Source organism: Pseudophryne corroboree, unplaced genomic scaffold, assembly GCF_028390025.1.
Source record: "Pseudophryne corroboree isolate aPseCor3 unplaced genomic scaffold, aPseCor3.hap2 scaffold_512, whole genome shotgun sequence".
Taxonomy (NCBI): Eukaryota; Metazoa; Chordata; class Amphibia; order Anura; family Myobatrachidae; genus Pseudophryne; species Pseudophryne corroboree.
This window is the reverse complement of record NW_026970116.1, coordinates 208,289-344,713: the sequence shown is the minus strand read 5'-3', so window position 1 is coordinate 344,713 and position 136,425 is coordinate 208,289. Positions and strand designations below refer to the sequence as shown.

Here is a 136,425-nt window from a genome sequence, read left to right as displayed (position 1 = left end):
CGAAGGACACTAGAATGAAAATTTTAAAGCCTCCTGTTAGTGCTTCATCTACACGTTATAGCCCTGCATTTTCCAATGCCTATCTCTTTGCAAAAGAGAGATATCGGCATGGAAAAACTGTATTGTACCTTTGCATTTTTCTCCCAAACGAAAGACACTAGAATGAAAATTTTAAAGCCTCCTGTTAGTGCTTCATCTACACGTTATAGCCCTGCATTTTCCAATGCCTATCTCTTTGCAAAAGAGAGATATCGGCAAGGAAAAGCTGCATTGTACTTTTGCATTTTTCTCCCAAACGAAAGACACTAGAATGAAAATTTTAAAGCCTCCTGTTAGTGCTTCATCTACACGTTATAGCCCTGAATTTTCCAATGCCTATCTCTTTGCAAAAGAGAGATATCGGCAAGGAAAAGCTGTATTGTACCTTTGCATTTTTCTCCCAAACGAAAGACACTAGAATGAAAATTTTAAAGCCTCCTGTTAGTGCTTCATCTACACGTTATAGCCCTTAATTTTCCAATGCCTATCTCTTTGCAAAAGAGAGATATCGGCAAGGAAAAGCTGTATTGTACCTTTGCATTTTTCTCCCAAACGAAGGACACTAGAATGAAAATTTTAAAGCCTCCTATTAGTGCTTCATCTACACGTTATAGCCCTGAATTTTCCAATGCCTATCTCTTTGCAAAAGAGAGATATCGGCAAGGAAAAGTGTATTGTACTTTTGCATTTTTCTCACAAACGAAAGACACTAGAATGAAAATTTTAAAGCCTCCTGTTAGTGCTTCATCTACACGTTATAGCCCTGCATTTTCCAATGCCTATCTCTTTGCAAAAGAGAGATATCGGCAAGGAAAAGCTGCATTGTACTTTTGCTTTTTTCTCCCAAACGAAAGACACTAGAATGAAAATTTTAAAGCCTCCTGTTAGTGCTTCATCTACACGTTATAGCCCTGAAATTTCCAATGCCTATCTCTTTGCAAAAGAGAGATATCGGCAAGGAAAAGCTGTATTGTACCTTTGCATTTTTCTCCCAAACGAAGGACACTAGAATGAAGATTTAAAAGCCTCCTGTTAGTGCTTCATCTACACGGTATAGCCCTGAATTTTCCAATGCCTAGCTCTTTGCAAAAGAGAGATATTGGCAAGGAAAAGCTGTATTGTACCTTTGCATTTTTCTCCCAAACGAAGGACACTAGAATGAAAATTTTAAAGCCTCCTGTTAGTGCTTCATCTACACGTTATAGCCCTGCATTTTCCAATGCCTATCTCTTTGCAAAAGAGAGATATCGGCATGGAAAAACTGTATTGTACCTTTGCATTTTTCTCCAAAACGAAAGACACTAGAATGAAAATTTTAAAGCCTCCTGTTAGTGCTTCATCTACACGTTATAGCCCTGAATTTTCCAATGCCTATCTCTTTGCAAAAGAGAGATATCGGCAAGGAAAAGCTGTATTGTACCTTTGCATTTTTCTCCCAAACGAAGGACACTAGAATGAAGATTTAAAAGCCTCCTGTTAGTGCTTCATCTACACGTTATAGCCCTTAATTTTCCAATGCCTATCTCTTTGCAAAAGAGAGATATCGGCAAGGAAAAGCTGTATTGTACCTTTGCATTTTTCTCCCAAACGAAGGACACTAGAATGAAAATTTTAAAGCCTCCTATTAGTGCTTCATCTACACGTTATAGCCCTGAATTTTCCAATGCCTATCTCTTTGCAAAAGAGAGATATCGGCAAGGAAAAGTGTATTGTACTTTTGCATTTTTCTCCCAAACGAAAGACACTAGAATGAAAATTTTAAAGCCTCCTGTTAGTGCTTCATCTACACGTTATAGCCCTGCATTTTCCAATACCTATCTCTTTGCAAAAGAGAGATATCGGCAAGGAAAAGCTGCATTGTACTTTTGCATTTTTCTCCCAAACGAAAGACACTAGAATGAAAATTTTAAAGCCTCCTGTTAGTGCTTCATCTACACGTTATAGCCCTGAAATTTCCAATGCCTATCTCTTTGCAAAAGAGAGATATCGGCAAGGAAAAGCTGTATTGTACCTTTGCATTTTTCTCCCAAACGAAGGACACTAGAATGAAGATTTAAAAGCCTCCTGTTAGTGCTTCATCTACACGGTATAGCCCTGAATTTTCCAATGCCTAGCTCTTTGCAAAAGAGAGATATTGGCAAGGAAAAGCTGTATTGTACCTTTGCATTTTTCTCCCAAACGAAGGACACTAGAATGAAAATTTTAAAGCCTCCTGTTAGTGCTTCATCTACACGTTATAGCCCTGCATTTTCCAATGCCTATCTCTTTGCAAAAGAGAGATATCGGCATGGAAAAACTGTATTGTACCTTTGCATTTTTCTCCCAAACGAAAGACAATAGAATGAAAATTTTAAAGCCTCCTGTTAGTGCTTCATCTACACGTTATAGCCCTGAATTTTCCAATGCCTATCTCTTTGCAAAAGAGAGATATCGGCAAGGAAATGCTGTATTGTACCTTTGCATTTTTCTCCCAAACGAAAGACACTAGAATGAAAATTTTAAAGCCTCCTGTTAGTGCTTCATCTACACGTTATAGCCCTGAATTTTCCAATGCCTAGCTCTTTGCAAAAGAGAGATATCGGCAAGGAAAAGCTGTATTGTACCTTTGCATTTTTCTCCCAAACGAAAGACACTAGAATGAAAATTTTAAAGCCTCCTGTTAGTGCTTCATCTACACGTTATAGCCCTGAATTTTCCAATGCCTATCTCTTTGCAAAAGAGAGATATCGGCAAGGAAAAGCTGTATTGTACCTTTGCATTTTTCTCCCAAACGAAGGACACTAGAATGAAAATTTTAAAGCCTCCTATTAGTGCTTCATCTACACGTTATAGCCCTGAATTTTCCAATGCCTATCTCTTTGCAAAAGAGAGATATCGGCAAGGAAAAGTGTATTGTACTTTTGCATTTTTCTCCCAAACGAAAGACACTAGAATGAAAATTTTAAAGCCTCCTGTTAGTGCTTCATCTACACGTTATAGCCCTGCATTTTCCAATGCCTATCTCTTTGCAAAAGAGAGATATCGGCAAGGAAAAGCTGCATTGTACTTTTGCATTTTTCTCCCAAACGAAAGACACTAGAATGAAAATTTTAAAGCCTCCTGTTAGTGCTTCATCTACACGTTATAGCCCTGAATTTTCCAATGCCTATCTCTTTGCAAAAGAGAGATATCGGCAAGGAAAAGCTGTATTGTACCTTTGCATTTTTCTCCCAAACGAAAGACACTAGAATGAAAATGTTAAAGCCTACTGTTAGTGCTTCATCTACACGTTATAGCCCTGAATTTTCCAATGCCTAGCTCTTTGCAAAAGAGAGATATCGGCAAGGAAAAGCTGTATTGTACCTTTGCATTTTTCTCCCAAACGAAGGACACTAGAATGAAGATTTAAAGGCCTCCTGTTAGTGCTTCATCTACACGGTATAGCCCTGAATTTTCCAATGCCTAGCTCTTTGCAAAAGAGAGATATTGGCAAGGAAAAGCTGTATTGTACCTTTGCATTTTTCTCCCAAACGAAGGACACTAGAATGAAAATTTTAAAGCCTCCTGTTAGTGCTTCATCTACACGTTATAGCCCTGCATTTTCCAATGCCTATCTCTTTGCAAAAGAGAGATATCGGCAAGGAAAAACTGTATTGTACCTTTGCATTTTTCTCCCAAACGAAAGACACTAGAATGAAAATTTTAAAGCCTCCTGTTAGTGCTTCATCTACACGTTATAGCCCTGAATTTTCCAATGCCTATCTCTTTGCAAAAGAGAGATATCGGCAAGGAAATGCTGTATTGTACCTTTGCATTTTTCTCCCAAACGAAAGACACTAGAATGAAAATTTTAAAGCCTCCTGTTAGTGCTTCATCTACACGTTATAGCCCTGCATTTTCCAATGCCTATCTCTTTGCAAAAGAGAGATATCGGCAAGGAAAAGCTGCATTGTACTTTTGCATTTTTCTCCCAAACGAAAGACACTAGAATAAAAATTTTAAAGCCTCCTGTTAGTGCTTCATCTACGCGTAATAGCCCTGAATTTTCCAATGCCTATCTCTTTGCAAAAGAGAGATATCGGCAAGGAAATGCTGTATTGTACCTTTGCATTTTTCTCCCAAACGAAAGACACTAGAATGAAAATTTTAAAGCCTCCTGTTAGTGCTTCATCTACACGTTATAGCCCTGCATTTTCCAATGCCTATCTCTTTGCAAAAGAGAGATATCGGCAAGGAAAAGTTGCATTGTACTTTTGCATTTTTCTCCCAAACGAAAGACACTAGAATGAAAATTTTAAAGCCTCCTGTTAGTGCTTCATCTACACGTTATAGCCCTGCATTTTCCAATGCCTATCTCTTTGCAAAAGAGAGATATCGGCAAGGAAAAGCTGCATTGTACTTTTGCATTTTTCTCCCAAACGAAAGACACTAGAATGAAAATGTTAAAGCCTCCTGTTAGTGCTTCATCTACACGTTATAGCCCTGAATTTTCCAATGCCTATCTCTTTGCAAAAGAGAGATATCGGCAAGGAAAAGCTGTATTGTACCTTTGCATTTTTCTCCCAAACGAAAGACACTAGAATGAAAATTTTAAAGCCTCCTGTTAGTGCTTCATCTACACGTTATAGCCCTTAATTTTCCAATGCCTATCTCTTTGCAAAAGAGAGATATCGGCAAGGAAAAGCTGTATTGTACCTTTGCATTTTTCTCCCAAACGAAGGACACTAGAATGAAAATTTTAAAGCCTCCTATTAGTGCTTCATCTACACGTTATAGCCCTGAATTTTCCAATGCCTATCTCTTTGCAAAAGAGAGATATCGGCAAGGAAAAGTGTATTGTACTTTTGCATTTTTCTCCCAAACGAAAGACACTAGAATGAAAATTTTAAAGCCTCCTGTTAGTGCTTCATCTACACGTTATAGCCCTGCATTTTCCAATGCCTATCTCTTTGCAAAAGAGAGATATCGGCAAGGAAAAGCTGCATTGTACTTTTGCATTTTTCTCCCAAACGAAAGACACTAGAATGAAAATTTTAAAGCCTCCTGTTAGTGCTTCATCTACACGTTATAGCCCTGAAATTTCCAATGCCTATCTCTTTGCAAAAGAGAGATATCGGCAAGGAAAAGCTGTATTGTACCTTTGCATTTTTCTCCCAAACGAAGGACACTAGAATGAAGATTTAAAAGCCTCCTGTTAGTGCTTCATCTACACGGTATAGCCCTGAATTTTCCAATGCCTAGCTCTTTGCAAAAGAGAGATATTGGCAAGGAAAAGCTGTATTGTACCTTTGCATTTTTCTCCCAAACGAAGGACACTAGAATGAAAATTTTAAAGCCTCCTGTTAGTGCTTCATCTACACGTTATAGCCCTGCATTTTCCAATGCCTATCTCTTTGCAAAAGAGAGATATCGGCATGGAAAAACTGTATTGTACCTTTGCATTTTTCTCCCAAACGAAAGACACTAGAATGAAAATTTTAAAGCCTCCTGTTAGTGCTTCATCTACACGTTATAGCCCTGAATTTTCCAATGCCTATCTCTTTGCAAAAGAGAGATATCGGCAAGGAAAAGCTGTATTGTACCTTTGCATTTTTCTCCCAAACGAAGGACACTAGAATGAAGATTTAAAAGCCTCCTGTTAGTGCTTCATCTACACGTTATAGCCCTTAATTTTCCAATGCCTATCTCTTTGCAAAAGAGAGATATCGGCAAGGAAAAGCTGTATTGTACCTTTGCATTTTTCTCCCAAACGAAGGACACTAGAATGAAAATTTTAAAGCCTCCTATTAGTGCTTCATCTACACGTTATAGCCCTGAATTTTCCAATGCCTATCTCTTTGCAAAAGAGAGATATCGGCAAGGAAAAGTGTATTGTACTTTTGCATTTTTCTCCCAAACGAAAGACACTAGAATGAAAATTTTAAAGCCTCCTGTTAGTGCTTCATCTACACGTTATAGCCCTGCATTTTCCAATGCCTATCTCTTTGCAAAAGAGAGATATCGGCAAGGAAAAGCTGCATTGTACTTTTGCATTTTTCTCCCAAACGAAAGACACTAGAATGAAAATTTTAAAGCCTCCTGTTAGTGCTTCATCTACACGTTATAGCCCTGAAATTTCCAATGCCTATCTCTTTGCAAAAGAGAGATATCGGCAAGGAAAAGCTGTATTGTACCTTTGCATTTTTCTCCCAAACGAAGGACACTAGAATGAAGATTTAAAAGCCTCCTGTTAGTGCTTCATCTACACGGTATAGCCCTGAATTTTCCAATGCCTAGCTCTTTGCAAAAGAGAGATATTGGCAAGGAAAAGCTGTATTGTACCTTTGCATTTTTCTCCCAAACGAAGGACACTAGAATGAAAATTTTAAAGCCTCCTGTTAGTGCTTCATCTACACGTTATAGCCCTGCATTTTCCAATGCCTATCTCTTTGCAAAAGAGAGATATCGGCATGGAAAAACTGTATTGTACCTTTGCATTTTTCTCCCAAACGAAAGACACTAGAATGAAAATTTTAAAGCCTCCTGTTAGTGCTTCATCTACACGTTATAGCCCTGAATTTTCCAATGCCTATCTCTTTGCAAAAGAGAGATATCGGCAAGGAAATGCTGTATTGTACCTTTGCATTTTTCTCCCAAACGAAAGACACTAGAATGAAAATTTTAAAGCCTCCTGTTAGTGCTTCATCTACACGTTATAGCCCTGCATTTTCCAATGCCTATCTCTTTGCAAAAGAGAGATATCGGCAAGGAAAAGTTGCATTGTACTTTTGCATTTTTCTCCCAAACGAAAGACACTAGAATGAAAATTGTAAAGCCTCCTGTTAGTGCTTCATCTACACGTTATAGCCCTGCATTTTCCAATGCCTATCTCTTTGCAAAAGAGAGATATCGGCAAGGAAAAGCTGTATTGTACCTTTGCATTTTTCTCCCAAACGAAAGACACTAGAATGAAAATGTTAAAGCCTACTGTTAGTGCTTCATCTACACGTTATAGCCCTGAATTTTCCAATGCCTATCTCTTTGCAAAAGAGAGATATCGGCAAGGAAAAGCTGTATTGTACCTTTGCATTTTTCTCCCTAACGAAAGACACTAGAATGAAAATTTTAAAGCCTCCTGTTAGTGCTTCATCTACACGTTATAGCCCTGAATTTTCCAATGCCTAGCTCTTTGCAAAAGAGAGATATCGGCAAGGAAAAGCTGTATTGTACCTTTGCATTTTTCTCCCAAACGAAAGACACTAGAATGAAAATTTTAAAGCCTCCTGTTAGTGCTTCATCTACACGTTATAGCCCTGAATTTTCCAATGCCTATCTCTTTGCAAAAGAGAGATATCGGCAAGGAAAAGCTGTATTGTACCTTTGCATTTTTCTCCCAAACGAAGGACACTAGAATGAAAATTTTAAAGCCTCCTATTAGTGCTTCATCTACACGTTATAGCCCTGAATTTTCCAATGCCTATCTCTTTGCAAAAGAGAGATATCGGCAAGGAAAAGCTGTATTGTACCTTTGCATTTTTCTCCCAAACGAAGTACACTAGAATGAAAATGTTAAAGCCTCCTGTTAGTGCTTCATCTACACGTTATAGCCCTGAATTTTCCAATGCCTATCTCTTTGCAAAAGAGAGATATCGGCAAGGAAAAGCTGTATTGTACCTTTGCATTTTTCTCCCAAACGAAAGACACTAGAATGAAAATTTTAAATCCTACTGTTAGTGCTTCATCTACACGTTATAGCCCTGAATTTTCCAATGCCTAGCTCTTTGCAAAAGAGAGATATCGACAAGGAAAAGCTGTATTGTACCTTTGCATTTTTCTCCCAAACGAAAGACACTAGAATGAAAATTTTAAAGCCTCCTGTTAGTGCTTCATCTACACGTAATAGCCCTGAATTTTCCAATGCCTATCTCTTTGCAAAAGAGAGATATCGGCAAGGAAATGCTGTATTGTACCTTTGCATTTTTCTCCCAAACGAAAGACACTAGAATGAAAATTTTAAAGCCTCCTGTTAGTGCTTCATCTACACGTTATAGCCCTGCATTTTCCAATGCCTATCTCTTTGCAAAAGAGAGATATCGGCAAGGAAAAGTTGCATTGTACTTTTGCATTTTTCTCCCAAACGAAAGACACTAGAATGAAAATTGTAAAGCCTCCTGTTAGTGCTTCATCTACACGTTATAGCCCTGCATTTTCCAATGCCTATCTCTTTGCAAAAGAGAGATATCGGCAAGGAAAAGCTGTATTGTACCTTTGCATTTTTCTCCCAAACGAAAGACACTAGAATGAAAATGTTAAAGCCTACTGTTAGTGCTTCATCTACACGTTATAGCCCTGAATTTTCCAATGCCTATCTCTTTGCAAAAGAGAGATATCGGCAAGGAAAAGCTGTATTGTACCTTTGCATTTTTCTCCCTAACGAAAGACACTAGAATGAAAATTTTAAAGCCTCCTGTTAGTGCTTCATCTACACGTTATAGCCCTGAATTTTCCAATGCCTAGCTCTTTGCAAAAGAGAGATATCGGCAAGGAAAAGCTGTATTGTACCTTTGCATTTTTCTCCCAAACGAAAGACACTAGAATGAAAATTTTAAAGCCTCCTGTTAGTGCTTCATCTACACGTTATAGCCCTGAATTTTCCAATGCCTATCTCTTTGCAAAAGAGAGATATCGGCAAGGAAAAGCTGTATTGTACCTTTGCATTTTTCTCCCAAACGAAGTACACTAGAATGAAAATGTTAAAGCCTACTGTTAGTGCTTCATCTACACGTTATAGCCCTGAATTTTCCAATGCCTATCTCTTTGCAAAAGAGAGATATCGGCAAGGAAAAGCTGTATTGTACCTTTGCATTTTTCTCCCTAACGAAAGACACTAGAATGAAAATTTTAAAGCCTCCTGTTAGTGCTTCATCTACACGTTATAGCCCTGAATTTTCCAATGCCTATCTCTTTGCAAAAGAGAGATATCGGCAAGGAAAAGCTGTATTGTACCTTTGCATTTTTCTCCCAAACGAAGGACACTAGAATGAAAATTTTAAAGCCTCCTATTAGTGCTTCATCTACACGTTATAGCCCTGAATTTTCCAATGCCTAGCTCTTTGCAAAAGAGAGATATCGACAAGGAAAAGCTGTATTGTACCTTTGCATTTTTCTCCCAAACGAAAGACACTAGAATGAAAATTTTAAAGCCTCCTGTTAGTGCTTCATCTACACGTAATAGCCCTGAATTTTCCAATGCCTATCTCTTTGCAAAAGAGAGATATCGGCAAGGAAATGCTGTATTGTACCTTTGCATTTTTCTCCCAAACGAAAGACACTAGAATGAAAATTTTAAAGCCTCCTGTTAGTGCTTCATCTACACGTTATAGCCCTGCATTTTCCAATGCCTATCTCTTTGCAAAAGAGAGATATCGGCAAGGAAAAGCTGTATTGTACCTTTGCATTTTTCTCCCAAACGAAGGACACTAGAATGAAGATTTAAAAGCCTCCTGTTAGTGCTTCATCTACACGGTATAGCCCTGAATTTTCCAATGCCTAGCTCTTTGCAAAAGAGAGATATTGGCAAGGAAAAGCTGTATTGTACCTTTGCATTTTTCTCCCAAACGAAGGACACTAGAATGAAAATTTTAAAGCCTCCTGTTAGTGCTTCATCTACACGTTATAGCCCTGCATTTTCCAATGCCTATCTCTTTGCAAAAGAGAGATATCGGCATGGAAAAACTGTATTGTACCTTTGCATTTTTCTCCCAAACGAAAGACACTAGAATGAAAATTTTAAAGCCTCCTGTTAGTGCTTCATCTACACGTTATAGCCCTGAATTTTCCAATGCCTATCTCTTTGCAAAAGAGAGATATCGGCAAGGAAAAGCTGTATTGTACCTTTGCATTTTTCTCCCAAACGAAGGACACTAGAATGAAGATTTAAAAGCCTCCTGTTAGTGCTTCATCTACACGTTATAGCCCTTAATTTTCCAATGCCTATCTCTTTGCAAAAGAGAGATATCGGCAAGGAAAAGCTGTATTGTACCTTTGCATTTTTCTCCCAAACGAAGGACACTAGAATGAAAATTTTAAAGCCTCCTATTAGTGCTTCATCTACACGTTATAGCCCTGAATTTTCCAATGCCTATCTCTTTGCAAAAGAGAGATATCGGCAAGGAAAAGTGTATTGTACTTTTGCATTTTTCTCCCAAACGAAAGACACTAGAATGAAAATTTTAAAGCCTCCTGTTAGTGCTTCATCTACACGTTATAGCCCTGCATTTTCCAATGCCTATCTCTTTGCAAAAGAGAGATATCGGCAAGGAAAAGCTGCATTGTACTTTTGCATTTTTCTCCCAAACGAAAGACACTAGAATGAAAACTTTAAAGCCTCCTGTTAGTGCTTCATCTACACGTTATAGCCCTGAAATTTCCAATGCCTATCTCTTTGCAAAAGAGAGATATCGGCAAGGAAAAGCTGTATTGTACCTTTGCATTTTTCTCCCAAACGAAGGACACTAGAATGAAGATTTAAAAGCCTCCTGTTAGTGCTTCATCTACACGGTATAGCCCTGAATTTTCCAATGCCTAGCTCTTTGCAAAAGAGAGATATTGGCAAGGAAAAGCTGTATTGTACCTTTGCATTTTTCTCCCAAACGAAGGACACTAGAATGAAAATTTTAAAGCCTCCTGTTAGTGCTTCATCTACACGTTATAGCCCTGCATTTTCCAATGCCTATCTCTTTGCAAAAGAGAGATATCGGCATGGAAAAACTGTATTGTACCTTTGCATTTTTCTCCCAAACGAAAGACACTAGAATGAAAATTTTAAAGCCTCCTGTTAGTGCTTCATCTACACGTTATAGCCCTGAATTTTCCAATGCCTATCTCTTTGCAAAAGAGAGATATCGGCAAGGAAATGCTGTATTGTACCTTTGCATTTTTCTCCCAAACGAAAGACACTAGAATGAAAATTTTAAAGCCTCCTGTTAGTGCTTCATCTACACGTTATAGCCCTGCATTTTCCAATGCCTATCTCTTTGCAAAAGAGAGATATCGGCAAGGAAAAGTTGCATTGTACTTTTGCATTTTTCTCCCAAACGAAAGACACTAGAATGAAAATTGTAAAGCCTCCTGTTAGTGCTTCATCTACACGTTATAGCCCTGCATTTTCCAATGCCTATCTCTTTGCAAAAGAGAGATATCGGCAAGGAAAAGCTGTATTGTACCTTTGCATTTTTCTCCCAAACGAAAGACACTAGAATGAAAATGTTAAAGCCTACTGTTAGTGCTTCATCTACACGTTATAGCCCTGAATTTTCCAATGCCTATCTCTTTGCAAAAGAGAGATATCGGCAAGGAAAAGCTGTATTGTACCTTTGCATTTTTCTCCCTAACGAAAGACACTAGAATGAAAATTTTAAAGCCTCCTGTTAGTGCTTCATCTACACGTTATAGCCCTGAATTTTCCAATGCCTAGCTCTTTGCAAAAGAGAGATATCGGCAAGGAAAAGCTGTATTGTACCTTTGCATTTTTCTCCCAAACGAAAGACACTAGAATGAAAATTTTAAAGCCTCCTGTTAGTGCTTCATCTACACGTTATAGCCCTGAATTTTCCAATGCCTATCTCTTTGCAAAAGAGAGATATCGGCAAGGAAAAGCTGTATTGTACCTTTGCATTTTTCTCCCAAACGAAGGACACTAGAATGAAAATTTTAAAGCCTCCTATTAGTGCTTCATCTACACGTTATAGCCCTGAATTTTCCAATGCCTATCTCTTTGCAAAAGAGAGATATCGGCAAGGAAAAGCTGTATTGTACCTTTGCATTTTTCTCCCAAACGAAGTACACTAGAATGAAAATGTTAAAGCCTCCTGTTAGTGCTTCATCTACACGTTATAGCCCTGAATTTTCCAATGCCTATCTCTTTGCAAAAGAGAGATATCGGCAAGGAAAAGCTGTATTGTACCTTTGCATTTTTCTCCCAAACGAAAGACACTAGAATGAAAATTTTAAATCCTACTGTTAGTGCTTCATCTACACGTTATAGCCCTGAATTTTCCAATGCCTAGCTCTTTGCAAAAGAGAGATATCGACAAGGAAAAGCTGTATTGTACCTTTGCATTTTTCTCCCAAACGAAAGACACTAGAATGAAAATTTTAAAGCCTCCTGTTAGTGCTTCATCTACACGTAATAGCCCTGAATTTTCCAATGCCTATCTCTTTGCAAAAGAGAGATATCGGCAAGGAAATGCTGTATTGTACCTTTGCATTTTTCTCCCAAACGAAAGACACTAGAATGAAAATTTTAAAGCCTCCTGTTAGTGCTTCATCTACACGTTATAGCCCTGCATTTTCCAATGCCTATCTCTTTGCAAAAGAGAGATATCGGCAAGGAAAAGTTGCATTGTACTTTTGCATTTTTCTCCCAAACGAAAGACACTAGAATGAAAATTGTAAAGCCTCCTGTTAGTGCTTCATCTACACGTTATAGCCCTGCATTTTCCAATGCCTATCTCTTTGCAAAAGAGAGATATCGGCAAGGAAAAGCTGTATTGTACCTTTGCATTTTTCTCCCAAACGAAAGACACTAGAATGAAAATGTTAAAGCCTACTGTTAGTGCTTCATCTACACGTTATAGCCCTGAATTTTCCAATGCCTATCTCTTTGCAAAAGAGAGATATCGGCAAGGAAAAGCTGTATTGTACCTTTGCATTTTTCTCCCTAACGAAAGACACTAGAATGAAAATTTTAAAGCCTCCTGTTAGTGCTTCATCTACACGTTATAGCCCTGAATTTTCCAATGCCTAGCTCTTTGCAAAAGAGAGATATCGGCAAGGAAAAGCTGTATTGTACCTTTGCATTTTTCTCCCAAACGAAAGACACTAGAATGAAAATTTTAAAGCCTCCTGTTAGTGCTTCATCTACACGTTATAGCCCTGAATTTTCCAATGCCTATCTCTTTGCAAAAGAGAGATATCGGCAAGGAAAAGCTGTATTGTACCTTTGCATTTTTCTCCCAAACGAAGGACACTAGAATGAAAATTTTAAAGCCTCCTATTAGTGCTTCATCTACACGTTATAGCCCTGAATTTTCCAATGCCTATCTCTTTGCAAAAGAGAGATATCGGCAAGGAAAAGCTGTATTGTACCTTTGCATTTTTCTCCCAAACGAAGTACACTAGAATGAAAATGTTAAAGCCTCCTGTTAGTGCTTCATCTACACGTTATAGCCCTGAATTTTCCAATGCCTATCTCTTTGCAAAATAGAGATATCGGCAAGGAAAAGCTGTATTGTACCTTTGCATTTTTCTCCCAAACGAAAGACACTAGAATGAAAATTTTAAATCCTACTGTTAGTGCTTCATCTACACGTTATAGCCCTGAATTTTCCAATGCCTAGCTCTTTGCAAAAGAGAGATATCGACAAGGAAAAGCTGTATTGTACCTTTGCATTTTTCTCCCAAACGAAAGACACTAGAATGAAAATTTTAAAGCCTCCTGTTAGTGCTTCATCTACACGTAATAGCCCTGAATTTTCCAATGCCTATCTCTTTGCAAAAGAGAGATATCGGCAAGGAAATGCTGTATTGTACCTTTGCATTTTTCTCCCAAACGAAAGACACTAGAATGAAAATTTTAAAGCCTCCTGTTAGTGCTTCATCTACACGTTATAGCCCTGCATTTTCCAATGCCTATCTCTTTGCAAAAGAGAGATATCGGCAAGGAAAAGTTGCATTGTACTTTTGCATTTTTCTCCCAAACGAAAGACACTAGAATGAAAATTGTAAAGCCTCCTGTTAGTGCTTCATCTACACGTTATAGCCCTGCATTTTCCAATGCCTATCTCTTTGCAAAAGAGAGATATCGGCAAGGAAAAGCTGTATTGTACCTTTGCATTTTTCTCCCAAACGAAAGACACTAGAATGAAAATGTTAAAGCCTACTGTTAGTGCTTCATCTACACGTTATAGCCCTGAATTTTCCAATGCCTATCTCTTTGCAAAAGAGAGATATCGGCAAGGAAAAGCTGTATTGTACCTTTGCATTTTTCTCCCAAACGAAAGACACTAGAATGAAAATTTTAAAGCCTCCTGTTAGTGCTTCATCTACACGTTATAGCCCTGAATTTTCCAATGCCTAGCTCTTTGCAAAAGAGAGATATCGGCAAGGAAAAGCTGTATTGTACCTTTGCATTTTTCTCCCAAACGAAAGACACTAGAATGAAAATTTTAAAGCCTCCTGTTAGTGCTTCATCTACACGTTATAGCCCTGAATTTTCCAATGCCTATCTCTTTGCAAAAGAGAGATATCGGCAAGGAAAAGCTGTATTGTACCTTTGCATTTTTCTCCCAAACGAAGGACACTAGAATGAAAATTGTAAAGCCTCCTATTAGTGCTTCATCTACACGTTATAGCCCTGAATTTTCCAATGCCTATCTCTTTGCAAAAGAGAGATATCGGCAAGGAAAAGCTGTATTGTACCTTTGCATTTTTCTCCCAAACGAAGTACACTAGAATGAAAATGTTAAAGCCTCCTGTTAGTGCTTCATCTACACGTTATAGCCCTGAATTTTCCAATGCCTATCTCTTTGCAAAAGAGAGATATCGGCAAGGAAAAGCTGTATTGTACCTTTGCATTTTTCTCCCAAACGAAAGACACTAGAATGAAAATTTTAAAGCCTCCTGTTAGTGCTTCATCTACACGTTATAGCCCTGAATTTTCCAATGCCTATCTCTTTGCAAAAGAGAGATATCGGCAAGGAAATGCTGTATTGTACCTTTGCATTTTTCTCCCAAACGAAAGACACTAGAATGAAAATTTTAAAGCCTCCTGTTAGTGCTTCATCTACACGTTATAGCCCTGCATTTTCCAATGCCTATCTCTTTGCAAAAGAGAGATATCGGCAAGGAAAAGTTGCATTGTACTTTTGCATTTTTCTCCCAAACGAAAGACACTAGAATGAAAATTTTAAAGCCTCCTGTTAGTGCTTCATCTACACGTTATAGCCCTGCATTTTCCAATGCCTATCTCTTTGCAAAAGAGAGATATCGGCAAGGAAAAGCTGCATTGTACTTTTGCATTTTTCTCCCAAACGAAAGACACTAGAATGAAAATTTTAAAGCCTCCTGTTAGTGCTTCATCTACACGTTATAGCCCTGAATTTTCCAATGCCTATCTCTTTGCAAAAGAGAGATATCGGCAAGGAAAAGCTGTATTGTACCTTTGCATTTTTCTCCCAAACGAAAGACACTAGAATGAAAATTTTAAAGCCTCCTGTTAGTGCTTCATCTACACGTTATAGCCCTTAATTTTCCAATGCCTATCTCTTTGCAAAAGAGAGATATCGGCAAGGAAAAGCTGTATTGTACCTTTGCATTTTTCTCCCAAACGAAGGACACTAGAATGAAAATTTTAAAGCCTCCTATTAGTGCTTCATCTACACGTTATAGCCCTGAATTTTCCAATGCCTATCTCTTTGCAAAAGAGAGATATCGGCAAGGAAAAGTGTATTGTACTTTTGCATTTTTCTCCCAAACGAAAGACACTAGAATGAAAATTTTAAAGCCTCCTGTTAGTGCTTCATCTACACGTTATAGCCCTGCATTTTCCAATGCCTATCTCTTTGCAAAAGAGAGATATCGGCAAGGAAAAGCTGCATTGTACTTTTGCATTGTTCTCCCAAACGAAAGACACTAGAATGAAAATTTTAAAGCCTCCTGTTAGTGCTTCATCTACACGTTATAGCCCTGAAATTTCCAATGCCTATCTCTTTGCAAAAGAGAGATATCGGTAAGGAAAAGCTGTATTGTACCTTTGCATTTTTCTCCCAAACGAAAGACACTAGAATGAAAATGTTAAAGCCTACTCTTAGTGCTTCATCTACACGTTATAGCCCTGAATTTTCCAATGCCTAGCTCTTTGCAAAAGAGAGATATCGGCAAGGAAAAGCTGTATTGTACCTTTGCATTTTTCTCCCAAACGAAAGACACTAGAATGAAAATTTTAAAGCCTCCTATTAGTGCTTCATAAACACGTTATAGCCCTGAATTTTCCAATGCCTATCTCTTTGCAAAAGAGAGATATCGGCAAGGAAAAGCTGTATTGTACCTTTGCATTTTTCTCCCAAACGAAGGACACTAGAATGAAAATTTTAAAGCCTCCTATTAGTGCTTCATCTACACGTTATAGCCCTGAATTTTCCAATGCCTATCTCTTTGCAAAAGAGAGATATCGGCAAGGAAAAGCTGTATTGTACCTTTGCATTTTTCTCCCAAACGAAAGACACTAGAATGAAAATGTTAAAGCCTACTGTTAGTGCTTCATCTACACGTTATAGCCCTGAATTTTCCAATGCCTATCTCTTTGCAAAAGAGAGAAATCGGCAAGGAAAAGCTTTATTGTACCTTTGCATTTTTCTCCCACACGAAAGACACTAGAATGAAAATTTTAAAGCCTCCTGTTAGTGCTTTATCTACACGTTATAGCCCTGAATTTTCCAATGCCTATCTCTTTGCAAAAGAGAGATATCGGCAAGGAAAAGCTGTATTGTACCTTTGCATTTTTCTCCCAAACGAAGGACACTAGAATGAAAATTTTAAAGCCTCCTATTAGTGCTTCATCTACACGTTATAGCCCTGAATTTTCCAATGCCTATCTCTTTGCAAAAGAGAGATATCGGCAAGGAAAAGCTGTATTGTACCTTTGCATTTTTCTCCCAAACGAAAGACACTAGAATGAAAATTTTAAATCCTACTGTTAGTGCTTCATCTACACGTTATAGCCCTGAATTTTCCAATGCCTAGCTCTTTGCAAAAGAGAGATATCGACAAGGAAAAGCTGTATTGTACCTTTGCATTTTTCTCCCAAACGAAAGACACTAGAATGAAAATTTTAAAGCCTCCTGTTAGTGCTTCATCTACACGTTATAGCCCTGAATTTTCCAATGCCTATCTCTTTGCAAAAGAGAGATATCGGCAAGGAAAAGCTGTATTGTACCTTTGCATTTTTCTCCCAAACGAAGGACACTAGAATGAAAATTTTAAAGCCTCCTGTTAGTGCTTCATCTACACGTAATAGCCCTGAATTTTCCAATGCCTATCTCTTTGCAAAAGAGAGATATCGGCAAGGAAAAGCTGTATTGTACCTTTGCATTTTTCTCCCAAACGAAAGACACTAGAATGAAAATGTTAAAGCCTACTGTTAGTGCTTCATCTACACGTTATAGCCCTGAATTTTCCAATGCCTAGCTCTTTGCAAAAGAGAGATATCGGCAAGGAAAAGCTGTATTGTACCTTTGCATTTTTCTCCCAAACGAAAGACACTAGAATGAAAATTTTAAAGCCTCCTGTTAGTGCTTCATCTACACGTTATAGCCCTGAATTTTCCAATGCCTAGCTCTTTGCAAAAGAGAGATATCGGCAAGGAAAAGCTGTATTGTACCTTTGCATTTTTCTCCCAAACGAAAGACACTAGAATGAAAATTTTAAAGCCTCCTGTTAGTGCTTCATCTACACGTTATAGCCCTGAATTTTCCAATGCCTATCTCTTTGCAAAAGAGAGATATCGGCAAGGAAAAGCTGTATTGTACCTTTGCATTTTTCTCCCAAACGAAGGACACTAGAATGAAAATTTTAAAGCCTCCTATTAGTGCTTCATCTACACGTTATAGCCCTGAATTTTCCAATGCCTATCTCTTTGCAAAAGAGAGATATCGGCAAGGAAAAGTGTATTGTACTTTTGCATTTTTCTCCAAAACGAAAGACACTAGAATGAAAATTTTAAAGCCTCCTGTTAGTGCTTCATCTACACGTTATAGCCCTGCATTTTCCAATGCCTATCTCTTTGCAAAAGAGAGATATCGGCAAGGAAAAGCTGCATTGTACTTTTGCATTTTTCTCCCAAACGAAAGACACTAGAATGAAAATTTTAAAGCCTCCTGTTAGTGCTTCATCTACACGTTATAGCCCTGAATTTTCCAATGCCTATCTCTTTGCAAAAGAGAGATATCGGCAAGGAAAAGCTGTATTGTACCTTTGCATTTTTCTCCCAAACGAAAGACACTAGAATGAAAATGTTAAAGCCTACTGTTAGTGCTTCATCTACACGTTATAGCCCTGAATTTTCCAATGCCTAGCTCTTTGCAAAAGAGAGATATCGGCAAGGAAAAGCTGTATTGTACCTTTGCATTTTTCTCCCAAACGAAGGACACTAGAATGAAGATTTAAAAGCCTCCTGTTAGTGCTTCATCTACACGGTATAGCCCTGAATTTTCCAATGCCTAGCTCTTTGCAAAAGAGAGATATTGGCAAGGAAAAGCTGTATTGTACCTTTGCATTTTTCTCCCAAACGAAGGACACTAGAATGAAAATTTTAAAGCCTCCTGTTAGTGCTTCATCTACACGTTATAGCCCTGCATTTTCCAATGCCTATCTCTTTGCAAAAGAGAGATATCGGCAAGGAAAAACTGTATTGTACCTTTGCATTTTTCTCCCAAACGAAAGACACTAGAATGAAAATTTTAAAGCCTCCTGTTAGTGCTTCATCTACACGTTATAGCCCTGAATTTTCCAATGCCTATCTCTTTGCAAAAGAGAGATATCGGCAAGGAAATGCTGTATTGTACCTTTGCATTTTTCTCCCAAACGAAAGACACTAGAATGAAAATTTTAAAGCCTCCTGTTAGTGCTTCATCTACACGTTATAGCCCTGCATTTTCCAATGCCTATCTCTTTGCAAAAGAGAGATATCGGCAAGGAAAAGCTGCATTGTACTTTTGCATTTTTCTCCCAAACGAAAGACACTAGAATAAAAATTTTAAAGCCTCCTGTTAGTGCTTCATCTACGCGTAATAGCCCTGAATTTTCCAATGCCTATCTCTTTGCAAAAGAGAGATATCGGCAAGGAAATGCTGTATTGTACCTTTGCATTTTTCTCCCAAACGAAAGACACTAGAATGAAAATTTTAAAGCCTCCTGTTAGTGCTTCATCTACACGTTATAGCCCTGCATTTTCCAATGCCTATCTCTTTGCAAAAGAGAGATATCTGCAAGGAAAAGTTGCATTGTACTTTTGCATTTTTCTCCCAAACGAAAGACACTAGAATGAAAATTTTAAAGCCTCCTGTTAGTGCTTCATCTACACGTTATAGCCCTGCATTTTCCAATGCCTATCTCTTTGCAAAAGAGAGATATCGGCAAGGAAAAGCTGCATTGTACTTTTGCATTTTTCTCCCAAACGAAGGACACTAGAATGAAGATTTAAAAGCCTCCTGTTAGTGCTTCATCTACACGTTATAGCCCTGAATTTTCCAATGCCTATCTCTTTGCAAAAGAGAGATATCGGCAAGGAAAAGCTGTATTGTACCTTTGCATTTTTCTCCCAAACGAAGGACACTAGAATGAAAATTTTAAAGCCTCCTATTAGTGCTTCATCTACACGTTATAGCCCTGAATTTTCCAATGCCTATCTCTTTGCAAAAGAGAGATATCGGCAAGGAAAAGTGTATTGTACTTCTGCATTTTTCTCCCAAACGAAAGACACTAGAATGAAAATTTTAAAGCCTCCTGTTAGTGCTTCATCTACACGTTATAGCCCTGCATTTTCCAATGCCTATCTCTTTGCAAAAGAGAGATATCGGCAAGGAAAAGCTGCATTGTACTTTTGCATTTTTCTCCCAAACGAAAGACACTAGAATGAAAATTTTAAAGCCTCCTGTTAGTGCTTCATCTACACGTTATAGCCCTGAAATTTCCAATGCCTATCTCTTTGCAAAAGAGAGATATCGGCAAGGAAAAGCTGTATTGTACCTTTGCATTTTTCTCCCAAACGAAGGACACTAGAATGAAGATTTAAAAGCCTCCTGTTAGTGCTTCATCTACACGGTATAGCCCTGAATTTTCCAATGCCTAGCTCTTTGCAAAAGAGAGATATTGGCAAGGAAAAGCTGTATTGTACCTTTGCATTTTTCTCCCAAACGAAGGACACTAGAATGAAAATTTTAAAGCCTCCTGTTAGTGCTTCATCTACACGTTATAGCCCTGCATTTTCCAATGCCTATCTCTTTGCAAAAGAGAGATATCGGCATGGAAAAACTGTATTGTACCTTTGCATTTTTCTCCCAAACGAAAGACACTAGAATGAAAATTTTAAAGCCTCCTGTTAGTGCTTCATCTACACGTTATAGCCCTGAATTTTCCAATGCCTATCTCTTTGCAAAAGAGAGATATCGGCAAGGAAAAGCTGTATTGTACCTTTGCATTTTTCTCCCAAACGAAGGACACTAGAATGAAGATTTAAAAGCCTCCTGTTAGTGCTTCATCTACACGTTATAGCCCTTAATTTTCCAATGCCTATCTCTTTGCAAAAGAGAGATATCGGCAAGGAAAAGCTGTATTGTACCTTTGCATTTTTCTCCCAAACGAAGGACACTAGAATGAAAATTTTAAAGCCTCCTATTAGTGCTTCATCTACACGTTATAGCCCTGAATTTTCCAATGCCTATCTCTTTGCAAAAGAGAGATATCGGCAAGGAAAAGTGTATTGTACTTTTGCATTTTTCTCCCAAACGAAAGACACTAGAATGAAAATTTTAAAGCCTCCTGTTAGTGCTTCATCTACACGTTATAGCCCTGCATTTTCCAATGCCTATCTCTTTGCAAAAGAGAGATATCGGCAAGGAAATGCTGTATTGTACCTTTGCATTTTTCTCCCAAACGAAAGACACTAGAATGAAAATTTTAAAGCCTCCTGTTAGTGCTTCATCTACACGTTATAGCCCTGCATTTTCCAATGCCTATCTCTTTGCAAAAGAGAGATATCGGCAAGGAAAAGTTGCATTGTACTTTTGCATTTTTCTCCCAAACGAAAGACACTAGAATGAAAATTGTAAAGCCTCCTGTTAGTGCTTCATCTACACGTTATAGCCCTGCATTTTCCAATGCAAGAGATCCTGAAGCACTCACTCATCATGGGAAAGTACCAATGTGTTTCTTCATTGGTTGATGGAAGAAACATCTTACAAAAACTCTCCACATTATTGACTTTTTAAAATGTTTCTAGGAATCGTTCTAGATGAATGCTTATTAGCCTTTGTCAGTATGTTCTTTTGCAAAGTGTCGCTGTGGCGCAATCAGTTAGTGTGTAAGGCTATTAACCAAAAGGTTGGTGGTTCAATCCCACCCAGGCACTTAATTGACCTTGTTATCAGATTTTGGTGATCTTTAAGTAGACAAGTCAAAATTTCAAACCCCCTGTTATGGTGTAGGGTACCTGGCCTTCTCTAATGTAATCAGAGTTAGATTTGATTCAGTGATTTTATTAAAACAGCTAGGAAGAACAATTTAGCAGTGGGTTGCAGAGAAAAAGAAATATGCTGGCAGAAAAATCCAATTGAGTGATTAAACAGCTCTTCATTTTCTGGCTTTATTTTTATACTAACAAATTTGTTCTCTGAAAAGTGTCCACAAAGCCAAGTCTCTGATTAACACCTTTGTAGGGATGGTTTTTCACCTATTACTAAATTAAACTTGCTTCATTGGAAAGGCAGCAAGATGCATCTTCATTTCAATGTCTACTGAAATAATACAGGTTGACACCAGGAAACATTAACGCCACTGCATCCTTGCTGCTTTCGCATGTGGAAGTCTGTTTAATGTGAAAACAAGGTGATATCTAATTAGCACACAGGTAAGGAATTAAGAAAATCTTTATTTAAGGGTGAAGATGTTTCTCACAAAATCGTTGCCCCAATGCATCATTGAAATTCAAGCTGGAAAGATGATTTTAATATATCACTTGTACATTTTGTATTGCTCTTCTGGTGACAATGTAGTTTGTTTTTGTCAATTACCATTTTAATAATCGGGTAAAGAAAATTAAGTGGATTTTTGAAAGAAAACAATACTGTCAATATACTATTAAAACAAATTAAAATGGTAAAAGTTATTGTACTTTAAGTAAAAATAAAAGAGCAAAAATATCAATCCCAGTTTTGGATTACTTTAATTAACAAAAAAAAAATGCATATAGCAGAGGATAGTTTCAATCTGCCTACCTCTGGGTTATGGACCCAGCATGCTTCCATTACAGTACTCTGCTGCACATGTAAGTGCAAGAGGTCCTGAAGCACTCACTTATCATGGGAAAGTACCAATGTGTTTCTTCATTGGTTGATGGAAGAAACATCTTACAAAAACTCTCCACATTATTGACTTTTTAAAATGTTTCTAGGAATCGTTCTAGATGAATGCTTATTAGCCTTTGTCAGTAGGTACTTTTGCAAAGTGTAGCTGTGGCGCAATCAGTTAGTGTGTAAGGCTATTAACCAAAAGGTTGGTTGTTCAATCCCACCCAGGGACTTAATTGACCTTGTTATCAGATTTTGGTGATCTTTAAGTAGACAAGTCAAAATTTCAAACCCCCTGTTATGGTGTAGGGTACCTGGCCTTCTCTGATGTAATCAGAGTTAGATTTGATTCAGTGATTTTATAAAAACAGCTAGGAAGCACAATTTGGCAGTGGGTTGCAGAGAAAAAGAAATATGCTGGCAGAAAAATCCAATTGAGTGATTAAACAGCTCTTCATTTTCTGGCTTTATTTTTATGCTAACTAATTTGTTCTCTGAAAAGTGTCCACAAAGCCAAGTATCTGATTAACATATTTGTAGGGATGGTTTTTCACCTATTACTAAATTAAACTTGCTTCATTGGAAAGGCAGCAAGATGCATCCTCATTTCAATATCTACTGAAATAATACAGGTTGACACCAGGAAACATTAACGCCACTGCATCCTTGCTGCTTTCTCATGTGGAAGTCTGTTTAATGTGAAAACAAGGTGATATCTAATTAGCACACAGGTAAGGAATTAAGAAAATCTTTATTTAAGGGTGAAGATGTTTCTCACAAAATCGTTGCCCCAATGCATCATTGAAATTCAAGCTGGAAAGATGATTTTAATATATCACTTGTACATTTTGTATTGCTCTTATGGTGACAATGTAGTTTGTTTTTGTCAATTACCATTTTAATAATAGGGTAAAGAAAATTAAGTGGATTTTTGAAAGAAAACAATACTGTCAATATACTATTAAAACAAATTAAAATGGTAAAAGTTATTGTACTTTAAGTAAAAATAAAAGCTAAAATATCAATCCCAGTTTTGGATTACTTTAATGAACAAAAAAAAAATTCATATAGCAAAGGATAGTTTCAATCTGCCTACCTCTGGGTTATGGGCCCAGCATGCTTCCATTGCAGTACTCTGCTGCACATGTAAGTGCAAGAGATCCTGAAGCACTCACTCATCATGCAAAAGTACCAATGTGTTTCTTCATTGGTTGCTGGAAGAAACATCTTACATAAACTCTCCAGATTATTGACTTTTTAAAGTTTTTCTAGGAAACGTTCTAGATGAATGCTTATTAGTCTTTGTCAGTATGTGCTTTTTGCAAAGTGTCTCTGTGGCACAATCGCTTAGTGTGTTCAGCTATTTATCAAAAAGTTGGTGGTTCAATCCCACCCAGGGACGTAATTGACCTTGTGATCAGATTTTGGTGATATTTAAGTAGACAAGTCAAAATTGCAAACCCCCTCTTATGGTGTAGGGTACCTGGCCTTCTCTGATGTAATCAGAGTTAGATTTGATTAAGTGATTTTATAAAAAAACAGCTAGGAAGCACAATTTAGCAGTGGGTTGCAGAGAAAAAGAAAAATGCTGGCAGAAAAATCCAATTGAGTGATTAAACAGCTCTTCATTTTCTGGCTTTATTTTTATGATAACAAATTTGTTCTCTGAAAAGTGTCCACAAAGCCAAGTATCTGATTAACATCTTTGTAGGGATGGTTTTTCACCTATTACTAAATTAAACTTGCTTCATTGGAAAGGCAGCAAGATGCATCCTCATTTCAATATCTACGGAAATAATACAGGTTGACACCAGGAAACATTAACGCCACTGCATCTTTGCTGTTTTCTCATGTGGAAGTCTGTTTAATGTGAAAACAAGGTGATATCTAATTAGCACACAAGTAAGGAATTAAGAAAATCTTTATTTAAGGGTGAATCGTTGCCCCAATGCATCATTGAAATTCAAGCTGGAAAGATGATTTTAATATATCACTTGTACATTTTGTATTGCTCTTCTGGTGACAATGTAGTTTGTTTTTGTCAATTACCATTTTAATAATCGGGTAAAGAAAATTAATTGGATTTTTGAAAGAAAACAATACTGTCAATATACTATTAAAACAAATTAAAATGGTAAAAGTTATTGTACTTTAAGTAAAAATAAAAGAGCAAAAATATCAATCCCAGTTTTGGATTACTTTAATTAACAAAAAAAAAATGCATATAGCAGAGGATAGTTTCAATCTGCCTACCTCTGGGTTATGGACCCAGCATGCTTCCATTACAGTACTCTGCTGCACATGTAAGTGCAAAAGATCCTGAAGCACTCACTCATCATGGGAAAGTACCAATGTGTTTCTTCATTGGTTGATGGAAGAAACATCTTACAAAAACTCTCCACATTATTGACTTTTTAAAATGTTTCTAGGAATCGTTCTAGATGAATGCTTATTAGCCTTTGTCAGTATGTACTTTTGCAAAGTGTCGCTGTGGCGCAATCAGTTAGTGTGTAAGGCTATTAACCAAAAGGTTGGTGGTTCAATCCCACCCAGGGACTTAATTGACCTTGTTATCAGATTTTGGTGATCTTTAAGTAGACAAGTCAAAATTTCAAACCCCCTGTTATGGTGTAGGGTACCTGGCCTTCTCTGATGTAATCAGAGTTAGATTTGATTCAGTGATTTTATAAAAACAGCTAGGAAGCACAATTTAGCAGTGGGTTGCAGAGAAAAAGAAATATGCTGGCAGAAAAATCCAATTGAGTGATTAAACAGCTCTTCATTTTCTGGCTTTATTTTTATGCTAACAAATTTGTGCTCTGAAAAGTGTCCACAAAGCCAAGTATCTGATTAACACCTTTGTAGGGATGGTTTTTCACCTATTATTAAATTAAACTTGCTTCATTGGAAAGGCAGCAAGTGATGTCATCCAAGCAGTGGGTCAAAGTTGGCTTCAAACCTCGTCTGCTTATGAAAAGAGAAAAGGGGTATGCAGGGCATGGCGGCCTTTTGCGGTGCTTGGATGACCCCTAGTTCGCATTAAATAATGCAGTCGAGTTTCCCACATTTGGGGAAATCACAGGGGTCAGCATACCCAGAATGCAATGAATGAACCGCACCCTGGGAGAACAGTCTTCATGACCATGGTATCTCCTATGCAAAATAAGTATGATTTGGGATAGGGCTGGGGAGGGCCGCTGCTCAGGCACATCTCTGTCAAGTAAAGGAGATTCAACTGAGGCAGCACAAGGGAACTCTGATCTGGGGACAACAACTGCAGGGAGAACACATATTTTCAGATGAACATGGGAGGGCAGAAGGCTGCCTAATACTGAAGCACCCCCAAACAACAAACCAAATGCAACAACTAGTGCAAGCATTCCTGGGGGAAGGCCTGCAGAAGATGGATTTGCATATGGCGATGTCATCCAAGCAGTGGGTCAAAGTTGGCTTCAACCCTCGTCTGCATATGAAAAGAGAAAAGGGGCGTGCAGGGCATGGCGGCCTTTTGCGGCACTTGGATGACCCCTAGTTCGCATTAAACACCTCCACCCTCCGTCGGTGTGGGGCTCATGTTGGCTATGCCCCAGCCCCTAAAGGATTCAAGCTGATTTCTTGCAGCAGCTGGGCACTGTAACAGCTCCAGAGCTGCTCTGTAAGGCAAGTAAAAGGGTGTGGGCCCTGCAGCACTACCTGTAGTTCGCATTGTGCGAGACCCCTAGTTCGCATTAAACACCCCCACCCTCCTTCGGTGTGGGGCTCATGTTGGCCATGCCCCAGCCCCTGAAGCATTCACACTGATTTCTTGCAGCAGCTGGGCACTGTAACAGCTCAAGAGCTGCTCTGTAAGGCAAGTAAAAGGGTGTGGGCCCTGCAGCACTACCTGTAGTTTGCATTGTGCATTGGAAGGCACAAAGTAAGCAGACGGGAGGAGAAGTCAGGATAGTGCACAAGGGTATAGACGGGAGGGGCTCAAGAAAAAAGAAGTGGAAACAGACAGCAAACTAGGCTTTCAATGCACAATGCAAACTACAGGTAGTGCTGCAGGGCCCACACCCTTTTACTTGCCTTACAGAGCAGCTCTGGAGCTGTTTAATCACTCAATTGGATTTTTCTGCCAGCATAATTTTTCTCTTACGTCCTAGAGGATGCTGGGGACTCCGTAAGGACCATGGGGGATAGACGGGCTCCGCAGGAGACATGGGCACTTTAAGAAAGACTTTAGATCTGGGTGTGCACTGGCTCCTCCCTCTATGCCCCTCCTCCAGACCTCAGTTTACTACTGTGCCCAGAGGAGACTGGGTGCTTTTCAGGGAGTAAAATATTGTGTGGGCCCTGCAGCACTACCTGTAGTTTGCATTGTGCATTGGAAGGCACAAAGTAAGCAGACGGGAGGAGAAGTCAGGATAGTGCACAAGGGTATAGAAGGGAGGGGCTCAAGATAAAAGAAGTGGAAACAGACAGCAAACTAGGCTGGAGAAAGACCTGAGACAAAGAGTAGCTATTGAAATGAGGATGCATCTTGCTGCCTTTCCAATGAAGCAAGTTTAATTTAGTAATAGGTGAAAAACCATCCAAGAGCTGTTTAATCACTCAATTGGATTTTTTTGCAAGCATATTTCTTTTTCTCTGCAACCCACTGCTAAATTGTGCTTCCTAGCTGTTTTTATAAAATCACTGAATCAAATCTAACTCTGATTACATCAGAGAAGTCTAAATACCTAACACCATAACAGGGGGTTTGAAATTTTGACTTGTCTACTTAAAGATCACCAAAATCTGATAACAAGGTCAATTACATCCCTGGGTGGGATTGAACCACCAACCTTTTGGTTAATAGCCATACACACTAACTGATTGCGCCACAGCGACACTTTGCAAAAGTACATACTGACAAAGGCTAATAAACAATCATCTAGAACGTTTCCTAGAAAAACTTTAAAAAGTCAATAATCTGGAGTGTTTTTGTAAGATGTTTCTGCCATCAACCAATGAAGAAACACATTGGTACTTTCCCATGATGAGTGAGTGCTTCAGGATCTCTTGCACTTACATGTGCAGCAGAGTACTGCAATGGAAGCATGCTGGGCCCATAACCCAGAGGTAGACAGATTGAAACTATCCTCTGCTATATGCATTTTTTTTTTTAATTAAAGTAATCCAAAACTGGGATTGATATTTTTGCTCTTTTATTTTTACTTAAAGTACAATAACTTTTACCATTTTAATTTGTTTTAATAGTATATTAACAGTATTGTTTTCTTTCAAAAATTCACTTAATTTTCTTTTCTGTGTGCTAATTAGATATCACCTTGTTTTCACATTAAATAGACTTCCACATGAGAAAGCAGCAAGGATGCAGTGGCGTTAATGTTTCCTGGTTGTAGTGGGGGACTGTGTTTTACATGCCTTACAGAGCAACTCTGGAGCTGTTACAGTGCCCAGCTGCGGCAAGAAATCAGCTTGAATGCTTCAGGGGCTGGGGCATAGCCAACATGAGCCCCACACCGAAGGAGGGTGGAGGTGTTTAATGTGAACTAGGGGTCATCCAAGCGCCGCAAAAGGCCGCCATGCCCTGCATAACCCTTTTCTCTTTTCATATGCAGATGAGGGTTCCAGCCAACTTTGGCCCACTGCTTGGATGACATCACCGTATGCAAATCCGTCTTCTGCAGACCTTTACCCAGGAATGCTTTTACTAGTTGTTGCATTTGGTTTGTTGTTTGGGGGTGCTTCAGTATTAGGCAGCCTTCTGCCCTCCCATGTTCATCTGAAAATATGTGTTCTCCCTGCAGTTGTTGTCCCCAGATGAGAGTTCCCTTGTGCTGCCTCAGTTGAATCTCCTTTACTTGACAGAGATGTGCCTGAGCAGCGGCCCTCCCCAGCCCTATCCCAAATCATACTTATTTTGCATAGGAGATACTATGGTCATGAAGATTGTTCTCCCAGGGTGAGGTTCATTCATTGCATTCTGGGTATGCTGACCCCTGTGATTTCCCCAAATGTGGGAAACTCGACTGCATTATTTGTGGTAGTGGGGGACTGTGTTTGTGCTTTCCTCTGGTCAGCTCTGGTAAAAGTCAGATTTCTTTGTCTCAGATCTTCCTCTAGCCTTGTTCTTCTTTCGAGAGTTTCTTTGTGCTGCCTCAGTTGGATCTCCTTCACTTGACAGGGGGGTGCCCGAGCAGCGACCCTCCCCAGCTCTAGCCCAACTCCTACTTACCTGCCAGGTGAGATACTATGATCAGGAAGGTGCTTCTCCCAGGGCAAGGCTCACCCATTGCACTCTGGGTGTGCTGCTCCTACGATTTCCCCAAATGTGGGACACTTGACTGCATAATTTGTGTTTCCTCTGGTCGGTTCTCGTATAATTCAGATCTCTTTGTCTCAGGTCTTTCTCCAGCCTAGTTTGCTGTCTGTTTCCACTTCTTTTATCTTGAGCCCCTCCCTTCTATACCCTTGTGCACTATCCTGACTTCTCCTCCCGTCTGCTTACTTTGTGCCTTCCAATGCACAATGCAAACTACAGGTAGTGCTGCAGGGCCCACACAATATTTTACTTGCCTTACAGAGCAGCTCTGGAGCTGTTACAGTGCCCAGCTGCTGCAAGAAATCAGCTTGAATGCTCAGGGGATGGGGCATGGCCAACATGAGCCCCACACCAAAGGAGGGTGGGGGTGTTTAATGCGAACTAGGGGTCATCCAAGCACCGCAAAAGGCCGCCATGCCCTGCACGCCCCTTTTCTCTTTTCATATGCAGATGAGGGTTGAAGCCAACTTTGACCCACTGCTTGGATGACATCACCATATGCAAATCCATCTGCTGCAGGCCTTCCCCCAGGAATGCTTGCACTAGTTGTTGCATTTGGTTTGTTGTTTGGGGGTGCTTCAGTATTAGGCAGCCTTCTGCCCTCCCATGTTCATCTGAAAATATGTGTTCTCCCTGCAGTTATTGTCCCCAGATGAGAGTTCCCTTGTGCTGCCTCAGTTGAATCTCCTTTACTTGACAGAGATGTGCCTGAGCAGCGGCCCTCCCCAGCCCTATCCCAGATCATACTTATTTTGCATAGGAGACACCATGGTCATGAAGATTGTTCACCCAGGGTGAGGTTCATTCATTGCATTCTGGGTATGCTGACCCCTGTGATTTCCCCAAATGTGGGAAACTCGCCTGCATTTTTTGTGGTAGTGGGGGACTGTGTTTGTGTTTTCCTCTGGTCAGCTCTGGTAAAAGTCAGATTTCTTTGTCTCAGATATTCCTCTAGCCTTGTTCTTCTTTCGAGAGTTCCCTTGTGCTGCCTCAGTTGGATCTCCTTCACTTGACAGGGGGGTGCCCGAGCAGTGACCCTCCCCAGCTCTAGCCCAACTCCTACTTACCTGCCAGGTGAGATACTATGATCATGAAGGTGCTTCTCCCAGGGCAAGGCTCACCCATTGCACTCTGGGTGTGCTGCTCCTGCAATTTCCCCAAATGTGGGAAACTTGATTGCATAATTTGTGTTTCCCCTGGTCGGCTCTCGTATAATTCAGATCTCTTTGTCTCAGGTCTCTCTCCAGCCTAGTTTGCTGTCTGTTTCCACTTCTCTTTTCTGGAGCCGCTCCCTTCTATGCCCTTACGCACTATCCTGACTTCTCCCGTCTGCTTACTTTGTGCCTTCCAACGCACAATGCGAACTACAGGTAGTGCTGCAGGGCCCACACCCTTTTAGTTGCCTTACAGAGCAGCTCTGGAGCTGTTACAGTGCCCAGCTGCTGCAAGAAATCAGCTTGAATGCTTCAGGGGCTGGGGCATAGCCAACATGAGCCCCACACCAAAGGAGGGTGGGGTTGTTTAATGCGAACTAGGGGTCATCCAAGCACCGCAAAAGGTCGCCATGCCCTGCACGCCCCTTTTCTCTTTTCATATGCAGATGAGGGTTCCAGCCAACTTTGGCCCACTGCTTGGATGACATCACCGTATGCAAATCCGTCTGCTCCAGACCTTCCCCCAGGAATGCTTGTACTAGTTGTTGCATATGGTTTGATATTTGATGGTGCTTCAGTATTAGGCAGCCTTCCGCCCTCCCATGTTCATCTGAAAAGATGTGGTCTCCCTGCAGTTGTTGTCCCCAGACGAGAGTTCCCTTGTGCTTCCTCAGTTGAATCTCCTTAACTTGACGGGGGAGGGGCTGCCCGAGCAGCCACCCTCCCCAGCCCTATCCCAACTCATACTTATTTTGCATATGAGATCTCTTGATCATGAAGATTGTTCTCACAGGGTGAGGTTCATCCATTATATTTTAAAATAGGAAGGTACAAATTACATATTTGAATTGCATCTATGTGCTGGATTCAAATGTCCCCCCCCCTTCCTTTCTCAATTGTGCCCGTCAGCAGCTATTCTAAGGTTGCTGCCAATGGGTGTGACACATTAATTTCTTCTGTGGGGTACACTGGACTCCACAAGGATTCACATTGGGGTGTAGAGTAGGATCTTGATCTGAGGCACCAACCGGCTCAAAGCTTTTGACTGTTCCCAAGATGCTCAGCGCATCCTCCTCTATAACCCCGCTTCCATGAACAGGGAGCTCAGTTTGTAGTTGGTGCCTTCAGTAGCAGGCCACTTAACAGGGGCCTGCCTCAGGCAGCCTATTCTTAGCTATTAATTTTGACAAGAAAAGAAGAACTTGTTTTATGAGAATCTACAAGGGCTGCAGCAGGCTAGGTCTAATAGACATCTTTACTGCAGCTTCATCACTCCCAGCGGCGCTGTATACTCCCGTGCCCTGGTTGCTGGGTCACTGCAGCGGAGGCTCCGGTTTCTTCCTAAGGTCAGTCACACACACACCGCCCTTCCGGATCACGAGGCCGCTGATGAAGGGGAGCATGGCCGTAGGGGGTGGACCGTGTGCGCACTGGTGTGGACACTGATTACTGGGCAGCCGCTCCACTAGCCACCAGGTACAGTTAAGGAGCACAGGTCTGGGGGTTTTTCTCCTATATTAAACCAATTTTGTACTGCCCGCAGCGCATTGTGATAGGTAATAGGGCCTGATTCAGTTTGGATTGCAATCACAATAAGCGATCCAACTGCAAAAATTGCTAAGAGCATACGCATGTGCCTGCATTTTCTGCGGCACCCCGCAGAGAATGCGATCGCCTCTGCCTGTCAATCGGGGCAGGGGGGGGAGAGGGGGGTCAGCAACACTCCATTTCCAAGTCAGGGATGGAGCGGTGCGGGGGCAAGGCTTCAAAATGGGGTCTGCAATGGAGGAGACACAGGGGGCGTGGTCACAGCAGCTGTATGACATCACATTCAGCCGCTGTGATCACAAAAATGGTGGCGGCTTCCTGCGCGCACATACAGTCTGTACCAGCAGGAGGCTACACCATTTTTTATGATCACGCTGAACTGCAGTGCGACTGCAATTACAGCATGGTCAAGAAGGGAGGCGTCATGCTGGGTGGCCATTAGAGATGAGCGGGTTCGGTTCCTCGGAATCCGAACCCGCCCGAACTTCACCCTTTTTTGCACGGGTCCGAGCAGACTCGGATCCTCCCGCCTTGCTCGGTTAACCCGAGCGCGCCCGAACGTCATCATCCCGCTGTCGGATTCTCACGAGACTCGGATTCTATATAAGGAGCCGCGCGTTGCCGCCATTTTCACACGTGCATTGAGATTGATAGGGAGAGGACGTGGCTGGCGTCCTCTCCGTTTAGATTAGAAGATAGAGACGAGTGACATTTGATTTACTACTAATTTGGGGAGCAGTTGAACTTGTCAGGAGTACTCAGTAGTGCAGAGTTTTGCTGATAGTGACCACCAGTTTTATTATTTATAATCCGTTCTCTGCCTGAAAAAAAACGATACACATACCATATCTGTGCTCAGCCTCAGTGTGCTGCATGATATATCATCTATGTATATCTGACTGTGCTGAGTGCTCACTGCTCACACAGCTTAATTGTGGGGGAGACTGGGGAGCAGTTATAGCAGGAGTACAGTGCACACTTTTGCTGCCAGTGTGACCACCAGTATATTGTCTGCCTGAAAAAGTTAAACACTCCTGTGGTGTTTTTTTTTTTTATTCTATAAACGCATTCTGCTGACAGTGTCCAGCAGGTCCGTCATACATTATATTATATAAATATTTACCTGCAGTAGTGTTATATTTTTTTTTTTCATCTCTATCATCTTTATCATCTCTATATTAGCAGACGCAGTACGGTAGTCCACGGCTGTGGCTATCTCTGTGTCGTCAGTGCTCGTCCATAATTGTATACCTACCTACCTGTGGTGGGTTTTTTTTTTTCTATCTTCTTCATACTAGTAGTTTAGGAGTCTGCTGACAGTGTCCACCAGGTCCATCATTATATTATATACCTACAGTAGTAATATATTTATTATATTATCTATACTAGCAGACGCAGTACGGTAGTCCACGGCTGTGGCTATCTCTGTGTCGTCAGTGCTCGTCCATAATTGTATACCTACCTGTGGTGGGGTTTTTTTTCTATCTTCTTCATACTAGTAGTTTAGGAGTCTGCTGACAGTGTCCACCAGGTCCGTCATTATATTATATACCTACAGTAGTAATATATTTAGTATATTATCTATACTAGCAGACGCAGTACGGTAGTCCATGGCTGTACCTACCTCTGTGTCGTCACTCGTCCATAATTGTATACCTAACTGTGGTGGGTTTTTTTTTCTATCTTCTTCATACTAGTAGTTTAGGAGTCTGCTGACAGTGTCCACCAGGTCCGTAATTGTATTATATACCTACAGTAGTAATATATTTAGTATATTATCTATACTAGCAGACGCAGTACGGTAGTCCACGGCTGTACCTACCTCTGTGTCGTCACTCGTCCATAATTGTATACCAACCTGTGGTGGGGTTTTTTTTCTATCTTCTTCATACTAGTAGTTTAGGAGTCTGCTGACAGTGTCCACCAGGTCCGTCATTATATTATATACCTACAGTAGTAATATATTTAGTATATTATCTATACTAGCAGACGCAGTACGGTAGTCCATGGCTGTACCTACCTCTGTGTCGTCACTCGTCCATAATTGTATACCTAACTGTGGTGGGTTTTTTTTTCTATCTTCTTCATACTAGTAGTTTAGGAGTCTGCTGACAGTGTCCACCAGGTCCGTCATTATATTATATACCTACAGTAGTAATATATTTAGTATATTATCTATGCTAGCAGACGCAGTACGGTAGGCCACGGCTGTGGCTATCTCTGTGTCGTCAGTGCTCGTCCATAATTGTATACCTACCTACCTGTGGTGGGTTTTTTTTTCTATCTTCTTCATACTAGTAGTTTAGGAGTCTGCTGACAGTGTCCACCAGGTCCGTCATTATATTATATACCTACAGTAGTAATATATTTAGTATATTATCTATACTAGCAGACGCAGTACGGTAGTCCACGGCTGTACCTACCTCTGTGTCGTCACTCGTCCATAATTGTATACCTACCTGTGGTGGAGTTTTTTTTCTATCTTCTTCATACTAGTAGTTTAGCAGTCTGCTGACAGTGTCCACCAGGTCCGTCATTATATTATATATACCTACAGTAGTTATATATATATTTTTTATATCATTAATTATCATCTATATACTAGCAGACGCAGTATGGTAGGCCACGGCTGTGGCTATCTCTGTGTCGTCAGTGCTCGTCCATAATTGTATACCTACCTACCTGTGGTGGGGGTTTTTTTCTATCTTCTTCATACTAGTAGTTTAGCAGTCTGCTGACAGTGTCCACCAGGTCCGTCATTATATTATATATACCTACAGTAGTTATATATATATTTTTTTTATATCATTAATTATCATCTCTATACTAGCAGACGCAGTACGGTAGTCCACGGCTGTAGCTACCTCTGTGTCGTCAGTCACTCGTCATCCATAAGTATACTAGTATCCATCCATCTCCATTGTTTACCTGAGGTGCCTTTTAGTTGTGCCTATTAAAATATGGAGAACAAAAATGTTGAGTTTCCAAAAATAGGGAAAGATCAAGATCCACTTCCACCTCGTGCTGAAGCTGCTGCCACTAGTCATGGCCGAGAAGATGAAATTCCATCAACGTCGTCTGCCAAGGCCGATGCCCAATGTCATAGTACAGAGCATGTAAAATCCAAAACACAAAAGATCAGTAAAAAAAGGACTCAAAAATCTAAATAAAAATCGTCGGAGGAGAAGCGTAAACTTGCCAATATGCCATTTACCACACGGAGTGGCAAGGAACGGCTGAGGCCCTGGCCTATGTTCATGGCTAGTGGTTCAGCTTCACATGAGGATGGAAGCACTCAGCCTCTCGCTAGAAAAATGAAAAGACTTAAGCTGGCAAAAGCACAGCAAAGAACTGTGCGTTCTTCAAAATCACAAATCCACAAGGAGAGTCCAATTGTGTCGGTTGCGATGCCTGACCTTCCCAACACTGGACGTGAAGAGCATGCACCTTCCACCATTTGCACACCCCCTGCAAGTGCTGGAAGGAGCACCCACAGTCCAGTTCCTGATAGTCAGATTGAAGATGTCAGTGTTGAAGTACACCAGGATGAGGAGGATATGGGTGTTGCTGGCGCTGGGGAGGAAATTGACAAGGAGGATTCTGATGGTGAGGTGGTTTGTTTAAGTCAGGCACCCGGAGAGACACCTGTTGTCCGTGGGAGGAATATGGCCATTGACATGCCTGGTGAAAATACAAAAAAAATCAGCTCTTCGGTGTGGAAGTATTTCAACAGAAATGCGAACAACAGGTGTCAAGCCGTGTATTGCCTTTGTCAAGCTGTAATAAGTAGGGGTAAGGACGTTAACCACCTCGGGAACATCCTCCCTTATACGTCACCTGCAGCGCATTCATCATAAGTCAGTGACAAGTTCAAAAACTTTGGGCGACAGCGGAAGCAGTCCACTGACCAGTAAATCCCTTCCTCTTGTAACCAAGCTCACGCAAACCACCCCACTAACTCCCTCAGTGTCAATTTCCTCCTTCCCCAGGAATGCCAATAGTCCTGCAGGCCATGTCACTGGCAATTCTGACGAGTTCTCTCCTGCCTGGGATTCCTCCGATGCATCCTTGAGTGTAACGCCTACTGCTGCTGGCGCTGCTGTTGTTGCTGCTGGGAGTCGATGGTCATCCCAGATAACTGAGGCCTTGGCATCCTGGGCGGTGAGAAACGTGGTTCCGGTATCCATCATTACTTCAGAGCCAACTATAGACTTGATTGAGGTACTGTGTCCCCGGTACCAAATACCATCTAGGTTCCATTTCTCTAGGCAGGCGATACCGAAAATGTACACAGACCTCAGAAAAAGACTCACCAGTGTCCTAAAAAATGCAGTTGTACCCAATGTCCACTTAACCACGGACATGTGGACAAGTGGGGCAGGGCAGACTCAGGACTATATGACTGTGACAGCCCACTGGGTAGATGTATTGACTCCCGCCGCAAGAACAGCAGCGGCGGCACCAGTAGCAGCATCTCGCAAACGCCAACTCTTTCCTAGGCAGGCTACGCTTTGTATCACCGCTTTCCAGAATACGCACACAGCTGAAAACCTCTTACGGCAACTGAGGAAGATCATCGCAGAATGGCTTACCCCAATTGGACTCTCCTGTGGATTTGTGGCATCGGACAACGCCAGCAATATTGTGCGTGCATTATATCTGGGCAAATTCCAGCACGTCCCATGTTTTGCACATACCTTGAATTTGGTGGTGCAGAATTATTTAAAAAACGACAGGGGCGTGCAAGAGATGCTGTCGGTGGCCAGAAGAATTGCGGGACACTTTCTGCGTACAGGCACCACGTACAGAAGACTGGAGCAACACCAAAAACGCCTGAACCTGCCCTGCCATCATCTGAAGCAAGAAGTGGTAACGAGGTGGAATTCAACCCTCTATATGCTTCAGAGGATGGAGGAGCAGCAAAAGGCCATTCAAGCCTATACATCTGACCACGATATAGGAGGTGGAATGCACCTGTCTCAAGCGCAGTGGAGAATGATTTCAACGTTGTGCAAGGTTCTGAAACCTTTTGAACTTGCCACACGTGAAGTCAGTTCAGACACTGCCAGCCTGAGTCAGGTCATTCCCGTCATCAGGCTTTTGCAGAAGAAGCTGGAGACATTGAAGGAGGAGCTAAGACAGAGCGATTCCGCTAGGCATGTGGGACTTGTGGATGGAGCCCTTCATTCGCTTAACCAGGATTCACGGGTGGTCAATCTGTTGAAATCAGAGCACTACATTTTGGCCACCGTGCTCGATCCTAGATTTAAAACCTACGTTGTATCTCTCTTTCCGGCAGACACAAGTCTGCAGGGGTTCAAAGACCTGCTGGTGAGAAAATTATCAAGTCAAGTGGAACTTGATCGGTCAACAGCTCCTCCTTCACATTCTCCCGCAATTGGGGGTGCGAGGAAAAGGCTCAGAATTCCGAGCCCACCCGCTGGCGGTGATGCAGGGCAGTCTGGAGCGACTGCTGATGCTGACATCTGGTCCGGACTGAAGGACCTGCCAACGATTACGGACATGTCGTCTACTGTCACTGCATATGATTCTCTCACCATTGAAAGAATGGTGGAGGATTATATGAGTGACGGCATCCAAGTAGGCACGTCAGACAGTCCGTACGTATACTGGCAGGAAAAAGAGGCAATTTGGAGGCCCTTGCACAAACTGGCTTTATTCTACCTAAGTTGCCCTCCCACAAGTGTGTACTCCGAAAGAGTGTTTAGTGCCGCCGCTCACCTTGTCAGCAATCGGCGTACGAGGTTACTTCCAGAAAATGTGGAGAAGATGATGTTCATTAAAATGAATTATAATCAATTGCTCCGTGGAGACATTGACCAGCAGCAATTGCCTCCACAAAGTACACAGGGAGCTGAGATGGTGGATTCCAGTGGGGACGAATTGATAATCTGTGAGGAGGGGGATGTACACGGTGATGAATCGGAGGATGATGATGAGGTGGACATCTTGCCTCTGTAGAGCCAGTTTGTGCAAGGAGAGATTAATTGCTTCTTTTTTGGTGGGGGTCCAAACCAACCCGTCATTTCAGTCACAGTCGTGTGGCAGACCCTGTCACTGAAATGATGGGTTGGTTAAAGTGTGCATGTCCTGTTTATACAACATAAGGGTGGGTGGGAGGGCCCAAGGACAATTCCATCTTGCACCTCTTTTTTCTTTCATTTTTCTTTGCGTCATGTGCTGTTTGGGGAGTGTTTTTTGGAAGGGCCATCCTGCGTGACACTGCAGTGCCACTCCTAGATGGGCCAGGTGTTTGTGTCGGCCACTTGGGTCGCTGAGCTTAGTCACACAGCTACCTCATTGCGCCTCTTTTTTTCTTTGCGTCATGTGCTGTTTGGGGAGTGTTTTTTGGAAGGGCCATCCTGCGTGACACTGCAGTGACACTCCTAGATGGGCCAGGTGTTTGTGTCGGCCACTTGGGTCGCTGAGCTTAGTCACACAGCTACCTCATTGCGCCTCTTTTTTTCTTTGCGTCATGTGCTGTTTGGGGAGTGTTTTTTGGAAGGGCCATCCTGCGTGACACTGCAGTGCCACTCCTAGATGGGCAAGGTGTTTGTGTCGGCCACTTGGGTCGCTGAGCTTAGTCACACAGCTACCTCATTGCGCCTCTTTTTTTCTTTGCGTCATGTGCTGTTTGGGGAGTGTTTTTGGAAGGGCCATCCTGCGTGACACTGCAGTGCCACTCCTAGATGGGCCAGGTGTTTGTGTCGGCCACTTGGGTCGCTGAGCTTAGTCACACAGCTACCTCATTGCGCCTCTTTTTTTCTTTGCGTCATGTGCTGTTTGGGGAGTGTTTTTTGGAAGGGCCATCCTGCGTGACACTGCAGTGCCACTCCTAGATGGGCCAGGTGTTTGTATCGGCCACTTGGGTCGCTGAGCTTAGTCATCCAGCGACCTCGGTGCAAATTTTAGGACTAAAAATAATATTGTGAGGTGTGAGGTGTTAAGAATAGACTGAAAATGAGTGGAAATTATGGTTATTGAGGTTAATAATACTTTGGGATCAAAATGACTCCCAAATTCTATGATTTAAGCTGTTTTTTAGGGTTTTTTTGAAAAAAACACCCGAATCCAAAACACACCCGAATCCGACAAAAAAAATTCGGTGAGGTTTAGCCAAAACGCGTTTGAACCCAAAACACGGCCGCGGAACCGAACCCAAAACCAAAACACAAAACCCGAAAAATTTCTGGTGCACATCTCTAGTGGCCATGCCCTGTCACTGTGCAGGAGCCAGCACCACTCACACACTAGTCCCCGGTGCAGCCCCCAACCCCCGGGACACCCGGAGCAACAAAATGTAGATTCAGGCCACCAGGCCACGCCCCTACCTATGAAACCATGCCTCCTTTTTACCATTGCGCTGCTTATCTGCGCGCACTGCATTACAATCTCCCTCGCCACCTCTCTGGGTGTCACCAGTGATAGTGACACCTCTGCCATGCTTGTAGCAGCTGGTCCTAAGATCTACGCCTCAAGCCCTGAGTGTTTGCCCTTGTGACTTGTTGATCATCATAGCAAAGCAGATGCTTACAGAAAACTGCAGGGGCTTAGATTGAAAATAAAAAAAATTGATGGGTATAAGGTAGAGAGGAGCGGGTTCGGTTCTCCGAGAACCGAATTCCCCACGAACTCCACGTGGTTTACACTGGTCCGAGGCAGGCTCGGTTGTTCCCGCCTGACTCGGAAAACCTAAACAAGGGAAAATGTCATCATCCCGCTGTCGGATTCTCGCGAGATTCGGATTCCATATAAAGAGCTGCGCGTTGCCGCCATTTTTACTCGTGCATTGAAGAGAGAGCGGAGAGGACGTGGCTATGTTCTCTCAGTGGAAATCTCAATATCAGTGCTCAGTATCAGTGGATACTTATTGCTGCTCAGTAATACTAGTAGTGTGTCTCTCCTGCTCAGTGTCAGTTCTCAGTAGTATCCTCATCAGTGCTCAGTATCACTGCTCATTGTCTTGTGCTGCATTGTTGTGCTCAGCATACTACAGTACATTACTAATAGTCCAGTGCTGCATCTTGCTGCTCAGTGTCAGTTCTAGTATCCTCATCAGTGCTCACTATCACTGCTCATTGCATTGTGGTGTTCTGTATACTACAGTAACATAGTAATATAGTAACATTTAGTAACATAGTTTTTGAGGTTGAATAGAGGCAAATTGCCCATCGTGTTCAACCTGTTTTAAGTTGTGATGATTCTACATACTTGCTGAATAATGTTTTATGACAAGTTAGCTACTACAACTCATGTTACCCCCGGATTAACCATGTTGATATTTTAAGTATTATAACCTTGGATAGCTTTTTCATTCAGAAACGTATCCATTCCTTTTTTAAATCCAATTACAGAGTCCGCCATTACCACCTTCCCTGGCAGGGAATTCCACATCCTGATTGCCCTAACAGTGAAGATCATAGTATCTCACCTGGCAGGTAAGTAGGAGTTGGGCCAGAGCTGTGGAGGATTGCTGCTCGGGCACCCCCTGTCAAGTGAAGGAGATCCAACTGAGGCAGCACAAGGGAACTCTCGAAAGAAAAACAAGGCTAGAGGAAGATCTGAGACAAAGAAATCTGACTTTTACCAGAGCTGACCAGAGGAAAGCACAAACACAGTCCCCCACTACCACAAATAATGCAGTCGAGTTTCCCACATTTGGGGAAATCACAGGGGTCAGCATACCCAGAATGCAATGAATGAACCTCACCCTGGGAGAACAATCTTCATGACCATGGTATCGCCTATGCAAAATAAGTATGATTTGGGATAGGGCTGGGGAGGGCCGCTGCTCAGGCACATATCTGTCAAGTATAGGAGATTCAACTGAGGCAGCACAAGGGAACTCTCATCTGGGGACAACAACTGCAGGGAGAACACATATTTTCAGATGAACATGGGAGGGCAGAAGGCTGCCTAATACTGAAGCACCCCAAACAACAAACCAAATGCAACAACTAGTACAAGCATTCCTGGGGGAAGTTCTGCAGAAGACGGATTTGCATACGGTGATGTCATCCAAGCAGTGGGCCAAAGTTGGCTGGAACCCTCATCTGCATATGAAAAGAGAAAAGGGGTATGCAGGGCATGGCGGCCTTTTGCGGCACTTGGATGACCCTTAGTACGCATTAAACACCCCCACCCTCCTACGGTGTGGGGCTCATGTTGACAATGCCCCAGCCCCTGAAGCATTCAAGCTGATTTCTTACAGCAGCTTGGCACTGTAACAGCTCCAGAGCTGCTCTGTAAGGCAAGTAAAAGGGTGTGTTGTTTGCATTGTGCATTGGAAGGCACAAAGTAAGCAGACAGGAGGATAAGTCAGGATAGTACACAAGGGTATAAAAGGGAGGGGCTCAAGAAAAAAGAAGTGGAAACAGACAGCAAACTAGGCTGGAGAGAGACCTGAGACAAAGAGATCTGAATTATACGAGATCCGACCAGGGGAAACACAAATTATGCAGTCAAGTTTCCCACATTTGGGGAAATCGCAGGGGCAGCACACCCAGAGTGCAATGGGTGAGCCTTGCCCTGGGAGAAGCACCTTCATGATCATAGTATCTCACCTGGCAGGTAAGAAGGTGTTGGGCTTGAGCTGGGGAGGGTCGCTGCTCGGGCACCCCCCTGTCAAGTGAAGGAGATCCAACTGAGGCAGCACAAGGGAACTCTCGAAAGAAGAACAAGGCTAGAGGAAGATCTGAAACAAAGAAATCTGACTTTTACCAGAGCTGACCAGAGGAAAACACAAACACAGTCCCCCACTACCACAAATAATGCAGTCGAGTTACCCACATTTGGGGAAATCACAGGGGTCAGCATACCCAGAATGCAATGAATGAACCTCACCCTGGGAGAATAATCTTCATGACCATGGTATCTCCTATGCAAAATAAGTATGATTTGGGATAGGGCTGGGGAGGGCCGCTGCTCAGGCACATCTCTGTCAAGTAAAGGAGATTCAACTGAGGCAGCACAAGGGAACTCTCATCTGGGGACAACAACTGCAGGGAGAACACATATTTTCAGATGAACATGGGAGGGCAGAAGGCTGCCTAATACTGAAGCACCCCCAAACAACAAACCAAATGCAACAACTAGTGCAAGCATTCCTGGGGGAAGGCCTGCCGCAGATGGATTTGCATATGGTGATGTCATCCAAGCAGTGGGTCAAAGTTGGCTTCAACCCTCGTCTGCATATGAAAAGAGAAAAGGGGCGTGCAGGGCATGGCGGCCTTTTGCGGCGCTTGGATGACCCTTAGTTTGCATTAAACACCCCCACCATCCTTCGGTGTTGGTCTCATGTTGGCTATGCCCCAGCCCCTGGAGCATTCAAGCTGATTTCTTGCAGCAGCTGGGCACTGTAACAGCTCCAGAGCTGCTCTGTAAAGCAAGTAAAAGGGTGTGGGCCCTGCAGCACTACCTGTAGTTCGCATTGTGCGTTGGAAGGCACAAAGTAAGCAGACGGGAGAAGTCAGGATAGTGCGCAAGGGCATAGAAGGGAGCGGCTCCAGAAAAGAGAAGTGGAAACAGACAGCAAACTAGGCTGGAGAGAGACCTGAGACAAAGAGATCTGAATTATACGAGATCCGACCAGGGGAAACACAAATTATGCAGTCAAGTTTCCCACATTTGGGGAAATCGCAGGGGCAGCACACCCAGAGTGCAATGGGTGAGCCTTGCCCTGGGAGAAGCACCTTCATGATCATAGTATCTCACCTGGCAGGTAAGAAGGTGTTGGGCTTGAGCTGGGGAGGGTCGCTGCTCGGGCACCCCCCTGTCAAGTGAAGGAGATCCAACTGAGGCAGCACAAGGGAACTCTCGAAAGAAGAACAAGGCTAGAGGAAGATCTGAAACAAAGAAATCTGACTTTTACCAGAGCTGACCAGAGGAAAACACAAACACAGTCCCCCACTACCACAAATAATGCAGTCGAGTTACCCACATTTGGGGAAATCACAGGGGTCAGCATACCCAGAATGCAATGAATGAACCTCACCCTGGGAGAATAATCTTCATGACCATGGTATCTCCTATGCAAAATAAGTATGATTTGGGATAGGGCTGGGGAGGGCCGCTGCTCAGGCACATCTCTGTCAAGTAAAGGAGATTCAACTGAGGCAGCACAAGGGAACTCTCATCTGGGGACAACAACTGCAGGGAGAACACATATTTTCAGATGAACATGGGAGGGCAGAAGGCTGCCTAATACTGAAGCACCCCCAAACAACAAACCAAATGCAACAACTAGTGCAAGCATTCCTGGGGGAAGGCCTGCCGCAGATGGATTTGCATATGGTGATGTCATCCAAGCAGTGGGTCAAAGTTGGCTTCAACCCTCGTCTGCATATGAAAAGAGAAAAGGGGCGTGCAGGGCATGGCGGCCTTTTGCGGCGCTTGGATGACCCTTAGTTTGCATTAAACACCCCCACCCTCCTTCGGTGTTGGTCTCATGTTGGCTATGCCCCAGCCCCTGGAGCATTCAAGCTGATTTCTTGCAGCAGCTGGGCACTGTAACAGCTCCAGAGCTGCTCTGTAAAGCAAGTAAAAGGGTGTGGGCCCTGCAGCACTACCTGTAGTTTGCATTGTGCGTTGGAAGGCACAAAGTAAGCAGACGGGAGAAGTCAGGATAGTGCACAAGGGTATAGAAGGGAGGGGCTCAAGAAAAAGTAGTGGAAACAGACAGCAAACTAGGCTGGAGAGCGACCTGAGACAAAGAGATCTGAATTATATGAGAGCCGACCAGGGGAAACACAAATTATGCAGTCAAGTTTCCCACATTTGGGGAAATCGCAGGGGCAGCACACCCAGAGTGCAATGGGTGAGCCTTGCCCTGGGAGAAGCATCTTCATGATCATAGTATCTCACCTGGCTGGTAAGTAGGAGTTGGGCTAGAGCTGGGGAGGGTCGCTGCTCGGGCACCCCCCTGTCAAGTGAAGGAGATCCAACTGAGGCAGCACAAGGGAACTCTCGAAAGAAGAACAAGGCTAGAGGAGATCTGAGACAAAGAAATCTGACTTTTACCAGAGCTGACCAGAGGAAAGCACAAACACAGTCCCCCACTACCACAAATAATGCAGTTGAGTTTCCCACATTTGGGGAAATCACAGGGGTCAGCATACCCAGAATGCAATGAATGAACCTAACCCTGGGAGAACAATCTTCATGACCATGGTATCTCCTATGCAAAATAAGTATGATTTGGGATAGGGCTGGGGAGGGCCGCTGCTCAGGCACATCTCTGTCAAGTAAAGGAGATTCAACTGAGGCAGCACAAGGGAACTCTCATCTGGGGACAACAACTGCAGGGAGAACACATATTTTCAGATGAACATGGGAGGGCAGAAGGCTGCCTAATACTGAAGCACCCCCAAACAACAAACCAAATGCAACAACTAGTGCAAGCATTCCTGGGGGAAGGCCTGCCGCAGATGGATTTGCATATGGTGATGTCATCCAAGCAGTGTGTCAAAGTTGGTTCAAACACCTTTGCAAAGTTCTATAAGTTTGATACCCTGGCTGAGGAGGACCTCCTGTTTGCTCAATCGGTGCTGCAGAGTCATCCGCACTCTCCTGCCCGTTTGGGAGCTTTGGTATAATCCCCATGGTCCTTACAGAGTCCCCAGCATCCTCTAGGACGTAAGAGAAAATAAGATTTTAAACCTACCGGTAAATCTTTTTCTCGTAGTCCGTAGAGGATGCTGGGTGCCCGTCCCAAGTGCGGTCTACTTCTGCAAGACTTGTATATAGTTATTGCTTACATAAGGGTTATATGTTAGTTTTCATCGGTCTTGGACTGATGCTATGTTGTTTTCATACTGTTAACTGGGTAGTATATCACAAGTTATACGGTGTGATTGGTGTGGCTGGTATGAATCTTGACCTTGGATTAACAAAAATCCTTTCCTCGTACTGTCCGTCTCCTCTGGGCACAGTTTCTCTAACTGAGGTATGGAGGAGGGGCATAGAGGGAGGAGCCAGTGCACACCCAGATCTAAAGTCTTTCTTAAAGTGCCCATGTCTGCTGCGGAGCCCGTCTATCCCCCATGGTCCTTACGGAGTCCCCATCATCCTCTACGGACTACGAGAAAAAAAAATTACCGGTAGGTTTAAAATGTTATTTTTTTCTCTGCAACCCACTGCTAAATTGTGCTTCCTAGCTGTTTTTTATAAAATCACTTAATTAAATCTAACTACGTCAGAGAAGGCCAGGTACCCTACACCATAAGAGGGGGTTTGAAATTTTGACTTGTCTACTTAAAGATCACCAAAATCTGATGACAAGGTCAATTACATCCCTGGGTGGGATTGAACCACCAACCTTTTGGTTAATAGCCCATGTAAGTGCAAGAAATCCTGAAGCACTCACTCATCATGGGAAAGTACCAATGTGTTTCTTACAAAAATTCTCCAGATTATTGACTTTTTAAAGTTTTTCTAGGAAACGTTCTAGATGAATGATTATTAGCCTTTGTCAGTATTGACTTTTGCAAGGTGTCTCTGTGGCGCAATCGGTTAGCATGTTTGGCTATTAACCAAAAGGTTGGTGGTTCAATCCCACCCAGGGATGTAATTGACCTTGTAATCAGATTTTGGTGATCTTTAAGTAGACAAGTCAAAATTTCAAAAACCCCCCTTATGGTGTAGGGTACCTGGCCTTCTCTGATGTAATCAGAGTTAGATTTGATTAAGTGATTTTATAAAAAAACAGCTAGGAAGCACAATTTAGCAGTGGGTTGCAGAGAAAAAAAAATATGCTGGCAGAAAAGTCCAATTGAGTGATTAAACAGCTCTTCATTTTCTGATTTTATGTTTATGCTAACAAATTTGCTCTCTGAAAAGTGTCCACAAAGCCAAGTCTCTGATTAACACCTTTGTAGGAATGGTTTTTCACCTATTACTGAAATAAACTTGCTTCATTGGAAAGGCATCAAAGATGCATCCTCATTTCAATGTCTACTGAAATAATACAGGTTGACACCAGGAAACGTCACTGCATCCTTGCTGCTTCCTCACGGGGAAGTCTGTTTAATGTGAAAACAAGGTGATATCTAATCAGCACACAGGTAAGGAATTAAGAAAATCTTTCTTTATGGGTGAAGATGTTTCTCACAAATTGTTGTCCCAATGCATCATTGAAATTCAAGATGGAAGATGATTTTCATATATCACTTGTACATTTTGCATTGCTCTTCTGGTGACAATGTAGTTTGTTTTTGTCAATTACCATTTCAGTAATAGGGTAAAGAAAATTAAGTGGATTTTTTAAAGAAAACAATGCTGTCAATATACTATTAAAACAAATTAAAATGATAAAAGTTATTGTACTTTAAGTAAAAATAAAAGAGCCAAAATATCAATCCCAGTTTTTGATTACTTTAATTATAAAAAAAAAAAATGCACATAGCAGAGGATAGTTTCGATCAATCGACCTCTGGGTTATGGGCCCAGCATGCTTCCATTGCACTACTCTGCTGCTCATGGAAGTGTAAGAGATCCTGAAGACTAAATTGATTAAAGGCCTAAAAGTACTGGACTATAAGGAAAGACTTACTAGGCTGAATATTTATACACTAGAAAAGAGGTGCCTAAGAGGAGATATTATTAATATCTTCAAATATGTAAAGATACATAACAAAGAGTTATCAGAGGAATTATTTATTAAAAGAACACGTGGTCACTCGCTGCGACTGGAGGAAAGTTCAGAACGCAATGGAGGAAAGGTTTCTTCACTGTTAGGGCAATCAGGATGTGGAATTCCCTGCCAGGGAAGGTGGTAATGGCGGACTCTGTAATTGGATTTAAAAAAGGAATGGATACATTTCTGAATGAAAAAGCTATCCAAGGTTATAATACTTAAAATATCAACATGGTTAATCCGGGGGTAACATGAGTTATAGTAGCTAACTAGTCATAAAACATTATTCAGCAAGTATGTAGAATCATCACAACTTAAAACAGGTTGAACACGATGGGCAATTTGCCTCTATTCAACCTCAAAAACTATGTTACTATATTACTATGTTATTGTAGTATACAGAACACCACAATGCAATGAGCAGTGATAGTGAGCACTGATGAGGATACTAGAACTGACACTGAGCAGCAAGATGCAGCACTGGACTATTAGTAATGTACTGTAGTATGCTGAGCACCACAAAGCAGCACAAGACAATGAGCAGTGATACTGAGCACTGATGAGGATACTACTGAGAACTGACACTGAGCAGGAGAGACACACTACTAGTATTACTGAGCAGCAATAAGTAACCACTGATACTGAGCACTGATATTGAGATTTCCACTGAGAGAACATAGCCACGTCCTCTCCGCTCTCTCTTCAATGCACGAGTAAAAATGGCAGCAACGCGCAGCTCTTTATATGGAATCCGAATCTCGCGAGAATCCGACAGCGGGATGATGACATTTTCCCTTGTTCAGGTTTTCCGAGTCAGGCGGGAACAACCGAGCCTGCCTCGGACCAGTGTAAACCACGTGGAGTTCGTGGGGAATTCGGTTCTCGGAGAACCGAACCCGCTCCTCTCTACCTTATACCCATCAATTTTTTTATTTTCAATCTAAGCCCCTGCAGTTTTCTGTAAGCATCTGCTTCGCTATGATGATCAACAAGTCACAAGGGCAAACACTCAGGGTTTGAGGCGTAGATCTTAGGACCAGCTGCTACAAGCATGGCAGAGGTGTCACTATCACTGGTGACACCCAGAGAGGTGGCGAGGGAGATTGTAATGCAGTGCGCGCAGATAAGCAGCGCAATGGTAAAAAGGAGGCATGGTTTCATAGGTAGGGGCGTGGCCTGGTGGCCTGAATCTACATTTTGTTGCTCCGGGTGTCCCGGGGGTTGGGGGCTGCACCCGGGGACTAGTGTGTGAGCGGTGCTGGCTCCTGCACAGTGACAGGGCATGGCCACCCAGCATGACGCCTCCCTTCTTGACCATGCTGTAATTGCAGTCGCACTGCAGTTCAGCGTGATCATAAAAAATGGTGTAGGCTCCTGCTGGTGCAGACTGTATGTGCGCGCAGGAAGCCGCCACCATTTTTGTGATCACAGCGGCTGAATGTGATGTCATACAGCCGCTGTGACCACGCCCCCTGTGTCTCCTCCGTTGCAGACCCCATTTTGAAGCCTTGCCCCCGCACCGCTCCATCCCTGACTTGGAAATGGAGTGTTGCTGACCCACCTCTCCCCCCCTTCCCCGCCCCGATTGACAGGCAGAGGCGATCACATTCTCTGCGGGGTGCCGCAGAAAATGCAGGCACATGCGTATGCTCTTAGCAATTTTTGCAGTTGGATCGCTTATTGTGATTGCAATCCAACCTGAATCAGGCCCTATTACCTATCACAATGCGCTGCGGGCAGTACAAAATTGGGTTAATATAGGAGAAAAACCCCCAGACCTGTGCTCCTTAACTGTACCTGGTGGCTAGTGGAGCGGCTGCCCAGTAATCAGTGTCCACCGCAGTGCGCACACGGCCCACCCCCTACGGCCTCGCTCCCCTTCATCAGCGGCCTCGTGATCCGGAAGGGTGGTGTGTGTGTGACTGACCTTAGGATGAAACCGGAGCCTCCGCTGCAGTGACCCAGCAACCAGGGCACGGGAGTATATAGCGCCGCTGGGAGTGATGAAGCTGCAGTAAAGATGTCTATTAGACCTAGCCTGCTGCAGCCCTTGTAGATTCTCATAAAACAAGTTCTTCTTTTCTTGTCAAAATTAATAGCTAAGAATAGGCTGCCTGAGGCAGGACCCTGTTAATTGGCCTGCTACTGAAAGCACCAACTACAAACTGAGCTCCCTGTTCATGGAAGCGGGGTTATAGAGGAGAATGCACTGAGCTTCTTGGGAACAGTCAAAAGCTTTGAGCCGGTTGGTGCCTCAGATCAAGATCCTACTCTACACCCCAATGTGAATCCTTGTGGAGTCCAGTGTACCCCACAGAAGAAATTAATGTGTCACACCCATTGGCAGCAACCTTAGAATAGCTGCTGACGGGCACAATTGAGAAAGGAAGGGGGGGGGACATTTGAATCCAGCACATAGATGCAATTCAAATATGTAATTTGTACCTTCCTATTTTAAAATATAATGGATGAACCTCACCCTGTGAGAACAATCTTCATGATCAAGAGATCTAATATGTAAAATAAGTATGAGTTGGGATAGGGCTGGGGAGGGTGGCAGCTCGGGCAGCCCCTCCCCCGTCAAGTTAAGGAGATTCAACTGAGGAAGCACAAGGGAACTCTCGTCTGGGGACAACAACTGCAGGGAGACCACATCTTTTCAGATGAACATGGGAGGGCGGAAGGCTGCCTAATACTGAAGCACCATCAAATATCAAACCATATCCAACAACTAGTACAAGCATTCCTGGGGGAAGGTCTGCAGCAGACGGATTTGCATATGGTGATGTCATCCAAGCAGTGGGCCAAAGTTGGCTGGAACCCTCATCTGCATATAAAAAGAGAAAAGGGGCATGCAGGGCATGGCGGCCTTTTGCAGTGCTTGGATGACCCCTAGTTCGCATTAAACACCCCCACCCTCCTTTGGTGTGGGGCTCATGTTGGCCATGCCCCATCCCCTGAAGCATTCATGCTGATTTCTTGCAGCAGCTGGGCACTGTAACAGCTCCAGAGCTGCTCTGTAAGGCAAGTAAAAGGGTGTGGGCCCTGCAGCACCACCTGTAGTTCGCATTGTGCGTTGGAAGGCACAAAGTAAGCAGACGGGAGGAGAAGTCAGGATAGTACACAAGGGCATCCTTTTCTCTTAGTCCGTAGAGGATGCTGGGGTCACATTAAGAACCAAGGGGTATAGACGGGATCCGCAAGAGACATGGGCACTTTAAGACTTTCAAAGGGTGTGAACTGGCTCCTCCCTCTATGCCCCTCCTCCAGACTCCAGTTATAGGAACTGTGCCCAGGGAGACGGACATTTCGAGGAAAGGATTTATTGTTAAACTAAGGTGAGCATCTTACCAGCTCACACCTTAAGCATGCCGCAGAACGTGGCATTCAACAGAACACAAGCCAACGGCATGAACAATTGCAGCAAAAAGCTGACCAGAACCGTAACACAACATGTGTATAACCACAAGTAATAACTGCAGACACAGTATGGACTGGGACGGGTGCCCAGCATCCTCTACGTACTAAGAGAAAAGGATTTACCGGTAGGTATTAAAATCCTATTTTCTCATACGACCTAGAGGATGCTGGGGTCACATTAAGAACCATGGGGTTATACCAAAGCTCTTGAACGGGTGGGAGAGTGCGTACGACTCTGCAGCACCGAATGACCCAACTTGAGGTTATCATCAGCCAAGGTATCAAACTTGTAAAACTTAGCAAAAGTGTTTACTAAATAGCTGCTCGGCAAAGTTGCAATGCCGAGACTCCCCGACCAGCTGCCCAGGATGAACCCACCTTTCTAGTAGAATGGGTCTTCACCTAATTCAGTAACGGCAATCCTGCCGTGGAATGAGCATGCTGAATCTTACCACAGATCCAGCGCATAATGGTCTGCATGGAAGCAGGACACCCAATCATGTTGGGAGCATACAGGACAAACAGAGCCTCTGTTTTCCTAATCTGAACCGTTCTGGTGACATAAATTTTCAAAGTTCTGACCACAGCCAGAGACTTTGACTCAACGAAGGTGTCAGTGGCCAAAGGCACCATGTGGAAAGATGAACCACCTTCGGCAGAAATTGTTGACGTGTCCTCAATTCTGCTCTATCTTCATGAAAGATCAAATAAAGGCTCTTGTGATACTGCATGGTTTGTACTGTTTTCCATGTGCTCCCAGATCTTTCAAGCAAGTAGCATGGTCAAGAAAGTTCTGTTTGAAAAGAAACAAACATTTACTGTCATTGTTATGCAAATAAACTTACATTAAAGCTAACAAGAAAGCACACTCGTTCTGTCTTTAAACTGATAAAAGAAACCCCAATAATATGGGGCATGCAAAAATTGAGATAAAACTCAGTTTTGCTCCTCTCCACGGAAATCTTTAATAAAAGGCAAAATATTTGTTAGTTCTGAAGAGAAACCAGAGCATGACCAAGATTCCACCTGTCGCCTGAGTGCCATGCCAGCAGTTCTCATTCAGCTCAAAGTGAGCACCCAATTTGAATGAAAGAAAGCAGATTTCTCACCAGGCTTCCCCTTGCTATAAACATGGTTTGTACTCTTTTCCATGTGCTCCCAGATCTTTCAAACAATTAGTGTGGTCAAGAAAGTTCTGTTTGAAAAGAAACAAACATTTACTGTCATTTCTATGCAAATGAGCTTACATTAAAGCACACTCGTTCTATCTTTAAACCAATAAAATAAAACCCCAATAAGATGGGGCATGCAAAAATTGAGATAAAACTCAGTTTTGCTCCTCTCCACGGAAATCTTTAGTAAAAGGCGAAAGATTTGTTCGTTCTGAAGAGAAACCACAGCATGACCAAGATTCTACCTGTCGCCTGAGTGCCATGCCAGCAGTCCTCATTCAGCTCAAAGTGAGCACCCAATTTGAAAGAAAGAAAGCAGATTTCTCACCAGGCTTCCCCTTGCTATAAACATGGTTTGTACTCTTTTCCATGTGCTCCCAGATCTTTCAAGCAATTAGTATAGTCAAGAAAGTTCTGTTTGAAAAGAAACAAACATTTACTGTCATTTCTACGCAAATGAGCTTACATTAAAGCACACTCGTTCTATCTTTAAACTGATAAAAGAAACCCCAATAAGACGGGGCATGCAAAAATTGAGATAAAACTCAGTTTTGCTCCTCTCCACAGAAATCTTTAGTAAAAGGCAAAAGATTTGTTCGTTCTGAAGAGAAACCAGAGCATGACCAAGATTCCACCTGTCGCCTGAGTGCCGTGCCAGCAGTCCTCATTCAGATCAAAGTGAGCGCCCAATTTGAAAGAAAGCAGATTTCTCACCTGTCTTCTCCTTGCTATAAGCATGGTTTGTACTGTATTCCTTGTGCTCCCAGATCTTTCAAGCAAGTAGCATGGTCAAGAAAGTTCTGTTTGAAAAGAAACAAACATTTACTGTCATTTCTATGCAAATGAGCTTACATTAAAGCACACTCATTCTATCTTTAAACCGATAAAAGAAACCCCAAAAAGATGGGGCATGCAAAAATTGAGATAAAACTCGGTTTTTCTCCTCTCCACGGAAATCTTTAGTAAAAGGCGAAAGATTTGTTCGTTCTGAAGAGAAACCAGAGCATGACCAAGATTTTTATCTGAAAATATGTGTTCTCCCTGCAGTTGTTGTCCCCAGATGAGAGTTCCCTTGTGCTGCCTCAGTTGAATCTCCTTTACTTGACAGGGGGATGCTCGAGCAGCGACCCTCCCAAGCTCTAGCCCAACTCCTACTTACCTGCCAGGTGAGATACTATGATCATGAAGGTGCTTCTCCCAGGGCAAGGCTCACCCATTGCACTCTGGGTGTGCTGCTTCTGCGATTTCCCCAAATGTGGGAAACTTGACTGCATAATTTGTGTTTCCCCTGGTCGGCTCTCGTATAATTCAGATCTCTTTGTCTCAGGTCTCTCTCCAGCCTAGTTTGCTGTCTGTTTCTACTTCTCTTTTCTTGAGCCGCTCCCTTCTATGCCCTTGCGCACTATCCTGACTTCTCCCGTCTGCTTACTTCGTGCCTTCCAACGCACAATGCAAACTACAGGTAGTGCTGCAGGACCCACACCCTTTTACTTGCCTTACAGAGCGTCTCTGGAGCAGTTACAGTGCCCAGCTGCTGCAAGAAATCAGCTTGAATGCTTCAGGGGCTGGGGAATAGCCAACATGAGCCCCACACCGAAGGAGGGTGGAGGTGTGTAATGCGAACTAGGGGTCATCCAAGCGCCGCAAAAGGCCGCCATGCCCTGCACGCCCCTTGTCTCTTTTCATATGCAGACGAGGGTTGAAGCCAACTTTGACCCACTGTTTGGATGACATCACCATATGCAAATCCATCTGCTGCAGGCCTTCCCCCAGGAATGCTTGCACTAGTTGTTGCATTTGGTTTGTTGTTTGGGGGTGCTTCAGTATTAGGCAGCCTTCTGCCCTCCCATGTTCATCTGAAAATATGTGTTCTCCCTGCAGTTGTTGTCCCCAGATGAGAGTTCCCTTGTGCTGCCTCAGTTGAATCTCCTTTACTTGACAGAGATGTGCCTGAGCAGCGGCCCTCCCCAGCCCTATCCCAAATCATACTTATTTTGCATAGGCGATACCATGGTCATGAAGATTGTTCTCCCAGGGTGAGGTTCATTCATTGCATTCTGGGTATGCTGACCCCTGTGATTTCCCCAAATGTGGGAAACTCGACTGCATTATTTGTGGTAGTGGGGGACTGTGTTTGTGCTTTCCTCTGGTCAGCTCTGGTAAAAATCAGATTTCTTTATCTCAGATCTTCCTCTAGCCTTGTTCCTCTTTCGAGAGTTCCCCTGTGCTGCCTCAGTTGGATCTCTTTCACTTGACAGGGGGGTGCCCGAGCAGCGACCCTCCCCAGCTCTAGCCCAACTCCTACTTACCTGCCAGGTGAGATACTATGATCATGAAGGTGCTTCTCCCAGGGCAAGGCTCACCCATTGCACTCTGGTTGTGCTGCCCCTGTGATTTCCCCAAATGTGATAAACTTGACTGCATAATTTGTGTTTCCCTTGGTCGGCTCTCGTATAATTCAGATCTCTTTGTCTCAGGTCTCTCTCCAGCCTAGTTTGCTGTCTGTTTCCACTTCTCTTTTCTTGAGCCGCTCCCTTCTATGCCCTTGCGCACTATCCTGACTTCTCCCGTCTGCTTACTTCGTGCCTTCCAACGCACAATGCAAACTACAGGTAGTGCTGCAGGGCCCACACCCTTTTACTTGCCTTACAGAGCAGCTCTGGAGCAGTTACAGTGCCCAGCTGCTGCAAGAAATCAGCTTGAATGCTTCAGGGGCTGGGGCATAGCCAACATGAGCCCCACACCAAAGGAGGGTGGAGGTGTGTAATGCGAACTAGGGGTCATCCAAGCGCCGCAAAAGGCCGCCATGCCCTGCACGCCCCTTTTCTCTCTTCATATGGAGACGAGGGTTGAAGCCAACTTTGACCCACTGCTTGGATGGCATCACCATATGCAAATCCATCTGCTGCAGGCCTTCCCCCAGGAATGCTTGCACTAGTTGTTGCATTTGGTTTGTTGTTTGGGGGTGCTTCAGTATTAGGCAGCCTTCTGCCCTCCCATGTTCATCTGAAAATATGTGTTCTCCCTGCAGTTGTTGTCCCCAGATGAGAGTTCCCTTGTGCTGCCTCAGTTGAATCTCCTTTACTTGACAGAGATGTGCATGAGCAGCGGCCCTCCCCAGCCCTATCCCAAATCATACTTATTTTGCATAGGAGATACCATGGTCATGAAGATTGTTCTCCCAGGGTTAGGTTCATTCATTGCATTCTGGGTATGCTGACCCCTGTGATTTCCCGAAATGTGGGAAACTCAACTGCTTTATTTGTGGTAGTGGGGGACTGTGTTTGTGCTTTCCTCTGGTCAGCTCTGGTAAAAGTCAGATTTCTTTGTCTCAGATCTTCCTCTAGCCTTGTTCTTCTTTCGAGAGTTCCCTTGTGCTGCCTCAGTTGGATCTCCTTCACTTGACAGGGGGGTGCCCGAGCAGCGACCCTCCCCAGCTCTAGCCCAACTCCTACTTACCTGCCAGGTGAGATACTATGATCATGTAGGTGCTTCTCCCAGGGCAAGGCTCACCCAATGCACTCTGGGTGTGCTGCCCCTGCGATTTCCCCAAATGTGGGAAACTTGACTGCATAATTTGTGTTTCCCCTGGTCGGCTCTCATATAATTCAGATCTCTTTGTCTCAGGTCTCTCTCCAGCCAAGTTTGCTGTCTGTTTCCACTTCTTTTTTCTTAAGCCCCTCCCTTCTATACCCTTGTGGACTATCCTGACATCTCCTCCTGTCTGCTTACTTTGTGCCTTCCAATGCACAATGCAAACTACAGGTAGTGCTGCAGGGCCCACACCCTTTTACTTGCCTTACAGAGCAGCTCTGGAGCTGTTACAGTGCCCAGCTGCTGCAAGAAATCAGCTTGAATGCTTCAGGGGCTGGGGCATAGCCAACATGAGCCCCACACCGACGGAGGGTGGAGGTGTTTAATGCAAACTAAGGGTCATCCAAGCACCGCAAAAGGCCGCCATGCCCTGCATACCCCTTTTCTCTTTTCATATGCAGATGAGGGTTCCAGCCAACTTTGGCCCACTGCTTGGATGACATCACCGTATGCAAATCCGTCTTCTGCAGACCTTTTCCCAGGAATGCTTGAACTAGTTGTTGCATTTGGTTTGTTGTTTGGGGGTGCTTCAGTATTAGGCAGCCTTCTGCTCTCCCATTTTCATCTGAAAATATGTGTTCTCCCTGCAGTTGTTGTCCCCAGATGAGAGTTCCCTTGTGCTGCCTCAGTTGAATCTCCTTTACTTGACAGAGATGTGCCTGAGCAGCGGCCCTCCCCAGCCCTATCCCAAATCATACTTATTTTGCATAGGAGATACCATTATCATGAAGATTGTTCTCCCAGGGTGAGGTTCATTCATTGCATTCTGGGTATGCTGACCCCTGTGATTTCCCCAAATGTGGGAAACTCGACTGCATTATTTGTTGTAGTGGGGGACTGTGTTTGTGCTTTCCTCTGGTCAGCTCTGGTAAAAGTCAGATTTCTATGTCTCAGATCTTCATCTAGCCTTGTTCTTTTTTCGAGAGTTTCCTTGTGCTGCCTCAGTTGGATCTCCTTCACTTGACAGGGGGGTGCCCGTACAGCGACCCTCCCCAGCTCTAGCCCAACTCCTACTTACCTGCCAGGTGAGATACTATGATCAGGAAGGTGCTTCTCCCAGGGCAAGGCTCACCCATTGCACTCTGGGTGTGCTGCTCCTGCGATTTCCCCAAATGTGGGAAACTTGACTGTATAATTTGTGTTTCCCCTGGTCGGCTCTCGTATAATTCAGATCTCTTTGTCTCAGGTCTCTCTCCAGCCTAGTTTGCTGTCTGTTTCCACTTCTCTTTTCTTGAGCCGCTCCCTTCTATGCCCTTGTGCACTATCCTGACTTCCCCGTCTGCTTACTTTGTGCCTTCCAACGCACAATGCAAACTACAGGTAGTGCTGCAGGGCCCACACCCTTTTACTTGCTTTACAGAGCAGCTCTGGAGCTGTTACAGTGCCCAGCTGCTGCAAGAAATCAGCTTGAATGCTTCAGGGGCTGGGGCATAGCCAACATGAGCCCCACACCGAAGGAGGGTGGAGGTGTTTAATGCGAACTAGGGGTCATCCAAGCGCCGCAAAAGGCCGCCATGCCCTGCACACCCCTTTTTTATTTTCATATGCAGACGAGGGTTGAAGCCAACTTTGACCCACTGTTTGGATGACATCACCATATGCAAATCCGTCTGCTGCAGGCCTTCCCCCAGGAATGCTTGCACTAGTAGTTGCATTTGGTTTGTTGTTTGGGGGTGCATAAGTATTAGGCAGCCTTCTGCCCTCCCATGTTCATCTGAAAATATGTGTTCTCCCTGCAGTTGTTGTCCCCAGATGAGAGTTCCCTTGTGCTGCCTCAGTTGAATCTCCTTTACTTGACAGAGATGTGCCTAAGCAGCGGCCCTCCCCAGCCCTATCCCAAATCATACTTATTTTGCATAGGAGATACCATGGTCATGAAGATTGTTCTCCCAGGGTGAGGTTCATTCATTGCACTCTGGGTATGCTGACCCCTGTGATTTCCCCAAATGTGGGAAACTCGACTGCATTATTTGTGGTAGTGGGGGACTGTGTTTGTGCTTTCCTCTGGTCAGCTCTGGTAAAAGTCAGATTTCTTTGTCTCAGATCTTCCTCTAGCCTTGTTCTTCTTTCGAGAGTTCCCTTGTGCTGCCTCAGTTGGATCTCCTTCACTTGACAGGGGGTGCCCGAGCAGCAATCCTCCACAGCTCTAGCCCAACTCCTACTTACCTGCCAGGTGAGATACTATGATCTTCACTGTTAGGGCAATCAGGATGTGGAATTCCCTGCCAGGGAAGGTGGTAATGGCGGACTCTGTAATTGGATTTAAAAATGGAATGGATACATTTCTGAATGAAAAAGCTATCCAAGGTTATAATACTTAAAATATCAACATGGTTAATCCGGGGGTAACATGAGTTATAGTAGCTAACTAGTCATAAAACATTATTCAGCAAGTATGTAGAATCATCACAACTTAAAACAGGTTGAACACGATGGGCAATTTGCCTCTATTCAACCTCAAAAACTATGTTACTATATGTTACTATATTACTATGTTACTGTAGTATACAGAACACCACAATGTAATGAGCAGTGATAGTGAGCACTGATGAGGATACTAGAACTGACACTGAGCAGCAAGATGCAGCACTGGACTATTAGTAATGTACTGTAGTATGCTGAGCACCACAATGCAGCACAAGACAATGAGCAGTGATACTGAGCACTGATGAGGATACTACTGAGAACTGACACTGAGCAGGAGAGACACACTACTAGTATTACTGAGCAGCAATAAGTAACCACTGATACTGAGCACTGATATTGAGATTTCCACTGAGATAACATAGCCACGTCCTCTCCGCTCTCTCTTCAATGCACGAGTAAAAATGGCGGCAACGCGCAGCTCTTTATATGGAATCCGAATCTCGCGAGAATCCGACAGCGGGATGATGACATTTTCCCTTGTTCAGGTTTTCCGAGTCAGGCGGGAACAACCGAGCCTGCCTCGGACCAGTGTAAACCACGTGGAGTTCGTCGGGAATTCGGTTCTCGGAGAACCGAACCCGCTCCTCTATATATACTATATTACTATGTTACTGTAGTATACAGAACACCACAATGCAATGAGCAGTGATAGTGAGCACTGATGAGGATACTAGAACTGACACTGAGCAGCAAGATGCAGCACTGGACTATTAGTAATGTACTGTAGTATGCTGAGCACCACAATGCAGCACAAGACAATGAGCAGTGATACTGAGCACTGATGAGGATACTACTGAGAACTGACACTGAGCAGGAGAGACACACTACTAGTATTACTGAGCAGCAATAAGTAACCACTGATACTGAGCACTGATATTGAGATTTCCACTGAGAGAACATAGCCACGTCCTCTCCGCTCTCTCTTCAATGCACGAGTAAAAATGGCAGCAACGCGCAGCTCTTTATATGGAATCCGAATCTCACGAGAATCTGACAGCGGGATGATGACATTTTCCCTTGTTCAGGTTTTCCAAGTCAGGCGGGAACAACCGAGCCTGCCTCGGACCAGTGTAAACCACGTGGAGTTCGTGGGGAATTCGGTTCTCGGAGAACCGAACCCGCTCCTCTCTACCTTATACCCATCAATTTTTTTTATTTTCAATCTAAGCCCCTGCAGTTTTCTGTAAGCATCTGCTTCGCTATGATGATCAACAAGTCACAAGGGCAAACACTCAGGGCTTGAGGCGTAGATCTTAGGACCAGCTGCTACAAGCATGGCAGAGGTGTCACTATCACTGGTGACACCCAGAGAGGTGGCGAGGGAGATTGTAATGCAGTGCGCGCAGATAAACAGCGCAATGGTAAAAAGGAGGCATGGTTTCATAGGTAGGGGCGTGGCCTGGTGGCCTGAATCTACATTTTGTTGCTCCGGGTGTCCCGGGGTTGGGGGCTGCACCCGGGGACTAGTGTGTGAGCGGTGCTGGCTCCTGCACAGTGACAGGGCATGGCCACCCAGCATGACGCCTCCCTTCTTGACCATGCTGTAATTGCAGTCGCACTGCAGTTCAGCGTGATCATAAAAAATGGTGTAGGCTCCTGCTGGTGCAGACTGTAGAGAAAAGCTGCTGTGACCACGCCCCCTGTGTCTCCTCCGTTGCAGACCCCATTTTGAAGCCTTGCCCCCGGACTAAGAGAAAAGAATGCCCTTGCGCACTATCCTGACTTCTCCTCCCGTCTGCTTAATTTGTGCCTTCCAACGCACAATGCGAACAACAGGTGGTGCTGCAGGGCCCACACCCTTCTACTTGCCTTACAGAACAGCTCTGGAGTGCCCAGCTGCTGCAAGAAATCAGCTTGAATGCATCAGGGGATGGGGCATGGCCAACATGAGCCCCACACCAAAGGAGGGTGGGGGTGTTTAATGCGAACTAGGGGTCATCCAAGCACTGCAAAAGGCCGCCATGCCCTGCATGCCCCTTTTCTCTTTTCATATGCAGATGAGGGTTCCAGTCAACTTTGGCCCACTGCTTGGATAACATCACCGTATGCAAATCCGTCTGCTGCAGACCTTCCCCCAGGAGTGCTTGTACTAGTTGTTGCATATGGACCCTCATTCCGAGTCGTTCGCTCTGGAAATTTCATCGCATCGCAGTGAAATTCTGCTTAGTACGCATGCGCAATATTCGCACTGCGACTGCGCCAAGTAATTTTACAATGAAGAAAGTATTTTTACTCACGGCTTTTTCTTCGCTCCGGCGATCGTAATGTGATTGACAGGAAATGGGTGATACTGGGCGGAAACAGGCCGTTTTATGGGCGTGTGGGAAAAAACGCTACAATTTCCGGAAAAAACGCAGGAGTGGCCGGAGAAACGGGGGAGTGTCTGGGCGAACTCTGGGAGTGTTTGTGACGTCAAACCAGGAACGACAAGCACTGAACTGATCGCAGATGCCGAGTAAGTCTGAAGCTACTCTGAAACTGCTAAGTAGTTTGTAATCGCAATATTGCGAATACATCGGTCGCAATTTTAAGAAGCTAAGATTCACTCCCAGTAGGCGGCGGCTTAGCGTGTGTAACTCTGCTAAAATCGCCTTGCGAGCGATCAACTCGGAATGAGGGCCATGGTTTGATATTTGATGGTGCTTCAGTATTAGGCAGCCTTCCGCCCTCCCATGTTCATCTGAAAAGATGTGGTCTCCCTGCAGTTGTTGTCCCCAGATGAGAGTTCCCTTGTGCTGCCTCAGTTGAATCTCCTTTACTTGACAGAGATGTGCCTGAGCAGCGGCCCTCACCAGCCCTATCCCAAATCATACTTATTTTGCATAGGAGATACCATGGTCATGAAGATTGTTCTCCCAGGGTGAGGTTCATTCATTGCATTCTGGGTATGCTGACCCCTGTGATTTTCCCAAATGTGGGAAACTCGACTGCATTATTTGTGGTAGTGGGGGACTGTGTTTGTGCTTTCCTCTGGTCAGCTCTGGTAAAAGTCAGATTTCTTTGTCTCAGAACTTCCTCTAGCCTTGTTCTTCTTTCGAGGGTTCCCTGGTGCTGCATCAGTTGGATCTCCTTCACTTCACAGGGGGGAACCCGAGCAGCGACCCTCCCCAGCTCTAGCCCAACTCCTACTTACCTGCCAGGTGAGATACTATGATCATGAAGGTGCTTCTCCCAGGGCAAGGCTCAACCATTGCACTCTGGGTGTGCTGCTCCTGCGATTTCCCCAAATGTGGGAAACTTGACTGCATAATTTGTGTTTCCCCTCGTCGGCTCTCGTATAATTCAGATCTCTTTGTCTCAGGTCTCTCTCCAGCCTAGTTTGCTGTCTGTTTCCACTTCTCTTTTCTTGAGCCGCTCCCTTCTATGCCCTTGCGCACTATCCTGACTTCTCCCGTCTGCTTACTTCGTGCCTTCCAACGCACAATGCGAACTACAGGTAGTGCTGCAGGGCCCACACCCTTTTACTTGCCTTACAGAGTAGCTCTGGAGCAGTTACAGTGCCCAGCTGCTGCAAGAAATCAGCTTGAATGCTTCAGGGGCTGGGGCATAGCCAACATGAGCCCCACACCGAAGGAGGGAGGAGGTGTGTAATGCAAACTAGGGGTCATCCAAGCGCTGCAAAAGGCCGCCATGCCCTGCACGCCCCTTTTCTCTTTTCATATGCAGACGAGGGTTGAAGCCAACTTTGACCCACTGCTTGGATGACATCACCATATGCAAATCCATCTGCGGCAGGCCATCCCCCAGGAATGCTTGCACTAGTTGTTGCATTTGGTTTGTTGTTTGGGGGTGCTTCAGTATTAGGCAGCCTTCTGCCCTCCCATGTTCATCTGAAAATATATGTTCTCCCTGCAGTTGTTGTCCCAAGATGAGAGTTCCCTTGTGCTGCCTCAGTTGAATCTCCTTTACTTGACAGAGATGTGCATGAGCAGCGGCCCTCCCCAGCCCTATTCCAAATCATACTTATTTTGCATAGGAGATACCATGGTCATGAAGATTTTTCTCCCAGGGTGAGGTTCATTCATTGCATTTTGGGTATGCTGACCCCTGTGATTTCCCCAAATGTGGGAAACTCGACTGCATTATTTGTGGTAGTGGGAGACTGTGTTTGTGCTTTCCTCTGGTCAGCTCTGGTAAAAGTCAGATTTCTTTGTCTCAGATTTTCCTTTAGCCTTGTTCTTCTTTCGAGAGTTCCCTTGTGCTGCCTCAGTTGGATCTCCTTCACTTTACAGGGGGGTACCCGAGCAGCGACCCTCCCCAGCTCTAGCCCAACTCCTACTTACCTGCCAGGTGAGATACTATGATCATGAAGGTGCTTCTCCCAGGGCAAGGCTCACCCATTGTACTCTGGGTGTGCTGCTCCTGCGATTTCCCCAAATGTGGGAAACTTGACTGCATAATTTGTGTTTCCCCTGGTCGGCTCTCGTATAATTCAGATCTCTTTGTCTCAGGTCTCTCTCCAGCCTAGTTTGCTGTCTGTTTCCACTTCTCTTTTCTTCAGCCGCTCCCTTCTATACCCTTGTGCACTATCCTGACTTCTCCTCCCGTCTGCTTACTTTGTGCCTTCCAATGCACAATGCAAACTACAGGTAGTGCTGCAGGGCCCACACCCTTTTACTTGCCTTACAGAGCAGCTCTGGAGCTGTTACAGTGCCCAGCTGCTGCAAGAAATCAGCTTGAATGCTTCAGGGGCTGGGGCATAGCCAACATGAGCCCCACACCGAAGGAGGGTGGAGGTGTTTAATGCAAACTAGGGGTCAGACAAGCGCCGCAAAAGGCCACCATGCCCTGCACGCCCCTTTTCTGTTTTCATATGCAGACGAGGGTTGAAGCCAACTTTGACCCACTGCTTGGATGACATTACCATATGCAAATCCGTCTTCTGCAGAACTTCCCCCAGGAATGCTTGCACTAGTTGTTGCATTTGGTTTGTTGTTTGGGGGTGCTTCAGTATTAGGCAGCCTTCTGCCCTCCCATGTTCATCTGAAAATATGTGTTCTCCCTGCAGTTGTTGTCCCCAGATGAGAGTTACCTTGTGCTGCCTCAGTTGAATCTCCTTAACTTGACAGAGATGTGCCTGAGCAGCGGCCCTCCCCAGCTCTATCCCAAATCATACTTATTTTGCATAGGAGATACCATGGTCATGAAGATTATTCTCCCAGGGTGAGGTTCATTCATTGCATTCTGGGTATGCTGACCCCTGTGATTTCCCCAAATGTGGGAAACTCGACTGCTTTATTTGTGGTAGTGGGGGACTGTGTTTGTGTGTTCCTCTGGTCAGCTCTGGTAAAAGTCAGATTTCTTTGTTTCAGATCTTCCTCTAGCCTTGTTCTTCTTTCGAGAGTTCCCTTGTGCTGCCTCAGTTGGATCTCCTTCACTTGACAGGGGGGTGCCCAAGCAGAGACCCTCCCCAGCTCTAGCCCAACTCCTACTTACCTGCCAGGTGAGATACTATGATCATGAAGGTGCTTCTCCCAGGGCAAGGCTCACCCATTGCACTCTGGGTGTGCTGCCCCTGCGATTTCCCCAAATGTGGGAAACTTAACTGCATAATTTGTGTTTCCCCTGGTCGGCTCTCGTATAATTCAGATCTCTTTGTCTCAGGTCTCTCTCCAACCTAGTTTGCTGTCTGTTTCCACTTCTCTTTTCTTCAGCCGCTCCCTTCTATACCCTTGTGCACTATCCTGACTTCTCCTCCCGTCTGCTTACTTTGTGCCTTCCAATGCACAATGCAAACTACAGGTAGTGCTGCAGGGCCCACACCCTTTTACTTGCCTTACAGAGCAGCTCTGGAGATGTTACAGTGCCCAGCTGCTGCAAGAAATCTGCTTGAATGCTTCAGGGGATGGGGCATGGCCAACATGAGCCCCACACCAAAGGAGGGTGGAGGTGTTTAATGCGAACTAGGGGTCATCCAAGCACCGCAAAAGGCCGCCATGCCCTGCACGCTCCTTTTCTCTTTTCATATGCAGATGAGGGTTGAAGCCAACTTTGACCCACTGCTTGGATGACATCACTGTATGCAAATCCGTCTTCTATAGAACTTCCCCCAGGAATGCTTGCACTAGTTGTTGCATTTGGTTTGTTGTTTGGGGGTGCTTCAGTATTAGGCAGCCTTCTGCCCTCCCATGTTCATCTGAAAATATGTGTTCTCCCTGCAGTTGTTGTCCCCAGATGAGAGTTCCCTTGTGCTGCCTCAGTTGAATCTCCTTTACTTGACAGAGATGTGCATGAGCAGCGGCCCTCCCCAGCCCTATTCCAAATCATACTTATTTTGCATAGGAGATACCATGGTCATGAAGATTGTTCTCCCAGGGTGAGGTTCATTCATTGCATTTTGGGTATGCTGACCCCTGTGATTTCCCCAAATGTGGGAAACTTGACTGCATTATTTGTGGTAGTGGGGGACTGTGTTTGTGCTTTCCTCTGGTCAGCTCTGGTAAAAGTCAGATTTCTTTGTCTCAGATTTTCCTCTAGCCTTGTTCTTCTTTCGAGAGTTCCCTTGTGCTGCCTCAGTTGGATCTCCTTCAGTTTACAGGGGGGTACCCGAGCAGCGATCCTCCCCAGCTCTAGCCCAACTCCTACTTACCTGCCAGGTGAGATACTATGATCATGAAGGTGCTTCTCCCAGGGCAAGGCTCACCCATTGCACTCTGGGTGTGCTGCTCCTGCGATTTCCCCAAATGTGGGAAACTTGACTGCATAATTTGTGTTTCCCCTGGTCGGCTCTCGTATAATTCAGATCTCTTTGTCTCAGGTCTCTCTCCAGCCTAGTTTGCTGTCTGTTTCCACTTCTCTTTTCTTGAGCCGCTCCCTTCTATGCCCTTGCGCACTATCCTGACTTCTCCTCCTGTCCGCTTACTTTGTGCCTTCCAACGCACAATGCGAACTACAGGTAGTGCTGCAGGGCCCACACCCTTTTACTTGCCTTACAGAGCAGCTCTGGAGCTGTTACAGTGCCCAGCTGCTGCAAGAAATCAGCTTGAATGCTTCAGGGGCTGGGGTATAGCCAACATGAGCCCCACACCAAAGGAGGGTGGAGGTGTTTAATGCAAACTAGGGGTCAGCCAAGCGCCGCAAAAGGCCACCATGCCCTGCACGCCCCTTTTCTCTTTTCATATGCAGACGAGGGTTGAAGCCAACTTTGACCCACTGCTTGGATGACATCACCATATGCAAATCCATCTGCGGCAGGCCTTCCCCCAGGAATGCTTGCACTAGTTGTTGCATTTGGTTTGTTGTTTGGGGGTGCTTCAGTATTAGGCAGCCTTCTGCCCTCCCATGTTCATCTGAAAATATATGTTCTCCCTGCAGTTGTTGTCCCAAGATGAGAGTTCCCTTGTGCTGCCTCAGTTGAATCTCCTTTACTTGACAGAGATGTGCATGAGCAGCGGCCCTCCCCAGCCCTATTCCAAATCATACTTATTTTGCATAGGAGATACCATGGTCATGAAGATTTTTCTCCCAGGGTGAGGTTCATTCATTGCATTTTGGGTATGCTGACCCCTGTGATTTCCCCAAATGTGGGAAACTCAACTGCATTATTTGTGGTAGTGGGGGACTGTGTTTGTGCTTTCCTCTGGTCAGCTCTAGTAAAAGTCAGATTTCTTTGTCTCAGATTTTCCTCTAGCCTTGTTCTTCTTTCGAGAGTTCCCTTGTGCTGCCTTAGTTGGATCTCCTTCACTTTACAGGGGGGTACCCGAGCAGCGACCCTCCCCAGCTCTAGCCCAACTCCTACTTACCTGCCAGGTGAGATACTATGATCATGAAGGTGCTTCTCCCAGGGCAAGGCTCACCCATTGTACTCTGGGTGTGCTGCTCCTGCGATTTCCCCAAATGTGGGAAACTTGACTGCATAATTTGTGTTTCCCCTGGTCGGCTCTCGTATAATTGAGATCTCTTTGTCTCAGGTCTCTCTCCAGCCTAGTTTGCTGTCTGTTTCCACTTCTCTTTTCTTCAGCCGCTCCCTTCTATACCCTTGTGCACTATCCTGACTTCTCCTCCCGTCTGCTTACTTTGTGCCTTCCAATGCACAATGCAAACTACAGGTAGTGCTTCAGGGCCCACACCCTTTTACTTGCCTTACAGAGCAGCTCTGGAGCTGTTACAGTGCCCAGCTGCTGCAAGAAATCAGCTTGAATGCTTCAGGGGCTGGGGCATAGCCAACATCAGCCCCACACCGAAGGAGGGTGGAGGTGTTTAATGCAAACTAGGGGTCAGTCAAGCGCCGCAAAAGGCCACCATGCCCTGCACGCCCCTTTTCTGTTTTCATATGCAGACGAGGGTTGAAGCCAACTTTGACCCACTGCTTGGATGACATCACCATATGCAAATCCATCTGCGGCAGGCCTACCCCCAGGAATGCTTGCACTAGTTGTTGCATTTGGTTTGTTGTTTGGGGGTGCTTCAGTATTAGGCAGCCTTCTGCTGCACCCTGCTTTGGTGTGGGGCTCATGTTGGCCATGCCCCATCCCCTGAAGCTTTCAAGCAGATTTCTTGCAGCAGCTGGGCACTGTAAGAGCTCAAGAGCTGCTCTGTAAGGCAAGTAAAAGGGTGTGGGCCCTGCAGCACTACCTGTAGTTTGCATTGTGCATTGGAAGGCACAAAGTAAGCAGACAGGAGGAGAAGTCAGGATAGTGCACAAGGGTATAGAAGGGAGCGGCTGAAGAAAAGAGAAGTGGAAACAGACAGCAAACTAGGCTGGAGAGAGATCTGAGACAAAGAGATCTGAATTATACGAGAGCCGACCAGGGGAAACACAAATTATGCAGTCAAGTTTCCCACATTTGGGGAAATCGCAGGGGCAGCACACCCAGAGTGCAATGGGTGAGCCTTGCCCTGGGAGAAGCACCTTCATGATCATAGTATCTCACCTGGCAGGTAAGTAGGAGTTGGGCTAGAGCTGGGGAGGGTCGCTGGTCGGGCACCCCCCTGTTAAGTGAAGGAAATCCAACTGAGGCAGCACAAGGGAACTCTCAAAAGAAGAACAAGGCTAGAGGAAGATCTGAAACAAAGAAATCTGACTTTTACCAGAGCTGACCAGAAGAAAACACAAACACAGTCCCCCACTACCACAAATAAAGCAGTTGAGGTGAGGTTCATTCATTGCATTTTGGGTATGCTGACCCCTGTGATTTCCCCAAATGTGGGAAACTCGACTGCTTTATTTGTGGTAGTGGGGGACTGTGTTTGTGTTTTCTTCTGGTCAGCTCTGGTAAAAGTCAGATTTCTTTGTTTCAGATCTTCCTCTAGCCTTGTTCTTCTTTTGAGAGTTCCCTTGTGCTGCCTCAGTTGGATCTCCTTCACTTAACAGGGGGGTGCCCGAGCAGCGACCCTCCCCAGCTCTAGCCCAACTACTACTTACCTGCCAGGTGAGATACTATGATCATGAAGGTGCTTCTCCCAGGGCAAGGCTCACCCATTGCACTCTGGGTGTGCTGCCCCTGCGATTTCCCCAAATGTGGGAAACTTGACTGCATAATTTGTGTTTCCCCTGGTCGGCTCTCGTATAATTCAGATCTCTTTGTCTCAGATCTCTCTCCAGCCTAGTTTGCTGTCTGTTTCCACTTCTCTTTTCTTCAGCCGCTCCCTTCTATACCCTTGTGCACTATCCTGACTTCTCCTCCCGTCTGCTTACTTTGTGCCTTCCAATGCACAATGCAAACTACAGGTAGTGCTGCAGGGCCCACACCCTTTTACTTGCCTTACAGAGCAGCTCTGGAGCTGTTACAGTGCCCAGCTGCTGCAAGAAATCTGCTTGAATGCTTCAGGGGATGGGACATGGCCAACATGAGCCCCACACCAAAGGAGGGTGGAGCAGAAGGCTGACTAATACTGAAGCACACCCAAACAACAAACCAAATGCAACAACTAGTGCAAGCATTCCTGGGGGAAGGCCTGCCGCAGACGGATTTGCATATGGTGATGTCATCCAAGCAGTGGGTCAAAGTTAGCTTCAACCCTTGTCTGCATATGAAAACAGAAAAGGGGCGTGCAGGGCATGGTGGCCTTTTGCGGCGCTTGACCGACCCCTAGTTTGCATTAAACACCTCCACCCTCCTTCGGTGTGGGGCTCATGTTGGCTATGCCCCAGCCCCTGAAGCATTCAAGCAGATTTCTTGCAGCAGCTGGGCACTGTAACAGCTCCAGAGCTGCTCTGTAAGGCAAGTAAAAGGGTGTGGGCCCTGCAGCACTACCTGTAGTTTGCATTGTGCATTCAAAGGCACAAAGTAAGCAGACGGGAGGAGAAGTCAGGATAGTGCACAAGGGTATAGAAGGGAGCGGTTGAAGAAAAGAGAAGTGGAAACAGACAGCAAACTAGGCTGGAGAGAGACCTGAGACAAAGAGATCTGAATTATACGAGAGCCGACCATGGGAAACACAAATTATGCAGTCAAGTTTCCCACATTTGGGGAAATCGCAGGAGCAGCACACCCAGAGTACAATGGGTGAGCCTTGCCCTGGGAGAAGCACCTTCATGATCATAGTATCTCACCTGGCAGGTAAGTAGGAGTTGGGCTAGAGCTGGGGAGGGTCGCTGCTCGGGTACCCCCCTGTAAAGTGAAGGAGATCCAACTGAGGCAGCACAAGGGAACTCTCGAAACAAGAACAAGGCTAAAGGAAAATCTGAGACAAAGAAATCTGACTTTTACCAGAGCTGACCAGAGGAAAGCACAAACACAGTCTCCCACTACCACAAATAATGCAGTCAAGTTTCCCACATTTGGGGAAATCACAGGGGTCAGCATACCCAAAATGCAATGAATGAACCTCACCCTGGGAGAAAAATCTTCATGACCATGGTATCTCCTATGCAAAATAAGTATGATTTGGAATAGGGCTGGGGAGGGCCGCTGCTCATGCACATCTCTGTCAAGTAAAGGAGATTCAACTGAGGCAGCAAAAGGGAACTCTCATCTGGGGACAACAACTGCAGGGAGAACATATATTTTCAGATGAACATGGGAGGGCAGAAGGCTGCCTAATACTGAAGCACCCCCAAACAACAAACCAAATGCAACAACTAGTGCAAGCATTCCTGGGGGAAGGCCTGCCGCAGATGGATTTGCATATGGTGATGTCATCCAAGCAGTGGGTCAAAGTTGGCTTCAACCCTCGTCTGCATATGAAAAGAGAAAAGGGGCGTGCAGGGCATGGTGGCCTTTTGCGGCGCTTGGCTGACCCCTAGTTTGCATTAAACACGTCCACCCTCCTTTGGTGTGTAGTTCGCATTGTGCGTTGGAAGGCACAAAGTAAGCAGACAGGAGGAGAAGTCAGGATAGTGCGCAAGGGCATAGAAGGGAGCGGCTCAAGAAAAGAGAAGTGGAAACAGACAGCAAACTAGGCTGGAGAGAGACCTGAGACAAAGAGATCTGAATTATACGAGAGCCGACCAGGGGAAACACAAATTATGCAGTCAAGTTTCCCACATTTGGGGAAATCGCAGGAGCAGCACACCCAGAGTGCAATGGGTGAGCCTTGCCCTGGGAGAAGCACCTTCATGATCATAGTATCTCACCTGGCAGGTAAGTAGGAGTTGGGCTAGAGCTGGGGAGGGTCGCTGCTCGGGTACCCCCCTGTAAAGTGAAGGAGATCCAACTGAGGCAGCACAAGGGAACTCTCGAAAGAAGAACAAGGCAAGAGGAAAATCTGAGACAAAGAAATCTGACTTTTACCAGAGCTGACCAGAGGAAAGCACAAACACAGTCCCCCACTACCACAAATAATGCAGTTGAGTTTCCCACATTTGGGGAAATCACAGGGGTCAGCATACCCAAAATGCAATGAATGAACCTCACTCTGGGAGAACAATCTTCATGACCATGGTATCTCCTATGCAAAATAAGTATGATTTGGAATAGGGCTGGGGAGGGCCGCTGCTCATGCACATCTCTGTCAAGTAAAGGAGATTCAACTGAGGCAGCACAAGGGAACTCTCATCTGGGGACAACAACTGCAGGGAGAACACATATTTTCAGATGAACATGGGAGGGCAGAAGGCTGCCTAATACTGAAGCACCCCCAAACAACAAACCAAATGCAACAACTAGTGCAAGCATTCCTGGGGGAAGTTCTATAGAAGACGGATTTGCATACAGTGATGTCATCCAAGCAGTGGGTCAAAGTTGGCTTCAACCCTCATCTGCATATGAAAAGAGAAAAGGGGCGTGCAGGGCATGGCGGCCTTTTACGGTGCTTGGATGACCCCTAGTTCGCATTAAACACCTCCACCCTCCTTTGGTGTGGGGCTCATGTTGGCCATGCCCCATCCCCTGAAGCATTCAAGCAGATTTCTTGCAGCAGCTGGGCACTGTAACAGCTCCAGAGCTGCTCTGTAAGGCAAGTAAAAGGGTGTGGGCCCTGCAGCACTACCTGTAGTTTGCATTGTGCATTGGAAGGCACAAAGTAAGCAGACGGGAGGAGAAGTCAGGATAGTGCACAAGGGTATAGAAGGGAGCGGCTGAAGAAAAGAGAAGTGGAAACAGACAGCAAACTAGGCTGGAGAGAGACCTGAGACAAAGAGATCTGAATTATACGAGAGCCGACCAGGGGAAACACAAATTATGCAGTCAAGTTTCCCACATTTGGGGAAATCGCAGGGGCAGCACACCCAGAGTGCAATGGGTGAGCCTTGCCCTGGGAGAAGCACCTTCATGATCATAGTATCTCACCTGGCAGGTAAGTAGGAGTTGGGCTAGAGCTGGGGAGGGTCGCTGCTCGGGTTCCCCCCTGTGAAGTGAAGGAGATCCAACTGAGGCAGCACCAGGGAACTCTCGAAAGAAGAACAAGGCTAGAGGAAGATCTGAGACAAAGAAATCTGACTTTTACCAGAGCTGACCAGAGGAAAGCACAAACACAGTCTCCCACTACCACAAATAATGCAGTCAAGTTTCCCACATTTGGGGAAATCACAGGGGTCAGCATACCCAAAATGCAATGAATGAACCTCACCCTGGGAGAAAAATCTTCATGACCATGGTATCTCCTATGCAAAATAAGTATGATTTGGAATAGGGCTGGGGAGGGCCGCTGCTCAGGCACATCTCTGTCAAGTAAAGGAGATTCAACTGAGGCAGCACAAGGGAACTCTCATCTTGGGACAACAACTGCAGGGAGAACATATATTTTCAGATGAACATGGGAGGGCAGAAGACTGCCTAATACTGAAGCACCCCCAAACAACAAACCAAATGCAACAACTAGTGCAAGCATTCCTGGGGGAAGGCCTGCCGCAGATGGATTTGCATATGGTGATGTCATCCAAGCAGTGGGTCAAAGTTGGCTTCAACCCTCGTCTGCATATGAAAAGAGAAAAGGGGCGTGCAGGGCATGGTGGCCTTTTGCGGCGCTTGGCTGACCCCTAGTTTGCATTAAACACCTCCACCCTCCTTTGGTGTGGGGCTCATGTTGGCTATGCCCCAGCCCCTGAAGCATTCAAGCTGATTTCTTGCAGCAGCTGGGCACTGTAACAGCTCCAGAGCTGCTCTGTAAGGCAAGTAAAAGGGTGTGGGCCCTGCAGCACTACCTGTAGTTCGCATTGTGCGTTGGAAGGCACAAAGTAAGCAGACAGGAGGAGAAGTCAGGATAGTGCGCAAGGGCATAGAAGGGAGCGGCTCAAGAAAAGAGAAGTGGAAACAGACAGCAAACTAGGCTGGAGAGAGACCTGAGACAAAGAGATCTGAATTATACGAGAGCCGACCAGGGGAAACACAAATTATACAGTCAAGTTTCCCACATTTGGGGAAATCGCAGGAGCAGCACACCCAGAGTGCAATGGGTGAGCCTTGCCCTGGGAGAAGCACCTTCATGATCATAGTATCTCACCTGGCAGGTAAGTAGGAGTTGGGCTAGAGCTGGGGAGGGTCGCTGCTCGGGTTCCCCCCTGTGAAGTGAAGGAGATCCAACTGAGGCAGCACCAGGGAACTCTCGAAAGAAGAACAAGGCTAGAGGAAGATCTGAGACAAAGAAATCTGACTTTTACCAGAGCTGACCAGAGGAAAGCACAAACACAGTCTCCCACTACCACAAATAATGCAGTCAAGTTTCCCACATTTGGGGAAATCACAGGGGTCAGCATACCCAAAATGCAATGAATGAACCTCACCCTGGGAGAAAAATCTTCATGACCATGGTATCTCCTATGCAAAATAAGTATGATTTGGAATAGGGCTGGGGAGGGCCGCTGCTCAGGCACATCTCTGTCAAGTAAAGGAGATTCAACTGAGGCAGCACAAGGGAACTCTCATCTTGGGACAACAACTGCAGGGAGAACATATATTTTCAGATGAACATGGGAGGGCAGAAGACTGCCTAATACTGAAGCACCCCCAAACAACAAACCAAATGCAACAACTAGTGCAAGCATTCCTGGGGGAAGGCCTGCCGCAGATGGATTTGCATATGGTGATGTCATCCAAGCAGTGGGTCAAAGTTGGCTTCAACCCTCGTCTGCATATGAAAAGAGAAAAGGGGCGTGCAGGGCATGGTGGCCTTTTGCGGCGCTTGGCTGACCCCTAGTTTGCATTAAACACCTCCACCCTCCTTTGGTGTGGGGCTCATGTTGGCTATGCCCCAGCCCCTGAAGCATTCAAGCTGATTTCTTGCAGCAGCTGGGCACTGTAACAGCTCCAGAGCTGCTCTGTAAGGCAAGTAAAAGGGTGTGGGCCCTGCAGCACTACCTGTAGTTCGCATTGTGCGTTGGAAGGCACAAAGTAAGCAGACAGGAGGAGAAGTCAGGATAGTGCGCAAGGGCATAGAAGGGAGCGGCTCAAGAAAAGAGAAGTGGAAACAGACAGCAAACTAGGCTGGAGAGAGACCTGAGACAAAGAGATCTGAATTATACGAGAGCCGACCAGGGGAAACACAAATTATACAGTCAAGTTTCCCACATTTGGGGAAATCGCAGGAGCAGCACACCCAGAGTGCAATGGGTGAGCCTTGCCCTGGGAGAAGCACCTTCATGATCATAGTATCTCACCTGGCAGGTAAGTAGGAGTTGGGCTAGAGCTGGGGAGGGTCGCTGCTCGGGTACCCCCCTGTAAAGTGAAGGAGATCCAACTAAGGCAGCACAAGGGAACTCTCGAAAGAAGAACAAGGCTAGAGGAAAATCTGAGACAAAGAAATCTGACTTTTACCAGAGCTGACCAGAGGAAAGCACAAACACAGTCCCCCACTACCACAAATAATGCAGTTGAGTTTCCCACATTTGGGGAAATCACAGGGGTCAGCATACCCAAAATGCAATGAATGAACCTCACCCTGGGAGAAAAATCTTCATGACCATGGTATCTCCTATGCAAAATAAGTATGATTTGGAATAGGGCTGGGGAGGGCCGCTGCTCATGCACATCTCTGTCAAGTAAAGGAGATTTAACGGAGGCAGCACAAGGGAACTCTCATCTGGGGACAACAACTGCAGGGAGAACACATATTTTCAGATGAACATGGGAGGGCAGAAGGCTGCCTAATACTGAAGCACCCCCAAACAACAAACCAAATGCAACAACTAGTGCAAGCATTCCTGGGGAAAGTTCTGCAGAAGACGGATTTGCATACGGTGATGTCATCCAAGCAGTGGGTCAAAGTTGGCTTCAACCCTCATCTGCATATGAAAAGAGAAAAGGGGCGTGCAGGGCATGGCGGCCTTTTGCGGTGCTTGGATTACCCCTAGTTCGCATTAAACACCTCCACCCTCCTTTGGTGTGGGGCTCATGTTGGCCATGCCCCATCCCCTGAAGCATTCAAGCTGATTTCTTGCAGCAGCTGGGCACTGTAACAGCTCCAGAGCTGCTCTGTAAGGCAAGTAAAAGGGTGTGGGCCCTGCAGCACTACCTGTAGTTTGCATTGTGCATTGGAAGGCACAAAGTAAGCAGACGGGAGGAGAAGTCAGGATAGTGCACAAGGGTATAGAAGGGAGCGGCTGAAGAAAAGAGAAGTGGAAACAGACAGCAAACTAGGCTGGAGAGAGACCTGAGACAAAGAGATCTGAATTATACGAGAGCCGACCAAGGGAAACACAAATTATGCAGTCAAGTTTCCCACATTTGGGGAAATCGCAGGGGCAGCACACCCAGAGTGCAATGGGTGAGCCTTGCCCTGGGAGAAGCACCTTCATGATCATAGTATCTCACCTGGCAGGTAAGTAGGAGTTGGGCTAGAGCTGGGGAGGGTCGCTGTTCGGGCACCCCCCTGTCAAGTGAAAGAGATCCAACTGAGGCAGCACAAGGGAACTCTCGAAAGAAGAACAAGGCTAGAGGAAGATCTGAGACAAAGAAATCTGACTTTTTCTAGAGCTGGCCAGAGGAAAGCACAAACACAGTCCCCCACTACCACAAATAATGCAGTCGAGTTTCCCACATTTGGGGAAATCACAGGGGTCAGCATACCCAGAATGCAATGAATGAACCTCACCCTGGGAGAACAATCTTCATGACCATGGTATCGCCTATGCAAAATAAGTATGATTTGGGATAGGGCTGGGGAGGGCCGCTGCTCAGGCACATCTCTGTCAAGTAAAGGAGATTCAACTGAGGCAGCACAAGGGAACTCTCATCTTGGGACAACAACTGCAGGGAGAACACATATTTTCAGATGAACATGTGAGGGCAGAAGGCTGCCTAATACTGAAGCACCCCCAAACAACAAACCAAATGCAACAACTAGTGCAAGCATTCCTGGGGGAAGGCCTGCAGCAGATGGATTTGCATATGGTGATGTCATCCAAGCAGTGGGTCAAAGTTGGCTTCAACCCTCGTCTGCATATGAAAAGAGAAAAGGGGCGTGCAGGGCATGGCGGCCTTTTGCAGCGCTTGGATGACCCCTAGTTTGCATTACACACCTCCTCCCTCCTTCGGTGTGGGGCTCATGTTGGCTATGCCCCAGCCCCTGAAGCATTCAAGCTGATTTCTTGCAGCAGCTGGGCACTGTAACTGCTCCAGAGCTACTCTGTAAGGCAAGTAAAAGGGTGTGGGCCCTGCAGCACTACCTGTAGTTCGCATTGTGCGTTGGAAGGCACGAAGTAAGCAGACGGGAGAAGTCAGGATAGTGCGCAAGGGCATAGAAGGGAGCGGCTCAAGAAAAGAGAAGTGGAAACAGACAGCAAACTAGGCTGGAGAGAGACCTGAGACAAAGAGATCTGAATTATACGAGAGCCGACGAGGGGAAACACAAATTATGGAGTCAAGTTTCCCACATTTGGGGAAATCGCAGGAGCAGCACACCCAGAGTGCAATGGTTGAGCCTTGCCCTGGGAGAAGCACCTTCATGATCATAGTATCTCACCTGGCAGGTAAGTAGGAGTTGGGCTAGAGCTGGGGAGGGTCGCTGCTCGGGTTCCCCCCTGTGAAGTGAAGGAGATCCAACTGATGCAGCACCAGGGAACTCTCGAAGGAAGAACAAGGCTAGAGGAAGATCTGAGACAAAGAAATCTGACTTTTACCAGAGCTGACCAGAGGAAAGCACAAACACAGTCCCCCACTACCACAAATAATGCAGTCGAGTTTCCCACATTTGGGAAAATCACAGGGGTCAGCATACCCAGAATGCAATGAATGAACCTCACCCTGGGAGAACAATCTTCATGACCATGGTATCTCCTATGCAAAATAAGTATGATTTGGGATAGGGCTGGTGAGGGCCGCTGCTCAGGCACATCTCTGTCAAGTAAAGGAGATTCAACTGAGGCAGCACAAGGGAACTCTCATCTGGGGACAACAACTGCAGGGAGACCACATCTTTTCAGATGAACATGGGAGGGCGGAAGGCTGCCTAATACTGAAGCACCATCAAATATCAAACCATGGCCCTCATTCCGAGTTGATCGCTCGCAAGGCGATTTTAGCAGAGTTACACACGCTAAGCCGCCGCCTACTGGGAGTGAATCTTAGCTTCTTAAAATTGCGACCGATGTATTTGCAATATTGCGATTACAAACTACTTAGCAGTTTCAGAGTAGCTTCAGACTTACTCGGCATCTGCGATCAGTTCAGTGCTTGTCGTTCCTGGTTTGACGTCACAAACACTCCCAGAGTTCGCCCAGACACTCCCCCGTTTCTCCGGCCACTCCTGCGTTTTTTCCGGAAACTGTAGCGTTTTTTCCCACACGCCCATAAAACGGCCTGTTTCCGCCCAGTAACACCCATTTCCTGTCAATCACATTACGATCGCCGGAGCGAAGAAAAAGCCGTGAGTAAAAATACTTTCTTCATTGTAAAATTACTTGGCGCAGTCGCAGTGCGAATATTGCGCATGCGTACTAAGCAGAATTTCACTGCGATGCGATGAAATTTACAGAGCGAACGACTCGGAATGAGGGTCCATATGCAACAACTAGTACAAGCACTCCTGGGGGAAGGTCTGCAGCAGACGGATTTGCATACGGTGATGTTATCCAAGCAGTGGGCCAAAGTTGACTGGAACCCTCATCTGCATATGAAAAGAGAAAAGGGGCATGCAGGGCATGGCGGCCTTTTGCAGTGCTTGGATGACCCCTAGTTCGCATTAAACACCCCCACCCTCCTTTGGTGTGGGGCTCATGTTGGCCATGCCCCATCCCCTGATGCATTCAAGCTGATTTCTTGCAGCAGCTGGGCACTGTAACAGCTCCAGAGCTGTTCTGTAAGGCAAGTAAAAGGGTGTGGGCCCTGCAGCACCACCTGTTGTTCGCATTGTGCGTTGGAAGGCACAAATTAAGCAGACGGGAGGAGAAGTCAGGATAGTGCGCAAGGGCATTCTTTTCTCTTAGTCCGGGGGCAAGGCTTCAAAATGGGGTCTGCAACGGAGGAGACACAGGGGGCGTGGTCACTAGAGATGAGCGCCGGAAATTTTTCGGGTTTTGTGTTTTGGTTTTGGGTTCGGTTCCGCGGCCGTGTTTTGGGTTCGACCGCGTTTTGGCAAAACCTCACCGAATTTTTTTTGTCGGATTCGGGTGTGTTTTGGATTCGGGTGTTTTTTTCCAAAAAACCTAAAAAACAGCTTAAATCATAGAATTTGGCGGTCATTTTGATCCCAAAGTATTATTAACCTCAAAAACCATAATTTCCACTCATTTTCAGTCTATTCTGAATACCTCACACCTCACAATATTATTTTTAGTCCTAAAATTTGCACCGAGGTCGCTGTGTGAGTAAGAAAAGCGACCCTAGTGGCCGACACAAACACCGGGCCCATCTAGGAGTGGCACTGCAGTGTCACGCAGGATGGCCCTTCCAAAAAACCCTCCCCAAACAGCACATGACGCAAAGAAAAAAAGAGGCGCAATGAGGTAGCTGTGTGAGTAAGATTAGCGACCCTAGTGGCCGACACAAACACCGGGCCCATCTAGGAGTGGCACTGCAGTGTCACGCAGGATGTCCCTTCCAAAAAACCCTCCCCAAACAGCACATGACGCAAAGAAAAAAAGAGGCGCAATGAGGTAGCTGTGTGAGTAAGATAAGCGACCCTAGTGGCCGACACAAACACCGGGCCCATCTAGGAGTGTCACTGCAGTGTCACGCAGGATGTCCCTTCCAAAAAACCCTCCCCAAACAGCACATGACGCAAAGAAAAAAAGAGGCGCAATGAGGTAGCTGTGTGAGTAAGATAAGCGACCCTAGTGGCCGACACAAACACCGGGCCCATCTAGGAGTGGCACTGCAGTGTCACGCAGGATGTCCCTTCCAAAAAACCCTCCCCAAACAGCACATGACGCAAAGAAAAAGAAAAGAAAAAAGAGGTGCAAGATGGAATTGTCCTTGGGCCCTCCCACCCACCCTTATGTTGTATAAACAGGACATGCACACTTTAACCAACCCATCATTTCAGTGACAGGGTCTGCCACACGACTGTGACTGATATGACGGGTTGGTTTGGACCCCCACCAAAAAAGAAGCAATTAATCTCTCCTTGCACAAACTGGCTCTACAGAGGCAAGATGTCCACCTCATCATCATCCTCCGATATATCACCGTGTACATCCCCCTCCTCACAGATTATCAATTTGTCCCCACTGGAATCCACCATCTCAGCTCCCTGTGTACTTTGTGGAGGCAATTGCTGCTGGTCAATGTCTCCACGGAGGAATTGATTATAATTCATTTTAATGAACATCATCTTCTCCACATTTTCTGGATGTAACCTCGTACGCCGATTGCTGACAAGGTGAGCGGCGGCACTAAACACTCTTTCGGAGTACACACTTGTGGGAGGGCAACTTAGGTAGAATAAAGCCAGTTTGTGCAAGGGCCTCCAAATTGCCTCTTTTTCCTGCCAGTATAAGTACGGACTGTGTGACGTGCCTACTTGGATGCGGTCACTCATATAATCCTCCACCATTCTTTCAATGGGGAGAGAATCATATGCAGTGACAGTAGACGACATGTCCGTAATCGTTGTCAGGTCCTTCAGTCCGGACCAGATGTCAGCATCAGCAGTCACTCCAGACTGCCCTGCATCACCGCCAGCGGGTGGGCTCGGAATTCTGAGCCTTTTCCTCGCACCCCCAGTTGCGGGAGAATGTGAAGGAGGAGATGTTGTTGACAGGTCGCGTTCCGCTTGACTTGACAATTTACTCACCAGCAGGTGTTTGAACCCCAGCAGACTTGTGTCTGCCGGAAAGAGAGATCCAAGGTAGGCTTTAAATCTAGGATCGAGCACGGTGGCCAAAATGTAGTGCTCTGATTTCAACAGATTGACCACCCGTGAATCCTTGCTAAGCGAATTAAGGGCTCCATCCACAAGTCCCACATGCCTAGCGGAATCGCTCCGTGTTAGATCCTCCTTCAATGTCTCCAGCTTCTTCTGCAAAAGCCTGATGAGGGGAATGACCTGACTCAGGCTGGCAGTGTCTGAACTGACTTCACGTGTGGCAAGTTCAAAGGGCATCAGAACCTTGCACAACGTTGAAATCATTCTCCACTGCGCTTGAGACAGGTGCATCCCACCTCCTATATCGTGCTCAATTGTATAGGCTTGAATGGCCTTTTGCTGCTCCTCCAACCTCTGAAGCATATACAGGGTTGAATTCCACCTCGTTACCACTTCTTGCTTCAGATGATGGCAGGGCAGGTTCAGTAGTTTTTGGTGGTGCTCCTGTTTTCTGTACGTGGTGCCTGTACGCCGAAAGTGTCCCGCAATTCTTCTGGCCACCGACAGCATCTCTTGCACGCCCCTGTCGTTTTTTAAAAAATTCTGCACCACCAAATTCAAGGTATGTGCAAAACATGGGACGTGCTGGAATTGGCCCAGATTTAATGCACACACAATATTGCTGGCGTTGTCCGATGCCACAAATCCACAGGAGAGTCCAATTGGGGTAAGCCATTCCGCGATGATCTTCCTCAGTTGCCGTAAGAGGTTTTCAGCTGTGTGCGTATTCTGGAAACCGGTGATACAAAGCGTAGCCTGCCTAGGAAAGAGTTGGCGTTTGCGAGATGCTGCTACTGGTGCCGCCGCTGCTGTTCTTGCGGCGGGAGTCCATACATCTACCCAGTGGGCTGTCACAGTCATATAGTCCTGACCCTGCCCTGCTCCACTTGTCCACATGTCCGTGGTTAAGTGGACATTGGGTACAACTGCATTTTTTAGGACACTGGTTAGTATTTTTCTGATGTCCGTGTACATTCTCGGTATCGCCTGCATAGAGAAGTGGAACCTAGATGGTATTTGGTAACGGGGGCACACTACCTCAAGAAATTGTCTAGTTCCCTGTGAACTAACGGCGGATACCGGACGCACGTCTAAAACCAACATAGTTGTCAAGGCCTCAGTTATCCGCTTTGCAACAGGATGACTGCTGTGATATTTCATCTACCTCGCAAAGGACTGTTGGACAGTCAATTGCTTGGTGGAAGTAGTAAAAGTGTGCTTACGACTTCCCTTCTGGGATGACCATCGACTCCCAGCAGCAACAACAGCAGCGCCAGCAGCAGTAGGCGTTACACGCAAGGATGCATCGGAGGAATCCCAGGCAGGAGAGGACTCGTCAGAATTGCCAGTGACATTGCCTGCAGGACTATTGGCATTCCTGGGGAAGGAGGAAATTGACACTGAGGGAGTTGGTGGGGTGGTTTGCGTGAGCTTGGTTACAAGAGGAAGGGATTTACTGGTCAGTGGACTGCTTCCGCTGTCACCCAAAGTTTTTGAACTTGTCACTGACTTATTATGAATGCGCTGCAGGTGACGTATAAGGGAGGATGTTCCGAGGTGGTTAACGTCCTTACCCCTACTTATTACAGCTTGACAAAGGGAACACACGGCTTGACACCTGTTGTCCGCATTTCTGGTGAAATACTTTCACACCGAAGAGCTGATTTTTTTGGTATTTTCACCAGGCATGTCAACGGCCATATTCCTACCACGGACAACAGGTGTCTCCCCGGGTGCCTGACTTAAACAAACCACCTCACCATCAGAATCCTCCTGGTCAATTTCCTCCCCAGCGCCAGCAACACCCATATCCTCCTCATCCTGGTGTACTTCAACACTGACATCTTCAATCTGACTATCAGGAACTGGACTGCGGGTGCTCCTTCCATCACTTGCAGGGGGCGTGCAAATGGTGGAAGGCGCATGCTCTTCACGTCCAGTGTTGGGAAGGTCAGGCATCGCAACCGACACAATTGGAGTCGGACTCTCCTTGTGGATTTGGGATTTCGAAGAACGCACAGTTCTTTACGGTGCTACTGCTTTTGCCAGCTTTAGTCTTTTCATTTTTCTAGCGAGAGGCTGAGTGCTTCCATCCTCATGTGAAGCTGAACCACTAGCCATGAACATAGGCCAGGGCCTCAGCCGTTCCTTGCCACTCCGTGTGGTAAATGGCATATTGGCAAGTTTACGCTTCTCCTCCGACAATTTTATTTTAGGTTTTGGAGTCCTTTTTTTACTGATATTTGGTGTTTTGGATTTGACATGCTCTGTACTATGACATTGGGCATCGGCCTTGGCAGACGACGTTGCTGGCATTTCATCGTCTCGGCCATGACTAGTGGCAGCAGCTTCAGCACGAGGTGGAAGTGGATCTTGATCTTTCCCTAATTTTGGAACCTCAACATTTTTGTTCTCCATATTTTAATAGGCACAACTAAAAGGCACCTCAGGTAAACAATGGAGATGGATGGATTGGATACTAGTATACAATTATGGACGGGCTGCCGAGTGCCGACACAGAGGTAGCCACAGCCGTGAACTACCGCACTGTACTGTGTCTGCTGCTAATATATAGACTGATTGATAAAGAGATAGTATACTCGTAACTAGTATGTATGTATAAAGAAAGAAAAAAAAACCACGGTTAGGTGGTATATACAATTATGGACGGGCTGCCGAGTGCCGACACAGAGGTAGCCACAGCCGTGAACTACCGCACTGTACTGTGTCTGCTGCTAATATAGACTGGTTGATAAAGAGATAGTATACTCGTAACTAGTATGTATGTATAAAGAAAGAAAAAAAACCACGGTTAGGTGGTATATACAATTATGGACGGGCTGCCGAGTGCCGACACAGAGGTAGCCACAGCCGTGAACTACCGCACTGTACTGTGTCTGCTGCTAATATAGACTGGTTGATAAAGAGATAGTATACTCGTAACTAGTATGACTATAAAGAAAGAAAAAAAAACCACGGTTAGGTGGTATATACAATTATGGACGGGCTGCCGAGTGCCGACACAGAGGTAGCCACAGCCGTGAACTACCGCACTGTACTGTGTCTGCTGCTAATATATAGACTGGTTGATAAAGAGATAGTATACTCGTAACTAGTATGTATGTATAAAGAAAGAAAAAAAAACCACGGTTAGGTGGTATATACAATTATGGACGGGCTGCCGAGTGCCGACACAGAGGTAGCCACAGCCGTGAACTACCGCACTGTACTGTGTCTGCTGCTAATATATAGACTGGTTGATAAAGAGATAGTATACTCGTAACTAGTATGTATGTATAAAGAAAGAAAAAAAAACCACGGTTAGGTGGTATATACAATTATGGACGGGCTGCCGAGTGCCGACACAGAGGTAGCCACAGCCGTGAACTACCGCACTGTACTGTGTCTGCTGCTAATATAGACTGGTTGATAAAGAGATAGTATACTCGTAACTAGTATGTATGTATAAAGAAAGAAAAAAAAACCACGGTTAGGTGGTATATACAATTATGGACGGGCTGCCGAGTGCCGACACAGAGGTAGCCACAGCCGTGAACTACCGCACTGTACTGTGTCTGCTGCTAATATAGACTGGTTGATAAAGAGATAGTATACTACTAATATTATATATACTGGTGGTCAGGTCACTGGTCACTAGTCACACTGGCAGTGGCACTCCTGCAGCAAAAGTGTGCACTGTTTAATTTTAATATAATATTATGTACTCCTGGCTCCTGCTATAACCTATAACTGGCACTGCAGTGCTCCCCAGTCTCCCCCACAATTATAAGCTGTGTGAGCTGAGCACAGTCAGATATATATATACATTGATGCAGCACACTGGGCTGAGCAGTGCACACAGATATGGTATGTGACTGAGTCACTGTGTGTATCGTTTTTTTCAGGCAGAGAACGGATATATTAAATAAAACAAACAACTGCACTGTCTGGTGGTCACTGTGGTCGTCAGTCACTAAACTCTGCACTCTCTTCTACAGTATCACAGCCTCAGGTCAATCTCTCTCTCTCTCAACCCTAATCTAAATGGAGAGGACGCCAGCCACGTCCTCTCCCTATCAATCTCAATGCACGTGTGAAAATGGCGGCGACGCGCGGCTCCTTATATAGAATCCGAGTCTCGCGAGAATCCGACAGCGTCATGATGACGTTCGGGCGCGCTCGGGTTAACCGAGCAAGGCGGGAGGATCCGAGTCTGCTCGGACCCGTGAAAAAAACATGAAGTTCGTGCGGGTTCGGATTCATAGAAACCGAACCCGCTCACCTCTAGTGGTCACAGCAGCTTTTCTCTACAGTCTGCACCAGCAGGAGCCTACACCATTTTTTATGATCACGCTGAACTGCAGTGCGACTGCAATTACAGCATGGTCAAGAAGGGAGGCGTCATGCTGGGTGGCCATGCCCTGTCACTGTGCAGGAGCCAGCACCGCTCACACACTAGTCCCCGGGTGCAGCCCCCAACCCCCGGGACACCCGGAGCAACAAAATGTAGATTCAGGCCACCAGGCCACGCCCCTACCTATGAAACCATGCCTCCTTTTTACCATTGCGCTGTTTATCTGCGCGCACTGCATTACAATCTCCCTCGCCACCTCTCTGGGTGTCACCAGTGATAGTGACACCTCTGCCATGCTTGTAGCAGCTGGTCCTAAGATCTACGCCTCAAGCCCTGAGTGTTTGCCCTTGTGACTTGTTGATCATCATAGCGAAGCAGATGCTTACAGAAAACTGCAGGGGCTTAGATTGAAAATAAAAAAAATTGATGGGTATAAGGTAGAGAGGAGCGGGTTCGGTTCTCCGAGAACCGAATTCCCCACGAACTCCACGTGGTTTACACTGGTCCGAGGCAGGCTCGGTTGTTCCCGCCTGACTTGGAAAACCTGAACAAGGGAAAATGTCATCATCCCGCTGTCAGATTCTCGTGAGATTCGGATTCCATATAAAGAGCTGCGCGTTGCTGCCATTTTTACTCGTGCATTGAAGAGAGAGCGGAGAGGACGTGGCTATGTTCTCTCAGTGGAAATCTCAATATCAGTGCTCAGTATCAGTGGTTACTTATTGCTGCTCAGTAATACTAGTAGTGTGTCTCTCCTGCTCAGTGTCAGTTCTCAGTAGTATCCTCATCAGTGCTCAGTATCACTGCTCATTGTCTTGTGCTGCATTGTGGTGCTCAGCATACTACAGTACATTACTAATAGTCCAGTGCTGCATCTTGCTGCTCAGTGTCAGTTCTAGTATCCTCATCAGTGCTCACTATCACTGCTCATTGCATTGTGGTGTTCTGTATACTACAGTAACATAGTAATATAGTATATATAGAGGAGCGGGTTCGGTTCTCCGAGAACCGAATTCCCGACGAACTCCACGTGGTTTACACTGGTCCGAGGCAGGCTCGGTTGTTCCCGCCTGACTCGGAAAACCTGAACAAGGGAAAATGTCATCATCCCGCTGTCGGATTCTCGCGAGATTCGGATTCCATATAAAGAGCTGCGCGTTGCCGCCATTTTTACTCGTGCATTGAAGAGAGAGCGGAGAGGACGTGGCTATGTTCTCTCAGTGGAAATCTCAATATCAGTGCTCAGTATCAGTGGTTACTTATTGCTGCTCAGTAATACTAGTAGTGTGTCTCTCCTGCTCAGTGTCAGTTCTCAGTAGTATCCTCATCAGTGCTCAGTATCACTGCTCATTGTCTTGTGCTGCATTGTGGTGCTCAGCATACTACAGTACATTACTAATATTCCAGTGCTGCATCTTGCTGCTCAGTGTCAGTTCTAGTATCCTCATCAGTGCTCACTATCACTGCTCATTACATTGTGGTGTTCTGTATACTACAGTAACATAGTAATATAGTAACATATAGTAACATAGTTTTTGAGGTTGAATAGAGGCAAATTGCCCATCGTGTTCAACCTGTTTTAAGTTGTGATGATTCTACATACTTGCTGAATAATGTTTTATGACTAGTTAGCTACTATAACTCATGTTACCCCCGGATTAACCATGTTGATATTTTAAGTATTATAACCTTGGATAGCTTTTTCATTCAGAAATGTATCCATTCCTTTTTTAAATCCAATTACAGAGTCCGCCATTACCACCTTCCCTGGCAGGGAATTCCACATCCTGATTGCCCTAACAGTGAAGATCATAGTATCTCACCTGGCAGGTAAGTAGGAGTTGGGCTAGAGCTGTGGAGGATTGCTGCTCGGGCACCCCCTGTCAAGTGAAGGAGATCCAACTGAGGCAGCACAAGGGAACTCTCGAAAGAAGAACAAGGCTAGAGGAAGATCTGAGACAAAGAAATCTGACTTTTACCAGAGCTGACCAGAGGAAAGCACAAACACAGTCCCCCACTACCACAAATAATGCAGTCGAGTTTCCCACATTTGGGGAAATCACAGGGGTCAGCATACCCAGAGTGCAATGAATGAACCTCACCCTGGGAGAACAATCTTCATGACCATGGTATCTCCTATGCAAAATAAGTATGATTTGGGATAGGGCTGGGGAGGGCCGCTGCTCAGGCACATCTCTGTCAAGAAAAGGAGATTCAACTGAGGCAGCACAAGGGAACTCTCATCTGGGGACAACAACTGCAGGGAGAACACATATTTTCAGATGAACATGGGAGGGCAGAAGGCTGCCTAATACTGAAGCACCCCCAAACAACAAACCAAATGCAACTACTAATGCAAGCATTCCTGGGGGAAGGCCTGCAGCAGACGGATTTGCATATGGTGATGTCATCCAAGCAGTGGGTCAAAGTTGGCTTCAACCCTCGTCTGCATATGAAAATAAAAAAGGGGTGTGCAGGGCATGGCGGCCTTTTGCGGCGCTTGGATGACCCCTAGTTCGCATTAAACACCTCCACCCTCCTTCGGTGTGGGGCTCATGTTGGCTATGCCCCAGCCCCTGAAGCATTCAAGCTGATTTCTTGCAGCAGCTGGGCACTGTAACAGCTCCAGAGCTGCTCTGTAAAGCAAGTAAAAGGGTGTGGGCCCTGCAGCACTACCTGTAGTTTGCATTGTGCGTTGGAAGGCACAAAGTAAGCAGACGGGGAAGTCAGGATAGTGCACAAGGGCATAGAAGGGAGCGGCTCAAGAAAAGAGAAATGGAAACAGACAGCAAACTAGGCTGGAGAGAGACCTGAGACAAAGAGATCTGAATTATACGAGAGCCGACCAGAGGAAACACAAATTATGTAATCAAGTGTCCCACATTTGGGGAAATCGTAGGAGCAGCACACCCAGAGTGCATTGGGTGAGCCTTGCCCTGGGAGAAGCACCTTCCTGATCATAGTATCTCACCTGGCAGGTAAGTAGGAGTTGGGCTAGAGCTGGGGAGGGTCGCTGTACGGGCACCCCCCTGTCAAGTGAAGGAGATCCAACTGAGGCAGCACAAGGAAACTCTCGAAAAAAGAACAAGGCTAGATGAAGATCTGAGACATAGAAATCTGACTTTTACCAGAGCTGACCAGAGGAAAGCACAAACACAGTCCCCCACTACAACAAATAATGCAGTCGAGTTTCCCACATTTGGGGAAATCACAGGGGTCAGCATACCCAGAATGCAATGAATGAACCTCACCCTGGGAGATCAATCTTCATGATAATGGTATCTTCTATGCAAAATAAGTATGATTTGGGATAGGGCTGGGGAGGGCCGCTGCTCAGGCACATCTCTGTCAAGTAAAGGAGATTCAACTGAGGCAGCACAAGGGAACTCTCATCTGGGGACAACAACTGCAGGGAGAACACATATTTTCAGATGAAAATGGGAGAGCAGAAGGCTGCCTAATACTGAAGCACCCCCAAACAACAAACCAAATGCAACAACTAGTACAAGCATTCCTGGGAAAAGGTCTGCAGAAGACGGATTTGCATACGGTGATGTCATCCAAGCAGTGGGCCAAAGTTGGCTGGAACCCTCATCTGCATATGAAAAGTGAAAAGGGGTATGCAGGGCATGGCGGCCTTTTGCGGTGCTTGGATGACCCTTAGTTTGCATTAAACACCTCCACCCTCCGTCGGTGTGGGGCTCATGTTGGCTATGCCCCAGCCCCTGAAGCATTCAAGCTGATTTCTTGCAGCAGCTGGGCACTGTAACAGCTCCAGAGCTGCTCTGTAAGGCAAGTAAAAGGGTGTGGGCCCTGCAGCACTACCTGTAGTTTGCATTGTGCATTGGAAGGCACAAAGTAAGCAGACAGGAGGAGATGTCAGGATAGTCCACAAGGGTATTGAAGGGAGGGGCTTAAGAAAAAAGAAGTGGAAACAGACAGCAAACTAGGCTGGAGAGAGACCTGAGACAAAGAGATCTGAATTATATGAGAGCCGACCAGGGGAAACACAAATTATGCAGTCAAGTTTCCCACATTTGGGGAAATCGCAGGGGCAGCACACCCAGAGTGCATTGGGTGAGCCTTGCCCTGGGAGAAGCACCTACATGATCATAGTATCTCACCTGGCAGGTAAGTAGGAGTTGGGCTAGAGCTGGGGAGGGTCGCTGCTCGGGCACCCCCCTGTCAAGTGAAGGAGATCCAACTGAGGCAGCACAAGGGAACTCTCGAAAGAAGAACAAGGCTAGAGGAAGATCTGAGACAAAGAAATCTGACTTTTACCAGAGCTGACCAGAGGAAAGCACAAACACAGTCCCCCACTACCACAAATAATGCAGTTGAGTTTCCCACATTTGGGGAAATCACAGGGGTCAGCATACCCAGAATGCAATGAATGAACCTAACCCTGGGAGAACAATCTTCATGACCATGGTATCTCCTATGCAAAATAAGTATGATTTGGGATAGGGCTGGGGAGGGCCGCTGCTCAGGCACATCTCTGTCAAGTAAAGGAGATTCAACTGAGGCAGCACAAGGGAACTCTCATCTGGGGACAACAACTGCAGGGAGAACACATATTTTCAGATGAACATGGGAGGGCAGAAGGCTGCCTAATACTGAAGCACCCCCAAACAACAAACCAAATGCAACAACTAGTAAAAGCATTCCTGGGAGAAGGTCTGCAGAAGACGGATTTGCATACGGTGATGTCATCCAAGCAGTGGGCCAAAGTTGGCTGGAACCCTCATCTGCATATGAAAAGAGAAAAGGGTTATGCAGGGCATGGCGGCCTTTTGCGGCGCTTGGATGACCCCTAGTTCGCATTAAACACCTCCATTCTCCTTCGGTGTGGGGCTCATGTTGGCTATGCCCCAGCCCCTGAAGTATTCAAGCTGATTTCTTGCAGCAGCTGGGCACTGTAACAGCTCCAGAGCTGCTCTGTAAGGCAAGTAAAAGGGTGTGGGCCCTGCAGCACTACCTGTAGTTCGCATTGTGCGTTGGAAGGCACAAAGTAAGCAGACGGGAGAAGTCAGGATAGTGCGCAAGGGCATAGAAGGGAGCGGCTCAAGAAAAGAGAAGTGGAAACAGGCAGCAAACTAGGCTGGAGAGAGACCTGAGACAAAGAGATCTAAATTATACGAGAGCCGACCAGGGGAAACACAAATTATGCAGTCAAGTGTCCCACATTTGGGGAAATCGCAGGAGCAGCACACCCAGAGTGCAATGGGTGAGCCTTGCCCTGGGAGAAGCACCTTCATGATCATAGTATCTCACCTGGCAGGTAAGTAGGAGTTGGGCTAGAGCTGGGGAGGGTTGCTGCTCGGGTACCCCCCTGTCAAGTGAAGGAGATCCAACTGAGGCAGCACAAGGGAACTCTCAAAGAAGAACAAGGCTAGAGGAAAATCTGAGACAAAGAAATCTGACTTTTACCAGAGCTGACCAGAGGAAAGCACAAACACAGTCCCCCACTACCACAAATAATGCAGTCGAGTTTCCCACATTTGGGGAAATCACAGGGGTCAGCATACCCAAAATGCAATGAATGAACCTCACCCTCGGAGAACAATCTTCATGACCATGGTATCTCCTATGCAAAATAAGTATGATTTGGGATAGGGCTGGGGAGGGCCGCTGCTCAGGCACATCTCTGTCAAGTAAAGGAGATTCAACTGAGGCAGCACAAGGGAACTCCCATCTGGGGACAACAACTGCAGGGAGAACACATATTTTCAGATGAACATGGGAGGGCAGAAGGCTGCCTAATACTGAAGCACCCCCAAACAACAAACCAAATGCAACAACTAGTACAAGCATTCCTGGGGGAAGTTCTGCAGAAGAGGGATTTGCATACGGTGATGTCATCCAAGCAGTGGGCCAAAGTTGGCTGGAACCCTCATCTGCATATGAAAAGAGAAAAGGGGTATGCAGGGCATGGCGGCCTTTTGCGGCGCTTGGATGACCCTTAGTTCGCATTAAACACCCCCACCCTCCTTCGGTGTGGGGCTCATGTTGGCTATGCCCCAGCCCCTGAAGCATTCAAGCTGATTTCTTGCAGCAGCTGGGCACTGTAACAGCTCCAGAGCTGCTCTGTACGGCAAGTAAAAGGGTGTGGGCCCTGCAGCACTACCTGTAGTTTGCATTGTGCATTGGAAGGCACTTAAGAATAGAGAAGAGGAAACAGACAGCAAACTAGGCTGGAGAGAGACCTGAGACAAAGAGATCTGAATTATACGAGAGCCGACCAGGGGAAACACAAATTATGCAGTCAAGTTTCCCACATTTGGGGAAATCGCAGGAGCAGCACACCCAGAGTGCAATGGGTGAGCCTTGCCCTGGGAGAAGCACCTACGTGATCATAGTATCTCACCTGGCAGGTAAGTAGGAGTTGGGCTAGAGCTGGGGAGGGTCGCTGCTCGGGTACCCCCCTGTCAAGTGAAGGAGATCCAACTGAGGCAGCACAAGGGAATTCTCGAAAGAAGAACAAGGCTAGAGGAAGATCTGAGACAAAGAAATCTGACTTTTACCTGAGCTGACCAGAGGAAAACACAAACACAGTCCCCCACTACCACAAATAATGCTGTCGAGTTTCACACATTTGGGGAAATCACAGGGGTCAGCATACCCAGAATGCAATGAATGAACCTCACACTGGGAGAATAATCTTCATGACCATGGTATCTCCTATGCAAAATAAGTATGATTTGGGATAGGGCTGGGGAGGGCCGCTGCTCAGGCACATCTCTGTCAAGTAAAGGAGATTCAACTGAGGCAGCATAAGGGAACTCTCATCTGGGGACAACAACTGCAGGGAGAACACATATTTTCAGATGAACATGGGAGGGCAGAAGGCTGCCTAATACTGAAGCACCCCCAAACAACAAACCAAATGCAACAACTAGTGCAAGCATTCCTGGGGGAAGGCCTGCAGCAGATGGATTTGCATATGGTGATGTCATCCAAGCAGTGGGTCAAAGTTGGCTTCAACCCTCGTCTGCATATGAAAAGAGAAAAGGGGCGTGCAGGGCATGGCGGCCTTTTGCGGCGCTTGGATGACCCCTAGTTTGCATTAAACACCTCCACCCTCCTTTGGTGTGGGGCTCATGTTGGCTATGCCCCAGCCCCTGAAGCATTCAAGCTGATTTCTTGCAGTAGCTGGGCACTGTAACAGCTCCAGAGCTGCTCTGTACGGCAAGTAAAAGGGTGTGGGCCCTGCAGCACTACCTGTAGTTTGCATTGTGCATTGGAAGGCACAAAGTAAGCAGACGAAAGAAGTAAGGATAGTGCGCAAGGCCATAGAATGGAGCGGCTTAAGAAAAGAGAAGTGGAAACAGACAGCAAACTAGGCTGGAGAGAGACCTGAGACAAAGAGATCTGAATTATACGAGAGCCGACCAGGGGAAACACAAATTATGCAGTCAAGTTTCCCACATTTGGGGAAATCGCAGGGGCAGCACATCCAGAGTGCAATGGGTGAGCCTTGCCCTGGGAGAAGCACCTTCATGATTATAGTATCTCACCTGGCAGGTAAGTAGAAGTTGGGCTAGAGCTGGGGAGGGTCGCTGCTCGGGCACCCCCCTGTCAAGTGAAGGAGATCCAACTGAGGCAGCACAAGGGAACTCTCGAAAGAAGAACAAGGCTAGAGGAAGAACTGAAACAAAGAAATCTGACTTTTACCAGAGCTGACCAGAGGAAAGCACAAACACAGTCCCCCACTACCACAAATAATGCAGTTGAGTTTCCCACATTTGGGGAAATCACAGGGGTCAGCATACCCAGAATGCAATGAATGAACCTCACCCTGGGAGAACAATCTTCAAGACCATGGTCTCTCCTATGCAAAATAAGTATGATTTGGGATAGGGCTGGGGAGGGCCGCTGCTCAGGCACATCTCTGTCAAGTAAAGGAGATTCAACTGAGGCAGCACAAGGGAACTCTCATCTGGGGACAACAACTGCAGGGAGAACACATATTTTCAGATGAACATGGGAGGGCAGAAGGCTGCCTAATACTGAAGCACCCCCAAACAACAAACCAAATGCAACAACTAGTGCAAGCATTCCTGGGGGAAGGCCTGCAGCAGATGGATTTGCATATGGTGATGCCATCCAAGCAGTGGGTCAAAGTTGGCTTCAACCCTCGTCTGCATATGAAAAGAGAAAAGGGGCGTGCAGGGCATGGCGGCCTTTTGCGGCGCTTGGATGACCCCTAGTTCGCATTACACACCTCCACCCTCCTTCGGTGTGGGGCTCATGTTGGCTATGCCCCAGCCCCTGAAGCATTCAAGCTGATTTCTTGCAGCAGCTGGGCACTGTAACTGCTCCAGAGCTGCTCTGTAAGGCAAGTAAAAGGGTGTGGGCCCTGCAGCACTACCTGTAGTTTGCATTGTGCGTTGGAAGGCACGAAGTAAGCAGACGGGAGAAGTCAGGATAGTGCGCAAGGGCATAGAAGGGAGCGGCTCAAGAAAAGAGAAGTGGAAACAGACAGCAAACTAGGCTGGAGAGAGACCTGAGACAAAGAGATCTGAATTATACGAGAGCCGACCAAGGGAAACACAAATTATGCAGTCAAGTTTCCCACATTTGGGGAAATCACAGTTGCAGCACAACCAGAGTGCAATGGGTGAGCCTTGCCCTGGGAGAAGCACCTTCATGATCATAGTATCTCACCTGGCAGGTAAGTAGGAGTTGGGCTAGAGCTGGGGAGGGTCGCTGCTCGGGCACCCCCCTGTCAAGTGAAAGAGATCCAACTGAGGCAGCACAGGGGAACTCTCGAAAGAAGAACAAGGCTAGAGGAAGATCTGAGATAAAGAAATCTGATTTTAACCAGAGCTGACCAGAGGAAAGCACAAACACAGTCCCCCACTACCACAAATAATGCAGTCGAGTTTCCCACATTTGGGGAAATCACAGGGGTCAGCATACCCAGAATGCAATGAATGAACCTCACCCTAGGAGAACAATCTTCATGACCATGGTATCGCCTATGCAAAATAAGTATGATTTGGGATAGGGCTGGGGAGGGCCGCTGCCCAGGCACATCTCTGTCAAGTAAAGGAGATTCAACTGAGGCAGCACAAGGGAACTCTCATCTGGGGACAACAACTGCAGGGAGAACACATATTTTCAGATGAACATGGGAGAGCAGAAGGCTGCCTAATACTGAAGCACCCCCAAACAACAAACCAAATGCAACAACTAGTGCAAGCATTCCTGGGGGAAGGCCTGCAGCAGATGGATTTGCATATGGTGATGTCATGCAAACAGTGGGTCAAAGTTGGCTTCAACACTCGTCTGCATATGAAAAGAGACAAGGGGCGTGCAGGGCATGGCGGCCTTTTGCGGCGCTTGGATGACCCCTAGTTCGCATTACACACCTCCACCCTCCTTCGGTGTGGGGCTCATGTTGGCTATTCCCCAGCCCCTGAAGCATTCAAGCTGATTTCTTGCAGCAGCTGGGCACTGTAACTGCTCCAGAGACGCTCTGTAAGGCAAGTAAAAGGGTGTGGGTCCTGCAGCACTACCTGTAGTTTGCATTGTGCGTTGGAAGGCACGAAGTAAGCAGACGGGAGAAGTCAGGATAGTGCGCAAGGGCATAGAAGGGAGCGGCTCAAGAAAAGAGAAGTAGAAACAGACAGCAAACTAGGCTGGAGAGAGACCTGAGACAAAGAGATCTGAATTATACGAGAGCCGACCAGGGGAAACACAAATTATGCAGTCAAGTTTCCCACATTTGGGGAAATCGCAGAAGCAGCACACCCAGAGTGCAATGGGTGAGCCTTGCCCTGGGAGAAGCACCTTCATGATCATAGTATCTCACCTGGCAGGTAAGTAGGAGTTGGGCTAGAGCTGGGGAGGGTCGCTGCTCGAGCATCCCCCTGTCAAGTAAAGGAGATTCAACTGAGGCAGCACAAGGGAACTCTCATCTGGGGACAACAAATGCAGGGAGAACACATATTTTCAGATAAAAATCTTGGTCATGCTCTGGTTTCTCTTCAGAACGAACAAATCTTTCGCCTTTTACTAAAGATTTCCGTGGAGAGGAGCAAAACCGAGTTTTATCTCAATTTTTGCATGCCCCATCTTTTTGGGGTTTCTTTTATCGGTTTAAAGATAGAATGAGTGTGCTTTAATGTAAGCTCATTTGCATAGAAATGACAGTAAATGTTTGTTTCTTTTCAAACAGAACTTTCTTGACCACACTAATTGTTTGAAAGATCTGGGAGCACATGGAAAAGAGTACAAACCATGTTTATAGCAAGGGGAAGCCTGGTGAGAAATCTGCTTTCTTTCATTCAAATTGGGTGCTCACTTTGAGCTGAATGAGAACTGCTGGCATGGCACTCAGGCGACAGGTGGAATCTTGGTCATGCTCTGGTTTCTCTTCAGAACTAACAAATATTTTGCCTTTTATTAAAGATTTCCGTGGAGAGGAGCAAAACTGAGTTTTATCTCAATTTTTGCATGCCCCATATTATTGGGGTTTCTTTTATCAGTTTAAAGACAGAACGAGTGTGCTTTCTTGTTAGCTTTAATGTAAGTTTATTTGCATAACAATGACAGTAAATGTTTGTTTCTTTTCAAACAGAACTTTCTTGACCATGCTACTTGCTTGAAAGATCTGGGAGCACATGGAAAACAGTACAAACCATGCAGTATCACAAGAGCCTTTATTTGATCTTTCATGAAGATAGAGCAGAATTGAGGACACGTCAACAATTTCTGCCGAAGGTGGTTCATCTTTCCACATGGTGCCTTTGGCCACTGACACCTTCGTTGAGTCAAAGTCTCTGGCTGTGGTCAGAACTTTGAAAATTTATGTCACCAGAACGGTTCAGATTAGGAAAACAGAGGCTCTGTTTGTCCTGTATGCTCCCAACATGATTGGGTGTCCTGCTTCCATGCAGACCATTATGCGCTGGATCTGTGGTAAGATTCAGCATGCTCATTCCACGGCAGGATTGCCGTTACTGAATTAGGTGAAGACCCATTCTACTAGAAAGGTGGGTTCATCCTGGGCAGCTGGTCGGGGAGTCTCGGCATTGCAACTTTGCCGAGCAGCTATTTAGTAAACACTTTTGCTAAGTTTTACAAGTTTGATACCTTGGCTGATGATAACCTCAAGTTGGGTCATTCGGTGCTGCAGAGTCGTACGCACTCTCCCACCCGTTCAAGAGCTTTGGTATAACCCCATGGTTCTTAATGTGACCCCAGCATCCTCTAGTTCGTATGAGAAAATAGGATTTTAATACCTACCGGTAAATCCTTTTCTCTTAGTACTTAGAGGATGCTGGGCACCCGTCCCAGTCCATACTGTGTCTGCAGTTATTACTTGTGGTTATACACATGTTGTGTTACGGTTCTGGTCAGCTTTTTGCTGCAATTGTTCATGCCGTTGGCTTGTGTTCTGTTGAATGCCACGTTCTGCGGCATGCTTAAGGTGTGAGCTGGTAAGATGCTCACCTTAGTTTAACAATAAATCCTTTCCTCGAAATGTCCGTCTCCCTGGGCACAGTTCCTATAACTGGAGTCTGGAGGAGGGGCATAGAGGGAGGAGCCAGTTCACACCCTTTGAAAGTCTTAAAGTGCCCATGTCTCTTGCGGATCCCGTCTATACCCCATGGTTCTTAATGTGACCCCAGCATCCTCTACGGACTAAGAGAAAAGGATGCCCTTGTGTACTATCCTGACTTCTCCTCCCGTCTGCTTACTTTGTGCCTTCCAACGCACAATGCGAACTACAGGTGGTGCTGCAGGGCCCACACCATTTTACTTGCCTTACAGAGCAGCTCTGGAGCTGTTACAGTGCCCAGCTGCTGCAAGAAATCAGCATGAATGCTTCAGGGGATGGGGCATGGCCAACATGAGCCCCACACCAAAGGAGGGTGGGGGTGTTTAATGCGAACTAGGGGTCATCCAAGCACTGCAAAAGGCCGCCATGCCCTGCATGCCCCTTTTCTCTTTTTATATGCAGATGAGGGTTCCAGCCAACTTTGGCCCACTGCTTGGATGACATCACCGTATGCAAATCCGTCTGCTGCAGACCTTCCCCCAGGAATGCTTGTACTAGTTGTTGGATATGGTTTGATATTTGATGGTGCTTCAGTATTAGGCAGCCTTCCGCCCTCCCATGTTCATCTGAAAAGATGTGGTCTCCCTGCAGTTGTTGTCCCCAGACGAGAGTTCCCTTGTGCTTCCTCAGTTGAATCTCCTTAACTTGACGGGGGAGGGGCTGCCCGAGCTGCCACCCTCCCCAGCCCTATCCCAACTCATACTTATTTTACATATTAGATCTCTTGATCATGAAGATTGTTCTCACAGGGTGAGGTTCATCCATTATATTTTAAAATAGGAAGGTACAAATTACATATTTGAATTGCATCTATGTGCTGGATTCAAATGTCCCCCCCCCTTCCTTTCTCAATTGTGCCCGTCAGCAGCTATTCTAAGGTTGCTGCCAATGGGTGTGACACATTAATTTCTTCTGTGGGGTACACTGGACTCCACAAGGATTCACATTGGGGTGTAGAGTAGGATCTTGATCTGAGGCACCAACCGGCTCAAAGCTTTTGACTGTTCCCAAGAAGCTCAGTGCATTCTCCTCTATAACCCCGCTTCCATGAACAGGGAGCTCAGTTTGTAGTTGGTGCCTTCAGTAGCAGGCCAATTAACAGGGGCCTGCCTCAGGCAGCCTATTCTTAGCTATTAATTTTGACAAGAAAAGAAGAACTTGTTTTATGAGAATCTACAAGGGCTGCAGCAGGCTAGGTCTAATAGACATCTTTACTGCAGCTTCATCACTCCCAGTGGCGCTATATACTCCCGTGCCCTGGTTGCTGGGTCACTGCAGCGGAGGCTCCGGTTTCATCCTAAGGTCAGTCACACACACACCACCCTTCCGGATCACGAGGCCGCTGATGAAGGGGAGCGAGGCCGTAGGGGGTGGGCCGTGTGCGCACTGCGGTGGACACTTATTACTGGGCAGCCGCTCCACTAGCCACCAGGTACAGTTAAGGAGCACAGGTCTGGGGGTTTTTCTCCTATATTAACCCAATTTTGTACTGCCCGCAGCGCATTGTGATAGGTAATAGGGCCTGATTCAGGTTGGATTGCAATCACAATAAGCGATCCAACTGCAAAAATTGCTAAGAGCATACGCATGTGCCTGCATTTTCTGCGGCACCCCGCAGAGAATGTGATCGCCTCTGCCTGTCAATCGGGGCGGGGAAGGGGGGGAGAGGTGGGTCAGCAACACTCCATTTCCAAGTCAGGGATGGAGCGGTGCGGGGGCAAGGCTTCAAAATGGGGTCTGCAACGGAGGAGACACAGGGGGCGTGGTCACAGCGGCTGTATGACATCACATTCAGCCGCTGTGATCACAAAAATGGTGGCGGCTTCCTGCGCGCACATACAGTCTGCACCAGCAGGAGCCTACACCATTTTTTATGATCACGCTGAACTGCAGTGCGACTGCAATTACAGCATGGTCAAGAAGGGAGGCGTCATGCTGGGTGGCCATGCCCTGTCACTGTGCAGGAGCCAGCACCGCTCACACACTAGTCCCCGGGTGCAGCCCCCAACCCCCGGGACACCCGGAGCAACAAAATGTAGATTCAGGCCACCAGGCCACGCCCCTACCTATGAAACCATGCCTCCTTTTTACCATTGCGCTGCTTATCTGCGCGCACTGCATTACAATCTCCCTCGCCACCTCTCTGGGTGTCACCAGTGATAGTGACACCTCTGCCATGCTTGTAGCAGCTGGTCCTAAGATCTACGCCTCAAACCCTGAGTGTTTGCCCTTGTGACTTGTTGATCATCATAGCGAAGCAGATGCTTACAGAAAACTGCAGGGGCTTAGATTGAAAATAAAAAAATTGATGGGTATAAGGTAGAGAGGAGCGGGTTCGGTTCTCCGAGAACCGAATTCCCCACGAACTCCACGTGGTTTACACTGGTCCGAGGCAGGCTCGGTTGTTCCCGCCTGACTCGGAAAACCTGAACAAGGGAAAATGTCATCATCCCGCTGTCGGATTCTCGCGAGATTCGGATTCCATATAAAGAGCTGCGCGTTGCTGCCATTTTTACTTGTGCATTGAAGAGAGAGCGGAGAGGACGTGGCTATGTTCTCTCAGTGGAAATCTCAATATCAGTGCTCAGTATCAGTGGTTACTTATTGCTGCTCAGTAATACTAGTAGTGTGTCTCTCCTGCTCAGTGTCAGTTCTCAGTAGTATCCTCATCAGTGCTCAGTATCACTGCTCATTGTCTTGTGCTGCATTGAGGTGCTCAGCATACTACAGTACATTACTAATAGTCCAGTGCTGCATCTTGCTGCTCAGTGTCAGTTCTAGTATCCTCATCAGTGCTCACTATCACTGCTCATTGCATTGTGGTGTTCTGTATACTACAATAACATAGTAATATAGTAACATAGTTTTTGAGGTTAAATAGAGGCAGATTGCCCATCGTGTTCAACCTGTTTTAAGTTGTGATGATTCTACATACTTGCTGAATAATGTTTTATGACTAGTTAGCTACTATAACTCATGTTACCCCCGGATTAACCATGTTGATATTTTAAGTATTATAACCTTGGATAGCTTTTTCATTCAGAAATGTATCCATTCCTTTTTTAAATCCAATTACAGAGTCCGCCATTACCACCTTCCCTGGCAGGGAATTCCACATCCTGATTGCCCTAACAGTGAAGAAACCTTTCCTCCATTGCGTTCTGAACTTTCCTCCAGTCGCAGCGAGTGACCACGTGTTCTTTTAATAAATAATTCCTCTGATAACTATTTGTTATGTATCTTTACATATTTGAAGATATTAATAATATCTCCTCTTAGGCACCTCTTTTCTAGTGTATAAATATTCAGCCTAGTAAGTCTTTCCTTATAGTCCAGTACTTTTAGGCCTTTAATCAATTTAGTCTTCAGGATCTCTTACACTTCCATGAGCAGCAGAGTAGTGCAATGGAAGCATGCTGGGCCCATAACCCAGAGGTCGATTGATCGAAACTATCCACTGCTATGTGCATTTTTTTTTTATAATTAAAGTAATCAAAAACTGGGATTGATATTTTGGCTCTTTTATTTTTACTTAAAGTACAATAACTTTTATCATTTTAATTTGTTTTAATAGTATATTGACAGCATTGTTTTCTTTAAAAAATCCACTTAATTTTCTTTACCCTATTACTGAAATGGTAATTGACAAAAACAAACTACATTGTCACCAGAAGAGCAATGCAAAATGTACAAGTGATATATGAAAATCATCTTCCATCTTGAATTTCAATGATGCATTGGGACAACAATTTGTGAGAAACATCTTCACCCATAAAGAAAGATTTTCTTAATTCCTTACCTGTGTGCTGATTAGATATCACCTTGTTTTCACATTAAACAGACTTCCCCGTGAGGAAGCAGCAAGGATGCAGTGACGTTTCCTGGTGTCAACCTGTATTATTTCAGTAGACATTGAAATGAGGATGCATCTTTGATGCCTTTCCAATGAAGCAAGTTTATTTCAGTAATAGGTGAAAAACCATTCCTACAAAGGTGTTAATCAGAGACTTGGCTTTGTGGACACTTTTCAGAGAGCAAATTTGTTAGCATAAACATAAAATCAGAAAATGAAGAGCTGTTTAATCACTCAATTGGACTTTTCTGCCAGCATATTTTTTTTTCTCTGCAACCCACTGCTAAATTGTGCTTCCTAGCTGTTTTTTTTATAAAATCACTTAATCAAATCTAACTCTGATTACATCAGAGAAGGCCAGGTACCCTACACCATAAGGGGGGTTTTTGAAATTTTGACTTGTCTACTTAAAGATCACCAAAATCTGATTACAAGGTCAATTACATCCCTGGGTGGGATTGAACCACCAACCTTTTGGTTAATAGCCAAACATGCTAACCGATTGCGCCACAGAGACACCTTGCAAAAGTCAATACTGACAAAGGCTAATAATCATTCATCTAGAACGTTTCCTAGAAAAACTTTAAAAAGTCAATAATCTGGAGAATTTTTGTAAGAAACACATTGGTACTTTCCCATGATGAGTGAGTGCTTCAGGATTTCTTGCACTTACATGGGCTATTAACCAAAAGGTTGGTGGTTCAATCCCACCCAGGGATGTAATTGACCTTGTCATCAGATTTTGGTGATCTTTAAGTAGACAAGTCAAAATTTCAAACCCCCTCTTATGGTGTAGGGTACCTGGCCTTCTCTGACGTAATCAGAGTTAGATTTAATTAAGTGATTTTATAAAAAACAGCTAGGAAGCACAATTTAGCAGTGGGTTGCAGAGAAAAAAATAACATTTTAAACCTACCGGTAATTTTTTTTTCTCGTAGTCCGTAGAGGATGATGGGGACTCCGTAAGGACCATGGGGGATAGACGGGCTCCGCAGCAGACATGGGCACTTTAAGAAAGACTTTAGATCTGGGTGTGCACTGGCTCCTCCCTCTATGCCCCTCCTCCATACCTCAGTTAGAGAAACTGTGCCCAGAGGAGACGGACAGTACGAGGAAAGGATTTTTGTTAATCCAAGGTCAAGATTCATACCAGCCACACCAATCACACCGTATAACTTGTGATATACTACCCAGTTAACAGTATGAAAACAACATAGCATCAGTCCAAGACCGATGAAAACTAACATATAACCCTTATGTAAGCAATAACTATATACAAGTCTTGCAGAAGTAGACCGCACTTGGGACGGGCACCCAGCATCCTCTACGGACTACGAGAAAAAGATTTACCGGTAGGTTTAAAATCTTATTTTCTCTTACGTCCTAGAGGATGCTGGGGACTCCGTAAGGACCATGGGGATTATACCAAAGCTCCCAAACGGGCAGGAGAGTGCGGATGACTCTGCAGCACCGATTGAGCAAACAGGAGGTCCTCCTCAGCCAGGGTATCAAACTTATAGAACTTTGCAAAGGTGTTTGAACCAACTTTGACCCACTGCTTGGATGACATCACCATATGCAAATCCATCTGCGGCAGGCCTTCCCCCAGGAATGCTTGCACTAGTTGTTGCATTTGGTTTGTTGTTTGGGGGTGCTTCAGTATTAGGCAGCCTTCTGCCCTCCCATGTTCATCTGAAAATATGTGTTCTCCCTGCAGTTGTTGTCCCCAGATGAGAGTTCCCTTGTGCTGCCTCAGTTGAATCTCCTTTACTTGACAGAGATGTGCCTGAGCAGCGGCCCTCCCCAGCCCTATCCCAAATCATACTTATTTTGCATAGGAGATACCATGGTCATGAAGATTGTTCTCCCAGGGTTAGGTTCATTCATTGCATTCTGGGTATGCTGACCCCTGTGATTTCCCCAAATGTGGGAAACTCAACTGCATTATTTGTGGTAGTGGGGGACTGTGTTTGTGCTTTCCTCTGGTCAGCTCTGGTAAAAGTCAGATTTCTTTGTCTCAGATCTTCCTCTAGCCTTGTTCTTCTTTCGAGAGTTCCCTTGTGCTGCCTCAGTTGGATCTCCTTCACTTGACAGGGGGGTGCCCGAGCAGCGACCCTCCCCAGCTCTAGCCCAACTCCTACTTACCTGCCAGGTGAGATACTATGATCATGAAGATGCTTCTCCCAGGGCAAGGCTCACCCATTGCACTCTGGGTGTGCTGCCCCTGCGATTTCCCCAAATGTGGGAAACTTGACTGCATAATTTGTGTTTCCCCTGGTCGGCTCTCATATAATTCAGATCTCTTTGTCTCAGGTCGCTCTCCAGCCTAGTTTGCTGTCTGTTTCCACTACTTTTTCTTGAGCCCCTCCCTTCTATACCCTTGTGCACTATCCTGACTTCTCCCGTCTGCTTACTTTGTGCCTTCCAACGCACAATGCAAACTACAGGTAGTGCTGCAGGGCCCACACCCTTTTACTTGCTTTACAGAGCAGCTCTGGAGCTGTTACAGTGCCCAGCTGCTGCAAGAAATCAGCTTGAATGCTCCAGGGGCTGGGGCATAGCCAACATGAGCCCCACACCGAAGGAGGGTGGAGGTGTTTAATGCGAACTAGGGGTCATCCAAGCGCCGCAAAAGGCCGCCATGCCCTGCACACCCCTTTATTCTTTTCATATGCAGACGAGGGTTGAAGCCAACTTTGACCCACTGCTTGGATGACATCACCATATTCAAATCCATCTGCTGCAGGCCTTCCCCCAGGAATGCTTGCACTAGTTGTTGCATTTGGTTTGTTGTTTGGGGGTGCTTCAGTATTAGGCAGCCTTCTGCCCTCCCATGTTCATCTGAAAATATGTGTTCTCCCTGCAGTTGTTGTCCCCAGATGAGAGTTCCCTTGTGCTGCCTCAGTTGAATCTCCTTTACTTGACAGAGATGTGCCTGAGCAGCGGCCCTCCCCAGCCCTATCCCAAATCATACTTATTTTGCATAGGAGATACCATGGTCATGAAGATTGTTCTCCCAGGGTTAGGTTCATTCATTGCATTCTGGGTATGCTGACCCCTGTGATTTCCCCAAATGTGGGAAACTCAACTGCATTATTTGTGGTAGTGGGGGACTGTGTTTGTGCTTTCCTCTGGTCAGCTATGGTAAAAGTCAGATTTCTTTGTCTCAGATCTTCCTCTAGCCTTGTTCTTCTTTCGAGAGTTCCCTTGTGCTGCCTCAGTTGGATCTCCTTCACTTGACAGGGATGTGCCCGAGCAGCGACCCTCCCCAGCTCTAGCCCAACTCCTACTTACCTGCCAGGTGAGATACTATGATCATGAAGGTGCTTTTCCCAGGGCAAGGCTCACCCATTGCACTCTGGGTGTGCTGCCCCTGCGATTTCCCCAAATGTGGGAAACTTGACTGCAGAATTTGTGTTTCCCCTGGTCGGCTCTCGTATAATTCAGATCTCTTTGTCACAGGTCTCTCTACAGCCTAGTTTGCTGTCTGTTTCCACTTCTTTTTTCTTGAGCCCCTCCCTTTTATACCCTTGTGCACTATCCTGACTTCTCCTCCTCTCTGCTTACTTTGTGCCTTCCAATGCACAATGCAAACTACAGGTAGTGCTGCAGGGCCCACACCCTTTTACTTGCCTTACAGAGCAGCTCTGGAGCTGTTACAGTGCCCAGCTGCTGCAAGAAATCAGCTTGAATGCTTCAGGGGCTGGGGCATGGCCAACATGAGACCAACACCGAAGGAGGGTGGGGGTGTTTAATGCAAACTAAGGGTCATCCAAGCGCCGCAAAAGGCCGCCATGCCCTGCACGCCCCTTTTCTCTTTTCATATGCAGACGAGGGTTGAAGCCAACTTTGACCCACTGCTTGGATGACATCACCATATGCAAATCCATCTGCGGCAGGCCTTCCCCCAGGAATGCTTGCACTAGTTGTTGCATTTGGTTTGTTGTTTGGGGGTGCTTCAGTATTAGGCAGCGTTCTGCCCTCCCATGTTCATCTGAAAATATGTGTTCTCCCTGCAGTTGTTGTCCCCAGATGAGAGTTCCCTTGTGCTGCCTCAGTTGAATCTCCTTTACTTGACAGAGATGTGCCTGAGCAGCGGCCCTCCCCAGCCCTATCCCAAATCATACTTATTTTGCATAGGAGATACCATGGTCATGAAGATTATTCTCCCAGGGTGAGGTTCATTCATTGCATTCTGGGTATGCTGACCCCTGCGATTTCCCCAAATGTGGGTAACTCGACTGCATTATTTGTGGTAGTGGGGGACTGTGTTTGTGTTTTCCTCTGGTCAGCTCTGGTAAAAGTCAGATTTCTTTGTTTCAGATCTTCCTCTAGCCTTGTTCTTCTTTCGAGAGTTCCCTTGTGCTGCCTCAGTTGGATCTCCTTCACTTGACAGGGGGGTGCCCGAGCAGCGACCCTCCCCAGCTCAAGCCCAACACCTACTTACCTGCCAGGTGAGATACTATGATCATGAAGGTGCTTCTCCCAGGGCAAGGCTCACCCATTGCACTCTGGGTGTGCTGCCCCTGCGATTTCCCCAAATGTGGGAAACTTGACTGCATAATTTGTGTTTCCCCTGGTCGGCTCTCGTATAATTCAGATCTCTTTGTCTCAGGTCTCTCTCCAGCCTAGTTTGCTGTCTGTTTCCACTTCTTTTTTCTTGAGCCCCTCCCTTTTATACCCTTGTGTACTATCCTGACTTCTCCTCCTGTCTGCTTACTTTGTGCCTTCCAATGCACAATGCAAACTACACACCCTTTTACTTGCCTTACAGAGCAGCTCTGGAGCTGTTACAGTGCCAAGCTGCTGTAAGAAATCAGCTTGAATGCTTCAGGGGCTGGGGCATTGTCAACATGAGCCCCACACCGTAGGAGGGTGGGGGTGTTTAATGCGAACTAAGGGTCATCCAAGTGCCGCAAAAGGCCGCCATGCCCTGCATACCCCTTTTCTCTTTTCATATGCAGATGAGGGTTCCAGCCAACTTTGGCCCACTGCTTGGATGACATCACCGTATGCAAATCCGTCTTCTGCAGAACTTCCCCCTGGAATGCTTGTACTAGTTGTTGCATTTGGTTTGTTGTTTGGGGTGCTTCAGTATTAGGCAGCCTTCTGCCCTCCCATGTTCATCTGAAAATATGTGTTCTCCCTGCAGTTGTTGTCCCCAGATGAGAGTTCCCTTGTGCTGACTCAGTTGAATCTCCTATACTTGACAGAGATGTGCCTGAGCAGCTGCCCTCCCCAGCCCTATCCCAAATCATACTTATTTTGCATAGGCGATACCATGGTCATGAAGATTGTTCTCCCAGGGTGAGGTTCATTCATTGCATTCTGGGTATGCTGACCCCTGTGATTTCCCCAAATGTGGGAAACTCGACTGCATTATTTGTGGTAGTGGGGGACTGTGTTTGTGCTTTCCTCTGGTCAGCTCTGGTAAAAGTCAGATTTCTTTGTCTCAGATCTTCCTCTAGCCTTGTTCTTCTTTCGAGAGTTCCCTTGTGCTGCCTCAGTTGGATCTCCTTCACTTGACAGGGGGTGCCCGAGCAGCAATCCTCCACAGCTCTGGCCCAACTCCTACTTACCTGCCAGGTGAGATACTATGATCTTCACTGTTAGGGCAATCAGGATGTGGAATTCCCTGCCAGGGAAGGTGGTAATGGCGGACTCTGTAATTGGATTTAAAAAAGGAATGGATACATTTCTGAATGAAAAAGCTATCCAAGGTTATAATACTTAAAATATCAACATGGTTAATCCGGGGGTAACATGAGTTGTAGTAGCTAACTTGTCATAAAACATTATTCAGCAAGTATGTAGAATCATCACAACTTAAAACAGGTTGAACACGATGGGCAATTTGCCTCTATTCAACCTCAAAAACTATGTTACTATATGTTACTATATTACTATGTTACTGTAGTATACAGAACACCACAATGCAATGAGCAGTGATAGTGAGCACTGATGAGGATACTAGAACTGACACTGAGCAGCAAGATGCAGCACTGGACTATTAGTAATGTACTGTAGTATGCTGAGCACCACAATGCAGCACAAGACAATGAGCAGTGATACTGAGCACTGATGAGGATACTACTGAGAACTGACACTGAGCAGGAGAGACACACTACTAGTATTACTGAGCAGCAATAAGTAACCACTGATACTGAGCACTGATATTGAGATTTCCACTGAGAGAACATAGCCACGTCCTCTCCGCTCTCTCTTCAATGCACGAGTAAAAATGGCGGCAACGCGCAGCTCTTTATATGGAATCCGAATCTCGCGAGAATCCGACAGCGGGATGATGACATTTTCCCTTGTTCAGGTTTTCCGAGTCAGGCGGGAACAACCGAGCCTGCCTCGGACCAGTGTAAACCACGTGGAGTTCGTGGGGAATTCGGTTCTCGGAGAACCGAACCCGCTCCTCTCTACCTTATACCCATCAATTTTTTTTATTTTCAATCTAAGCCCCTGCAGTTTTCTGTAAGCATCTGCTTTGCTATGATGATCAACAAGTCACAAGGGCAAACACTCAGGGCTTGAGGCGTAGATCTTAGGACCAGCTGCTACAAGCATGGCAGAGGTGTCACTATCACTGGTGACACCCAGAGAGGTGGCGAGGGAGATTGTAATGCAGTGCGCGCAGATAAGCAGCGCAATGGTAAAAAGGAGGCATGGTTTGATAGGTAGGGGCGTGGCCTGGTGGCCTGAATCTACATTTTGTTGCTCCGGGTGTCCCGGGGGTTGGGGGCTGCACCGGGGACTAGTGTGTGAGCGGTGCTGGCTCCTGCACAGTGACAGGGCATGGCCACTAGAGATGTGCACCAGAAATTTTTCGGGTTTTGTGTTTTGGTTTTGGGTTCGGTTCCGCGGCCGTGTTTTGGGTTCGAACGCGTTTTGGCTAAACCTCACCGAATTTTTTTTGTCGGATTCGGGTGTGTTTTGGATTCGGGTGTTTTTTTCAAAAAAACCCTAAAAAACAGCTTAAATCATAAAATTTGGGAGTCATTTTGATCCCAAAGTATTATTAACCTCAATAACCATAATTTCCACTCATTTTCAGTCTATTCTTAACACCTCACACCTCACAATATTATTTTTAGTCCTAAAATTTGCACCGAGGTCGCTGGATGACTAAGCTCAGCGACCCAAGTGGCCGATACAAACACCTGGCCCATCTAGGAGTGGCACTGCAGTGTCACGCAGGATGGCCCTTCCAAAAAACACTCCCCAAACAGCACATGACGCAAAGAAAAAAAGAGGCGCAATGAGGTAGCTGTGTGACTAAGCTCAGCGACCCAAGTGGCCAACACAAACACCTGGCCCATCTAGGAGTGGCACTGCAGTGTCACGCAGGATGGCCCTTCCAAAAACACTCCCCAAACAGCACATGACGCAAAGAAAAAAAGAGGCGCAATGAGGTAGCTGTGTGACTAAGCTCAGCGACCCAAGTGGCCGACACAAACACCTTGCCCATCTAGGAGTGGCACTGCAGTGTCACGCAGGATGGCCCTTCCAAAAAACACTCCCCAAACAGCACATGACGCAAAGAAAAAAAGAGGCGCAATGAGGTAGCTGTGTGACTAAACTCAGCGACCCAAGTGGCCGACACAAACACCTGGCCCATCTAGGAGTGTCACTGCAGTGTCACGCAGGATGGCCCTTCCAAAAAACACTCCCCAAACAGCACATGATGCAAAGAAAAAAAGAGGCGCAATGAGGTAGCTGCGTGACTAAGCTCAGCGACCCTAATGGCCGACACAAACACCTGGCCCATCTAGGAGTGGCACTGCAGTGTCACGCAGGATGGCCCTTCCAAAAAACACTCCCCAAACAGCACATGACGCAAAGAAAAATGAAAGAAAAAAGAGGTGCAAGATGGAATTGTCCTTGGGCCCTCCCACCCACCCTTATGTTGTATAAACAGGACATGCACACTTTAACCAACTCATCATTTCAGTGACAGGGTCTGCCACACGACTGTGACTGATATGACGGGTTGGTTTGGACCCCCACCAAAAAAGAAGCAATTAATCTCTCCTTGCACAAACTGGCTCTACAGAGGCAAGATGTCCACCTCATCATCATCCTCCGATTCATCACCGTGTACATCCCCCTCCTCACAGATTATCAATTCGTCCCCACTGGAATCCACCATCTCAGCTCCCTGTGTACTTTGTGGAGGCAATTGCTGCTGGTCAATGTCTCCACGGAGCAATTGATTATAATTCATTTTAATGAACATCATCTTCTCCACATTTTCTGGAAGTAACCTCGTACGCCGATTGCTGACAAGGTGAGCGGCGGCACTAAACACTCTTTCGGAGTACACACTTGTGGGAGGGCAATTTAGGTAGAATAAAGCCAGTTTGTGCAAGGGCCTCCAAATTGCCTCTTTTTCCTGCCAGTATACGTACTGACTGTCTGACGTGCCTACTTGGATGCGGTCACTCATATAATCCTCCACCATTCTTTCAATGGTGAGAGAATCATATGCAGTGACAGTAGACGACATGTCCGTAATCGTTGGCAGGTCCTTCAGTCCGGACCAGATGTCAGCATCAGCAGTCGCTCCAGACTGCCCTGCATCACCGCCAGCGGGTGGGCTCGGAATTCTGAGCCTTTTCCTCGCACCCCCAATTGCGGGAGAATGTGAAGGAGGAGATGTTGACCGATCAAGTTCTACTTGACTTGATAATTTTCTCACCAGCAGGTCTTTGAACCCCTGCAGACTTGTGTCTGCCGGAAAGAGAGATACAACGTAGGTTTTAAATCTAGGATCGAGCACGGTGGCCAAAATGTAGTGCTCTGATTTCAACAGATTGACCACCCGTGAATCCTGGTTAAGCGAATGAAGGGCTCCATCCACAAGTCCCACATGCCTAGCGGAATCGCTCTGTCTTAGCTCCTCCTTCAATGTCTCCAGCTTCTTCTGCAAAAGCCTGATGACGGGAATGACCTGACTCAGGCTGGCAGTGTCTGAACTGACTTCACGTGTGGCAAGTTCAAAAGGTTTCAGAACCTTGCACAACGTTGAAATCATTCTCCACTGCGCTTGAGACAGGTGCATTCCACCTCCTATATCGTGGTCAGATGTATAGGCTTGAATGGCCTTTTGCTGCTCCTCCATCCTCTGAAGCATATAGAGGGTTGAATTCCACCTCGTTACCACTTCTTGCTTCAGATGATGGCAGGGCAGGTTCAGGCGTTTTTGGTGTTGCTCCAGTCTTCTGTACGTGGTGCCTGTACGCAGAAAGTGTCCCGCAATTCTTCTGGCCACCGACAGCATCTCTTGCACGCCCCTGTCGTTTTTTAAATAATTCTGCACCACCAAATTCAAGGTATGTGCAAAACATGGGACGTGCTGGAATTTGCCCAGATATAATGCACGCACAATATTGCTGGCGTTGTCCGATGCCACAAATCCACAGGAGAGTCCAATTGGGGTAAGCCATTCTGCGATGATCTTCCTCAGTTGCGGTAAGAGGTTTTCAGCTGTGTGCGTATTCTGGAAAGCGGTGATACAAAGCGTAGCCTGCCTAGGAAAGAGTTGGCGTTTGCGAGATGCTGCTACTGGTGCCGCTGCTGCTGTTCTTGCGGCGGGAGTCAATACATCTACCCAGTGGGCTGTCACAGTCATATAGTCCTGAGTCTGCCCTGCCCCACTTGTCCACATGTCCGTGGTTAAGTGGACATTGGGTACAACTGCATTTTTTAGGACACTGGTGAGTCTTTTTCTGAGGTCTGTGTACATTTTCGGTATCGCCTGCCTAGAGAAATGGAACCTAGATGGTATTTGGTACCGGGGACACAGTACCTCAATCAAGTCTATAGTTGGCTCTGAAGTAATGATGGATACCGGAACCACGTTTCTCACCGCCCAGGATGCCAAGGCCTCAGTTATCTGGGATGACCATCGACTCCCAGCAGCAACAACAGCAGCGCCAGCAGCAGTAGGCGTTACACTCAAGGATGCATCGGAGGAATCCCAGGCAGGAGAGAACTCGTCAGAATTGCCAGTGACATGGCCTGCAGGACTATTGGCATTCCTGGGGAAGGAGGAAATTGACACTGAGGGAGTTGGTGGGGTGGTTTGCGTGAGCTTGGTTACAAGAGGAAGGGATTTACTGGTTAGTGGACTGCTTCCGCTGTCACCCAAAGTTTTTGAACTTGTCACTGACTTATGATGAATGCGCTGCAGGTGACGTATAAGGGAGGATGTTCCCGAGGTGGTTAACGTCCTTACCCCTACTTATTACAGCTTGACAAAGGCAACACACGGCTTGACACCTGTTGTTCGCATTTCTGTTGAAATACTTCCACACCGAAGAGCTGATTTTTTTGGTATTTTCACCAGGCATGTCAATGGCCATATTCCTCCCACGGACAACAGGTGTCTCTCCGGGTGCCTGACTTAAACAAACCACCTCACCATCAGAATCCTCCTTGTCAATTTCCTCCCCAGCGCCAGCAACACCCATATCCTCCTCATCCTGGTGTACTTCAACACTGACATCTTCAATCTGACTATCAGGAACTGGACTGTGGGTGCTCCTTCCAGCACTTGCAGGGGGTGTTGGGAAGGTCAGGCATCGCAACCGACACAATTGGACTCTCCTTGTGGATTTGTGATTTTGAAGAACGCACAGTTCTTTGCTGTGCTTTTGCCAGCTTAAGTCTTTTAATTTTTCTAGCGAGAGGCTGAGTGCTTCCATCCTCATGTGAAGCTGAACCACTAGCCATGAACATAGGCCAGGGCCTCAGCCGTTCCTTGCCACTCCGTGTGGTAAACGGCATATTGGCAAGTTTACGCTTCTCCTCCGACGATTTTTATTTAGATTTTTGAGTCCTTTTTTTACTGATCTTTTGTGTTTTGGATTTTACATGCTCTGTACTATGACATTGGGCATCGGCCTTGGCAGACGACGTTGATGGAATTTCATCTTCTCGGCCATGACTAGTGGCAGCAGCTTCAGCACGAGGTGGAAGTGGATCTTGATCTTTCCCTATTTTTGGAACCTCAACATTTTTGTTCTCCATATTTTAATAGGCACAACTAAAAGGCACCTCAGGTAAACAATGGAGATGGATGGATACTAGTATACTTATGGATGACGAGTGACTGACGACACAGAGGTAGCTACAGCCGTGGACTACCGTACTGCGTCTGCTAGTATAGAGATGATAATTAATGATATAAAAAAAAAATATATATAACTACTGTAGGTATATATAATATAATGACGGACCTGGTGGACACTGTCAGCAGACTGCTAAACTACTAGTATGAAGAAGATAGAAAAAAAACCCCACCACAGGTAGGTAGGTATACAATTATGGACGAGCACTGACGACACAGAGATAGCCACAGCCGTGGCCTACCATACTGCGTCTGCTAGTATAGAGATGATAATTAATGATATAAAAAAAATATATATAACTACTGTAGGTATATATAATATAATGACGGACCTGGTGGACACTGTCAGCAGACTGCTAAACTACTAGTATGAAGAAGATAGAAAAAAAACTCCACCACAGGTAGGTATACAATTATGGACGAGTGACGACACAGAGGTAGGTACAGCCGTGGACTACCGTACTGCGTCTGCTAGTATAGATAATATACTAAATATATTACTACTGTAGGTATATAATATAATGACGGACCTGGTGGACACTGTCAGCAGACTCCTAAACTACTAGTATGAAGAAGATAGAAAAAAAACCCCCACCACAGGTAGGTAGGTATACAATTATGGACGAGCACTGACGACACAGAGATAGCCACAGCCGTGGCCTACCGTACTGCGTCTGCTAGCATAGATAATATACTAAATATATTACTACTGTAGGTATATAATATAATGACGGACCTGGTGGACACTGTCAGCAGACTCCTAAACTACTAGTATGAAGAAGATAGAAAAAAAAAACCCCACCACAGGTTGGTATACAATTATGGACGAGTGACGACACAGAGGTAGGTACAGCTGTGGACTACCGTACTGCGTCTGCTAGTATAGATAATATACTAAATATATTACTACTGTAGGTATATAATATAATTACGGACCTGGTGGACACTGTCAGCAGACTCCTAAACTACTAGTATGAAGAAGATAGAAAAAAAACCCACCACAGTTAGGTATACAATTATGGACGAGTGACGACACAGAGGTAGGTACAGCCATGGACTACCGTACTGCGTCTGCTGGTATAGATAATATACTAAATATATTACTACTGTAGGTATATAATATAATGACGGACCTGGTGGACACTGTCAGCAGACTCCTAAACTACTAGTATGAAGAAGATAGAAAAAAACCCCACCACAGGTAGGTATACAATTATGGACGAGCACTGACGACACAGAGATAGCCACAGCCGTGGACTACCGTACTGCGTCTGCTAGTATAGATAATATAATAAATATATTACTACTGTAGGTATATAATATAATGATGGACCTGGTGGACACTGTCAGCAGACTCCTAAACTACTAGTATGAAGAAGATAGAAAAAAAAAACCCACCACAGGTAGGTAGGTATACAATTATGGACGAGCACTGACGACACAGAGATAGCCACAGCCGTGGACTACCGTACTGCGTCTGCTAATATAGAGATGATAAAGATGATAGAGATGAAAAAAAAAATATAACACTACTGCAGGTAAATATTTATATAATATAATGTATGACGGACCTGCTGGACACTGTCAGCAGAATGCGTTTATAGAATAAAAAAAAAAAACACCACAGGAGTGTTTAACTTTTTCAGGCAGACAATATACTGGTGGTCACACTGGCAGCAAAAGTGTGCACTGTACTCCTGCTATAACTGCTCCCCAGTCTCCCCCACAATTAAGCTGTGTGAGCAGTGAGCACTCAGCACAGTCAGATATACATAGATGATATATCATGCAGCACACTGAGGCTGAGCACAGATATGGTATGTGTATCGTTTTTTTTCAGGCAGAGAACGGATTATAAATAATAAAACTGGTGGTCACTATCAGCAAAACTCTGCACTACTGAGTACTCCTGACAAGTTCAACTGCTCCCCAAATTAGTAGTAAATCAAATGTCACTCGTCTCTATCTTCTAATCTAAACGGAGAGGACCCCAGCCACGTTCTCTCCCTATCAATCTCAATGCACGTGTGAAAATGGCGGCAACGCGCGGCTCCTTATATAGAATCCGAGTCTCGTGAGAATCCGACAGCGGGATGATGACGTTCGGGCGCGCTCGGGTTAACCGAGCAAGGCGGGAGGATCCGAGTCTGCTCGGACCCGTGCAAAAAAGGGTGAAGTTCGGGCGGGTTCGGATTCCGAGGAACCGAACCCGCTCATCTCTAATGGCCACCCAGCATGACGCCTCCCTTCTTGACCATGCTGTAATTGCAGTCGCACTGCAGTTCAGCGTGATCATAAAAAATGGTGTAGCCTCCTGCTGGTACAGACTGTATGTGCGCGCAGGAAGCCGCCACCATTTTTGTGATCACAGCGGCTGAATGTGATGTCATACAGCTGCTGTGACCACGCCCCCTGTGTCTCCTCCATTGCAGACCCCATTTTGAAGCCTTGCCCCCGCACCGCTCCATCCCTGACTTGGAAATGGAGTGTTGCTGACCCCCCTCTCCCCCCCCTGCCCCGATTGACAGGCAGAGGCGATCGCATTCTCTGCGGGGTGCCGCAGAAAATGCAGGCACATGCGTATGCTCTTAGCAATTTTTGCAGTTGGATAGCTTATTGTGATTGCAATCCAAACTGAATCAGGCCCCATTACCTATCACAATGTGCTGCGGGCAGTACAAAATTGGTTTAATATAGGAGAAAAACCCCCAGACCTGTGCTCCTTAACTGTACCTGGTTTCTAGTGGAGCGGCTGCCCAATAATCAGTGTCCACACCAGTGCGCACACGGTCCACCCCCTACGGCCATGCTCCCCTTCATCAGCGGCCTCGTGATCCGGAAGGGCGGTGTGTGTGTGACTGACCTTAGGAAGAAACCGGAGCCTCCGCTGCAGTGACCCAGCAACCAGGGCACGGGAGTATACAGCGCCGCTGGGAGTGATGAAGCTGCAGTAAAGATGTCTATTAGACCTAGCCTGCTGCAGCCCTTGTAGATTCTCATAAAACAAGTTCTTCTTTTCTTGTCAAAATTAATAGCTAAGAATAGGCTGCCTGAGGCAGGCCCCTGTTAAGTGGCCTGCTACTGAAGGCACCAACTACAAACTGAGCTCCCTGTTCATGGAAGCGGGGTTATAGAGGAGGATGCGCTGAGCATCTTGGGAACAGTCAAAAGCTTTGAGCCGGTTGGTGCCTCAGATCAAGATCCTACTCTACACCCCAATGTGAATCCTTGTGGGGTCCAGTGTACCCCACAGAAGAAATTAATGTGTCACACCCATTGGCAGCAACCTTAGAATAGCTGCTGACGGGCACAATTGAGAAAGGAAGGGGGGGGGGACATTTGAATCCAGCACATAGATGCAATTCAAATATGTAATTTGTACCTTCCTATTTTAAAATATAATGGATGAACCTCACCCTGTGAGAACAATCTTCATGATCAAGAGATCTCATATGCAAAATAAGTATGAGTTGGGATAGGGCTGGGGAGGGTGGCTGCTCGGGCAGCCCCTCCCCCGTCAAGTTAAGGAGATTCAACTGAGGAAGCACAAGGGAACTCTCGTCTGGGGACAACAACTGCAGGGAGACCACATCTTTTCAGATGAACATGGGAGGGCGGAAGGCTGCCTAATACTGAAGCACCATCAAATACCAAACCATATGCAACAACTAGTACAAGCATTCCTGGGGGAAGGTCTGCAGCAGACGGATTTGCATACGGTGATGTCATCCAAGCAGTGGGCCAAAGTTGGCTGGAACCCTCATCTGCATATAAAAAGAGAAAAGGGGCATGCAGGGCATGGCGGCCTTTTGCAGTGCTTGGATGACCCCTAGTTCGCATTAAACAACCCCACCCTCCTTTGGTGTGGGGCTCATGTTGGCTATGCCCCAGCCCCTGAAGCATTCAAGCTGATTTCTTGCAGCAGCTGGGCACTGTAACAGCTCCAGAGCTGCTCTGTAAGGCAACTAAAAGGGTGTGGGCCCTGCAGCACTACCTGTAGTTCGCATTGTGCGTTGGAAGGCACAAAGTAAGCAGACGGGAGAAGTCAGGATAGTGCGCAAGGGCATAGAAGGGAGCGGCTCCAGAAAAGAGAAGTGGAAACAGACAGCAAACTAGGCTGGAGAGAGACCTGAGACAAAGAGATCTGAATTATACGAGAGCCGACCAGGGGAAACACAAATTATGCAATCAAGTTTCCCACATTTGGGGAAATTGCAGGAGCAGCACACCCAGAGTGCAATGGGTGAGCCTTGCCCTGGGAGAAGCACCTTCATGATCATAGTATCTCACCTGGCAGGTAAGTAGGAGTTGGGCTAGAGCTGGGGAGGGTCACTGCTCGGGCACCCCCCTGTCAAGTGAAGGAGATCCAACTGAGGCAGCACAAGGGAACTCTCGAAAGAAGAACAAGGCTAGAGGAATATCTGAGACAAAGAAATCTGACTTTTACCAGAGCTGACCAGAGGAAAGCACAAACACAGTCCCCCACTACCACAAATAATGCAGTCGAGTTTCCCACATTTGGGGAAATCACAGGGGTCAGCATACCCAGAATGCAATGAATGAACCTCACCCTGGGAGAACAATCTTCATGACCATGGTAATAAGTATGATTTGGGATAGGGCTGGGGAGGGCCGCTGCTCAGGCACATCTCTGTCAAGTAAAGGAGATTCAACTGAGGCAGCACAAGGGAACTCTCATCTGGGGACAACAACTGCAGGGAGAACACATATTTTCAGATGAACATGGGAGGGCAGAAGGCTGCCTAATACTGAAGCACCCCCAAACAACAAACCAAATGCAACAACTAGTAAAAGCATTCCTGGGTGAAGGTCTGCAGAAGACGGATTTGCATACGGTGATGTCATCCAAGCAGTGGGCCAAAGTTGGCTGGAACCCTCATCTGCATATGAAAAGAGAAAAGGGTTATGCAGGGCATGGCGGCCTTTTGCGGTGCTTGGATGACCCCTAGTTCACATTAAACACCTCCACCCTCCTTCGGTGTGGGGCTCATGTTGGCTATGCCCCAGCCCCTGAAGCATTCAAGCTGATTTCTTGCCGCAGCTGGGCACTGTAACAGCTCCAGAGTTGCTCTGTAAGGCATGTAAAACACAGTCCCCCACTACAACCAGGAAACATTAACGCCACTGCATCCTTGCTGCTTTCTCATGTGGAAGTCTATTTAATGTGAAAACAAGGTGATATCTAATTAGCACACAGAAAAGAAAATTAAGTGAATTTTTGAAAGAAAACAATACTGTTAATATACTATTAAAACAAATTAAAATGGTAAAAGTTATTGTACTTTAAGTAAAAATAAAAGAGCAAAAATATCAATCCCAGTTTTGGATTACTTTAATTAACAAAAAAAATGCATATAGCAGAGGATAGTTTCAATCTGTCTACCTCTGGGTTATGGGCCCAGCATGCTTCCATTGCAGTACTCTGCTGCACATGTAAGTGCAAGAGATCCTGAAGCACTCACTCATCATGGGAAAGTACCAATGTGTTTCTTCATTGGTTGATGGCAGAAACATCTTACAAAAACACTCCAGATTATTGACTTTTTAAAGTTTTTCTAGGAAACGTTCTAGATGATTGTTTATTAGCCTTTGTCTGGATTTTTCTGCCAGCATATTTCTTTTTCTCTGCAACCCACTGCTAAATTGTGCTTCCTAGCTGTTTTTATAAAATCACTGAATCAAATTTAACTCTGATTACATCAGAGAAGGCCAGGTACCCTACACCATAACAGGGGGTTTGAAATTTTGACTTGTCTACTTAAAGATCACCAAAATCTGATAACAAGGTCAATTAAGTCCCTGGGTGGGATTGAACCACCAACCTTTTGGTTAATAGCCTTACACACTAACTGATTGCGCCACAGCGACACTTTGCAAAAGTCCATACTGACAAAGGCTAATAAGCATTCATCTAGAACGATTCCTAGAAACATTTTAAAAAGTCAATAATGTGGAGAGTTTTTGTAAGATGTTTCTTCCATCAACCAATGAAGAAACACATTGGTACTTTCCCATGATGAGTGAGTGCTTCAGGATCTTTTGCACTTACATGTGCAGCAGAGTACTGTAATGGAAGCATGCTGGGTCCATAACCCAGAGGTAGGCAGATTGAAACTATCCTCTGCTATATGCATTTTTTTTGTTAATTAAAGTAATCCAAAACTGGGATTGATATTTTTGCTCTTTTATTTTTACTTAAAGTACAATAACTTTTACCATTTTAATTTGTTTTAATAGTATATTGACAGTATTGTTTTCTTTCAAAAATCCAATTAATTTTCTTTACCCGATTATTAAAATGGTAATTGACAAAAACAAACTACATTGTCACCAGAAGAGCAATACAAAATGTACAAGTGATATATTAAAATCATCTTTCCAGCTTGAATTTCAATGATGCATTGGGGCAACGATTCACCCTTAAATAAAGATTTTCTTAATTCCTTACCTGTGTGCTAATTAGATATCACCTTGTTTTCACATTAAACAGACTTCCACATGAGAAAACAGCAAAGATGCAGTGGCGTTAATGTTTCCTGGTGTCAACCTGTATTATTTCCGTAGATAATGAAATGAGGATGCATCTTGCTGCCTTTCCAATGAAGCAAGTTTAATTTAGTAATAGGTGAAAAACCATCCCTACAAAGATGTTAATCAGATACTTGGCTTTGTGGACACTTTTCAGAGAACAAATTTGTAATCATAAAAATAAAGCCAGAAAATGAAGAGCTGTTTAATCACTCAATTGGATTTTTCTGCCAGCATTTTTCTTTTTCTCTGCAACCCACTGCTAAATTGTGCTTCCAAGCTGTTTTTTTATAAAATCACTTAATCAAATCTAACTCTGATTACATCAGAGAAGGCCAGGTACCCTACACCATAAGAGGGGGTTTGCAATTTTGACTTGTCTACTTAAATATCACCAAAATCTGATCACAAGGTCAATTACGTCCCTGGGTGGGATTGAACCACCAACCTTTTGATAAATAGCTGAACACACTAACCGACTGTGCCACAGAGACACTTTGCAAAAAGCACATACTGACAAAGACTAATAAGCATTCATCTAGAACGTTTCCTAGAAAAACTTTAAAAAGTCAATAATCTGGAGAGTTTATGTAAGATGTTTCTTCCAGCAACCAATGAAGAAACACATTGGTACTTTCGCATGATGAGTGAGTGCTTCAGGATCTCTTGCACTTACATGTGCAGCAGAGTACTGCAATGGAAGCATGCTGGGCCCATAACCCAGAGGTAGGCAGATTGAAACTATCCTTTGCTATATGAATTTTTTTTTTGTTCATTAAAGTAATCCAAAACTGGGATTGATATTTTAGCTTTTATTTTTACTTAAAGTACAATAACTTTTACCATTTTAATTTGTTTTAATAGTATATTGACAGTATAGTTTTCTTTCAAAAATCCACTTAATTTTCTTTACCCTATTATTAAAATGGTAATTGACAAAAACAAACTACATTGTCACCATAAGAGCAATACAAAATGTACAAGTGATATATTAAAATCATCTTTCCAGCTTGAATTTCAATGATGCATTGGGGCAACGATTTTGTGAGAAACATCTTCGTCCTTAAATAAAGATTTTCTTAATTCCTTACCTGTGTGCTAATTAGATATCACCTTGTTTTCACATTAAACAGACTTCCACATGAGAAAGCAGCAAGGATGCAGTGGCGTTAATGTTTCCTGGTGTCAACCTGTATTATTTCAGTAGATATTGAAATGAGGATGCATCTTGCTGCCTTTCCAATGAAGCAAGTTTAATTTAGTAATAGGTGAAAAACCATCCCTACAAATATGTTAATCAGATACTTGGCTTTGTGGACACTTTTCAGAGAACAAATTAGTTAGCATAAAAATAAAGCCAGAAAATGAACAGCTGTTTAATCACTCAATTGGATTTTTCTGCCAGCATATTTCTTTCTCTCTGCAACCCACTGCCAAATTGTGCTTCCTAGCTGTTTTTATAAAATAACTGAATCAAATCTAACTCTGATTACATCAGAGAAGGCCAGGTACCCTACACCATATCAGGGGGTTTGAAATTTTGACTTGTCTACTTAAAGATCACCAAAATCTGATAACAAGGTCAATTAAGTCCCTGGGTGGGATTGAACAACCAACCTTTTGGTTAATAGCCTTACACACTAACTGATTGCGCCACAGCTACACTTTGCAAAAGTACATACTGACAAAGGCTAATAAGCATTCATCTAGAACGATTCCTAGAAACATTTTAAAAAGTCAATAATGTGGAGAGTTTTTGTAAGATGTTTCTTCCATCAACCAATGAAGAAACACATTGGTACTTTCCCATGATAAGTGAGTGCTTCAGGACCTCTTGCACTTACATGTGCAGCAGAGTACTGTAATGGAAGCATGCTGGGTCCATAACCCAGAGGTAGGCAGATTGAAACTATCCTCTGCTATATGCATTTTTTTTTTGTTAATTAAAGTAATCCAAAACTGGGATTGATATTTTTGCTCTTTTATTTTTACTTAAAGTACAATAACTTTTACCATTTTAATTTGTTTTAATAGTATATTGACAGTATTGTTTTCTTTCAAAAATCCACTTAATTTTCTTTACCCGATTATTAAAATGGTAATTGACAAAAACAAACTACATTGTCACCAGAAGAGCAATACAAAATGTACAAGTGATATATTAAAATCATCTTTCCAGCTTGAATTTCAATGATGCATTGGGGCAACGATTTTGTGAGAAACATCTTCACCCTTAAATAAAGATTTTCTTAATTCCTTACCTGTGTGCTAATTAGATATCACCTTGTTTTCACATTAAACAGACTTCCACATGCGAAAGCAGCAAGGATGCAGTGGCGTTAATGTTTCCTGGTGTCAACCTGTATTATTTCAGTAGACATTGAAATGAAGATGCATCTTGCTGCCTTTCCAATGAAGCAAGTTTAATTTAGTAATAGGTGAAAAACCATCCCTACAAAGGTGTTAATCAGAGACTTGGCTTTGTGGACACTTTTCAGAGAACAAATTTGTTAGTATAAAAGTAAAGCCAGAAAATGAAGAGCTGTTTAATCACTCAATTGGATTTTTCTGCCAGCATATTTCTTTTTCTCTGCAACCCACTGCTAAATTGTTCTTCCTAGCTGTTTTAATAAAATCACTGAATCAAATCTAACTCTGATTACATTAGAGAAGGCCAGGTACCCTACACCATAACAGGGGGTTTGAAATTTTGACTTGTCTACTTAAAGATCACCAAAATCTGATAACAAGGTCAATTAAGTCCCTGGGTGGGATTGAACCACCAACCTTTTGGTTAATAGCCTTACACACTAACTGATTGCGCCACAGCGACACTTTGCAAAAGTACTTACTGACAAAGGCTAATAAGCATTCATCTAGAATGATTCCTAGAAACATTTTAAAAAGTCAATAATGTGGAGAGTTTTTGTAAGATGTTTCTTCCATCAACCAATGAAGAAACACATTGGTACTTTCCCATGATGAGTGAGTGCTTCAGGATCTCTTGCACTTACATGTGCAGCAGAGTACTGTAATGGAAGCATGCTGGGTCCATAACCCAGAGGTAGGCAGATTGAAACTATCCTCTGCTATATGCATTTTTTTTGTTAATTAAAGTAATCCAAAACTGGGATTGATATTTTTGCTCTTTTATTTTTACTTAAAGTACAATAACTTTTACCATTTTAATTTGTTTTAATAGTATATTGACAGTATTGTTTTCTTTCAAAAATCCAATTAATTTTCTTTACCCGATTATTAAAATGGTAATTGACAAAAACAAACTACATTGTCACCAGAAGAGCAATACAAAATGTACAAGTGATATATTAAAATCATCTTTCCAGCTTGAATTTCAATGATGCATTGGGGCAACGATTTTGTGAGAAACATCTTCACCCTTAAATAAAGATTTTCTTAATTCCTTACCTGTGTGCTAATTAGATATCACCTTGTTTTCACATTAAACAGACTTCCACATGAGAAAGCAGCAAGGATGCAGTGGCGTTAATGTTTCCTGGTGTCAACCTGTATTATTTCAGTAGATATTGAAATGAGGATGCATCTTGCTGCCTTTCCAATGAAGCAAGTTTAATTTAGTAATAGGTGAAAAACCATCCCTACAAATATGTTAATCAGATACTTGGCTTTGTGGACACTTTTCAGAGAACAAATTCGTTAGCATAAAAATAAAGCCAGAAAATGAAGAGCTGTTTAATCACTCAATTGGATTTTTCTGCCAGCATATTTCTTTTTCTCTGCAACCCACTGCTAAATTGTGCTTCCTGGCTGTTTTTATAAAATCACTGAATCAAATCTAACTCTGATTACATCAGAGAAGGCCAGGTACCCTACACCATAACAGGGGGTTTGAAATTTTGACTTGTCTACTTAAAGATCACCAAAATCTGATAACAAGGTCAATTATGTCCCTGGGTGGGATTGAACCACCAACCCTTTGGTTAATAACCAAACACACTAACCGATTGCGCCACAGAGACACTTTGCGAAAGTCCATACTGACAAAGGCTAATAAGCATTCATCTAGAACGTTTCCTAGTAAAACTTTAAAAAGTCAATAATCTGGAGAGTTTTTGTAAGATGTTTCTTCCATCAACCAACGAAGAAACACATTGGTACTTTCCCATGATGAGTGAGTGCTTCAGGATCTCTTGCACTTACATGTGCAGCAGAGTACTGTAATGAAAGCATGCTGGGTTCATAACCCAGAGGTAGGCAGATTGAAACTATCCTTTGCTATATGCATTTTTTTTTGTTAATTAAAGTAATCCAAAACTGGGATTGATATTTTTGCTCTTTTATTTTTACTTAAAGTACAATAACTTTTACCATTTTAATTTGTTTTAATAGTATATTGACAGTATTGTTTTCTTTCAAAAATCCACTTAATTTTCATTACCCTATTATTAAAATGGTAATTGACAAAAACAAACTACATTGTCACCAGAAGAGCAATACAAAATGTACAAGTGATATATTAAAATCATCTTTCCAGCTTGAATTTCAATGATGCATTGGGGCAACAATTTTGTGAGAAACATCTTCACCCTTAAATAAAGATTTTCTTAATTCCTTACCTGTGTGCTAATTAGATATCACCTTGTTTTCACATTAAACAGACTTCCACGTGAGAAAGCAGCAAGGATGCAGTGGCGTTAATGTTTCCTGGTGTCAACCTGTATTATTTCAGTAGATATTGAAATGAGGATGCATCTTGCTGCCTTTCCAATGAAGCAAGTTTAATTTAGTAATAGGTGAAAAACCATCCCTACAAAGATGTTAATCAGATACTTGGCTTTGTGGACACTTTTCAGAGAACAAATTTGTTAGCATAAAAATAAAGCCAGAAAATGAAGAGCTGTTTAATCAGTCAATTGGATTTTTTTGCCAGCATATTTCTTTTTCTCTGCAAACCACTGCTAAATTGTGCTTCCTAGCTGTTTTTATAAAATCACTGAATCAAATCTAACTCTGATTACATCAGAGAAGGCCAGGTACCCTACACCATAACAGGGGTTTTTGAAATTTTGACTTGTCTACTTAAAGATCACCAAAATCTGATAACAAGGTCAATTACGTCCCTGGGTGGGATTGAACCACTAACCTTTTGGTTAATAGCCATACACACTAACTGATTGCGCCACAGCGACACTTTGCAAAAGTATATACTGACAAAGGCTAATAAGCATTCATCTAGAACGTTTCCTAGAAAAACTTTAAATAGTCAATAATCTGGAGAGTTTTTGTAAGATGTTTCTTCCATCAACCAATGAAGAAACACATTGGTACTTTCCCATGATGAGTGAGTGCTTCAGGATCTCTTGCAATTACATGTGCAGCAGAGTACTGTAATGGAAGCATGCTGGGTCCATAACCCAGAGGTAGGCAGATTGAAACTATCCTCTGCTATATGCATTTTTTTGTTGTTAATTAAAGTAAACAAAAACTGGGATTGATATTTTTGCTCTTTTATTTTTACTTAAAGTACAATAACTTTTACCATTTTAATTTGTTTTAATAGTATATTGACAGTATTGTTTTCTTTCAAAAATCCACTTAATTTTCTTTACCCGATTATTAAAATGGTAATTGACAAAAACAAACTACATTGTCACCAGAAGAGCAATACAAAATGTACAAGTGATATATTAAAATCATCTTTCCAGCTTGAATTTCAATGATGCATTGGGGCAACGATTTTGTGAGAAACATCTTCACCCTTAAATAAAGATTTTCTTAATTCCTTACCTGTGTGCTAATTAGATATCACCTTGTTTTCACATTAAACAGACTTCCCCATGAGAAAGCAGCAAGGATGCAGTGGCGTTAATGTTTCCTGGTGTCAACCTGTATTATTTCAGTAGATATTGAAATGAGGATGCATCTTGCTGCCTTTCCAATGAAGCAAGTTTAATTTAGTAATAGGTGAAAAACCATCCCTACAAAGATGTTAATCCGATACTTGGCTTTTTGGACACTTTTCAGAGAACAAATTTGTTAGCATAAAAATAAAGCCAGAAAATGAAGAGCTGTTTAATCACTCAATTGGATTTTTCTGCCAGCATATTTCATTTTCTCTGCAACCCACTGCTAAATTGTGCTTCCTAGCTGTTTTTTTATAAAATCACTTAATCAAATCTAACTCTGATTACATCAGAGTAGGCCAGGTACCCTACACCATAAGAGGGGGTTTGAAATTTTGACTTGTCTACTTAAAGATCACCAAAATCTGATGACAAGGTCAATAACATCCCTGGGTGGGATTGAACCACCAACCCTTTGGTTAATAACCAAACACACTAACCAATTGCACCACAGAGACACTTTGCAAAAGTACATACTGACAAAGGCTAATAAGCATTCATCTAGAACGTTTCCTAGAAAACTTTAAAAAGTCAATAATCTGGAGAGTTTTTGTAAGATGTTTCTTCCATCAACCAATGAAGAAACGCATTGGTACTTTCCCATGATGAGTGAGTGCTTCAGGATCTCTTGCACTTACATGTGCAGCAGAGTACTGCAATGGAAGCATGCTGGGCCCATAACCCAGAGGTAGGCAGATTGAAACTATCCTCTGCTATATGCATTTTTTTTTTGTTAATTAAAGTAATCCAAAACTGGGATTGATATTTTTGCTCTTTTATTTTTACTTAAAGTACAATAACTTTTACCATTTTAATTTGTTTTAATAGTATATTGACAGTATTGTTTTCTTTCAAAAATCCACTTAATTTTCTTTACCCTATTATTAAAATGGTAATTGACAAAAACAAACTACATTGTCACCAGAAGAGCATGTACAAGTGATATATTAAAATCATCTTTCCAGCTTGAATTTCAATGATGCATTGGGGCAACGATATTGTGAGAAACATCTTCACCCTTAAATAAAGATTTTCTTAATTCCTTACCTGTGTGCTAATTAGATATCACCTTGTTTTCACATTAAACAGACTTCCACATGAGAAAGCAGCAAGGATGCAGTGGCGTTAATGTTTCCTGGTGTCAACCTGTATTATTTCAGTAGATATTGAAATGAGGATGCATCTTGCTGCCTTTCCAATGAAGCAAGTTTAATTTAGTAATAGGTGAAAAACCATCCCTACAAAGATGTTAATCAGATACTTGGCTTTGTGGACACTTTTCAGAGAACAAATTTGTTAGCATAAAAATAAAGCCAGAAAATGAAGAGCTGTTTAATCACTCAATTGGATTTTTTTGCCAGCATATTTCTTTTTCTCTGCAAACCACTGCTAAATTGTGCTTCCTAGCTGTTTTTATAAAATCACTGAATCAAATCTAACTCTGATTACATCAGAGAAGGCCAGGTACCCTACACCATAACAGGGGTTTTTGAAATTTTGACTTGTCTACTTAAAGATCACCAAAATCTGATAACAAGGTCAATTACGTCCCTGGGTGGGATTGAACCACTAACCTTTTGGTTAATAGCCGTACACACTAACTGATTGCGCCACAGCGACACTTTGCAAAAGTACATACTGACAAAGGCTAATAAGCATTCATCTAGAACGTTTCCTAGAAAAACTTTAAATAGTCAATAATCTGGAGAGTTTTTGTAAGATGTTTCTTCCATCAACCAATGAAGAAACACATTGGTACTTTCCCATGATGAGTGAGTGCTTCAGGATCTCTTGCAATTACATGTGCAGCAGAGTACTGTAATGGAAGCATGCTGGGTCCATAACCCAGAGGTAGGCAGATTGAAACTATCCTCTGCTATATGCATTTTTTTTTGTTAATTAAAGTAAACCAAAACTGGGATTGATATTTTTGCTCTTTTATTTTTACTTAAAGTACAATAACTTTTACCATTTTAATTTGTTTTAATAGTATATTGACAGTATTGTTTTCTTTCAAAAATCCACTTAATTTTCTTTACCCGATTATTAAAATGGTAATTGACAAAAACAAACTACATTGTCACCAGAAGAGCAATACAAAATGTACAAGTGATATATTAAAATCATCTTTCCAGCTTGAATTTCAATGATGCATTGGGGCAACGATTTTGTGAGAAAAATCTTCACCCTTAAATAAAGATTTTCTTAATTCCTTACCTGTGTGCTAATTAGATATCACCTTGTTTTCACATTAAACAGACTTCCACATGAGAAAGCAGCAAGGATGCAGTGGCGTTAATGTTTCCTGGTGTCAACCTGTATTATTTCAGTAGATATTGAAATGAGGATGCATCTTGCTGCCTTTCCAATGAAGCAAGTTTAATTTAGTAATAGGTGAAAAACCATCCCTACAAAGATGTTAATCCGATTCTTGGCTTTTTGGACACTTTTCAGAGAACAAATTTGTTAGCATAAAAATAAAGCCAGAAAATGAAGAGCTGTTTAATCACTCAATTGGATTTTTCTGCCAGCATATTTCATTTTCTCTGCAACCCACTGCTAAATTGTGCTTCCTAGCTGTTTTTTGATAAAATCACTTAATCAAATCTAACTCTGATTACATCAGAGAAGGCCAGGTACCCTACACCATAAGAGGGGGTTTGCAATTTTGACTTGTCTACTTAAATATTACCAAAATCTGATCACAAGGTCAATTACGTCTCTGGATGGGATTGAACCACCAACCTTTTGATTAATAGCTGAACACACTAACCGATTGCGCCACAGAGACACTTTGCGAAAAGTACATACTGACAAAGACTAATAAGCATTCATCTAGAACGTTTCCTAAAAAAACTTTAAAAAGTCAATAATCTGGAGAGTTTTTGTAAGATGTTTCTTCCAGCAACCAATGAAGAAACACATTGGTACTTTCGCATGATGAGTGAGTGCTTCAGGATCTCTTGCACTTACATGTGCAGCAGAGTACTGCAATGGAAGCATGCTGGGCCCATAACCCAGAGGTAGGCAGATTGAAACTATCCTTTGCTATATGCATTTTTTTTGTTCATTAAAGTAATCCAAAACTGGGATTGATATTTTAGCTTTTATTTTTACTTAAAGTACAATAACTTTTACCATTTTAATTTGTTTTAATAGTATATTGACAGTATTGTTTTCTTTCAAAAATCCAATTAATTTTCTTTACCCGATTATTAAAATGGTAATTGACAAAAACAAACTACATTGTCACCAGAAGAGCAATACAAAATGTACAAGTGATATATTAAAATCATCTTTCCAGCTTGAATTTCAATGATGCATTGGGGCAACGATTTTGTGAGAAACATCTTCACCCTTAAATAAAGATTTTCTTAATTCCTTACCTGTGTGCTAATTAGATATCACCTTGTTTTCACATTAAACAGACTTCCACATGAGAAAGCAGCAAGGATGCAGTGGCGTTAATGTTTCCTGGTGTCAACCTGTATTATTTCAGTAGATATTGAAATGAGGATGCATCTTGCTGCCTTTCCAATGAAGCAAGTTTAATTTAGTAATAGGTGAAAAACCATCCCTACAAATATGTTAATCAGATACTTGGCTTTGTCCACACTTTTCAGAGAACAAATTCGTTAGCATAAAAATAAAGCCAGAAAATGAAGAGCTGTTTAATCACTCAATTGGATTTTTCTGCCAGCATATTTCTTTTTCTCTGCAACCCACTGCTAAATTGTGCTTCCTGGCTGTTTTTATAAAATCACTGAATCAAATCTAACTCTGATTACATCAGAGAAGGCCAGGTACCCTACACCATAACAGGGGGTTTGAAATTTTGACTTGTCTACTTAAAGATCACCAAAATCTGATAACAAGGTCAATTACGTCCCTGGGTGGGATTGAACCACCAACCTTTTGGTTAATAACCATACACACTAACTGATTGCGCCACAGCGACACTTTGCAAAAGTACATACTGACAAAGGCTAATAAGCATTCATCTAGAACGTTTCCTAGAAACATTTTAAAAAGTCAATAATGTGGAGAGTTTTTGTAAGATGTTTCTTCCATCAACCAATGAAGAAACACATTGGTACTTTCCCATGATGAGTGAGTGCTTCAGGATCTCTTGCACTTACATGTGCAGCAGAGTACTGTAATGGAAGCATGCTGGGTCCATAACCCAGAGGTAGGCAGATTGAAACTATCCTCTGCTATATGCATTTTTTTTGTTAATTAAAGTAATCCAAAACTGGGATTGACATTTTTGCTCTTTTATTTTTACTTAAAGTACAATAACTTTTACCATTTTAATTTGTTTTAATAGTATATTGACAGTATTGTTTTCTTTCAAAAATCCACTTAATTTTCTTTACCCTATTATTAAAATGGTAATTGACAAAAACAAACTACATTGTCACCAGAAGAGCAATACAAAATGTACAAGTGATATATTAAAATCATCTTTCCAGCTTGAATTTCAATGATGCATTGGGGCAACAATTTTGTGAGAAACACCTTCACCCTTAAATAAAGATTTTCTTAATTCCTTACCTGTGTGCTAATTAGATATCACCTTGTTTTCACATTAAACAGACTTCCACATGCGAAAGCAGCAAGGATGCAGTGGCGTTAATGTTTCCTGGTGTCAACCTGTACTATTTCAGTAGACATTGAAATGAGGATGCATCTTGCTGCCTTTCCAATGAAGCAAGTTTAATTTAGTAATAGGTGAAAAACCATCCCTACAAAGGTGTTAATCAGAGACTTGGCTTTGTGGACACTTTTCAGAGAACAAATTTGTTAGCATAAAAATAAAGCCAGAAAATGAAGAGCTGTTTAATCACTCAATTGGATTTTTTTGCCAGCATATTTCTTTTTCTCTGCAACCCACTGCTAAATTGTGCTTCCTAGCTGTTTTTATAAAATCACTGAATCAAATCTAACTCTGATTACATCAGAGAAGGCCAGGTACGCTACACCATAACAGGGGGTTTGAAATTTTGACTTGTCTACTTAAAGATCACCAAAATCTGATAACAAGGTCAATTATGTCCCTGGGTAGGATTGAACCACCAACCCTTTGGTTAATAACCAAAAACACTAACCGATTGTGCCACAGAGACACTTTGCGAAAGTCCATACTGACAAAGGCTAATAAGCATTCATCTAGAACGTTTCCTAGAAAAACTTTAAAAAGTCAATAATCTGGAGAGTTTTTGTAAGATGTTTCTTCCATCAACCAACGAAGAAACACATTGGTACTTTCCCATGATGAGTGAGTGCTTCAGGATCTCTTGCACTTACATGTGCAGCAGAGTACTGTAATGAAAGCATGCTGGGTTCATAACCCAGAGGTAGGCAGATTGAAACTATCCTCTGCTATATGCATTTTTTTTGTTAATTAAAGTAATCCAAAACTGGGATTGATATTTTTGCTCTTTTATTTTTACTTAAAGTACAATAACTTTTACCATTTTAATTTGTTTTAATAGTATATTGACAGTATTGTTTTCTTTCAAAAATCCACTTAATTTTCTTTACCCTATTATTAAAATGGTAATTGACAAAAACAAACTACATTGTCACCAGAAGAGCAATACAAAATGTACAAGTGATATATTAAAATCATCTTTCCAGCTTGAATTTCAATGATGCATTGGGGCAACGATTTTGTGAGAAACATCTTCACCCTTAAATAAAGATTTTCTTAATTCCTTACCTGTGTGCTAATTAGATATCACCTTGTTTTCACATTAAACAGACTTCCACATGAGAAAGCAGCAAGGATGCAGTGGCGTTAATGTTTCCTGGTGTCAACCTGTATTATTTCAGTAGATATTGAAATGAGGATGCATCTTGCTGCCTTTCCAATGAAGCAAGTTTAATTTAGTAATAGGTGAAAAACCATCCCTACAAAGATGTTAATCAGATACTTGGCTTTGTGGACACTTTTCAGAGAACAAATTTGTTAGCATAAAAATAAAGCCAGAAAATGAAGAGCTGTTTAATCACTCAATTGGATTTTTTTGCCAGCATATTTCTTTTTCTCTGCAAACCACTGCTAAATTGTGCTTCCTAGCTGTTTTTATAAAATCACTGAATCAAATCTAACTCTGATTACATCAGAGAAGGCCAGGTACCCTACACCATAACAGGGTTTTTTTTGAAATTTTGACTTGTCTACTTAAAGATCACCAAAATCTGATAACAAGGTCAATTACATCCCTGGGTGGGATTGAACCACCAACCCTTTGGTTAATAACCAATCACACTAACCGATTGCGCCACAGAGACACTTTGCAAAAGTCCATACTGACAAAGGATAATAAGCATTCATCTAGAACGTTTCCTAGAAAAACTTTAAAAAGTCAATAATCTGGAGAGTTTTTGTAAGATGTTTCTTCCATCAACCAACGAAGAAACACATTGGTACTTTCCCATGATGAGTGAGTGCTTCAGGATCTCTTGCACTTACATGTGCAGCAGAGTACTGTAATGAAAGCATGCTGGGTTCATAACCCAGAGGTAGGCAGATTGAAACTATCCTCTGCTATATGCATTTTTTTTTGTTAATTAAAGTAATCCAAAACTGGGATTGATATTTTTGCTCTTTTATTTTTACTTAAAGTACAATAATTTTTACCATTTTAATTTGTTTTAATAGTATATTGACAGTATTGTTTTCTTTCAAAAATCCACTTAATTTTCTTTACCCGATTATTAAAATGGTAATTGACAAAAACAAACTACATTGTCACCAGACGAGCAATACAAAATGTACAAGTGATATATTAAAATCATCTTTCCAGCTTGAATTTCAATGATGCATTGGGGCAACGATTTTGTGAGAAACATCTTCACCCTTAAATAAAGATTTTCTTAATTCCTTACCTGTGTGCTAATTAGATATCACCTTGTTTTCACATTAAACAGACTTCCACATGAGAAAGCAGCAAGGATGCAGTGGCGTTAATGTTTCCTGGTGTCAACCTGTATTATTTCAGTAGATATTGAAATGAGGATGCATCTTGCTGCCTTTCCAATGAAGCAAGTTTAATTTAGTAATAGGTGAAAAACCATCCCTACAAAGATGTTAATCCGATACTTGGCTTTTTGGACACTTTTCAGAGAACAAATTTGTTAGCATAAAAATAAAGCCAGAAAATGAAGAGCTGTTTAATCACTCAATTGGATTTTTCTGCCAGCATATTTCATTTTCTCTGCAACCCACTGCTAAATTGTGCTTCCTAGCTGTTTTTTGATAAAATCACTTAATCAAATCTAACTCTGATTACATCAGAGTAGGCCAGGTACCCTACACCATAAGAGGGGGTTTGAAATTTTGACTTGTCTACTTAAAGATCACCAAAATCTGATGACAAGGTCAATAACATCCCTGGGTGGGATTGAACCACCAACCCTTTGGTTAATAACCAAACACACTAACCGATTGCACCACAGAGACACTTTGCAAAAGTACATACTGACAAAGGCTAATAAGCATTCATCTAGAACGTTTCCTAGAAAACTTTAAAAAGTCAATAATCTGGAGAGTTTTTGTAAGATGTTTCTTCCATCAACCAATGAAGAAACGCATTGGTACTTTCCCATGATGAGTGAGTGCTTCAGGATCTCTTGCACTTACATGTGCAGCAGAGTACTGCAATGGAAGCATGCTGGGCCCATAACCCAGAGGTAGGCAGATTGAAACTATCCTCTGCTATATGCATTTTTTTTGTGTTAATTAAAGTAATCCAAAACTGGGATTGATATTTTTGCTCTTTTATTTTTACTTAAAGTACAATAACTTTTACCATTTTAATTTGTTTTAATAGTATATTGACAGTATTGTTTTCTTTCAAAAATCCACTTAATTTTCTTTACCCTATTATTAAAATGGTAATTGACAAAAACAAACTACATTGTCACCAGAAGAGCAATACAAAATGTACAAGTGATATATTAAAATCATCTTTCCAGCTTGAATTTCAATGATGCATTGGGGCAACGATATTGTGAGAAACATCTTCACCCTTAAATAAAGATTTTCTTAATTCCTTACCTGTGTGCTAATTAGATATCACCTTGTTTTCACATTAAACAGACTTCCACATGAGAAAGCAGCAAGGATGCAGTGGCGTTAATGTTTCCTGGTGTCAACCTGTATTATTTCAGTAGATATTGAAATGAGGATGCATCTTGCTGCCTTTCCAATGAAGCAAGTTTAATTTAGTAATAGGTGAAAAACCATCCCTACAAAGATGTTAATCAGATACTTGGCTTTGTGGACACTTTTCAGAGAACAAATTTGTTAGCATAAAAATAAAGCCAGAAAATGAAGAGCTGTTTAATCACTCAATTGGATTTTTTTGCCAGCATATTTCTTTTTCTCTGCAAACCACTGCTAAATTGTGCTTCCTAGCTGTTTTTATAAAATCACTGAATCAAATCGAACTCTGATTACATCAGAGAAGGCCAGGTACCCTACACCATAACAGGGGTTTTTGAAATTTTGACTTGTCTACTTAAAGATCACCAAAATCTGATAACAAGGTCAATTACGTCCCTGGGTGGGATTGAACCACTAACCTTTTGGTTAATTGCCGTACACACTAACTGATTGCGCCACAGCGACACTTTACAAAAGTATATACTGACAAAGGCTAATAAGCATTCATCTAGAACGTTTCCTAGAAAAACTTTAAATAGTCAATAATCTGGAGAGTTTTTGTAAGATGTTTCTTCCATCAACCAATGAAGAAACACATTGGTACTTTCCCATGATGAGTGAGTGCTTCAGGATCTCTTGCAATTACATGTGCAGCAGAGTACTGTAATGGAAGCATGCTGGGTCCATAACCCAGAGGTAGGCAGATTGAAACTATCCTCTGCTATATGCATTTTTTTTTGTTAAAGTAAACCAAAACTGGGATTGATATTTTTGCTCTTTTATTTTTACTTAAAGTACAATAACTTTTACCATTTTAATTTGTTTTAATAGTATATTGACAGTATTGTTTTCTTTCAAAAATCCACTTAATTTTCTTTACCCGATTATTAAAATGGTAATTGACAAAAACAAACTACATTGTCACCAGAAGAGCAATACAAAATGTACAAGTGATATATTAAAATCATCTTTCCAGCTTGAATTTCAATGATGCATTGGGGCAACGATTTTGTGAGAAACATCTTCACCCTTAAATAAAGATTTTCTTAATTCCTTACCTGTGTGCTAATTAGATATCACCTTGTTTTCACATTAAACAGACTTCCACATGAAAAAGCAGCAAGGATGCAGTGGCGTTAATGTTTCCTGGTGTCAACCTGTATTATTTCAGTAGATATTGAAATGAGGATGCATCTTGCTGCCTTTCCAATGAAGCAAGTTTAATTTAGTAATAGGTTAAAAACCATCCCTACAAAGATGTTAATCCGATACTTGGCTTTTTGGACACTTTTCAGAGAACAAATTTGTTAGCATAAAAATAAAGCCAGAAAATGAAGAGCTGTTTAATCACTCAATTGGATTTTTCTGCCAGCATATTTCATTTTCTCTGCAACCCACTGCTAAATTGTGCTTCCTAGCTGTTTTTTGATAAAATCACTTAATCAAATCTAACTCTGATTACATCAGAGTAGGCCAGGTACCCTACACCATAAGAGGGGGTTTGAAATTTTGACTTGTCTACTTAAAGATCACCAAAATCTGATGACAAGGTCAATAACATCCCTGGGTGGGATTGAACCACCAACCCTTTGGTTAATAACCAAACACACTAACCGATTGCACCACAGAGACACTTTGCAAAAGTACATACTGACAAAGGCTAATAAGCATTCATCTAGAACGTTTCCTAGAAAACTTTAAAAAGTCAATAATCTGGAGAGTTTTTGTAAGATGTTTCTTCCATCAACCAATGAAGAAACGCATTGGTACTTTCCCATGATGAGTGAGTGCTTCAGGATCTCTTGCACTTACATGTGCAGCAGAGTACTGCAATGGAAGCATGCTGGGCCCATAACCCAGAGGTAGGCAGATTGAAACTATCCTCTGCTATATGCATTTTTTTTTGTTAATTAAAGTAATCCAAAACTGGGATTGATATTTTTGCTCTTTTATTTTTACTTAAAGTACAATAACTTTTACCATTTTAATTTGTTTTAATAGTATATTGACAGTATTGTTTTCTTTCAAAAATCCACTTAATTTTCTTTACCCTATTATTAAAATGGTAATTGACAAAAACAAACTACATTGTCACCAGAAGAGCAATACAAAATGTACAAGTGATATATTAAAATCATCTTTCCAGCTTGAATTTCAATGATGCATTGGGGCAACGATATTGTGAGAAACATCTTCACCCTTAAATAAAGATTTTCTTAATTCCTTACCTGTGTGCTCATTAGATATCACCTTGTTTTCACATTAAACAGACTTCCACATGAGAAAGCAGCAAGGATGCAGTGGCGTTAATGTTTCCTGGTGTCAACCTGTATTATTTCAGTAGATATTGAAATGAGGATGCATCTTGCTGCCTTTCCAATGAAGCAAGTTTAATTTAGTAATAGGTGAAAAACCATCCCTACAAAGATGTTAATCAGATACTTGGCTTTGTGGACACTTTTCAGAGAACAAATTTGTTAGCATAAAAATAAAGCCAGAAAATGAAGAGCTGTTTAATCACTCAATTGGATTTTTTTGCCAGCATATTTCTTTTTCTCTGCAAACCACTGCTAAATTGTGCTTCCTAGCTGTTTTTATAAAATCACTGAATCAAATCTAACTCTGATTACATCAGAGAAGGCCAGGTACCCTACACCATAACAGGGGTTTTTGAAATTTTGACTTGTCTACTTAAAGATCACCAAAATCTGATAACAAGGTCAATTACGTCCCTGGGTGGGATTGAACCACTAACCTTTTGGTTAATAGCCGTACACACTAACTGATTGCGCCACAGCGACACTTTGCAAAAGTATATACTGACAAAGGCTAATAAGCATTCATCTAGAACGTTTCCTAGAAAAACTTTAAAAAGTCAATAATCTGGAGAGTTTTTGTAAGATGTTTCTTCCATCAACCAATGAAGAAACACATTGGTACTTTCCCATGATGAGTGAGTGCTTCAGGATCTCTTGCAATTACATGTGCAGCAGAGTACTGTAATGGAAGCATGCTGGGTCCATAACCCAGAGGTAGGCAGATTGAAACTATCCTCTGCTATATGCATTTTTTTTTTGTTAATTAAAGTAAACCAAAACTGGGATTGATATTTTTGCTCTTTTATTTTTACTTAAAGTACAATAACTTTTACCATTTTAATTTGTTTTAATAGTATATTGACAGTATTGTTTTCTTTCAAAAATCCACTTAATTTTCTTTACCCGATTATTAAAATGGTAATTGACAAAAACAAACTACATTGTCACCAGAAGAGCAATACAAAATGTACAAGTGATATATTAAAATCATCTTTCCAGCTTGAATTTCAATGATGCATTGGGGCAACGATTTTGTGAGAAACATCTTCACCCTTAAATAAAGATTTTCTTAATTCCTTACCTGTGTGCTAATTAGATATCACCTTGTTTTCACATTAAACAGACTTCCACATGAGAAAGCAGCAAGAATGCAGTGGCGTTAATGTTTCCTGGTGTCAACCTGTATTATTTCAGTAGATATTGAAATGAGGATGCATCTTGCTGCCTTTCCAATGAAGCAAGTTTAATTTAGTAATAGGTGAAAAACCATCCCTACAAAGATGTTAATCAGATACTTGGCTTTGTGGACACTTTTCAGAGAACAAATTTGTTAGCATAAAAATAAAGCCAGAAAATGAAGAGCTGTTTAATCACTCAATTGGATTTTTTTGCCAGCATATTTCTTTTTCTCTGCAAACCACTGCTAAATTGTGCTTCCTAGCTGTTTTTATAAAATCACTGAATCAAATCTAACTCTGATTACATCAGAGAAGGCCAGGTACCCTACACCATAACAGGGGTTTTTGAAATTTTGACTTGTCTACTTAAAGATCACCAAAATCTGATAACAAGGTCAATTACATCCCTGGGTGGGATTGAACCACCAACCCTTTGGTTAATAACCAATCACACTAACCGATTGCGCCACAGAGACACTTTGCAAAAGTCCATACTGACAAAGGATAATAAGCATTCATCTAGAACGTTTCCTAGAAAAACTTTAAAAAGTCAATAATCTGGAGAGTTTTTGTAAGATGTTTCTTCCATCAACCAACGAAGAAACACATTGGTACTTTCCCATGATGAGTGAGTGCTTCAGGATCTCTTGCACTTACATGTGCAGCAGAGTACTGTAATGAAAGCATGCTGGGTTCATAACCCAGAGGTAGGCAGATTGAAACTATCCTCTGCTATATGCATTTTTTTTTTGTTAATTAAAGTAATCCAAAACTGGGATTGATATTTTTGCTCTTTTATTTTTACTTAAAGTACAATAATTTTTACCATTTTAATTTGTTTTAATAGTATATTGACAGTATTGTTTTCTTTCAAAAATCCACTTAATTTTCTTTACCCGATTATTAAAATGGTAATTGACAAAAACAAACTACATTGTCACCAGACGAGCAATACAAAATGTACAAGTGATATATTAAAATCATCTTTCCAGCTTGAATTTCAATGATGCATTGGGGCAACGATTTTGTGAGAAACATCTTCACCCTTAAATAAAGATTTTCTTAATTCCTTACCTGTGTGCTAATTAGATATCACCTTGTTTTCACATTAAACAGACTTCCACATGAGAAAGCAGCAAGGATGCAGTGGCGTTAATGTTTCCTGGTGTCAACCTGTATTATTTCAGTAGATATTGAAATGAGGATGCATCTTGCTGCCTTTCCAATGAAGCAAGTTTAATTTAGTAATAGGTGAAAAACCATCCCTACAAAGATGTTAATCCGATACTTGGCTTTTTGGACACTTTTCAGAGAACAAATTTGTTAGCATAAAAATAAAGCCAGAAAATGAAGAGCTGTTTAATCACTCAATTGGATTTTTCTGCCAGCATATTTCATTTTCTCTGCAACCCACTGCTAAATTGTGCTTCCTAGCTGTTTTTTGATAAAATCACTTAATCAAATCTAACTCTGATTACATCAGAGTAGGCCAGGTACCCTACACCATAAGAGGGGGTTTGAAATTTTGACTTGTCTACTTAAAGATCACCAAAATCTGATGACAAGGTCAATAACATCCCTGGGTGGGATTGAACCACCAACCCTTTGGTTAATAACCAAACACACTAACCGATTGCACCACAGAGACACTTTGCAAAAGTACATACTGACAAAGGCTAATAAGCATTCATCTAGAACGTTTCCTAGAAAACTTTAAAAAGTCAATAATCTGGAGAGTTTTTGTAAGATGTTTCTTCCATCAACCAATGAAGAAACGCATTGGTACTTTCCCATGATGAGTGAGTGCTTCAGGATCTCTTGCACTTACATGTGCAGCAGAGTACTGCAATGGAAGCATGCTGGGCCCATAACCCAGAGGTAGGCAGATTGAAACTATCCTCTGCTATATGCATTTTTTTTTTGTTAATTAAAGTAATCCAAAACTGGGATTGATATTTTTGCTCTTTTATTTTTACTTAAAGTACAATAACTTTTACCATTTTAATTTGTTTTAATAGTATATTGACAGTATTGTTTTCTTTCAAAAATCCACTTAATTTTCTTTACCCTATTATTAAAATGGTAATTGACAAAAACAAACTACATTGTCACCAGAAGAGCAATACAAAATGTACAAGTGATATATTAAAATCATCTTTCCAGCTTGAATTTCAATGATGCATTGGGGCAACGATATTGTGAGAAACATCTTCACCCTTAAATAAAGATTTTCTTAATTCCTTACCTGTGTGCTAATTAGATATCACCTTGTTTTCACATTAAACAGACTTCCACATGAGAAAGCAGCAAGGATGCAGTGGCGTTAATGTTTCCTGGTGTCAACCTGTATTATTTCAGTAGATATTGAAATGAGGATGCATCTTGCTGCCTTTCCAATGAAGCAAGTTTAATTTAGTAATAGGTGAAAAACCATCCCTACAAAGATGTTAATCAGATACTTGGCTTTGTGGACACTTTTCAGAGAACAAATTTGTTAGCATAAAAATAAAGCCAGAAAATGAAGAGCTGTTTAATCACTCAATTGGATTTTTTTGCCAGCATATTTCTTTTTCTCTGCAAACCACTGCTAAATTGTGCTTCCTAGCTGTTTTTATAAAATCACTGAATCAAATCGAACTCTGATTACATCAGAGAAGGCCAGGTACCCTACACCATAACAGGGGTTTTTGAAATTTTGACTTGTCTACTTAAAGATCACCAAAATCTGATAACAAGGTCAATTACGTCCCTGGGTGGGATTGAACCACTAACCTTTTGGTTAATAGCCGTACACACTAACTGATTGCGCCACAGCGACACTTTGCAAAAGTATATACTGACAAAGGCTAATAAGCATTCATCTAGAACGTTTCCTAGAAAAACTTTAAATAGTCAATAATCTGGAGAGTTTTTGTAAGATGTTTCTTCCATCAACCAATGAAGAAACACATTGGTACTTTCCCATGATGAGTGAGTGCTTCAGGATCTCTTGCAATTACATGTGCAGCAGAGTACTGTAATGGAAGCATGCTGGGTCCATAACCCAGAGGTAGGCAGATTGAAACTATCCTCTGCTATATGCATTTTTTTTTGTTAAAGTAAACCAAAACTGGGATTGATATTTTTGCTCTTTTATTTTTACTTAAAGTACAATAACTTTTACCATTTTAATTTGTTTTAATAGTATATTGACAGTATTGTTTTCTTTCAAAAATCCACTTAATTTTCTTTACCCGATTATTAAAATGGTAATTGACAAAAACAAACTACATTGTCACCAGAAGAGCAATACAAAATGTACAAGTGATATATTAAAATCATCTTTCCAGCTTGAATTTCAATGATGCATTGGGGCAACGATTTTGTGAGAAACATCTTCACCCTTAAATAAAGATTTTCTTAATTCCTTACCTGTGTGCTAATTAGATATCACCTTGTTTTCACATTAAACAGACTTCCACATGAAAAAGCAGCAAGGATGCAGTGGCGTTAATGTTTCCTGGTGTCAACCTGTATTATTTCAGTAGATATTGAAATGAGGATGCATCTTGCTGCCTTTCCAATGAAGCAAGTTTAATTTAGTAATAGGTTAAAAACCATCCCTACAAAGATGTTAATCCGATACTTGGCTTTTTGGACACTTTTCAGAGAACAAATTTGTTAGCATAAAAATAAAGCCAGAAAATGAAGAGCTGTTTAATCACTCAATTGGATTTTTCTGCCAGCATATTTCATTTTCTCTGCAACCCACTGCTAAATTGTGCTTCCTAGCTGTTTTTTGATAAAATCACTTAATCAAATCTAACTCTGATTACATCAGAGTAGGCCAGGTACCCTACACCATAAGAGGGGGTTTGAAATTTTGACTTGTCTACTTAAAGATCACCAAAATCTGATGACAAGGTCAATAACATCCCTGGGTGGGATTGAACCACCAACCCTTTGGTTAGTAACCAAACACACTAACCGATTGCACCACAGAGACACTTTGCAAAAGTACATACTGACAAAGGCTAATAAGCATTCATCTAGAACGTTTCCTAGAAAACTTTAAAAAGTCAATAATCTGGAGAGTTTTTGTAAGATGTTTCTTCCATCAACCAATGAAGAAACGCATTGGTACTTTCCCATGATGAGTGAGTGCTTCAGGATCTCTTGCACTTACATGTGCAGCAGAGTACTGCAATGGAAGCATGCTGGGCCCATAACCCAGAGGTAGGCAGATTGAAACTATCCTCTGCTATATGCATTTTTTTTTGTTAATTAAAGTAATCCAAAACTGGGATTGATATTTTTGCTCTTTTATTTTTACTTAAAGTACAATAACTTTTACCATTTTAATTTGTTTTAATAGTATATTGACAGTATTGTTTTCTTTCAAAAAT

General features: G+C 43.8%; 65 non-coding genes and 11 pseudogenes across 65 annotated transcripts; 32 read left to right on the top strand and 44 right to left on the bottom strand.

The window, feature by feature from the left end:
• Positions 1-25,112: 25,112 nt before the first annotated feature.
• LOC135031174 (U1 spliceosomal RNA) lies at positions 25,113-25,291 on the bottom strand (annotated as a pseudogene).
• Positions 25,292-28,020: 2,729 nt separating this feature from the next.
• Positions 28,021-28,184, top strand: LOC135031032 (U1 spliceosomal RNA). Its single transcript, XR_010226902.1, has one exon. It is a non-coding gene; the product is annotated as a U1 spliceosomal RNA (small nuclear RNA).
• Positions 28,185-28,336: 152 nt separating this feature from the next.
• On the top strand, positions 28,337-28,499 carry LOC135031069 (U1 spliceosomal RNA). Its single transcript, XR_010226939.1, has one exon. It is a non-coding gene; the product is annotated as a U1 spliceosomal RNA (small nuclear RNA).
• A 675-nt stretch (positions 28,500-29,174) lies between these two features.
• On the top strand, positions 29,175-29,338 carry LOC135031064 (U1 spliceosomal RNA). Its single transcript, XR_010226934.1, has one exon. It is a non-coding gene; the product is annotated as a U1 spliceosomal RNA (small nuclear RNA).
• A 152-nt stretch (positions 29,339-29,490) lies between these two features.
• Positions 29,491-29,653, top strand: LOC135031108 (U1 spliceosomal RNA). The gene has a single exon (XR_010226970.1). It is a non-coding gene; the product is annotated as a U1 spliceosomal RNA (small nuclear RNA).
• Positions 29,654-39,751: 10,098 nt separating this feature from the next.
• LOC135031029 (U1 spliceosomal RNA) lies at positions 39,752-39,915 on the bottom strand. Its single transcript, XR_010226899.1, has one exon. It is a non-coding gene; the product is annotated as a U1 spliceosomal RNA (small nuclear RNA).
• Positions 39,916-40,569: 654 nt separating this feature from the next.
• On the bottom strand, positions 40,570-40,732 carry LOC135031136 (U1 spliceosomal RNA). The gene has a single exon (XR_010226991.1). It is a non-coding gene; the product is annotated as a U1 spliceosomal RNA (small nuclear RNA).
• Positions 40,733-40,884: 152 nt separating this feature from the next.
• LOC135031051 (U1 spliceosomal RNA) lies at positions 40,885-41,048 on the bottom strand. The gene has a single exon (XR_010226921.1). It is a non-coding gene; the product is annotated as a U1 spliceosomal RNA (small nuclear RNA).
• A 671-nt stretch (positions 41,049-41,719) lies between these two features.
• Positions 41,720-41,882, bottom strand: LOC135031134 (U1 spliceosomal RNA). The gene has a single exon (XR_010226989.1). It is a non-coding gene; the product is annotated as a U1 spliceosomal RNA (small nuclear RNA).
• A 152-nt stretch (positions 41,883-42,034) lies between these two features.
• LOC135031050 (U1 spliceosomal RNA) lies at positions 42,035-42,198 on the bottom strand. Its single transcript, XR_010226920.1, has one exon. It is a non-coding gene; the product is annotated as a U1 spliceosomal RNA (small nuclear RNA).
• Positions 42,199-42,889: 691 nt separating this feature from the next.
• On the bottom strand, positions 42,890-43,031 carry LOC135031138 (U1 spliceosomal RNA; annotated as a pseudogene).
• Positions 43,032-43,182: 151 nt separating this feature from the next.
• LOC135031204 (U1 spliceosomal RNA) lies at positions 43,183-43,346 on the bottom strand. Its single transcript, XR_010227041.1, has one exon. It is a non-coding gene; the product is annotated as a U1 spliceosomal RNA (small nuclear RNA).
• Positions 43,347-50,102: 6,756 nt separating this feature from the next.
• Positions 50,103-50,218, bottom strand: LOC135031222 (U5 spliceosomal RNA). Its single transcript, XR_010227058.1, has one exon. It is a non-coding gene; the product is annotated as a U5 spliceosomal RNA (small nuclear RNA).
• A 275-nt stretch (positions 50,219-50,493) lies between these two features.
• On the bottom strand, positions 50,494-50,609 carry LOC135031203 (U5 spliceosomal RNA). Its single transcript, XR_010227040.1, has one exon. It is a non-coding gene; the product is annotated as a U5 spliceosomal RNA (small nuclear RNA).
• A 274-nt stretch (positions 50,610-50,883) lies between these two features.
• LOC135031208 (U5 spliceosomal RNA) lies at positions 50,884-50,999 on the bottom strand. The gene has a single exon (XR_010227044.1). It is a non-coding gene; the product is annotated as a U5 spliceosomal RNA (small nuclear RNA).
• A 270-nt stretch (positions 51,000-51,269) lies between these two features.
• Positions 51,270-51,385, bottom strand: LOC135031199 (U5 spliceosomal RNA). Its single transcript, XR_010227036.1, has one exon. It is a non-coding gene; the product is annotated as a U5 spliceosomal RNA (small nuclear RNA).
• Positions 51,386-51,529: 144 nt separating this feature from the next.
• On the top strand, positions 51,530-51,692 carry LOC135031117 (U1 spliceosomal RNA). The gene has a single exon (XR_010226979.1). It is a non-coding gene; the product is annotated as a U1 spliceosomal RNA (small nuclear RNA).
• A 671-nt stretch (positions 51,693-52,363) lies between these two features.
• Positions 52,364-52,527, top strand: LOC135031028 (U1 spliceosomal RNA). The gene has a single exon (XR_010226898.1). It is a non-coding gene; the product is annotated as a U1 spliceosomal RNA (small nuclear RNA).
• A 152-nt stretch (positions 52,528-52,679) lies between these two features.
• Positions 52,680-52,842, top strand: LOC135031163 (U1 spliceosomal RNA). Its single transcript, XR_010227007.1, has one exon. It is a non-coding gene; the product is annotated as a U1 spliceosomal RNA (small nuclear RNA).
• Positions 52,843-53,513: 671 nt separating this feature from the next.
• Positions 53,514-53,677, top strand: LOC135031037 (U1 spliceosomal RNA). The gene has a single exon (XR_010226907.1). It is a non-coding gene; the product is annotated as a U1 spliceosomal RNA (small nuclear RNA).
• A 152-nt stretch (positions 53,678-53,829) lies between these two features.
• On the top strand, positions 53,830-53,971 carry LOC135031159 (U1 spliceosomal RNA; annotated as a pseudogene).
• A 695-nt stretch (positions 53,972-54,666) lies between these two features.
• LOC135031255 (U1 spliceosomal RNA) lies at positions 54,667-54,830 on the top strand. Its single transcript, XR_010227089.1, has one exon. It is a non-coding gene; the product is annotated as a U1 spliceosomal RNA (small nuclear RNA).
• Positions 54,831-54,982: 152 nt separating this feature from the next.
• Positions 54,983-55,145, top strand: LOC135031098 (U1 spliceosomal RNA). Its single transcript, XR_010226966.1, has one exon. It is a non-coding gene; the product is annotated as a U1 spliceosomal RNA (small nuclear RNA).
• Positions 55,146-55,815: 670 nt separating this feature from the next.
• On the top strand, positions 55,816-55,979 carry LOC135031244 (U1 spliceosomal RNA). Its single transcript, XR_010227079.1, has one exon. It is a non-coding gene; the product is annotated as a U1 spliceosomal RNA (small nuclear RNA).
• A 3,229-nt stretch (positions 55,980-59,208) lies between these two features.
• On the top strand, positions 59,209-59,372 carry LOC135031100 (U1 spliceosomal RNA). Its single transcript, XR_010226968.1, has one exon. It is a non-coding gene; the product is annotated as a U1 spliceosomal RNA (small nuclear RNA).
• Positions 59,373-59,524: 152 nt separating this feature from the next.
• Positions 59,525-59,660, top strand: LOC135031148 (U1 spliceosomal RNA; annotated as a pseudogene).
• Positions 59,661-60,358: 698 nt separating this feature from the next.
• LOC135031040 (U1 spliceosomal RNA) lies at positions 60,359-60,522 on the top strand. The gene has a single exon (XR_010226910.1). It is a non-coding gene; the product is annotated as a U1 spliceosomal RNA (small nuclear RNA).
• A 152-nt stretch (positions 60,523-60,674) lies between these two features.
• On the top strand, positions 60,675-60,837 carry LOC135031111 (U1 spliceosomal RNA). The gene has a single exon (XR_010226973.1). It is a non-coding gene; the product is annotated as a U1 spliceosomal RNA (small nuclear RNA).
• A 674-nt stretch (positions 60,838-61,511) lies between these two features.
• LOC135031046 (U1 spliceosomal RNA) lies at positions 61,512-61,675 on the top strand. Its single transcript, XR_010226916.1, has one exon. It is a non-coding gene; the product is annotated as a U1 spliceosomal RNA (small nuclear RNA).
• Positions 61,676-61,827: 152 nt separating this feature from the next.
• Positions 61,828-61,990, top strand: LOC135031142 (U1 spliceosomal RNA). Its single transcript, XR_010226995.1, has one exon. It is a non-coding gene; the product is annotated as a U1 spliceosomal RNA (small nuclear RNA).
• A 674-nt stretch (positions 61,991-62,664) lies between these two features.
• On the top strand, positions 62,665-62,828 carry LOC135031246 (U1 spliceosomal RNA). Its single transcript, XR_010227081.1, has one exon. It is a non-coding gene; the product is annotated as a U1 spliceosomal RNA (small nuclear RNA).
• Positions 62,829-62,980: 152 nt separating this feature from the next.
• LOC135031093 (U1 spliceosomal RNA) lies at positions 62,981-63,143 on the top strand. The gene has a single exon (XR_010226961.1). It is a non-coding gene; the product is annotated as a U1 spliceosomal RNA (small nuclear RNA).
• Positions 63,144-63,817: 674 nt separating this feature from the next.
• Positions 63,818-63,981, top strand: LOC135031147 (U1 spliceosomal RNA). Its single transcript, XR_010226996.1, has one exon. It is a non-coding gene; the product is annotated as a U1 spliceosomal RNA (small nuclear RNA).
• Positions 63,982-64,133: 152 nt separating this feature from the next.
• LOC135031129 (U1 spliceosomal RNA) lies at positions 64,134-64,275 on the top strand (annotated as a pseudogene).
• Positions 64,276-65,124: 849 nt separating this feature from the next.
• On the bottom strand, positions 65,125-65,287 carry LOC135031083 (U1 spliceosomal RNA). The gene has a single exon (XR_010226952.1). It is a non-coding gene; the product is annotated as a U1 spliceosomal RNA (small nuclear RNA).
• A 468-nt stretch (positions 65,288-65,755) lies between these two features.
• Positions 65,756-65,918, top strand: LOC135031082 (U1 spliceosomal RNA). The gene has a single exon (XR_010226951.1). It is a non-coding gene; the product is annotated as a U1 spliceosomal RNA (small nuclear RNA).
• Positions 65,919-66,757: 839 nt separating this feature from the next.
• LOC135031121 (U1 spliceosomal RNA) lies at positions 66,758-66,909 on the bottom strand (annotated as a pseudogene).
• Positions 66,910-67,061: 152 nt separating this feature from the next.
• LOC135031062 (U1 spliceosomal RNA) lies at positions 67,062-67,225 on the bottom strand. The gene has a single exon (XR_010226932.1). It is a non-coding gene; the product is annotated as a U1 spliceosomal RNA (small nuclear RNA).
• A 544-nt stretch (positions 67,226-67,769) lies between these two features.
• Positions 67,770-67,932, bottom strand: LOC135031092 (U1 spliceosomal RNA). Its single transcript, XR_010226960.1, has one exon. It is a non-coding gene; the product is annotated as a U1 spliceosomal RNA (small nuclear RNA).
• A 152-nt stretch (positions 67,933-68,084) lies between these two features.
• Positions 68,085-68,248, bottom strand: LOC135031252 (U1 spliceosomal RNA). The gene has a single exon (XR_010227086.1). It is a non-coding gene; the product is annotated as a U1 spliceosomal RNA (small nuclear RNA).
• A 674-nt stretch (positions 68,249-68,922) lies between these two features.
• LOC135031081 (U1 spliceosomal RNA) lies at positions 68,923-69,085 on the bottom strand. The gene has a single exon (XR_010226950.1). It is a non-coding gene; the product is annotated as a U1 spliceosomal RNA (small nuclear RNA).
• A 152-nt stretch (positions 69,086-69,237) lies between these two features.
• LOC135031061 (U1 spliceosomal RNA) lies at positions 69,238-69,401 on the bottom strand. Its single transcript, XR_010226931.1, has one exon. It is a non-coding gene; the product is annotated as a U1 spliceosomal RNA (small nuclear RNA).
• Positions 69,402-70,075: 674 nt separating this feature from the next.
• Positions 70,076-70,238, bottom strand: LOC135031090 (U1 spliceosomal RNA). Its single transcript, XR_010226958.1, has one exon. It is a non-coding gene; the product is annotated as a U1 spliceosomal RNA (small nuclear RNA).
• A 152-nt stretch (positions 70,239-70,390) lies between these two features.
• On the bottom strand, positions 70,391-70,554 carry LOC135031060 (U1 spliceosomal RNA). The gene has a single exon (XR_010226930.1). It is a non-coding gene; the product is annotated as a U1 spliceosomal RNA (small nuclear RNA).
• Positions 70,555-71,228: 674 nt separating this feature from the next.
• Positions 71,229-71,391, bottom strand: LOC135031088 (U1 spliceosomal RNA). The gene has a single exon (XR_010226956.1). It is a non-coding gene; the product is annotated as a U1 spliceosomal RNA (small nuclear RNA).
• Positions 71,392-71,543: 152 nt separating this feature from the next.
• LOC135031135 (U1 spliceosomal RNA) lies at positions 71,544-71,707 on the bottom strand. Its single transcript, XR_010226990.1, has one exon. It is a non-coding gene; the product is annotated as a U1 spliceosomal RNA (small nuclear RNA).
• Positions 71,708-72,381: 674 nt separating this feature from the next.
• Positions 72,382-72,544, bottom strand: LOC135031097 (U1 spliceosomal RNA). Its single transcript, XR_010226965.1, has one exon. It is a non-coding gene; the product is annotated as a U1 spliceosomal RNA (small nuclear RNA).
• Positions 72,545-72,696: 152 nt separating this feature from the next.
• LOC135031027 (U1 spliceosomal RNA) lies at positions 72,697-72,860 on the bottom strand. Its single transcript, XR_010226897.1, has one exon. It is a non-coding gene; the product is annotated as a U1 spliceosomal RNA (small nuclear RNA).
• Positions 72,861-73,558: 698 nt separating this feature from the next.
• LOC135031168 (U1 spliceosomal RNA) lies at positions 73,559-73,694 on the bottom strand (annotated as a pseudogene).
• Positions 73,695-73,846: 152 nt separating this feature from the next.
• LOC135031089 (U1 spliceosomal RNA) lies at positions 73,847-74,010 on the bottom strand. Its single transcript, XR_010226957.1, has one exon. It is a non-coding gene; the product is annotated as a U1 spliceosomal RNA (small nuclear RNA).
• Positions 74,011-83,364: 9,354 nt separating this feature from the next.
• Positions 83,365-83,528, bottom strand: LOC135031232 (U1 spliceosomal RNA). Its single transcript, XR_010227068.1, has one exon. It is a non-coding gene; the product is annotated as a U1 spliceosomal RNA (small nuclear RNA).
• A 670-nt stretch (positions 83,529-84,198) lies between these two features.
• On the bottom strand, positions 84,199-84,361 carry LOC135031171 (U1 spliceosomal RNA). The gene has a single exon (XR_010227013.1). It is a non-coding gene; the product is annotated as a U1 spliceosomal RNA (small nuclear RNA).
• Positions 84,362-84,513: 152 nt separating this feature from the next.
• LOC135031063 (U1 spliceosomal RNA) lies at positions 84,514-84,677 on the bottom strand. The gene has a single exon (XR_010226933.1). It is a non-coding gene; the product is annotated as a U1 spliceosomal RNA (small nuclear RNA).
• Positions 84,678-85,372: 695 nt separating this feature from the next.
• On the bottom strand, positions 85,373-85,514 carry LOC135031157 (U1 spliceosomal RNA; annotated as a pseudogene).
• Positions 85,515-85,666: 152 nt separating this feature from the next.
• LOC135031193 (U1 spliceosomal RNA) lies at positions 85,667-85,830 on the bottom strand. Its single transcript, XR_010227030.1, has one exon. It is a non-coding gene; the product is annotated as a U1 spliceosomal RNA (small nuclear RNA).
• Positions 85,831-86,522: 692 nt separating this feature from the next.
• LOC135031131 (U1 spliceosomal RNA) lies at positions 86,523-86,664 on the bottom strand (annotated as a pseudogene).
• Positions 86,665-86,815: 151 nt separating this feature from the next.
• LOC135031237 (U1 spliceosomal RNA) lies at positions 86,816-86,979 on the bottom strand. The gene has a single exon (XR_010227072.1). It is a non-coding gene; the product is annotated as a U1 spliceosomal RNA (small nuclear RNA).
• A 615-nt stretch (positions 86,980-87,594) lies between these two features.
• On the bottom strand, positions 87,595-87,757 carry LOC135031126 (U1 spliceosomal RNA). The gene has a single exon (XR_010226986.1). It is a non-coding gene; the product is annotated as a U1 spliceosomal RNA (small nuclear RNA).
• Positions 87,758-87,909: 152 nt separating this feature from the next.
• On the bottom strand, positions 87,910-88,073 carry LOC135031072 (U1 spliceosomal RNA). Its single transcript, XR_010226941.1, has one exon. It is a non-coding gene; the product is annotated as a U1 spliceosomal RNA (small nuclear RNA).
• Positions 88,074-88,744: 671 nt separating this feature from the next.
• LOC135031151 (U1 spliceosomal RNA) lies at positions 88,745-88,907 on the bottom strand. The gene has a single exon (XR_010226998.1). It is a non-coding gene; the product is annotated as a U1 spliceosomal RNA (small nuclear RNA).
• Positions 88,908-89,059: 152 nt separating this feature from the next.
• LOC135031240 (U1 spliceosomal RNA) lies at positions 89,060-89,223 on the bottom strand. The gene has a single exon (XR_010227075.1). It is a non-coding gene; the product is annotated as a U1 spliceosomal RNA (small nuclear RNA).
• Positions 89,224-89,894: 671 nt separating this feature from the next.
• Positions 89,895-90,057, bottom strand: LOC135031173 (U1 spliceosomal RNA). Its single transcript, XR_010227015.1, has one exon. It is a non-coding gene; the product is annotated as a U1 spliceosomal RNA (small nuclear RNA).
• Positions 90,058-90,209: 152 nt separating this feature from the next.
• LOC135031253 (U1 spliceosomal RNA) lies at positions 90,210-90,373 on the bottom strand. The gene has a single exon (XR_010227087.1). It is a non-coding gene; the product is annotated as a U1 spliceosomal RNA (small nuclear RNA).
• Positions 90,374-91,044: 671 nt separating this feature from the next.
• Positions 91,045-91,207, bottom strand: LOC135031116 (U1 spliceosomal RNA). Its single transcript, XR_010226978.1, has one exon. It is a non-coding gene; the product is annotated as a U1 spliceosomal RNA (small nuclear RNA).
• A 144-nt stretch (positions 91,208-91,351) lies between these two features.
• On the top strand, positions 91,352-91,467 carry LOC135031186 (U5 spliceosomal RNA). The gene has a single exon (XR_010227023.1). It is a non-coding gene; the product is annotated as a U5 spliceosomal RNA (small nuclear RNA).
• A 274-nt stretch (positions 91,468-91,741) lies between these two features.
• LOC135031221 (U5 spliceosomal RNA) lies at positions 91,742-91,857 on the top strand. Its single transcript, XR_010227057.1, has one exon. It is a non-coding gene; the product is annotated as a U5 spliceosomal RNA (small nuclear RNA).
• A 6,761-nt stretch (positions 91,858-98,618) lies between these two features.
• LOC135031182 (U1 spliceosomal RNA) lies at positions 98,619-98,782 on the top strand. The gene has a single exon (XR_010227019.1). It is a non-coding gene; the product is annotated as a U1 spliceosomal RNA (small nuclear RNA).
• Positions 98,783-98,934: 152 nt separating this feature from the next.
• LOC135031101 (U1 spliceosomal RNA) lies at positions 98,935-99,076 on the top strand (annotated as a pseudogene).
• A 691-nt stretch (positions 99,077-99,767) lies between these two features.
• LOC135031170 (U1 spliceosomal RNA) lies at positions 99,768-99,931 on the top strand. Its single transcript, XR_010227012.1, has one exon. It is a non-coding gene; the product is annotated as a U1 spliceosomal RNA (small nuclear RNA).
• Positions 99,932-100,083: 152 nt separating this feature from the next.
• LOC135031137 (U1 spliceosomal RNA) lies at positions 100,084-100,246 on the top strand. Its single transcript, XR_010226992.1, has one exon. It is a non-coding gene; the product is annotated as a U1 spliceosomal RNA (small nuclear RNA).
• Positions 100,247-100,920: 674 nt separating this feature from the next.
• Positions 100,921-101,084, top strand: LOC135031036 (U1 spliceosomal RNA). Its single transcript, XR_010226906.1, has one exon. It is a non-coding gene; the product is annotated as a U1 spliceosomal RNA (small nuclear RNA).
• A 152-nt stretch (positions 101,085-101,236) lies between these two features.
• LOC135031080 (U1 spliceosomal RNA) lies at positions 101,237-101,399 on the top strand. Its single transcript, XR_010226949.1, has one exon. It is a non-coding gene; the product is annotated as a U1 spliceosomal RNA (small nuclear RNA).
• Positions 101,400-102,053: 654 nt separating this feature from the next.
• On the top strand, positions 102,054-102,217 carry LOC135031261 (U1 spliceosomal RNA). The gene has a single exon (XR_010227095.1). It is a non-coding gene; the product is annotated as a U1 spliceosomal RNA (small nuclear RNA).
• Positions 102,218-112,079: 9,862 nt separating this feature from the next.
• Positions 112,080-112,242, bottom strand: LOC135031107 (U1 spliceosomal RNA). The gene has a single exon (XR_010226969.1). It is a non-coding gene; the product is annotated as a U1 spliceosomal RNA (small nuclear RNA).
• A 152-nt stretch (positions 112,243-112,394) lies between these two features.
• LOC135031175 (U1 spliceosomal RNA) lies at positions 112,395-112,545 on the bottom strand (annotated as a pseudogene).
• A 5,868-nt stretch (positions 112,546-118,413) lies between these two features.
• On the bottom strand, positions 118,414-118,487 carry TRNAN-AUU (transfer RNA asparagine (anticodon AUU)). Its single transcript has one exon. It is a non-coding gene; the product is annotated as a tRNA-Asn (tRNA).
• Positions 118,488-136,425: the final 17,938 nt, after the last annotated feature.